Consider the following 144,179-nt stretch of genomic DNA (forward strand, 5'->3'; position numbering starts at 1 on the left):
CGTGTCGTAATTTTGAATCTTGTCCATATTCAGGATATTTAGCTATTATTTGTCTTGGCACTAAAATATTTCAGTTTCTTACCATACGCCGAGTCCTACGCACGATACTTTACACAAAAATAATATTTGATATGGCTAGGGCAACGATATCAGTGCATCTAAATGAGTTGGTTACTAGGTAAACAAATACGCAAACGCAGAAATAAATATCTATATATGTTAATATGAAATTTAAAAAAAAATCAATTAATGCCTTAGACAAGGATATGAGTGCAAGTTCTACCTATACAAATACTTATAGATTCGAAATCAATAATACAATGGTAGGAATCCTTTGTTGATCATGTAGCAGATATTTTTCTCCCTAGGGCAAATGACACAGGTTTTTTCGTTTCATGTGTTAATATTCCGACAAAAATCTGACATAATATTAACAATTTATGTTAATTTGAGTATTTATAAAGTAGACAAATCATGTCTGTCAGATCAATAACATGATTGATAATGTGATAATGTCATTTGAGGACAAATGTATAGGACATGGCTTATCTGTTGAATGCACAAAGTGTTTTTTTATTCTTTGGTATGATTTCTTGAATAACCGTTTTACCGTTTTCATATTTGTAGTATCCATAATATTTGCTAGATTTGCAATCTATTTTTATTTCATAGGTATGAAATATATTGTCCAAAAACACCCCCTCCCCCCCAAAAAAAACAACATTGAAAAAACCTAAGAAATCACAAACACATAAAACACGAAGATGAGTCAATACGCAAAAAGTCTATCCCTCTCTTAATTGACCGAGACGGTCCTGGCTATCATGTCACGTATCCATGTTTTATACCTCCGTACACGTGGGCCGTGTCGTTATTTAGTGAGATGTCAAACATGAATAGTGACGCAAAGACGAGTTCTTCATTTAAAGTTAAGTGTATAGCTAGGAACTTGTATTAGAAACACATACTAGAGAATGCACGGTAAGTTATTCTCCAATCTGGTCAAATCACAGATCAGTATAACCACATGTTCAATAGAGGATCTGACATCTGATAAAAGTTCCTAGTTCCTTGTAATTTACGTCGATTTGTTTAACAATAGCTTTTACATATTAGATACATATTATAAGACTCTTTCATATGTAGAAATGAAGAATAGGGATATTCTACCCGAGGGTAACAACATTTTGTGACCCCGAGTTTAGAATTTCCCAATTCTTTATATCAACGCGTGAAAGAGTATTTTTCTCTCATACCTCGACGTTTTATTGCCAATTTCACTACTACAATTTTCCACCATTTTGAAATAAATTCGAAAAAAACGCAACTGCACTTCAAATCTCTATACATGAACATATGCGTTATATTTTCAACGCAAATCCCATTGTTTGTATCTTTTTAAGTAGATACAATCTACTTTCTGTAGAAAAAAAAAAATGTTAAAACTGCACCTAGAAAATAGTCATTTTGTTGACGCTGTGACGTCACTAGACTTTATTGCATGGGTAGCCGCTGTGTTCTCCATTTGCCCACTTTTTAGAGAACAAAGAAAAGTGTTGGTATAGGAGAACAATGGAAAACCAATTATAGTCAGTTTCATAATAATTTTACCTGTGCTTACCTGTATTCGTTTTTCTTTCATACCTACAGATGTAATACTGGCTGGTCAAGGGCAATACACTCATGCCGCCTGAGGCTGTATTGCATGGCTACCCATGCAATAAAGCTTCGTAACGTCACATTACAGGGTCAACAAAATTTCTATTTCCTCAGTAAAATGTTCACATTTTTTCACAAACTTGCCTGGTTGTACTATAAAAGATGCAAACAACGGAATTTGTGTTAAAAATATCACATAACTTTTCATGTATGGTAAATTGACTTTCAGTCGTGAATTTTCTCGAATTAATTTCGAAATGGCGGGATATTATAGTTGTAAAATTGCAATAAAACGTCGAGGTATGAAAGAAAAATACTCTTTCATAAGTGGATATGAAGGATAAGGATATTCTATCCTCGGGATCACAAAATGTTGCAAAACCCTCGGCAAGCCTTGGGTTTTACTACATTTTGTGGCAATCGGGTAGAATATCCCTATCCTATGCAATACAGCCTCAGTTGACATGAGTATATTGCCTTGGACCAGCCAGTATTACATGTGTAGGTATGAGATAAATATATATATATATAGATCGTTACTGATTTTGTCCTTACCATCGACTTTTTTGTAATCATGAGATACCATATATATGTATTTTATTTATGTATAACGGTTTCTTTTTAAAAGCTTAAAAAAACAGATCGATTGAACACCTACTACTGCATTTCGAATCTCCATGTATTAAACAAACCCATGTGATGATCTTCTCCAATACCGGATATCAGTTTTAAAATCTCGCCTCGCGAACACGTCAAGGCCATTTTAAATCGTTTCCTTTGAAAGCTTTATCCTCAAGATTACAAAATGCTTGGCGCATTTTGAAATGCCGCGCTGGGAACTACAAGTCAAAGTAGATATATGTATTGGCCGAACGCGACGCATAATAATAGTATTTGCTTGTGGTGTAAAAAACTGCCCAATGATAATATTTCACAAATTGAAATAGTAGATGTTTTAAAAATGCAAACATTTTATTTGAATAAAATAGCCGTTTCCTTTCAGATATTTGAAATGTAAAAAAGCATTAAAACATTTTGTTAATATTATGATTTACGTTTTAAATATTTAGTTACATATTATTGATATAATCTATCAATGCATAAATATTTGATATTTTATTATTCATAATCTGAAAGAAAGAGAAAGGATTTTGAAATCATATACATAAACATTTGATAGGATTAAATTACTATGTAGTGACAGTATATTTTTGTTTCAAATCAGGTCCTTGTCTAATACGGATTTCTCTGTATCCCAACGTAATGGTATATCATTTTCCTTTTTGCCTGTATAGTAGTTACAGCTTAATCCCCAAACCTTACTGTACCGGCAATGGTACCGATGGTATCCGGTTTTTTACAGTTTCCCCAACAAGTGACTGTTGTTTATCATGTTAATCTAACTCGAGTTAGTTAATTTTCAAAATTTGAAAATCAACTAACGAGAGTTAAATGAACATGATGAAAAAACAGTCACACGTTGGGGAACTTGTTTATCCAATAACTTTAATAGCATCGCCATACCGTGGGAATCAGTTGATGCTAGTACACTTAATAACCAAATGTATTACATCATCCATACCATGCCGCCATAAAATATAGTGCCTAAATAGAGACATACATATATTTATCTGATGAAAAAACTTCAAATTGACAAAAAACTAGTTATAGATGCAATTTTAATATATATTGTTATTTCTTTTAACAAATGATTGTAATAAAATTACAAAATATTTCTTTATCTCAAAATAGTACATATCGCTCCGCGCATTCACGAAGTTGTCCATCGAGAGGACTGGAGCTCTGGAGCTAGAAAGTCCGTGCACTTTTAATTAATTACTGTCCGATTCCATAATCGGCGGTTTCCTGTGGTTTACTGGAGTGTAGAAATTGTAAATTGTTATGTCAAATGTCCCTCTAAAAATCTGGCCATTCACGATACCAGAAGGTAAACGCGTTTCCGAGGACTTTGCTGACAGGCCTATGGACTCTGTAACGGTGGAAAGTTGAGAAACTGCTATGGCGTTACTAAAACTGTTTGAAGTGGCCGGCTGGGACAAAGGCACTGGTGTTGGAGTTTCCCGATGCCAATACATTCGAAATGCCTCGCTGTTGTTGGGGATTCATTGAGGAGTATGCGTAAAAATAATGTAAATACGAATTTGTGAAATGGTTTCATCGAATTGGAAAAACAATCACGAAAAGGATTATGTTGTTGGAAGGATGTAATAGATATCTACACCAAATAATGATAAGGAAAACGTTTTTAATTTTAATGTTTATCAGGCATTCTACATGTATATCAAGTTCAATACCTGCATGATCTGTGTGGGTGCAACACCGCTGTCGTTAAGTTTCTGAACCAGGAATTTCCTAGCCGAATGGTTTGTCAGGCGTTTCCTACTTTCCCCTTTGGTTTTCAAACCTGTTACACGACATTTATTACAGAGTGTTAAATGTGTTTTAACATTCCATTACAGTAACATTCCGACACAATCTTGAAGCAACACGATAGGACTGTATATTTTACAATTAAGTCGAAGGGAGCCAACTGGATTAGAAATTACTTGCTTTCTCTGCCATGGAAGGCATATACTTGGACAGTTTGTTGACTCCAACAGGCTGACATTTGAACCATTTATCAGACTTCTTGGCGTTTGTATTTGTGGCTATATAAAATGGAGTTTCTGGATCATGGTATGGTGCCGGGCGGTGGTCAATGTATAGTTGTAATATTGTAACGCACAATCGCGTCACGTTGGGATTCTCTCGTCAATATTACGAGTGGTAGTAACAGACTACTACCCTTGAAGATATACGTAGGACACTATGTCAGCTGGTACCTAATACCAGGAATGGCTGTAGAGGTTCTTGTCAACACAGCCTTTAAGGCTAGAGAGGAGCTCAGTCATCTCCACTTTATAATAACTGTCTTAGCTAGCAAAAGGTCAATATTTGGTAGAATGAGAGACTGTGTATCTCAATAGCTTCTCATAATAGAAACTCAAAGCAAGAACAACCAGTCACTCCAATATAAAAGATGAAAGTTGATTATTAGATAAAACAGTAATAAATTGACAAGTTATATTTACAGAATCCTCTCACATTCTTATTAGCACTCCAAATCTATGATTACATAGCATACAACATACATTATCATAAGTTCCAAAAGCTATGCATAACTTCCAATATTCACGTTACCAAACAATCTAATAACAACTAAGTTTTCCGACATTCTTTCAACTGAATTTTGAAAAACTCTACTAGCGTTTTCATGTCATTTTCGGTCTTTCGCACGTTTTTGTTTTTTTTTTTTTTTTTTTTTTTTTTGTTCTTCTTCAATAAATTTGTCAATGTCTAAATTGTATAATTCTGTATCAGAACTGTTACCGTCTAACATTTGTAATTGCTTACTTTCGGCGTGTAACTTACCTTACGTTATATTTTTTTCACGCTGTGATTTTGCCTGTGAACAACCTGTCGCATTTGAAGATTTTTCAGGCTCACCTAAGTGTACAATATTTATACGATATCTTGCTTCCGTTCGTATATTCCAATTATCAAATTGAATTTCGTAAGATTCAAATCTCAGATGGTTTTATTTCTCCTTGACGACACCAAACTTAGCCGACACTGACACTATATCGCCAATGTTTACAGTCGACAAGTCCAAAAACGTGACGTGATTACACACCGGGGTATGTAATCAACTGTTACTGGGGTTATCACACCGTTTTTCCATTGTGAAACACGCATAGTTATGGGATAAATAGTAAATAGCCCACACATGGATTTATTGGACGATACCACATCATACATACACATTGTCCTTAAAGAAGGTATTGTATTTAATAATCTTATTAATATTGTCTGTTGTCTCTTGTTTTATCTTTGTATGTTACGTGAAGGCTTTAAAGGCCCACTACCTTTCCGGAGCAAAATTTAAAGGTTTTTTAACAACATTAATAACAAAAGAAAATACATATCGATGGCTTAAGATGAGGTTACAACACCAAACATATGCAAGATTTCCTGTCTAATGTACGATAACAGTGGAGATTCATTTCGCTGTTTTGCCGTCTGGCGCAGTGATAGTCAACTACCGCGCGGCATTTAGGACGACGGCGGGAAACATAAAACGACCCGCGTTATGAAAATTAACATTTTATTTATTCTAATTAAACAGTTCTGAAGGTGATGATAAGTGTGCTAGTAAACGTATAGTTAATAACTTCTGCGACTCTACAAAATTATTGATCTCGTTTTACATTCCTTTTTGAAAAATTAAAAGCCGTTTCTGAAAGGTAGTGGCCCTTTAACAAGTTGTAATGACATTAATATGATCCTTTTGAATTGACAATAAACTGTGTTTAAGTGTAAGCGTAGATGGGTTTTTTTCCTTTTGATTATCAAAACGGTTATTGACGAATGCCCTATGAAACGGAAGGAGACTCGAAAAAGTACCACAAGAGTCATTCAGTTTTTTTCACTTTTCACAAACTAAACGCCACCCTAGTTCACATTCACAGGAGCGTAAAGCGCTCGAAGACACATTAAGCATTATAACTGTTTCCGTTAATGACGAATTCAGCATTCAAGTGAATTTCGGTTTCGTCAGAGTAGACCCAGTCTTTTCCAACTTTTTTTCTATCAATAGTATATTTTCATAAGTATTCACCAAGATAGAGTTGACTCTGTTAAACTTCTCTCTATTACTTATCTTCATCAGTCCTGAGTCCTCTGACCGACAATACGCTGACGCTTCAAGTATTTTAAATGTCCAGGACTCAGGCTTAAAGACACTTCCTTCGTTAATAAAATTTCCGATATATCTCAGATTAGGAGTTGTCCATGTCAGGTTATCCTGGCAGATACTGGTTGTTGATGTTCCTTCAAGCGTTACAAGTGTATTGAGCTGTAGATCTCATCATTAAATTGTCGAATGAGCGGCTGGAATTTTGAATAATAGGTAGTTCACCACAAGATCCACAATCACAGAGCACATTTCCGCTAGATAGATTAATACATGAACATCTTGAACCACTCTGTCTTCTGAATCCCGGAATGAAATTTCACCATAAGATATTTGCTACCTTCATTGAGCTTTTTTCTATGCACTATGTCGATACTTGTCCGTCTCTCGGTATGTCATATATGGTGATGTCTTCAATTGATCATTCGTTTGTCAGGCTTTTGCATCGATTTAAGTTGAATGTTCGCCTCAGTGAGGAGGCATTGGTTTGTGTCCGCTGGTTGTGGTACCCCATTGTCTATAAATTTAAATATGTTAAAACATAAATCAAATATGCTCTTTTAATGTTAACATTTATATATTGTGATGTTCTATATGCTATGTTATATTTAAGCAATAAACAGTTACCAAAATGCAGTATATAGTCAATATGAATACAAATTGGGTGACAGATATATTGAATGTGTTATTTATCTGTCACCCAAATTGTATTCATATTGACTATATACTACAATTTGTTAACTATTTATTGCTTATATTTACATTCAACTATTTTTTGAAGAAACGTCAATGATAATGCATTTAAATTTGCCGCTCGTCACATCGCTGACGTCAGCACGTACAAATACCGGAACAGCGGATATTTTCCAGATATAATATAGTTCATCGTGGTATCATATATAAAATAATCAAAAGTACATCTCATACCACATAAAACTTTATTTTAGCAATAATACGTAAAAATCTACAAAATAAAATACACTTTCAAATTATTTAAACATTATATATCTTGATTTGACAGTTTATATCGCGCAATGTAGATACCTTACAATAGATGTGATGCGGTTCCAAATCAGCGCTTGGGGAAGGACGCTGCTGAGGTGATTTAGCTGATGATTGAATTATATTCCGCGAGAGACAAAGTGGACAAAGTGATTTATTTAAACCACATATTTTGACGTAGGTTAATGGGAATTTTCGTGCCACCAGAAAAGTAAGATGCAATTTTATTTAAATCTGATTTTTTCTATGATAGTGGAGTATGTTTGAGTCTGCCTGGTTTCGCTTTTATGAACTTAGATATGTTTCTATCAGTCTATCAGATATCTGTCGATATCAATCAACGAGTTATTGTTATAAAGATGGTTCTCATTAGAACTGTCGTCGATTTTCTTCGGTCTAGCCTATCTTCGGCATAAAACCATGCCGAGCGCCTCCCCCAAGACGTTCGCAGTGATGTAGTCTACTGTAATGGTTATTCCCCTTTAATCATCAATTCACAACACTACAATTTAATTTTTGTTCTCGGAAGATACATATATATTAGCAGTCACTCCGGATCAGTATTACTGAGTACATTTTCATGATGTGTAAAACTCAAACGATGTGATTATTCCTAAATTAAACTGAACATTACATTAGTTTAAGCTGAGTTTATCTCGAAATTACACGGTGTAATTCTACTTCAAAAATTCAAAAGCTTACCAAGTACCTTGAAAAACTCTTAAGTCCCATGCTGTTTTTTGTTTATTGTTTACTGGCGGCCATTTTTGTTTACATTGTTTGTATTCCTACACAGAGACCTCATCACTGTAAATTGCAGATATAATCTCATATACTACAGTTTGGTATACTAGTGGTATATAGGCGAATGCAACATGGAATGTAAATATATCTAACTGTACGTCCAATCTGGTAACAGTTTATTGCTTAACTATTATAAGCAGACGACTGCGTGTTTGAATGTCGAAGTGAAAAAGAAAGACAATATCATATTTTTTCTACACTTAACACCCAGAGAACAGTGTCTGGTTTGTTATCGATACTTCTCCATGGTTGAAGCCGAGTATGAACTTTGACATACTTTAAAAAAATTAATCCCCCGGTTAATAATGTATACCGTTTAGTGCTTGGCACCGATATTTTCATTTGTTTGATCGCGCGAAGAGAACAGCTAATTTAATTATTAAACCACGAGACATGTATCGAAAGTCAGAATTTGCTTTATGTATTTATAATAATCCGCATACTATAGTGAACCCTTGATAATACGGACATCCTCGATCCTAACCTAAATTGCATGGATTAAATAAATCCAGACTACCGAATTTTGTGTTCTTAATCAAAATGAAACGTTAGGCTAATCTGTTTTCTAACATTTCCCTCCGGACTGAGAGTTTTCCGCTCTGTCGGTGTCCGGAGTCTAATGTACACATGTATGTTGAGTATTCACTACTGATGTTATGCTTCATATAATCCACGGGTCTTGCCTTTTGGGAAACTTAGCCTTGTATGGCCTTTACAATATGTTTTTATACATATTCTGATTTTGAGTGGTAGGTTAACATACATCCCATTTATTTGTTTACTATTTTACAAATGTATCTATCCTTGGAGCGGCGGTGGACGAGCGCAAGCCTTCCACCTCGGGGTCGCGAGTTCGAATCACATGTTGGGCAGTTCCCATGTACTGACTGCTGATCAGTGGTTTTTCTCCATGTACTCCCGCTTTTTTTCACCAACAAACCTGGCATGTCCTTACATGACCTTGGCTGTTAATAAGGCGTTAAACTTATAATACCTAAACCCAGCGGTAGCATTAGTTGTGACGCCATTAGATTGGAGCGAAACATACGTGACTTACACCTACAATATGACGTACCTCCACAAACACACGCAGTGTCCTTGAATTAATAAATTTCTGCTAGGTTAATAAAATATGCAGGCAGCAAATCGATCGCTTAAGAATTGTTCATGTGGCTATTTATCAAATAAATATCGTTGTCAAACCGCGAATATGTGGTGTTTGATATGGAAATGAAAGATGTACCCAAGACAATTAACAATCATTGAAATTGCTCGAACCCTATGGAAATAGTTTAGACAACGTGTTTCGATAATCAAAATCAGTAGTTAATATCATTCCTGGATACTCGTAAATTGAGAAGTCTGTTTCAAGTTGCGTGGATTTGTGTCCTTGGTCTAATTTACTATAACATTGACATTACATTAACATAACTAATACTCAATGCATTGTAAAAGGTGATTGATGCTGGGTTAGCGACATACTATACATTCCGTAATATGAAGCTTTAAAATCGTTGATGATACGAGTACCGTATCGAAGCGGTTTTTTATTTAAGGGTTGTTACAACCCACTTTGAAAAAGATAACGTACTTAAAAAATATATTTCAAAGTGAGTGAAATATGTACGGGTTCAACTGACTTCACACTGCGTTGACTTGAATAAGATATAACGCACTTTAAAAAAATACTTCAAAGTGAATGAAATATGAACGGGTTCAACGAACCAGATATAACGCACTTAATGGGTGGTAACATAGGGTAAATGTCATTCAACCATTTCTCATTATTTCGAGCTTCAAATTCTCGCGATCATAGCAATTCCGTGAAATCACGAAAATTATTATGATATCCCCGAAAATTTTCTGTTTTATTTTTCTTTTTAAATTCCATTTATTGATTTGTTAGCCTTCGATTCTAGCGATGGTAGGCAAATTAGATCAATTTAGATAAAATTCAGTATTATACATTAATATAATACAAAACTATGCATCGACTATTACTTCTGATTATGAATTACCTATTAATATGTATGCATTCTGTTTATCTAAAACGGTTTCTTTTGGAAAGCTAGCAACAATAGTTCTCATGACAAAACAATTATTATTACCCAGTATACCATACTTTATATACGAAATATTACATATTTCTCGTTTTTTTTAAATATACTAATTTATTTGTTAGTCTAAGATTCTGGCGATGTTTAGCGAATTTGTTTAATTTCCACATGGAAATGAAAGAAAAGCTAGAAAATCATTTCAAATTGTAAACAAATTGTGTTCTACATGCGATTTGTTTCGCAAGTTTCAATATCGAAATAAAATTGTGTAAGATTATTTCCACAACCAACATAAAATTACATTGACGGACATTTTCATTCAGTCTATAATCCGTAAAATCGTTTTAAAATAGAAATTCTCACGAAAAGGAACACTACGTAGCATTATATATCACATATGTAGAGAAATAAAACTGGTAATTTAAAATGTCTTAAGTCTTCAGTTAGATGCTGAATAAACTAACGCATGCCAACATTTGAATACCAAATATTGCATTTCGAATTGTTATGGGATATTCACATCCTATACCGTGATTCTGATGTGGAATCCTCGCCTCACGGACACCCAAGCGTTTAATATTTACAGAGTTCTCTCAAGAATACATATAAAATATAGGATATTACCGGTCAAAATAGATATACGCAATAGGTAAAAATCGTATTGGTCTGTGGTGTAATTATAGTATATGTTCTAATGATGATTACCAATATTGCTTTCTATGCTGTAATAAAGGGTTATCAATCAGCTAATCTCATATTGATCGTGTTAATAAGACATTGATATTAAGAAAATGTACGAAGGTCGTAGGCCGAAGGGCAATGTAACCCACCGAGGTCTCAAAACAGGGGAAATGTGAGAGCAGCAGAATAAGGATACTTTTATTGATTAGTATTTCAATTCTTATAGAAGTTTGACTCAATTAAACTACTTCATTAGCTCATGAACTTCGGTATGAACTTGTGTATCTCAAACTGAGCAGTGCGTATGAATACACGTTTAAGATGAGGCCACTCTTACACAAGACACGACTCAAATCACATTTAATTGAGATTTACAAAATACTTGTTAAAAATATATAATATACTAAATAAATTGAAATCAATTAATAAATTGTATCTGTAAAATTCTACAATTTTAAACATGCAAAAAATATTCAAGAAAGATCTATTTTCGTCTAATAAACTCTTAGGCTTAAAGGGACAATTCGGTCTAAGAGTACATTAAAACTTGCACTTATTTCGGAAACAAACCAGTTCTTATGAAAATTAGAGTAGTTGGTTTAACTGTGATATGTCAGAAAAGCCCACTTAAGGCAAATGTATGTGAAATATTCAATCGCCATATTACACATTGTATGCCGAACCCTGACCCTTGTCTGTGTAGTAAAGATTTTTTTGTCTAGAATTACTAAAAACGCTCTTACAGTTGTGTTAATAGTGTTAGATGCATGTTCTTGTCTAAAAATAATTACATCAACTCATCAGTGGTTATGTATTGCATTTGTTTAACGTGCGTGACTTTGACTCGGGTAAGGGTACAGCGTACATGTTGTACCTGCTTAATCGTATTGATCAACGATTTGGAATTTCAATGGTATAAATCAAGATACTTAACAATGCTGTGGAATTTGTCACTTTTTTGTGGTATGTTTCATAAGGAATGTAGAACAATACATATATGTTATATTTTGCTTCATGGTTATGTAACGAATTAGCCTCACTGAATTGTCCCTTTAAAAATGGCTGGGAATTATGGAGTGTTTACCATCCATATGCCAGAAGGTGAGGATCCCTAAAGCATAGTAGAGAATCTACTTCCGACACAGAATTACTACTTGATGTCGTTCTTGACAACAATGAGGTAGAAGAAATAGAACAAATGATGCAGAGGAAGAGCTATTGACAGCTGGCTCGCCAGTTGCTTTTTCAACTGGAAGTAAATTAGTTAAAGAAATGAAAAAAAGTCATAACTAGCTGACACTAGTCTAGGAAAGACGAACATTCCAAGCATTGCGTAAACTTAACCTGACGGATTCCGTGTCATAACAAAAATTGACAAGTACCTAAATATGAATCAGTCCAAATCCACAAAATCAATCACAAAGGGGGAAATGATTTTTTTTCCAAGGTAGATTTATATTTGCTGCAAAACTAAAAATTGCAAGTGTAATGCAGATAGATATGCCATAAAATCTGACAAAAACTAAATCCATTTTTTAAATTTTAATTACATAATTTTTATTTTGCCAGGTTCTGTTTTGTAATACTTAAATTGAGTATAGATGTATAATTATAATTAGCTGGAAATTTTAATTGCAACATTGACACAAAACTTATTTATACTTTAAAAAAATGATAGTCATTTTAATGAAATTGTAGTGATTTCAAAAATATCAAAAATACATTCATATTTATTGATCTTGCAGATTGGCACTTTAGCAAATACAAGCCACAGATAGATATGCACTAAAAAGAACTAGCTGAAAAACTTGGGCTTGGCCTAATTAAGAATATCACAAAAGTACAATAAAAATGGTAAAATGTCAAATATCTTTATTAAATGCCACATATTAACGCGATGCAATACGTCTGAATGAATTCTGGCTACAAAGTCCATTTGTTATGTCCTTCAAGTGACCTTTATAGACAGCTTTTGCCTCATATAGCAGGAGTATAAATTTCGTTATTTGATCTGTTATTATAGTCTTAGAGAAAGGCGAAGAATGTTTAGACCATATGCATTAACAGTTGATAAAAGACAATTAGAATTAATTGACAACATATTCGGTGATGTTACAGTATATTTTGTCAAAACCGGCCCTTGTCTAATTCATGTCATGTAACATAAATGTCCGTTTTCGTTTATAGTAATCACAACCTGTATAATCCAGAAACCTTACTATACCGGCCTTATATAATAGTCCAGTTGACATTCGGTCCAGACCGGTTACACTGCATATACCTAACAATATTTACGTCACCAAATGGATCTATTTACAAGAAACCAATATCCCTTAAAAGTGTGCGTGTTGAACAATACCACATTATACTATTCCTCTTCTAAAATGTATGATCGTGCTTGCCTGTGGTATCAAACCGTTAGTTTTTGAATGACTTCTGACAACCCCCCCCCCCACCCCCCCCCCCCCCGCCCCCGCCTCGCCCATTGGACGACACGAATGTTAAACAGCCCTTTATCGCCGTTCGCAGACCAATCGAAACTTTTTAGTACAGTCACGGGGCCGTACAAAGCCATCGTACACAGCAAAACATTCATAACTGTTTCCTATCTTGATGTATTCAGCATCCATGTTAACTGTGGTTCCGTCAGAGTAGACAAAACCTTGTCCAACCTTCTTCCCGTCAACACTATGATTTTTATCAGTATCCAATTTTGAGTTGACGCTGTTAAACTTCTCTGGTGTATCTATCTTCACCAGTTCTGAACCCTCTGACCGACAGTAAGCTGCCGCTTCACTCCTGTTAAAAATCAATTCCACTGGCTTAAATACAATACCGACCGAAGTATCGTTAATGTAATTCTATATGCATCGCAGACTTGGAGTTGTCCATGTCAGGTTATCCTGGCAGATACTGGTTGTTGATGTTCCTTCAAGGGCAAAATACCCTTTTTTACAAGTGTATTGAGCTGAAGATCCCACCAATAAACTATCGAAAGAGCGGGTAGAGGATGGAATAACGGATGGTTCAACGCAATACCTACAATCACAGTGGGCATTTCCGCTTGATAGATTAATACATGTACAACCTGCATCACATTGCACATTTACACAAGGCCCACTTCCAGGCGTTTGGATCTCGAAACGTAATTTCACAATAAAATCTTTGCTTCCTTCGATGAGTTGATGCGAGCTATTCAAACCACCAATATAGCACGTAACAAAACTTATGCTATATGCTATCATGTTACATGTTGTGGAGAAGAGACATTTTCGTTCACACTGCTGAAGACCCATCGGATGAAACACCGTCAGGTTTTGCACGTCAACGGACTGTTGGTTTTCGAAAATTTCGCAGAATTCTGAAAGAATTTCTGTCAAATATAAAGTCAGAATAACAAACTTGATTATAACGACATAAGATATCGCCATCATGTTAGTATGTCTTTCTATGCACTATGTAGATACGTGTCCGTCTCTCCTTAAATCATATATGATAAAATCTTCATCCAACCACCAGGCGTTATTCTTCGGGGACACATGTGGCACCAGGTGTCTCCTATTTAGCATATATATTTTTACGCAAAACTGAGGGTTTCCAGTTGTCTGATGTCCTTTATATAGTATCATAGCTCAAGAACGGAATACTAAATATTTAATTAATTATTCGTTTGATTGCCTTCGCATCGATTTGAGTTGATTATTCGACGTCTGTCTGGAAGTCATTGAGCTGTGACAGCTAGTGGAGACGCGCCATTGTCTATACAAATATAGTTGTCAAATTAGATATTTGGATCATTAACACATAGTGTATATATACATTGTGTTTAGTATATATCAAATATAAAAAAAACCACTTAATTTGTTAAATTGTGTTTCTTTGATTCGACAATTTACACAGTGATCATGTCAGCATATCGAACAGACTATCACTCTGTCATTGAAACATTCTTTTTGGGGATGTGGATGTGGCGCAGTATGTGGATGTGGCGCAGTGGTAGAATGCGCAGATATGTTTGGCTAGGCGATTGGGTGCCGTAGATCGTGAATTCGAGGCCCGGATAGGGCACGAGTCAATAAATTGTCATGCTTTGTTAAATTGTGTTTCTTTGATATTTGATAATCAACGGAATATATATACACACCCAATGAATTTTTGAACAAAATATTAATTATTTCAAAAAGCATCTGATATGGTGAATCTTGTTGGTTACTAGGTAAACAAATACGCAAACGCAGACATAAATATCTATACTAGTTGACATGAAACTTGAAAAAAATGGAAAACAATCTAATATCAATTGACGCCGTATATAAGGTTAAAAAGCTGACAATGTACGTTAAAAACATGCATTTAAATTAAAAAAAATATATAACGAAATATTATTTTCGAGGATTGTTTCTGAGACATCCCCTAGTTATGACAGTGTGGTATCCAAGGAAGTGGCAGCCATTTTTCTTTTGGTCTGATTAGTAACCTTCACTAGCCCTATATAAAGCACGGGACTTGATACACGTGTGTCTTTCTAAACATGTCTTGTCTCAGATACACATGCCCCGATATTGCAAATAACAATGTCAAATTGAAAATAAACACTGCACTCACCTGGCAATGTTTCATTGAAGTAATAGATGTACGTGTTGTCAGCTATATCCCAACATATGTCCAATACGAGCTAATTAAACACTTCAATATACACAAGGTTTTACACGTACATGTACATCGACACCTCTATGTCCTTGATAGTTGTCGCTCGTTCGGGTCAGGTACGTAGTCACGTGCACATGTTCAGTTGAGTGCATCGAGTACGATATCGATAATACACGTGGAGATATGTGGACGGATTATTGTTTGGATTTCTATTCACTTGCGTTGAAATTTTATTTTGAGAGTCATCTAAATGACAACTTAGAGGAGTTGACATGTTTTATTGCTAAAACAAGTCCCATATAGTTTTACAGGTGAAGGTTTTGTTTACCTATTTGTAGGTTATATACTGTGGACTGCTAGGTGTATGTGTACATGAATGAGCGCGCGTGTGTCGATTCACGCGCTTTATATGGGGGTCGGCGAGTCGTCGGATTGTAAAAGAAAAATGGCTGTCCTTAATCGTGGGATGTCTCATAAACGATTCTTGAATTTCGAGTATACTTATTATAAAAAAAATCCTTTTAATAATTTTAACTTGCATTGTCAGCTTTAAGAGTGCAAGTAGTACGTGGCAGGCTGAAGTTGGTTCCGAGTTTCGTTTAAGCTAAACGGAACTCGGAACTAGTAAACAGCTGTTACCATTGAACATACAGTCGACATGAAGCGCATCCGTCAGAACTATAAATATACATGGCGCCCGTTCTGTTTATCTTTCTCCCAGATGGGCTTCATATCAACTACATGACCAATCTGGTATCAGTTTAATGCTTAAATATTATAAGCAAAAGACTTGGTGTTTGAATTTGGAGATGAAAAGCAAAGACAATTTCATATTTTCCATACTTGAGCTATTGATTCCCGCATACCAGCGTCCACTTTATTATCTATATATCACCCTGGTTGACATTGGTTTTTCATAAAAAATAATTAATATAATATTAATAGACCCAGTTAATAATATATGCCTTCTCAGTGCTTGCTGACGATATTATCCTTTGTTTGATCGTGAGAACAGCTGATTTAATAATTCAACTCCGAGACATGCATCAATTGTCAAAATTTGCTTTAAGTATTTATAATAACCACGTCCTACACTGGACCCTCTTTTATCCGGAGAGCTGCGATTCAAGCCTCAGGACTCGATGTGGTGGCCTGTATAACGTCGAATCCGGTCAAACCAGCGCTCCTAAGATACACAATAAGAGTCAGAGTGAAAACATACACCTCTCCGCTGACGACGGCCAAATTAAAAGAACTCTAAGTCTGAAGGGTTGTGATATTAAAAGCTTTTTCAGAGAAAATCTTCGAGTAGATGGAAGATTAACCAACTGCAAAACTGGAGAAAGAATCGCCCTGATAAAAAAAATATGAAAACTCACTTCCCAAAGTTATGGAAATAGGCCGATGCAGGGCTGGTATAACTCACAGAGGACAACCAAATGACAAACTAAACTGCAACAAATGTCTACAGCCAGGCCACACTTCAAAAGACTGCCAAAACGAAGTAGTGTGCCGCTTATGTAAAGGCACTGGTCATGTAATGACGGAGTGTCCAACAAATCTCAATAACACGTCATCTGACGCCTCATCATCAAGTGATGAAGAGACGGGAGATGGTAATGAAATTGACGTCGACACAGAAATCGAACTCACGCAACCCAAAACAAAGGAAACATCATCGGCCAGCAACGATAGTATTCCAGAAGAACACGTGGCTCAAGATGATCATCACCCACCAACTCAAATTTCCGCCCCCCCCCCAAAAAAAAAGCACAAAAAGAAAGTGAAATCCAAAAAAGTAAGACCAACAAACCAAAAATGTGTCCAGTACACTAGACAGTTTCGTTACGAAATAAGATAAATGTACACCAGCTTCAAGAAAATCAACCAGTATATCAAGTGAGGTAAGGTCGCCATTAAGCCCCCTCCCAGATGATAGACAACCTAAGAAAGCAAAAGAACTTGGTGAATGATGATCCCTCCAGGACAATTAACAATAAATGACAAAGAAATAAGAAAATTAAATGAACATTTTATTAAGACAAAGTAATGAAATTCTACAAATATAATATTATATTGAAAACATACATTTATGTACCAGTTACAATGAATATATGTTTATGTATATTTATATTATATTTGAATAACTCAATGGAATTTATGCTTGCTAAAAATAGAAAGAAAAGTGAAAAATATCAATATGTCATATATAGTACGTATAATTTAAGTAAACATGTTTATCACCCAAGCAAAGTAATTAAGATCGAATTTAGAATATTAGATATATATTCTATTAAAATAAGTATGCTAAATCATCTGTAATTAATGTGAAAGTGGTGTAAGTGTATATTTGAAATAATCAATTTAAATATGGAAATTGGTATGAAAGTCCTTCTGTGAAAGGAAAAACATTGTTATTTACATGCATATAATGAATTATTTTTTTGATTTTTTTTTTTTTGGGGGGGGGAATAAAAATAAAGCAAAAAAAAAAAAACATATCTATAACGTCGATTTTCCCCGCCATTCTCGGATTTTTTTCAATGGTGGTATGAAAAAGGATCGGCCAATCAGAAATCCCGATTAAGCATGAAATACAGAAAACATGTATTCACCAATGAAACAATAAGTGATGTTTATTCATATTATAACATTTATGGCAAATGAACACAAAGATAATATAGATTTTGTTTTGCATTTGTTTATGTAATCAGCATTTCATATCATATAGGACATAGTGTAAAGGTTTTTTTTTTGTGATGTAATTAATTATTCTAGATACACAAAAAAGATATTTTAGTTTTTAAATAGAACAAGAAACTCAATGATGGTGTATTAATGTTATATTCAGTGATACTAACAAACCAATGGATTTGACAGTGATAAAGTAAGTAAACCATCTCCAAAATTATACGAATACAGGACTTGAAATAAGTACATATATTCATCATTTTAAACATACCTCATCATTTTTTTTCACGAACTCATATCTTGATATACAGTGGGAAGCCTAATATATTAAATAAACACTTTTTATCGGTTACCTTGTTATAAGAATACTGATGAGTAGACCAATCACTACAAATAAAATCAAAACGTCTCCCAATTCGTTCCATAATATCCAACATTGATTGAGAGAGAGTGCGATAATATTTAACAAGCTTGGGACATACATCTTATTATGTATAAAAGAAAAAAGATGATGATGAAATATACGGAATCAAATTATAAATTAAAAAAAAACTATGCAAATGAAAAAATATACCTGTAAATAGATTTTAAAAGTATGAATGGGAAATGAACAATTGACCGATAATGAAATTCAAAAGGAACGAAACCATGCATGTAGATATATATTATATTACCGCACAATCTAAACAAATATTTTCAATGCATTGATATTAGCCATATTGTAAAAATCAATATTTTTCAATAATTTCAAAATAATTATATAAAAGCATCAATCTATATACTAATCGTTCATGTATAGGTACAAAGTCAATTTCATTCAATTCATTTTATTCCAATGCAAACAGCATATATGATTACAAAAACATACATATGAGATGGCGGAGAACACAGCCAATGTAATACAACACAAAATATGATATACATTACAAAAAGCATGTGTGAATATTAATAAGTTTGCCATAAGAAAACAAGAAACAAAACATATGTGTATCATACATTACCGTTAATTTAATTGCAGTTTTCAAACTAGATAAATTTGTGTTCAATACATAGAGATCTTCTGTATATTTGCAAAATAAACTGCTTATACATGTAATATTTACTATTTGATAGTACCCTTCTTCTAGTCGTTGCCTGAATTAAATATTTGCCAAAATTTCTTAAAGTTTTACATGGGTACTACAAAACAATTCAACCATCTTGAAAACAGATGGTCAACGATAAAAGCATTGTTTTAAATATTTTACCCATAGCTATGCTATGTAGATGATGAGCCAATAATTGAAAACATACAATAACAAAAGTTTGTTTATACATTCAATGTACAATATCTCAATATATTTTACATTTATTTTATTCACCATGAAGAGGTGCAGCCATAATTTTCTTTCATACCTGCGGGTGTAATACTGGCTGATCTAGGGCAATACACTCATGTCGCCTGAGGCTGTATTGCATGGCTACCCATGCAATAAAGCCTCATGACGTCATGGCGTCAACAAAATTTCCATTTTTTCGGTAAAATTTTAACATTTTTTTCACAAACTTGACTGGTTTTACTATAAAAGATGCAAACAACGAAATTTGTGTTGAAAATTTCACGTTATTTTTCATGTATGGAAAATTGACTTTCAGTAGTGAATTTCTTCGAAGTTATTTTAAATTGGCGGGATAATATAGATGTAAAATTGCAATAAAACGTCGAGGTATGAAAGAAAAGTACTCTTTCATAAGTGGATATGAAGGATAGGGATATTCTACCCTCGGGATCACAAAATGTTGCAAAACCCTCGGCAAGCCTCGGGTTTTACTACATTTTGTGACCCTCGGGTAGAATATCCCTATCCTTCATATCCACATATGACAGAGTCTTATAATCTAAAACCTGTATTATAATGAATAATACAAGGGATCTTCATACACATGCTGAATTGTGTTGATATCGATTTGGGATCCTTGAACGCTAATCTTATTAAGTAATTAGTTTTTATACAGAGGAGGTAGCTAAGGCAGGTCTCACTGTATATTATTTACAACAATAAACATTTCATCTGTGGTGAATCGCCATCTTTAACTATACTTATAAAATAATATATTGCTCTTTTCTAAAAGCTAAGGTATCTTTTCCCTTGAACAGGGTAAAGGGATTTGTCCTCAAACGCACGAATGATTTTCTAATAAACAAAGCTTAAAACCGTTCTGGTTCAAGGGTTAGTCTTAAAACACGAAAGAGAATTCCAAAGATATATAACAAATAGCATTAGTAGTACTAGTATTAAAGAATTTCACCGCCGTTCACAGATGAAAGGCCACAGTTTGGCACAGTCCGTAGTACGTATGGACTCTGACTGCAGGCCTAAGCATAGACGTTGGTTTGTTACCAATACATCAGTCATGTCAACTTCAGTTCCGTCAGAGTAGACCCAGTTTTGTCCAATCTTGTTCCCGTCAATGATATACTTTTCATCAGTATCCACGACTAAGTTGACTTTGTTAAACTTCTCTGGTGTATCTATCTTCACCAATTCTGAACCCTCTGACTGGCAATAAGCTGCCGCTTCACTCCCGTTAACTAACAAACTCACTGGCTTAAATACGATACCGACCGAAGTATCGTTAATGTAATTCCCGATACATCTCAGACTTGGAGTTGTCCATGTCAGGTTATCCTGGCAAATACTGGTTGTTGATGTTCCTTCAAGGGCAAAATACCCTTTGTCACAAGTGTAAAGAGCTGTAGATCCAACTAATAAACTATCAAAAGAGCTGGTTGAGTTTTGAATAACAGGTGGTTCAAAGCAATACCTACAATCACAGTGGGTATTTCCGCTAGATAGATTAATACATGTACAACCTGCACCACACTGTACATGTACACAAGGACCACTTCCAGACGTCTGGATCTCGGAACGGAATTTCACAATTGAATCTTGGCTTCCTTCGATGAGTTCTTCCGGGCTTTTCAAACCACCAATATAGCAAGTGACAGAACTTATGCTATATGCTATCATGTTACATGTTGTAGACAAGAGACATTTTCGTTCACACTGCTGAAGACCCATTGAATGGAACGCCGTAAAATTTTGCACATCAATTGACGTTTGGTTTTCGAGATTTTCACAGAATTCTGAAAGTATTTCTGTCAAAAGTAAAATCAAAATAACAAACATAATCTTAACGATATACGAAATCGCCATTATGATAGCTTGCTTTTCATTGCGTTGTGTTAATACTTGTATATCGATGATGTCTTCATCCAACCATGTGTCGTTATTCTGAGTCAGAATTGGCAAAAACAGTATCGCACTTAGTATATTTGTCACGCAAAACTGAATATTTCCAGTTGTCTGAATTCTTCATACGATATCATAGCTTATTAACTGAATGAATATTTCATTGACTATTCCTTTGACATATAATCGCATTGATCGATTTGAGTTGAATGTTCGAGTTTTTTTAGGAAGGCATTGGGCTGTGTCTGCTAGTGAAGGTACATCATATTCTAAAATAAAATAGATACTCAAGGCTTAGTATAATGAGAGCGGAATAATTTTTTTTTTTTTACAATGTGATCGGTAGTATATGTTGCTCGATATCTTACGTTTATGTTTTGTTTTTTTTTTCAAAAAACATAGCAATACAAAATTGGTATCGTAGTTGTCTGCGAATTGCCCGCGCGCTATACGATATTTTAATCAGAGAATGTATAAAGCGGGCTATCTCCGATGAAATGTATCTGTGATTTATTATAGAATGTTCATGTTAATAAATTTAATTACCTTGATACTGTATACAACTATGTTATTGTTGATGTGGCTGCCGGAAGGGTCATATATCTATTTAATCTACGTTCACGTTCAGTCCTACCCCGTTCTACTATTGTTTGGGTTTTTTTGTGCGGAGTGTGTATGTTTGTTATCCAGAAAGCTATGTATTAGATTACCTGTGGTTGTTCTGTGGAGGTGAAATGTTCATGTCTGTACAAAGTTAGCCATAGACGGCACTGTTCGTGTCCTCCAATACACGCTGTATGAGCGGCGCTTTGTGTCGTGTATATCATGTGTCTTTTTAAATGTTTGTTTGTATACGTGGATATGGCGCAGTGGTAGAAGGTGGCCATATGTCTGGGAAATTAAAATAATATTTTTAAGATGAAAAAAAAAGAAGGCGCAAATATGTTTGGCTAGGCGATTTGGTGCCGTAGATCGTGAGTTCGAGGCCCGGATAGAGCATGAGTCAATAAATTGTCATGCTTTGTCAAATTGTTTCTTTGATATTTTTTATAATAAATACATATACAAAGTTGATATTATATGCATCTGTATTTGTTATTTAATGTATTGTTAAACATGTCTAGTGATCACATGGCAATTGCCAAGCTTTACCACAATTACATTCGTGTTTAAATATCACCTGGCTACAAAGGTCATTCGTTATGTCCCTCAGGTGGCCGTTATAGACAGGATTAGCCTCGATTAGTAGTAGTATATTTCGGTGATTGATCTGTTGTTATAGTCTAAGAGAAAGAGAAATACTTTTGAAATAATATACATAAACAGTAGAGGAGAACATTAATGGACAACATCGTCAATGTAGTGACAGTATATTTTGTAAAATCCGGCCCTTCTCTTACCCGGATCTATGTGATTTCCTACATAATGGATTAACAGTATCCTTCATTATCCGGCCTAATATAAGGGTCCTGTTTACAGCAGGTTATGAAAAGCTGTACTGTAAATAGTTTCGATAGTATAATCCACACATGATTTAACTCACAAGATACCAGGAACACACTAAATGTCATATTGAACGACAATATATCACACTTTGTCTTCTTCTGGAAATTAAGATGGTGTTTCCATTTGGATATCAAACTATTAGTTTGATAGGCACGAATAACTTACGGAACGGACGAGAAATAAATACAAATGGACAGCTCGAGGGTCATGCAGTTTTTTATCGCCTTTCACAGATCAAAGGCAAGACTCTATTACAGTCACGTGGCCGTATAAAGTTGTCACCTATGACAAGGCATTTCTTAATGTTTCCATCAACGAAATATTCAGCATTCGTGTTAATTTCGGTTCCGTCAGAATACATCCAAACGCCTTCTATCTCTTTCCCATCAACAATGTACTCCCTATTAGTATCCACCATTGAGTTGATTATGTTAAACCTCTCTGTGGTATTTATTTTCATCAGTTCTGAACCCTCTGACCGACAATAAGCTGCCGCTTCAGTCCTGTTGACTAAAGATTCCACAATCTTAAATTCAATACCGACCGAAGTATCTTTGAGGTAATTTCCGATACATTTCAGACTTGGAGTTGTCCATGTCAGGCTATCCTGGCATATACTGGTTGTTGATGTCCCTTCAAGGGCAAAATACCCTTCGTTACAAGTGTATTGAGCTGTAGATCCCACCATTAAATTGTCAAAAGAGCGAGTTGAGTTTTGAATAACAGGTGGTTCAACGCAATATTTACAATCACAATGGACATTTCCGCTAGATAGGTCAATACATGCACAACCTGCCCCACACTGTACATGTACACAAGGACCACTTCCAGACGTCTGGATCTCGGAACGGAATTTCACAATAAAATCTTTGCTCCCTTCGGTGAGCTCTTTCGAGCTATTCAAATCACCAATATAACATGTGACAAAACCAATGTTATATGCTATCATGTTACATGTTATGGCCATGACACATTTTCGTTCACACTGCTGAAGGCCCATTGGATGAAAGGCCGTCAGATTTTGCACGTCAACGGACTGTTGGTTTTCTAGAATTACGCAGAGTTCTGAAATAATTTCTGTTAAACGTAAAAACAGAATAATAAACTTGAATATAACGATGTAGTAAATCGCCATCTTGTTACCCTGCCTTTCTATGTCTCTCCCTATAATATGTACGATAATGTCTTCATTTAACCACCAGGCGTCATTCTTCGAGGACACAAATGGCACCAGGTGTCTCCCACTTCGTATATTTGTTACGCAAAACTCAATGTTTCCATTTGTCTGATGTCCTTGGTACGATATAAAGCCCATGCAATGAATAATGAATATTTAATTGATTATTCGTTTTTCATGCCTTCACATCAATTTAAGTTCAATGTTCGCTTCTGTGAGGAAGGTGTTGGGATGTGCATGCTATAATATAAACGTGTATATTGGTTTACTCCAAAAGAACAAACATGATAAATTGCACCACACTGTTTATGTTGAATATTCGTATGAAATAGAAAACTATATGGTGGAATATTTCGGCCATGTTGCATTGCCGTACCTAACAAATTCGCTCTGCACGCCTCGGTTGTAATTCACATTTGATGTAATGCATGGTGCAATGCAATTGGTTTATATAAATATAATATGATATAATTTTCTAATACTACGGCATGGAGTTAAAGTCCACATCACAATAGACAATATACAGTAACAGTGCTATAATGCGCAGAGTGACACTGCGACAAGAATACACTGCCGGTACGACAAAATACATCGCCAATGTGACAGAGCGACATGGTTGTTTAATCGCACTATCACGGAAATTGTCACATCGGCGGGGGGGTGGGGGTATTTTTGTCACTCCGCGCACTACTGCAATGGACCCCACGCCAATGATTATTTGTTCTACCTAAAGTTCAAGAGATTTCTGAAGTATTGAATAGTAAAGCTGTTGGATTACATTTGTATAATACATGCAGTTCCTTATAATAGTGCTTTTGCACAAAACACGAATCCGAATCGGTAAACGTATCCGTATCCGTATCGGGCGACATGAGAAATACTTTATTCGACTTAAATAAAAATAATAATAATAAAGAATAATGAAGGTGTCACTTAATCAATCTGCATGATGCACCGAAACCAAAAACCAACGATTTATGTATAATGCATGTATACTGCATGTTAGAAAGTCGTGATAGGTGGATACTTTCTACCTGTATATCACCAATGCGTCCTTACACGTATATCACGTATGCGTCTTTGCACGTCTATCACGAATTCGTCTCACCTGCGCGTACGTAGACCTGAACCAAATATGATTTAGTATCTCAAAACTTTTGTATCTAAATATTGTTATACACTTAATTAAAGCTGACAATGCAAGTTAAAAAAATATTTAAATGATTTTTTTTTATTTTTATTTAAGTATACTTTAATTTCAAGAATCGTTTCTGAGACTTTCCCCTGTTGCGGAGAACCATATTTGTTTTACTTTCCGACAAATCACCGACCCCTATATATAGCGCGTGAATCGACACACGTGCGCTCAGTCATTGTACATCACCAACAAATCGGTAAACAAAGACCTTACCTGTAAAACTATTTGGGGCTTATTTTAGCAACAAACATGTCAACTCCTCTAACCTGTCATATAGCTAGATGTTTGACGAAATAAAATGTCAACACAAGTGAATTGAAACTCAACAATAATCAGTCCAAATATCTACACGTGTATCATCGTATTCGGTGCACTTAACTGACCATGTACACGTGACTACGTACCTGTTCCGAATGAGCGACAGCTATAGAAGACACACACGTGTCGATGTGCTTGTACGTGTAAAACCTAGTGTATATTGACGTGTTTTGCTAGTTCGTATTGGACATATGTTGGAAATAGCTAACAACAAATTCATTTATCACTTCAATTAAGTCAGGTGAGTGTAGTATTTATTTTTCAATTTGAAAGTGTTACCTGCAATATCGAGGCATGTGTATCTGAGGCAAGATGTGTTTAGAATGACGCACGTGTGTCAAGTCCCGTGCTTTATATAGGGGGATGGGCAGTGAAGGTTACGTAGCAGAGCAAAAGAAAAATGGCTGCCACTTCCTTGGATACGACACTCATAACTATGCGATGTCTCAATAACAATTTTCGAAAAACATATTTCAGTATATATCTTTTTAATATCAATTGCATGTTTTTTTAACTTGCATTGTCAGTTTGACCTGTTGATGGTCACAATTTCTGGTTTAGGAAAACCTGGATTGTGATTGGATTGTTTTACTTCTGATATAACACTGTGATACTGAAGGAAGTTAGTCTATATGTGATAATTTTGAGTATTTTTTTTCAAAAGTATAAAATCTACCATAATAAGAATTTGTTTTTAGTCCTTTATATAAGTCTTTAGTTAATCGACTTTCTGTAATTAGGAATTATGTCATTATACCATAGTGAGATCTTTAGATAAATATCCTGATCATTCCAATCCATTTCCTTAGCTAAATACATTTTGTAGACAAAATAGTTCATCAGTCAAATTACATAAAAACACGTCAAAATCTTCGCTGGATCTAATAAATATATCTACGTTGTTAAACGTATCACAATTGATATCCAAATACATTTTTTCATCTCCGATATATTGATATATTGTTTGGAAGTGCGCATCGGGGTATCTTTTAAACCCCAAGACAGGCATTAGCAGCTTTATGCATTGATAAATAGGCAGATACTATATAAAGTATACATTACCTATCGATTAACGATGTACGTACCTAGGTTTGTCATTTATATTTAATTTCATGTTCCATAGATGTCACGAATAACTAAGCAAAACCAGCGACTGTACATCGATTTGATCGCTTTGATATCCTACACCCCAGTGAATATCACTTTATTTTAATTTGTATTAATTATTATGATTTAAGAAAGAAATATGTAAAACCTCTTTTATTGGCGTGAACCATCTATGTACAATTTACGCAATTGTTATGTTATGAAAATATTAGTGATCTATGTAAATTAGCAAAATTTATATTTGAAGTCATGAAAATACGATCGCGCCATCAATAATTTCTGTATAGTTATTTAAGTATTGTTTACTTAACCTGTAAGTTGTGTAGCCTTTATCAAGGACGTATATTATAGTAAACTAATACTATTTGAGAACGTATTTCAAATTATACGAATTGTCTGCATATAATATACAACTCCGATGTCCAAATACAAATTTAAGTTTCCAATGTATATAACAATTTTAACTTGTCTTTGATATTGTACTAGTTTCTATGTGATTGTATATATATGTGTTTGTCATGTCTTACAATTCCATTAAGTTGTAAACTTAAGGAAATAAAAGAATTTAATTGAAAAGAAAAGATATCTTACACCCCGCCACGACACTCTGCGGGTAAAATTTTCTTTGATTACCTGACCAATTAGTGAACGTCTGATTCCTTGAAGGTAGGCAGGGCAAAGGTCGACCTGTTCAGATCTTCATTTTACAAAAATATGTCGTATTAGTGGGTACTGAAGGGATGTCACGGATGAAATGGGTGACGTAATACACCATGACCTCTTTGACCTTAAATGAATGTATTTACCGAAATATGCAAATAAGGTGTAGTAATATGTTCAGTAGATAAAAGACACTAATTAGTATTGAAAAGTCATCATTTGATAAAGAATCCTCGATATCAAATTCTTCTAATTGGGAACATCTTTAGGGTCAAATAATACTCATTTAACGTCTTATTGAGTTCAAATATGCATAGTTGCTTCCAGAAAATAAAACTCAAAGTCGGACTACATGTATACATGTAAAAGCATTCGCACGACACAACATCGTCTATTTCCCGCCAGATAATCACCAAGCCTCAAGCCATTACCATCCAAATTTAGTTCGTTTCATACACGTTAAATCTACAAAACTTATCAATTAAATTATTATCCGTCAAGTTGTATTATTAGTACTAAAGGTTAATTAAACATGTATGAAAACGTCACGTATTTTTACACAACGACCGCGATACATACGTTTTTCAACATCAGTTTTAGACGTCAAGTGGCGATCACAACATAGGATGACGTCATTTGATTATTGATGACGCTGACAATGATGACGTGGCACTGAGAAATAAGTAGATCGGTCAAAGTTCACCGTGTCAGCCAATCAGAATGCGTACAGAGTTTATTCCACGTGTGGTATAAACAAATTATTAATCAACAGCTGCATCGTTTATTCAATATCCTGAGAGTTGAATAACACCGTCTGTTGAGGTAGAAATTCAAATTAACTTTGATTTTCGTCATACGGCAGGTAATGTGCTGCAAAAACTTAATGAATGATTTTCATTTTTTGTTGTTTACTGATGTGCAAACTGCATTTTTGGACAATTATTTTTAATGTTGCACGTTAGCACGTTATGTGGAAATATATGTCCAACAAATGCAGTTTACACATCAGTAAACAAACAAAAAATAAAAACAAAAAATTCCTTATATATACATTTCAACCGACTATTTCTTTTAAATGTATTGTTCTGATAAAATGAAACTGCGTTTTTTGAACGTTATACATCTTATGTAACAGCCGATCAATTGATGGAATCACGGAACAGCTGACTCCAATTTGGCAGGAAATGTTGTGAAGTTCAGACACTACACAAAACATAGTTCCACAACAACACTTTCATTGTATTGATACAATATTTTTTAAATATTTTATTATCTGAAATATGATTTAAGATACTCATTGCATTCACATTGTTTAATTAAAGAATTAAAAATACAGAAACAGTATAGATCAAATATTATGCGCATTAACACTACTTGCGGAAGTCAGTGTTCCAGTGTATGTATTCTTGAGCGAGAACCGACTGCGTTTACACAAGTGTAAACGATTTCCCAGTTGGTAAGGTTATATAGCAAGAAATACACGGAAATGTAAATATTTGTTCGTCAGTAAGACCTGTTCTCGAGACAGATAACTGAAACTGCAGTAGAACAGATCCTTTGCTATCATATCAATGTTGAATCTCCTTATAAATACTTCAAAATTACTATATTGCTATATATTTAGGTTTTAAGTACGACATAGGCATCAAAGCAAAATTAGTCTACATTTAAACAATTACTTATGTATCTTCTTTGTCCATTTTATCATAAAAGGAAAACAAATAATATGAATCCATTCGCAGCGCGTTCAGGAACTAACCGTAGTTGGAAAGCTTTTTTCCAAGTAATGTAAGATGATCAAAATCAATGTTTTTTAGATCAATATAATTGCATTTAAACAAAAAATCTCATTTTAAATTGATTCATTTGTTAGTAATCGATTTCAGCGATGTTAGGCGAACTTGATCTTTTTCCACTAAGAATGAAATTAAGGATCTTGTGAAACACAAATAAATGAAGAATAGGAGATAAAAAAACATTTCACAATTAGTTTTCCCCATAGGGAAAAGGGGCACGGTACTTGGTTTAGAGAAGGGCACCCTGACCTTTATAGTTAACCATCAAAGGGGCACAAAGATTATGCCAATGTCGACGTCTTTCGTTACAAAAGAAAATCTTAAAAATTGTTTTGCCGTTTATTTAAATCTGGTTCAACTCAATATAATTTATGCTTTATACTTTCTGAGTATCGTGGCATCTATTTATTCTGTGTCAAAAAATTCGAATTTGCAGATCACATGATCATAGCTATTTTCGTATTGCTATAAAAATACTAGATTAAATTAAATCAATAAAACTTTTTTTTTCACAATACTTGAATGTAGATTGATGACGTCCTTGAATTTCCATATCAACAGAAGCAATGAATTAAGAAAATATTGCATACTGTTACAGTGGTATTCAAAATGTAATTTTATCTGAAAAAAGGGAATTATTTTTAATTTAATTGATCTACAATTATTCAGTATTAATAATTTAATATTTGATATAATTGTTTTTCTAAAACAAATACACACCATAATTCAAAATTATACGCTTTTTTACAAACGTAATTATAAGTGAAACCCTAAAATTGTATATTATAACAATCCCGCTCCAATATAACAATTACCCGAAATTGTGGCCATTACGATTGCAAAGCTTGTGACTTACATCAGATGATTAGGCCTTAAATATTAAATACGTGTGTAAATCATTTACATTTGTAAGTTCTTTTTGTTTTTGACGTAATGTTCATTACATGTAACTGTAATCAAAAACATTTATTGAAAGACCAGATGATTGTTCAGTTAACATCTACATCCGTGGAGGTAGGCAGGGCAAAGGTCGACCAGATCTTCAAATTTTACAAAAAACAGTTCGAACTAGTGGTTACTAAAGGACACCCCTTGGATTTAATGACGTAATAGGCCATGACCTCTGTAGCCTTTAATGAATGTAATTTGAAAGAAAAAAAACCTGGAAACTCTTCATCACGTCACCCACCTTCACTCTCTTGTATAATTCCGTATAATGATACAATATATAACTATATAATATTATAACTTATTATGGATACACACACGTGCGACACAAAGTACAATGTAACAGATCTCGGAACTATTATGTCGACTCTCTTATATATACGGTTAATGTATATACGTTTGCAAAATACGATCACTAAATTATTCACGTTGTAGAATTATTATAACTTTTGAACAAAATTCGTTGACCTTTATGCATGTTTTCTTAAATTTGTGTCGAAGTGTTTACATCATCTAAGCTAATTTGAAAAGATATAACAATTTCATGTAATCTTTACAATTTGCAATCTTTGATGTACGACATTTTCACTAGATAAGATAGCGTACCGCGTTGTTGCATGGTTTATAGTGGAAACGTGTGCCCGATATAATTTCTGGTGACATAGGGTGTCCCCATTGTGATATACACGTAACCAGTGATCAAAAGATACGTGCTGAAACTACCCTATCCTCGATCTGAAACGAGCGGAAAAAAACAATGATTTGTGATGTGACTAAACAAAAAGTACATGTATTAATGTATATTTAGCCTTTATTTGCTTGTGTTGTCTTATTAAAATATTTTGTCTATATAGATATCCTTACAAAGTTACAAAGACAACTGATACGGCAATATGGACTTATAAATACACATCGAAACTAAGATAACGTTCATAAGCATAGACTTGTTGACAAAATATATCGTTTGTCAAAGTATATGAACACATTTTAGAATGTTCTCTGAATCTAATAAATATATTCACGTTGTTATGGATATCATAATTGTTATTCACAAATTTTTCATCTCCGAACAATAATAACTCAATATATACAGGTACCTGTATATCTTCATTATCTATAGAATGCTAAAACTTTCTACGAACAGCGTTTGACACTGAAGTGATGTCTAGTATTTAAGGATTAACTTGAATAGATTTTTAATGTTATGGAGATATAACACAAAAATCTGAGTGTACTCTAAATAAACCGTGAAGCGGTTTATGATAAGAGTACACTCAGATTTTTGTGTTATATCTCCATAACATAAAAAAATATATTCAAATTAATCCTTGTAATTCAATTTACTAAAGATAATCTCTTCAATATTCAAAATTCATTATGGGACTCTTTTGTCTATGAAATCATTACGCCGTCATCTCAGCCAATCAGAAGCAACGTTATAAACGGCAACGCCATTTTTTTCCTTTATGGGCTGATAAAGTTAATTTTTAAGCCAATGAAAATGCTCGTAACAAGCCAAATTGAATTATTACAGGATGTCTATTATTACAGTTGTATCTACAACTTAAATAACAACTGCATTTATGTCTTATTCTATTATGAAGAAGTTGTCGACTACCAAGTAGGTAGTAATAGGATACTAGACACCAAATGATTCTTTTTCTCATTCTGGAAACTAAAATGGTGTTTTTATTTAGTTATCACACTGTTTGTTTTATATGCGCGAATGAAATTTGACACGGAATATATACTAAACACAAATGGACAACAGGCGGGTCATGTAGTTGTCTATCGCCTTTCACAGATCAAAGGCCACATTTTAAAACATTCACGGGGCCGTAGATAGCCATCGAACAAACTTAGGCAATTTTGAGCGTTTCCTTCTCTAAAATATTCAGCATTCGTGTTGATTTCGGTTCCGTCAGAGTACATCCAAACGCCTTCTATCTCTTCCCCGTCAACGATATACTTTGAGTTGGCATCCACACTTTGGTTGACGCTGTTAAACCTCTCTGTGGTATTTATTTTCATCAGTTCTGAACCCTCTGACCGACAATAAGCTGCCGCTTCAGTCCCGTTGACTAAAGATTCCACAATCTTAAATACGATACCGACCGAAGTATCTTTTATGTAATTCCCGATACATTTCAGACTTGGAGTTGTCCATGTCAGGTTATTCTGGCAGATACTGTTTTTTGATGTTCCTTAAAGTGCAAAATACCCTTCGTTACAAGTGTATTGAGCTGTAGATCCCACAATTAAACTGTCGAAAGAACGGGTTGAGTTGTGAATAACAGGTGGTTCACCGCAATACCTACAATCACAGTAGGCACTTCCGCTAGATAGATTAATACATGTACAACCTACATCACATTGTACATTTGCACAAGGCCCATTTTCAGTCGTCTGGATCTCAGAACGGAATTTCACAATAAAATCGTTGCCTCCTTCGATGAGTTGATTCGAGCTATCCAAACCACCAATATAGCATGTGATAAAACTCATGCTATATGCTACCATGTTACATGTTGTAGACAAGAGACATTTTCGTTCACACTGCTGAAGACCGATTGGATGAAATGCTAACAGATTTTGTACGTCAATGGACTGTTGACTTTGGAGAATTTCACAGAGTTCGGAAACAATTTCTGTCAAAAGTAAGATCAGAATACCAAACTTGAACATAAGAATATAAGAAATCGCCATCATGTTAGGTTTCCTTTGTACTATGTTGTTACTTGTCCGTCTCCCTTTATACCATATATGACAATGTCTTCATCCGTACACTGTCACCAAGATTATCATACTTATTGTATTTGTCACGCAAAGCTGAAGGGTACATATATGCCTGAGATCACCATACGATAAATATCCCATGAACGACCATTAATATTTAATTGACTGTTTCTTTTGGCATCAAAATCCTCGCCCAGTTTTGGCACATATAACTCGAATCCTCCTTGCGATATAAATATAGATGTTCTTACTGTAAAGACATCAACTGAAATATAATTTTACTTATGTTAGACTAAACGTTTTTATCAAACTAAAATATTGCATGTTTTACTGTGCCCAAAGTCGCAACATATCTATTGCACTATATATAAGTATAGTATTTAATACGACCTGAGTAAAAATTATTTCTGAGCATTTTAGCTACAATAAACACCTATTCTGTCTTTGCATTGTACAGAGTTAGCTCCCTTGCGGGTAGGCATCAATTGTTACGTCATTATTTTGTGAGCCAAGGTTACGTTATTTTCTCCAAAAAGTATGGCGTTACGCTCGCAAACACATGAGGTAACAATATATACCTACCCGCAAGGGCAGATAACTCTGTAATATGCAAATGCAGAATACACAAACACAAATATATATATATTATTGTTGACAGGAAACTTACAAAAGTCAGTCACTACCCTATGCTGAAGACAAACATAACACGAGTAGTGACAGAGTCGTGTGATCAAAATTAATATTTCAAAGTAGGGAATCATTGGACAAAGTAGGGAATCAATGCACAAAGGAGGGAATCAATGGACAAAGTAGGGAATCAATGGACAAAGGACAAAGTAGGGAATCAATGGACAAAGGAGGGAATCAATGGACAAAGTAGGGAATCAATGGACAAAGGAGGGAATCAATGGACAAAGTAGGGAATCAATGGACAAAGGAGGGAATCAATGGACAAAGTAGGGAATCAATGGACAAAGGAGGGAATCAATGGACAAAGTCGGGAATCAATGGACAAAGTAGGGAATCAATGGACAAAGGGGGAATCAATGGACAAAGTAGGGAATCAATGGACAAAGGAGGGAATCAATGGACAAAGTAGGGAATCAATGGACAAAGGAGGAATCAATGGACAAAGGAGGGAATCAATGGACAAAGGAGGGAATCAATGGACAAGGAGGGAATCAATGGACAAAGGAGGGAATCAATGGACAAAGGAGGGAATCAATGGACAAAGGAGGGAATCAATGGACAAAGGAGGGAATCAATGGACAAAGGAGGGAATCAATGGACAAAGGAGGGAATCAATGGACAAAGGAGGGAATCAATGGACAAAGTAGGGAATCAATGGACAAAGTAGGGAATCAATGGACAAAGTAGGGAATCAATGGACAAAGGAGGGAATCAATGGACAAAGGAGGGAATCAATGGACAAAGGAGGGAATCAATGGACAAAGGAGGGAATCAATGGACAAAGGAGGGAATCAATGGACAAAGTCGGGAATCAATGGACAAAGTAGGGAATCAATGGACAAAGTCGGGAATCAATGGACAAAGTAGGGAATCAATGGACAAAGGAGGGAATCAATGGACAAAGTAGGGAATCAATGGACAAAGTAGGGAATCAATGGACAAAGTAGGGAATCAATGGACAAAGGAAGGAATCAATGGACAAAGGACAAAAGGGAATCAATGGACAAAGTAGGGAATCAATGGACAAAGGAGGGAATCAATGGGACAAAGTAGGGAATCAATGGACAAAGGAGGGAATCAATGGACAAAGGAGGGAATCAATGGACAAAGTAGGGAATCAATGGACAAAGGAGGGAATCAATGGACAAAGGAGGGAATCAATGGACAAAGTAGGGAATCAATGGACAAAGGATGGGAGGATCAATGGACAAAGGATAGGGAATCAATGGACAAAGTAGGGAATCAATGACAAAGGAGGAATCAATGGACAAAGGCTGACAAGAGGAATCAATGGACAAAGGAAGGAATCAATGGACAAAGGAGGAATCAATGGACAAAGTAGGGAATCAATGGACAAAGGAGGAATCAATGGACAAAGGAAGAATCAATGACAAAAGGGAATCAATGGACAAATAGGAATCAATGGACAAGGAGGAATCAATGACAGAACAATGGACAAAGAGGGAATCAATGGACAAAGAGGAATCAATGGACAAAGTAGGGAATCAATGGACAAAGAGGAATCAATGGCAAAGGGGAATCAATGGACAAAGAGGGAATCAATGGACAAAGAGGAAAGGGAATGGACAAAGAGGAATCAATGGACAAAGGAGGGAATCAATGGACAAAGAGGGAATCAATGGACAAAGAGGGAATCAATGGACAAAGGAGGGAATCAATGGACAAAGAGGGAATCAATGGACAAAGTATGGAATCAATGGACAAAGAGGGAATCAATGGACAAAGTAGGGAATCAATGGACAAAGTAGGGAATCAATGGACAAAGGAGGGAATCAATGGACAAAGTAGGGAATCAATGGACAAAGGAGGGAATCAATGGACAAAGGAGGGAATCAATGGACAAAGTAGGGAATCAATGGACAAAGGAGGGAATCAATGGACAAAGGAGGGAATCAATGGACAAAGAATGACAAGAGGAATCAATGGACAAAGGAGGGAATCAATGGACAAAGTAGGGAATCAATGGACAAAGGAGGGAATCAATGGACAAAGGAGGGAATCAATGGACAAAGGAGGGAATCAATGGACAAAGTAGGGAATCAATGGACAAAGTAGGGAATCAATGGACAAAGGAGGGAATCAATGGACAAAGTAGGGAATCAATGGACAAAGGAGGGAATCAATGGACAAAGTAGGGAATCAATGGACAAAGTAGGGAATCAATGGACAAAGGAGGGAATCAATGGACAAAGGAGGGAATCAATGGACAAAGGAGGGAATCAATGGACAAAGTAGGGAATCAATGGACAAAGGAGGGAATCAATGGACAAAGGAGGGAATCAATGGACAAAGGAGGGAATCAATGGACAAAGGAGGGAATCAATGGACAAAGGAGGAAATCAATGGACAAAGGAGGGAATCAAAGGACAAAGGAGGGAATCAATGGACAAAGGAGGGAATCAATGGTCGATCATGTGGAACTAATAATGCTTCCAAGGGAAAATACCAACAGTTCAGTTTGTTTCTTATGTTAATCTACAATGGATATTTTGATATTAACAATATCAACAATTGCTGCTAATTTCATATTTACAATGAGCCATATCACGCAATAACAAGGATATATGTAGGCTGTAGGTTTATATGGTGCATCCAGTAATATTTAACATTATTGGGGACTTTTTTCTGGAAAACTGTTGTACTTTTTTGTGAAAGCTGAAATCTCTGTTCGTTTTGCAGTACTGTGATACTTGGATATACAGTTTCATAGACCTAAAATAAACAGAAAATACGAAGGCGAGTCAATACGTAACAAGCCTATCCCTCTGTTGATTGACCGGGACGGTTCTGGTTATCATGCCTTGTAACAATACATGTTTTACATCTTAGTACACGTGTACCGAGCCATTATGTAATGCAATATTGAAGGAAAAGCAATCTCCTCATATAAAGTTAAGAAACGCGTTATAACTCGGAAGTATTGTATTTGAAAAAATGTTAAATAAAGACGCAGCGAGAATACTTATTGACCTTCTGCCTCATCAAGTCTGGTAAAAGATTGCACATTAAATTATGGTAGAGGATTGCACGTTAAATTCTGGTAGAGGATTGCACGTTAAATTCTGGTAGAGGATTGCACGTTGCATGTTGAATGTCTGTAAAAGATGCATATATGCTAAGCAACATTGCTAGGGCGGCTGATAACCGCCGTTCGTAAAAACAAGAACTGTTTAAAGGTGTTTCCTTTTATCAGGACAACGTACGTGGGCACACAAAAGTTGCAATGTCAGAAACAATTAAACTCGATTCTCAAAGCTCTATGTATTAAAACGACTTTGTGTTAATAGGTTTACAGAAGGAGAGACTGACGAGAAAAACAATCAATATTTATATTCATGTTCGAAAGTCATCTGATGGATGATATACTATAGACAAAGTCTGCGTATTTGAATTGTCAAATGAAAGACCGTATCATCCTTTTTTCTTGTTATCAGAAAATTAAGATATATTAGTTCCCCGTTAATAATGTATGCCACCTAATGCGTGTATATACTTTGTTATGTCGTGCGAAGAGATCAACATCGTTTATTTCTAGATAATAAGTCTTGCATCGATTGGCAGAATATGTTTCATTAATTGATAATTAGAAAGGTTCTATAAAGACTTGGTACCGCTTTTTAATGATACTCCATCACCAATACACGATACGGGTTTTTTAACAAAAAACGTCTGCGTGTTTGAATTTTCAAGTGAAAGACACGGTATCATCATATTTTCTTGTTATCAGAAAATCAAAATATGTCAGTTTCCGGTTAATAATATATGCATCCACAGAACTGGACGCCATGTGTATACTTTATTATATGTGCGCAGAGATCAACAGAGTTAATTTATAAATATTAAATCTTGCATCGATTAGCAGAATATGTTTCATTGATTCATTTTTAAGAAAGGAAATTTTGATGTAAAGTCTGTAAAAATGAATTCGCGCTTCATATATTTCTTGCCTATGAGAGATACAAGATTTAAAAGCTTCTTTTTTTTCTTAGTAAGAAGTTAATGTCTTTTCCTGCTTTTGATTGGGCGGTTTATAAACTTCCTTACCACGTACATTCATTAATATCCAATGATATAAAAGTCAATATTGTACTTTTTTTGTAATATAAAAAAAAACAAATAATAATACAGAGTAGTAAATGAATGTCTGTTTAAAGAAAATTTCTTTGGCATATAATTATCTACATATATTGTTTTTGATAATTGCTTGTTTATTTTAGAAATTTCAGTTATTTCGACAACGTTTGCTGTTTGATTTATCTATAGATTCAGATACTTATGCTGATGTCTGATATTCTATATTAAAGTGTATCATGCCTCAATAGTGCCCGCTTCCCCTGGTACTTTTAATGCGGCGCCATATCGTACATGTGTGGCATAAAGATGGCGGACAGTCGGTTTGAGAAAAAACTACTTTCCTGAAAGAGACAGTTTGCCAGTTAAACTTCTAATCTACATATTTATGGAAAAACATGCAACAAAATTAATTTTATATTTGGTACCATATCTTTATTGTAGCTATCACGTTATAACATTGAAATGTAATTTGGAAATGAATATTTCACATTGTCTCTTAAACTGAGTATATTTTTGGTAGGGATAAAAAAAGGTGAGCGGTAAACGAATTTGATGATGTTGTACTACACCTATTATGTTGTAGTTGAAAAAAACACTATTGCCACATAGTACTCCCTCGCTAAATGTGGTTTACCAGGCGGTGTGTAGTCATGCTCTGAGCTCACACGTATGTTTGCACCTATTGTACTCAATGTCGAAGTAGATGCCGTGGGAAACATTAAACTAGATACAAAGTCACGTATGACAGTGCCTTTTCATCAAGGATATCAACATAATATTAGGACATCGTGCACTCTGTTTTCGGGGCGCAATTAATTGGTGTTTTGTTTAATATTTTTTATCTTGAAGTAAATAAAGAAGCTAAAACTTGTTTATGGTGGTAATGATGTAAAGTAAGTAACTTGTAACTGAAGATAAATACGTATTTGTCTTCACTTGTTTTCGATAGAAATAATACCATGTGACCGCGTCGTAACATCGTTAATCAAAGATGATTATTGAGAACAAAACAATTTATATAGAATTATCCATCATCTACCTATCTCAAAGGCATTGTTTTACATACTTCGTAGAAAGCCTTACATTGCGAATTTGGAAAAACTGTGTCATTCTTCCTTGAAATATATATAGCTAAAAGATTTATTTCTCAATTTCTGAAAACAAAAACCAAAGACACTGAAATAGGGAAAATAGATCAGGATTTCTCTATGGGACTATTTTTTGTCCCTCAATGGAGCCAAAATTTACCGATCGATTGATACTCCGTAGCGTTGAAACAAGTGAAACAATCGACATTTTTCTTTTGTTTTGATAGCTTTTAACTATTTCTTACTTGATATTCGAGAGAAAAGTAAATTGTGACATATGAAATGTATTCATATCAACTTCAAACAGTCTAAATGCTACATAAATGAGAATGTGTTGCTAGCCCACTAATGTCTAAATAAAACTTTTGGTATTGCGAAATAGTTATAAATGTGTATCATAAAGTTGATCTGTAAATAGATTGATTCACCCAAGTACTATATAAAGACTCCGTGAGACTGACCATATTTGAAAATGAGAAGACTAGCTTTGGTGTCGTAAGTGACGTAACTTTACTGCGCGTGCGTGAAACTGGAAGTGCTCATCAATTGAATCGTAAGTGTGTTTAAGGCCCATAGTTTCGTACAAAAAGACTAGAAATGAAAGTCATTAAAGTTATCCGCGTGAATATGTCCAGACGAAGCACAGTTATTTTGGTCATCAATTTTGTGGTTTTGACCGTTGGTCAAGCAGACGGTAAACGATATGATGAGTGAGTGTTAGCACATTTTAGTATTCTTAGTTTCCATTATACAAAAGCAATATTGCATTTGTGCGGGAAAACTGGTGACCAGAAATAGTCAGTGCCGCTAACTATTTTAAGAAGCAGAGTCATGTAGCTAGAACACGTTATAGTAATGTCGTCTTTCTATATAATGTTTTTTTAGTTAATAGTAGACGCATTTTCGTTTTCTGGGTTTAAACAGACCCTTTCCTTTCTGAAGTTTCTTAACAGCAATAATCATTTCAGAATGTTACAGATAACTTAAGATGAAGTTACAACACCAAACAAATGCATGATTTTCTGAGTATTCTATGTTATCATTGCAAATTAAGTTTGGGTTTTGTTATGCCTTCTTGTACACAGGTATTTGTAAACTAATATTAATCTGACAACTTGGCTTGGTGATATATATATCAGAGAATACTACCAAGTCATCTATTATAATAAAATATTTATAAAAAACAAAAATACAGGTGCCTGTGGTATTGCATAGTGAAAGTTAACAAACGCGCGTTAATTAGGACGACGGATACATTTCAAATAAATTGTTTAGAAGGTGATAATAAGTGTAGTATGAATGGTAAGCTAAAAGCTTCGGCGTCTCTGCAAAATTATCAATATAGTTTTACATTCCCATTTTTAAGCATTGATGTCATTTTTTTAACTTCATCGAGGCATGGAAGAAATTATGTTTCAAAAACTGTGTAAGTCCGCGTGGAGGATTCCCACAAAAGTATGCAAAAATTTATTTCATAACGCGATGAAGTTAAACAATATAGTTACATCAATACTTATAATAAGTTTTTTTCAGACTACTTGATAACGTAAGATTCCATTGATTTCCATATATTTTTTTTTCTAATTCAGTGTGATGTGACGTCATGATAACGTCGGGATTTCACGCCATTCTCGGATTTTTTTCTTCATTGTAGTATAAAAACAAATAAAAAATACGCCTTTTCTGGACTACAACATTCAGTCAGTTTAGTAATGTGACTTTCATCACAATCGGACTTTATTTAGGGCACATTTGAAACAAAATGGCGGCATATGTAATGATTGTACACTGGTCAAAAATTGCATATTATGACAGAACACTTAACAAACTCTTGAAAACTAATGATATAAACAAAAGAACCCTAACTTGTTGACACATTTTCATATGATAAAAAATGCTACAAACAGCGATACGTGTAATTATTTGTACGGTACTCATTAAAATTATTATTTGTATACCCGGTTCATATTACAAACTATGTAAAATGACACTAATTCAATTTCCGCACAATTCAGAATTGTCATATCTTCGTTTTTATATACAATAGAATGTGTTGAAAAAGAAAAAAAACACAAAAAAACTAATAACAATAAACTCGACTTGATCACATTTGCAATTTTGCCTGATGTCCTGTTATTTTTTGTTTGTAACATGAATGTTTTAGATATGGAAGCCTTCTCAGAACCCAAAACCCGTAATCTGGGTCGAGGCGGGAATCCATGCCAGATAGTGGATTTCCCCTGCTGTTGCTGTGTGGACTGCAGATTAGGTATGTTATCATTAATGACGTAAATTATTATGACGTCACAATTATTGAATTGACCATAATGCGATATTTATTGTGTACACGTATTGAGAAACACCATGCATTTCGGATCGAATTGGTAATATACAGAGTATGTTGCTAATAGTTGATATCACGGTTATATTATTCTAGGATTCAAATTCAAATTTTAAAGTCTTCTTGACAGATATTAAACAATCAGCGAATAATAAAAGAATGTTAATCAATATATACCGCCCTTTGACACATTTACAAAAAAAACAATTGTAATACAATATATAATGTAGATTTAAAAAAAAAATCAAATTTGAAATAGCAAAATGCTAACATCACATCGTTCTTCAACTCTTTGATTTTTTTTAAAAAGAAAAGGACTCACATTAATGTTTTCATATAGAGATTTATTTAAATATTATCGTATAACGCTCATTTTGCAGTTACTACGTAACTACGGCAGAGACAATGACGTCACATTTATGTTGACACATTTGATTGGTTTTTTCCTACCTTCAGCCAACCCTGACGGTTATGAATACACATTCACTGATGTAAGTATTGCATACCTAATCGAATTAACAATGGAAACTTACATTATTGTTGTGTAAAGCGGCATAATATATGTGAAAAAAAATAATTTATGGCGTTATATCATCTTCATATTTAAGGACCGATCGTGGAGATTGTGGAGTCCGCAGAGTCGTTGGTGTTACGGTGTCGACCCTAACCGAAACTTCGATATACTTAGTAGTAAATACTGCATTCCCGCCCTGTGTAATACGGCTTAATTCACGTTGCAGGTGACCCATATCAGACCGCCAGTCAGAAAATGTGTACCACGTATCAGACCGACGGTCCGCATATATACATATCACGATTTTCGGAGGTCTTCCTGATTGCTTCGCTTCGAGACCATGGATCATTCGGAACACCTGTACTCACATACGAAATCTGAAGTTCCATACTTTACGCTGACGTCATGGAGTGTGTACCGGAAAACCCCCGAGCGTCTGCTTCAAAAGACGATTTCGCGTTTCAACGTTCAATACACAACTGATGGTATGTAAAGTTGTTTTCCATCAATAACTAATTAATACTGTTTGCAATTTACTATTGTTTAGCAGACTAGAGGTCATAAATTCCAAAAAACAGATGTTGGTATTTTTTCGCGAAAATATGCAGACGCCATTTTGAAAAGGAATATCCCCTGAACGTTAGCCAATCAAATTCCCAAAATCGATAGCCCTGACCTGCCGTTGTATTTTCGGAGCAAAGCCTAGCGGAGAGTAGAAATACTACGGCAGGCAATCTAGTCTATTCGAGACCATGGATCATTCGGAACACCTGAACTGATTGATGACGTCATTACATGATTTTGACGTCAAACTGACGTATCCCGAATGGGACGTCAGATGCTTGATGTATTGGAATTTGGAGACGCGTTCCTGCAGCATTATCATGGAAAGAGAAGGTGAACGTGTGTTAAATTCACTCTTATAGACTTAGACTATCTCATATACAAACGAAGCAAGGTAAAATACCAAAACGGAAATGTTAAATTTTAAATATCAGCAATAATAGCAACAAAAGGATAAGAGTATGTGTCAAAGAATCTGATTCTGAGTGAACTTCGGGTATACGTATCTCCATTTTTGCACATTAGAAAGTTTTTGTGGAATCTAACTCTTGGTGTTCAAGTATATGATAAACAAAATTAAACATAAATTTACGTTGTTACATACATACATGGCAAAATTTATATCACATGTCATATCAGCCCGAGGACCCAATATCAGATCGAGGGCTTTGGCTTAATCCTGATTATGAGGTTATTGCCATATAATATTCTTTATTTATTTGAGGTGATTATATTTTGCATTATTTATTGTCATGTTAGTGAACGTTAAGTTTTGTCAATAAATTGGATAATGATATGTTTACATCTACCTCAGTGGCTTAGTCCAGATATTGTACAATATCCGGCTACATAAGCTTTCTCGGAACCGGAAACTGATAACATACGGAAGTCGATATTGAGTGTGCGTGAACGAGCGGTAGCTTTTCTGTCGTTTCTCGCTTATTCCCAACTGATGCTGACGCCGAACGGCTACACATCTTCCAAGCCATCTGACTAACAAAAAATGGTTATTTCTAGGCTATTATCCCATAATTGAAAGGGTTATTCTAAAGTTGATAGAGTAAGGCTTGTTTACCTGGATATGGAAAGACAGCTCACATGCACTAGACAGTGACGTGACGTCATCAATACATACAACGGCTATTGTCGGCGACGTCATTAAATTTACGTATTGCGATGTTCCGATGACGAATGTTTCTAAAAAAGCTGTATTTTATAGTCGTCAAAGTATGGAAGAAAAAGAATAAAAAAGTGTGTCTGTAAGGTGGACAGAAATATCTCAACCGGAGTAAAAGATTTAAAATTATTCACGAGGGTTTATATATCCCTGACCACTTGACCTTACTCATGTAAGATATATATATATATATATTAACATTGTAAATCCATCCTTCTTTTGAATAAGGAAATAACCCATTTGAATGTCTCCTTGTAGCTGCGCGTTGCTGATGCAAGCATGTCTGCGTTGAAGGCAGTACATGGGAAAACGTTTCGGGTAGGAACACCGCCGGATATTCTGTGTAAGTAAAGAGATGACTCTTAAAACATTTATGATTCTGGAATTTAGATTGATATGAATGAATAAGCAATGTTTTATACAAAATGGATTGAAACTACAAAATGGATATAAAATATAACACAGAAAAGCCAACTGTTCATTTTCTCCCAAATCACTAATTAATAATGCGTGTAGACAAAAGTATACACGTGTTACAAAAATTTTGAACTGTTTTGAAAATCTTTTATAATAATGAACACAACCGAAAAAGGGGAAAGAGTAGTCAAATGTAAAAAAAAATCTACTAATTAATTTATCTTAACTTTTTGTTACAGTTTTATTCTGTGTATTCAATGTTTATAACCTATTGGCTACTGTTTCTTTCTATCTCAATACAGATACCGCGTCAGGCGGGACCTATGACTGGGCCAAGGTCAAGGCCGGCGTGAAGTATTCATACACCTATGAACTACGTCCGGCGGAAGCGTCATGGAACCAGTCCGGATTTACAGTCGGGGAAGATCAAATTAAAGCAAGCGGTGAGGAAGTTTGGGCGTCCCTAGTGAACATCGCAAAGGAAATAAATTGTAGCCTATCACCATAACGCCAAGTGTCATATCCATGTAATTCAATTGCTTCTTATCAATGAATTTTTTTTTTTCACGCAAACGACGATGGATGTTTTCTTTTATCAAAATAATGGGATTATTTCACGTACTAAGCGATACTTGATAACGTTTGTGCGGGACTATTGTATCTATTGGTGATGGAATGACGTCAAATGATGATATTGTAACGACTTGTTTGCTAAGACCGTTGTCATTAACATATAGTAGAATGATACATTTAATTTGTTTTGCCCTGGGTTCGACTGCCCCGTTAGCTTGCAGATTCCTATGTCTCGCTATAATATTCACAGGTACTGGTGAGCATGGATACTCGACGACATCAAATTCATTTTACAGAAGACTAATAATCACTATCGAAACACGTCTAAAAGCGGGATATGCCAAGTTCAACTTCACAAGTATTTGAAACTCAAAAATATAGCAAAAAATATAGACTGACAGCGAAAAATATAAAAACTGTAATGTTAACGCATTTCCATTATACAGGATAACAGCAAATTAGGGAAAGGATGGGCGATAGATATAAAAAAAATACATCAGATTCAAAACTGACTCCTCATCTCTCAATGCCCGGTAGAAAACTGAAAGTCTCGGCGTAGTTCCGAGACCTCGTGCCCAGCGAAGTCTCGTCGAAGTCTCGGTAAATACAATTTCCGGAAAAATATAACAACGAAGCGCACAGCTTCGTTACAACTCTCGCTAACGTCATTTCAACAGAAATTTTACAAATAGTCTCATCAGTCCGGCACAAATGTAATTGCGTATTACGTGGTACATGAAATAGACCCATTATGTATATATGCAAGACAACACACGTGTATTTTTTTCCAAAGAAATAGAAAGTTCATTGCACGGAGAATTGAATATTTAGATCCCTATACTAAACGATTGTTTTCTGTCTTCATTTATGTTTGTGTTTTATATCATTTGAATATTATGTAATGATGTATATATGTACATTCCACTGATGAGTTAGCTGGAGTCAGCTGACTCGAAGTAAAAAAAAACTTAATCGTATGATGCCGAAAACACAACGTTATTTCTTGTATTTTCAGTCGATCAATGTAAGAATATAGATCTTTTCACAAGGGTGAAGTTTACTCTATGTTGTCTTAAGAATGTAAGCAATACCATGATAACAAGGTGAAGTCAAGCAATTGGTTTCGTTGAATATGAATAACAACAAAAACAAAGTATTACTACAGTATTACAAATTGAAATATTCATTCAGAAATGCTTGACTATACGACCGTTTTCCAATTACACATACCCGATGTATCTTAATATATTCCACATCGTCAACAATAAAAAGTATTTAATAAAGTATACCAAATCACAGGTGCAATGAACAGGAACTTGCGTTTGTACATAACTTTAGCAAAATTCACAAGTATATTTGTCAATCGGCCTTGATCTTGACTCGATACCATATCACAGTTACAAAGTGTCAATCGGCCTTGACCTTGGCTCGATACCATATCACAGTTATATAGTGTCAATCGGCCTTGACCTTGGTTTCTTGTATCTGCGAATCGCTACAAAGATAGCAATAACAGATATTCCTACAGCACTGACGATCACAGCTATAAATAGATGGTCGTCCACACTGATATACTGCGCATGACCGGAAGTATCAACTTCATCCTGCTCTCCAGTGCCCCGTCTTGAGCGACCTGTGGAAACAGAAGTACTAAACGTATAGCGGTTGAAAAGATGCATAATAGACCATTGCTAAAAGGAGTAGGACCATGAATGACCACATCCGGCCCCAATACCTCGAAACAAACTTACAAAATAAATAAATTAAAATCAACTTAAGTAAAACAATTATATAGATTACACATACAGATGATAAACTCAGGAATATTGTCTAACCAAATATCTTTCAAACACAGGTACACTAACTACGTTCCGTGATTACAGGCAATTAACTCGGTCATACGTGTGGGATAGTTAGGAATATGAGAGTACAATCACTGCTTGGCTGTATCATGAGATACAATCACTGCCTGGCTGTATCATGAGAATTACAATCACTACCTCGCTGTATCATGAGAGCTACAATCACTGTCTGGCTGTATCATGAGAGATGCAATCACTGCCTGACTGTATCATGAAATATACAATCACTGCCTGGCTGTATCATGAAATATACAATCACTACATCGCTGTATCATGAGAGCTACAATCACTGACTGGCTGTATCATGAAATATACAATCACTACATCACTGTATCATGAGAGCTACAATCACTGTCTGGCTGTATCATGAGAGATACAATCACTTAATCAAACAGTTATCTGTTCTTTAATGTAGGTCACAGTTAGTGTCTATTATGTTTATGATATACTGTAAACCATTTTATTTAAATTTAATTTCGGATATTTCAAAATCGCCAGAATGAATCACCACGAAAATGTGTGAAAGATGCTCCATCGCCAAAAGAGCATACACGATACTCACCATTTGACAATAACTTATGTTTAATAGTGTAGATATGTATCTAATTAGCACAAAAGTACACGGAAAAAGATGCTTTGCTCTTTGTCCACTCCAATCAGTACTTCATTCCAAATAAAACATACTGTCATGGATTTTTTAATGACGCAATTATTTATTTGTTAATAGTTTTATATTGAATCAAAATAAGAATATCAAACTTTCCAATGGTGGTAATGGACACTTTTTGAACTGAAGGAAAATTCTGATTCGTCTGTCTGATTTTGATACCATTCTACAGCGGTGCAGCATCTTTTATCATAGGCACAATTAAACCATGAAACATAATCGCGTAAATGACTCGTCGCGAAACAAAGTTAAGCATGGAAATTGAAATTACGTCACCGCGGAATTTAGTAGGCTTACAGTACGTCGACAAAGATGCAAAAATCTTTTTCATTTCTTCATTAAATTGTTTACTCTGATTAAATGATTGCATGTCTTTATCAGTACACACAAAAAGTGATTTACAGATTCATAATTAGAATGTATTTAGGTAAGACAGGCATACCTTTAGACAGATGAAAAACATCAGAGGTCTCCACTCGTCGCAGAAAATTTTGAGACGCTGATTGGACAGATCTCTTCTTGACGCTGTGACATGATTGGTCACATGCTGACGAATAGTCGGTCACGTTACAAAATGTAGCTGTGCAGAATAGGTAAAGGTTGTCCTGATTGGTGTCATATTCAAAGTCTCGGAACACAAACCTGGTATCGTGAGAGGATAGGTACAGCACGTGTGTGTTCATATCAGAGGAGCATCTGTTAAAATATTTCAATTAAAAAAATAAAATTAGCATCGCTGCATTCATCCTTGAATCCGTTGTAACGACAGCTGTATTCATACTTAGAGATAGTTTAAACATCAATTTCGTATAGTGCATGTATTCTATAGTTTCTTTTTCGGTAATGCAATTACAAATGTAATTTTCATTATCAAAATATTTTTACTATAATAATGTCATCTTGATTACGAGTTTAGTCATAAGATTATATGAAATGAGCCATAAAAGGTGTTTTTTTTTAATTTGCTCTCATTGGCGAAATAATTGAAACGATTTCATTTATGATCTTTCTATGTAATATACCTGATATGAAATTAACTCAAATTTAAAGCACTGTTTATCACACATTACGTTACATTTCAAATAATCTCCACATTAAACGTATATTTAGTCACGTCTTCCTTGAATTCACGTCATTATTTACTGAAGCCAAGCAATTGCATCCAAATGAGTTATAACCAATGAAAAGCATTCCGACTTATATTACAGTAGGGAACTATGACAAACATTATATTGACGAAGTCATTGGATATAAAGCGATTTTTGTGACAAAAATAATACACACCCATAGATGCGAAATATCTTTCCTACAATCGTAAAGATAACGCAAATAATATTACAAACAGATGTCAAAATTGCCAAAAATATATAAAAGCTAAAAGATGTCTGTAAGATATTGATATCCCAACTACAGATAGGAGCCGGACAAGGATAACACTATATTAATACCATTTCCCGGCGCCGGACAGTCAGTGATTTCGGCCTTGTAAATTAAAAGACGCATTTGAGGGAAGGGAAAGAGATGGGGAAAGAAAGGGGGTGAAGAGGAAGAGAGAGAGGGGAGGGAGTGCCCGGATGAATCCCACGTGATTATGCGTATTATCACTGACCTTCCACGTCCGTGCTGGAAATAACCGATGATTGGTTAGGTGTAAGCGAATGGCATAACAGGACGTAGTCCTGCATTCCTCAGACTCTCGCAGCAAAATGATAGCCAGTTTTTTTTCAGTTTTGTAATGGTTTGTCGAAAAATCGGTTATGACGAATACAAATTTTGGAGAAAAAAAACCTGTTGTTAACCACAATTGAATAAAGACAAACAAGTTTTCAGTTAAAGAAATTACAAATCACCTTTCTTCAGGGCCTTTCGTTCAACTGGTCGCGAGACTCGGAAGAATGCGAGACTTAAGCAATGCACAACACTATTATTTTGTTTCGCTTTTTTTTTCAACAATTTGTTCATTAGAAAGAATCAAGAAGTTTTCCTTTGTTCCAGAATATGCTTAACAGGTACTAAAAATTATTGAGAAATGATACTTTACCCATCTTTGATCAGATAAAATTTGTATTGGTTCCCGGCATCCGGAGTCGGTAGTGTATAGCAGGAGTCTACCTTCATCTTCACGTCAAAGTCCGAGAGGGGCGTGTTCACACTGACAAAAATATCCTGCCCAATGCTAACCGTCAGAGGATTTCCCAACATCTGTTGTTGAAATCCACGATCGCTTGAAATATGTAATGTACAAAGTGTATAACAGTATTATAATGATAAATGTTCTTCGTATTTCTGCCAATTGAAATTAAGGTGAAAATGACACTGCTAAACTTATGAGATGAGAAATATATAACCAATTGTAGTTAATAAGGGCGTAGTCCTTCGTGCTCGAAGTGCGAAGCACTTCAAAGGTAACATATACATGAACATATAAGAAAAAACACAATATTTCAAATTCAATCCTACACACTGACAACTTCAGTTTGTGGCCGCCATTTTCCCCACTGTAAAAAAACACTAGCGTGAATGCGGTGCTTTTAAGTCAGCTCAGAATATAATGAACCAGTTCAAATGCTTTTATGATCCGACAAACGTAATCTTCATCTGGCAGAAGCTCAGTGCTATTACTCTTTATTTGCAAGCGATCAAGTGATAGACCACCTTTCAATATAATCAGCCGGCCAAAAACGGAATATCTGTTACAGATTTTTCTTTTCTTTTTCTTATGTGGATTTCCATTACCAAATAAGGGTTTGAGGTGTGAATATATGAATAAAAAATAAACAGAAAATTCGGCTCTGCTATTTCCATAAATTGAACGTTGCATAATTAATGGTTACTGAAACATCTGGCTGCGCCTTTTAAGTCCTTGCCTTCAGTCATATTACGTTATTTGTTGACTTTGGCATTATAACTTTTAATTTTTACCTGTAAAAGGACATATGCATGTGATAATGACCGGAACCGGAAATGTGGGGATTGTTACTGCGTTTGCGCACTTGGTTATGCGACTCAATGAAGTGTTGAGAAACAGTCTCTCTCGTCGCCATATCACATTCCACGTCAATCTTAAAGCGGTATTCTCTAATGATGAATTTATAATTAGGGTCCCTGTAGGCGTACACTAGAGTATTGGTGTATTCCACTCTCCCGAACGTCATCTACGAGGAGTTATATAAAAATAAGGTAGAAAAAATAGAAAAAAGTGAAATGGTAATGACAAAAGATAACTAAAGTTTTTAGAACAGCAAACAAACTGTCCCAAAATGTAAGATTAGGATCACATCATCCATCACACTAAATTAAGATACTCTAGGTTTATGAGGACGATGGTCATTGAAATGTAAGTAACAAATAGATAGAAATTAAAGTTACACGCATCGATGGATGAAAAGATGCAATTACCATCCACTTGCAATTTTGACCCATGAGCTAAAGAATATTCAAATAAGGAAATAAGAAGATAAAGCATTTATTTTGTTATCAAGAAAATCATAACATGACTTGAAAACAAGAATAACATAAAAACGCACATTATATATATTATCTCTAGGTATAAGATGTCATCACTATTCACATCATCTATAAATAATGTAACATCGTTTTGAGAAATTGATTTGGGCTTGATATCGCCGAAAAAGACACCAACGACTTTCTTGTAGAAAGGCCACCAAACACTAAATTGCTGATAATAATATCTCAGTAGAGTTATATCCACCAGGATTATATCTAAAGGTTCATTGACGCACATAGTGTGTCATAACAACAGCACAGTATTGTTTACAAATTACATGAATCGTGTACTGTAGACCTATAGACCTCGCGAACTTTAAGCACTAAACAGTAATACAATTAACTTGTATGTACTTACGAAGTGATAAGTATCACAGTTACTGTACTGTTGGTCTATTCGTAAGTAATTCCCGACTCGGTAACCTTGGCAACCAGGACGGCCAAGGTAGATATCGGATGGATCGAAGTCAGCATGGCGCTTGTAAAGTTCAGGCAGATAAATCATAATATTCCAAGCGTCTGGATTACAGTCGACAGTGATTGATCTCACATACAGGTCTGAGAAACAATGATATCATATCTGGTTTGAAATACACAATAATGAAGTACAACTTGTAATAACTAAGTTTCGGAACACAATTATGAACTATCAATAGTAGACACATCGTTGTACATTAATGTTGGGCTCGAACAATTTAAACAAAACTCATATTATCTAGGGAATCCCTACAATTATAATGTATATAATGGTATTCATGGAAAATAGAAAACTAAAAGTTTATTTTCGAAAGCATTCTACAGCTTTATGTTGATGTTTACGTCATGATATACCAAACGATTTTTTTGTTTTATTGACAATGTATAGTATTTTCATTTCAACAAATTTTATTATATGGAAATACATATAAATGGATGAGATATTAGGTTAAGCCTATATAAATCTTCTCCATAATGGATAGTATAAATTATCATGTTGTGAAAAACCAAAAGCAAACGGAACTTGTTGCAAAAAAAGCCCTTATTGTATTACCTGATCCTGATGAAGATGATGGTGATACAGGATATGCCATTGTTGTCGGAGTCTCTATCAAACGTAAAAGCACACGACATTTTATAAAGGTTATTCGAAAAAAACAATTAATCAGTTATTTGTAAACAGAAATAGAAAAGGGATTCCAAAAATAAAAAGACATTTAACTACATCAAACACCCATTCAATAAGTGTTCTATTATACTTTTGCTCCCTTTGCTAGTAAACGATTTAAACAAATCGTCGTCTGCAGTTCGTATGTAGTTCTTAAGAATATTTATTGCGGTGTTAACAACACTCCCTATCGGTCACCGTTGTTTTCCAGAGATTCCTTCATGGTGTTATTTATTCACTCTGACACATAAAACAATAGGTCACATAATTATATTACACACATAATGCATGGCTTACAGTAATCAAAATATTATAGTTCTTTAAAGATGCTCCACCGCTGACAAATGGTATTTTTTCGCTATCAAAAACAGGAACAGACGATTTAGTATTTTTCTTCAGTTGCAAAAGTTACTTACTTTACACCATTACCACCATTGAAAAGTTTGAGCTTCTAATTTTACTTTAAGTTAAAAATATGAAAAATAATTAATTGCATCCCGAAAAATTTCTGTGTCACTATATCCTATATGGAATGAAGTACTAATTGCGCATGCACCAAAGGCGAAATAAATTATTTTATATTATTTTTTGTGTTAATTAGACATATATATATACACGATTAAACACCAATTATTGTTCAAATGATGAATGTCAGTTATGCTCTGTCAGCGGTGGAGCATCTTTAAGCAATGCACACCTGTACAGTTGAAAAATATTAACAAGAACATTAAACAGGTAGTGAATAAGGTCAGAACATGGCTTAGTATCAAGATTGATTTCTAATTGATTTGCATATTTTTTCTAGGAATCTAGTTCACCTAGGCGCTTTGTGTGTTTTCGTCGGAAATAAAGATACAGTCAGAGAGGTTCCGAATTAAGTACTCCCAATGCGTTATTCAATCAAATTCTTAATTAAGCAAATGTCCGCGAAAAATGTAATACAGGTAAATAGCTCATTTTCAGGTAACTATAGTTCCAATGACTATTTACCTGGAAAATGGCGGTTTTAAACGAGCAGATTTCAACAGCATTTCTATTCAATACTCTTTATATAGTGAAAAGAAGCAAATGTATAATAAACATGTGTATCAACTTACCAACGGTAGTTTCAACTGGAAAAAAAAGATAAACAGACAAGTTGAGTAACAGAAACAATTTAAAGTAGTTGGTGCGTATAAGGCGCATTTGATATGAAAGATAAAACTGGCTTGTCACGGTGAAGGTTTCTCAAATAACTTAAAGATGAGGTATACATTCTTTTATTAATAATGATATATGACATTGAAAATTATCATGTCAGCGTTTTCAGTATCAAAGGTCAAATATTTGGATCGACAATAAATGAAACAGTATACTGATTAAACATTTTTAGCACAAACTAAATCTTCAGATATACTAAATCCACGGCCAAGCAGACATAAAGTAGGGTAAGAAAACACATAACGTATTTCCTGATTTCCATTCCAAATCAAGAATTACATCTATTCATGGATTGGGAAATCAAATATAAATATATTTCAATTAAAGTGACGAAATATTATTAAATTTGATTGATTTTAGGTGATTGTATCAACAAATTTCGTTTCATTTTCAACTACAGATCCTGTATGGTATATGTTCTTATATAATTGAAATAAAAAAAACTTCTGCTCAAGCCCTTTTTAATATCTGGTCAAATAGAATATGCATAAAATGAAATACGAGACAATAGTAACTGCGAAATCCGCTTCAAGAGAGACAAGAATTTAAACAAACAATCATACGTCAGGTGGGTTATATAAGTATTTGTTTCATGGACTAATCAGCTGTGGATGACATATATGTTTCTTGTTCAGGAACAAAACTGATATCTTTGCCAAACAATGACTCGCTATCGATGCAAATCTTTAAAAAAAGTATATTAAGTAAACATGAAAACTAACTATAGGCCGACAAATATACTTTTAGGTATAAACAATTTGATTTAACATTGTTACATTCATTTGCATTTGTTAGAAATTTGAGGTTATTTTTAATTGTCTCAAATAGTTGTCTCAAAGTATTATGACGTCTTAAACCCGTGGCATTTTCAGGATTTTTTTTAAATGTGGCATTCATTTGGGAAAAATAAAAACAACTCTCTAAATATCGATGATGCACCACAGAGAAACTTGTTTTCTTGTAAAAATATATCCAGTAAAAGCCGGGAAATCAGTGGATAATTCGTTCCCCATTCAAATTAAACTATAAACATTATTCTAAATATCTTTTTGTTATAGTCATGAGAATAGTGCTTAAATAATTCAACACTGAAAAATAAATTGTCATCAATTTTACTGTAGAAAGCCGATTGCCCGCTCAGTGCATAGGAGGGTTTAAATGTCAATTTCAACCATTTTTATTTCAAAAATATGAAAAACGATCGAACATGCATAGCCTATGATAGTTATCTCCCTTATAGGAGAGTTAATGTCTCGATCAATTATAGATATAAACTTAATTGTAACACAGGTAGTTCGTGTCTACATGTCTATGCCTATTACTAGGCTTTGTATTGTAAGTGTTAAGTGAATTACAAACCCTCTATTACATTTTCACAGTTAGATATAAAATGTTTTAAGGTGAACACAAAAGCGATATATTTCACTCCAGAAAAAATATAAATCAATTTAGATATTTCCCCCGCTTTTGACCAATCGGAATGAAGAATTGGCAATGAAAATATAATCTAAATTGTTATCTCATCAGTTTGTGCGTAAAAATGACATTATATTACATGTATATGACATTATGCACACAACAATACGTCGTATTAATCGCAAGGGCAAATAATTCTCTAAATACTATGGCGGAATAATCTTTGGCGGAACTAATAGTGAGGGTCTTCTGTAAATAAAAGCTAGAAAAAATGTAATAATCAGGATATCGTTTGTTTACTACTCACCATCCGATATGTAACAACCTATTTCTACAGTCGCACAGGAGTAGTCTCCCCATGGTTCCGCAGTACACTGAGGACCGTAATAGTAGTCGTCTGCACATCGCACGTGGTTTAGCCAAGTGTGTCGAGCGCGTGGGTAGAAAACATTTGTGTAGTAAGGATCCATTCTATAACATACACAAACGAACGGAAACTGGATTATAAAGTGTTTATCATTTATACTGCATTTATATATACTTATTTCTGATTAGGTATAAGGCATCATTAACAGTACGGACAGATAACTTGTCAAACTTTCGAGGCGATATGTCCATTTTCAAGACACAGAAATAAACAGATGTACAGTCATGTAAAAGACGGTTACAAAGCACATTTATTCTTAATGTATCGGGCAAGGAAGTATTTCCAAACTGTTAACGCTAAACAAACAAATAAAGAAATAGATACTTCTTTTATATACGTACGGAAAAAATCATTCCTGAATTTTGCTAATACATTTATTTAAAATTAAATGTATTTACATTATCCTTAAAATGGTTCATCACAATAGGCTACTCCAATGCCTATTTCACACAAACTGTGGATTATGTGGACGGATTATCACAATCTTCCAGTCTTGATTTCACCTTAAATGACTTAGTCTTATATTTCATAATATGAAAATATCAGATGAAAACGCATTTTAAGTACATTGTCAATCCTTTTACAATTTCAGTTTTTTGTGAAATCTAGACGGACAAATACAATAATTCGTCTCCATAGTTCATCGTTAATCCTCCGGATTCCATATTCTTAATGGAAACGCTCGATTCAACTTTATCAGCAATGCTGATACCCTTATAAAATCGCTGTCTATTTCAATAAAAAACACAAACTCTTACAGCTTTGTAAACAACAATGATGGTACTTACGAAGGCCATCTCCCATATATACGATAACAAAGGATCCGAACAGTTGTCATATCCAGTCCTTCCTTACACACTGAACCCCATATCCCATTATGGTACACCTGAAGCTGTCTTTCATCTAACCGAAACTGGATTCCTGTATCTGTTTCATAAATATTAAAAAGCAGGGCAATGATTAACTGTATTCATACGCAAGATAATTTGAGCAAAGAGTTCAATCCATTAATAAGAACAAAAAACAAATTGAGTTGACATATTCAGCATTTTAAGGGCATAAAACATTTAAAAAATCATAATTTTAAATTAATTCAGAAAAATTATAGTTGTTACTTCGCTGACGAATAGTATATTTTCTCCGTTAAATATAGGAACAGACGAATACGTATTTTTCTTCAGTTACTCAAATTATTTTCTTAACAGCATTACCACAATTGAAAACTTTTTATTTTGAATCAAAGCTGTGAGTGAAGAATAGTATTTATCACATATATACCAGACGGTATAAATTGAAATACACATAGAACAACAGGGTAGAGTGTGAAGTTTTTTGTCTGACACGACAATAGAGTGACGTCATATTATGTTGTCACTTGTGATATAACAAATGTTTTCCACATTTGTCGTACGATAATGATGACATGACTGAACAGTTATGTTATAATTCAGAAATAAATCCGTATTACAATACCTAAATCTATTTTGCTTGCCATCGTTGTTTGTTTATGGTTTTTGGGTGTAGTAATTTCTGAAAAGAAGAGATAAAAAATATTCTAATAATTTCTAATAGCCCTGATTCATCGAAGTTTTAGAATTCCAATATATAACTAAAGAGTACTATAACTGAAATAGTGCATATAAATGCACAACAAAATAGGTATAATTCTAAAATATGTATAATACTATCTAGTCCTGTATATTTAGGAAATTAATAATTCATATATGATATTTCTGATAAGCCTTCTTTAAAGGTCCGATATCTTTCGAAAATAAAAAAGAACTTAAAGACAATTATATATATAAATGGTTCTCCTCATATCATGTTACTCCAGGCAAATCCAAGATTTCATAAGCAATCTATGTTAAGAGTAAAGGTAAATTTCACTGTTTTGCCGTCTGGTGCAGTGATAGGCAACTATAACGCGCGGTAATTAGGACGACGGCGGAAAATACAATACGACCTGTGTTATGAAAATTATCATCTCGGTTCATATGGAGTTATGCCACCTTCGGAGAACTTAAAATAATGACCTAGAGCTTCTCCCTTGGTCATTGAATAAGTCTACCAAATTACGAAGGCCTTATAGCACTATATGGACCTCATCAAAGGTCTTTAATTGATTGATATAACGGCTGATTTCTATTACTATGGTTACGACCGGACTAAATTTGCTTTGAAATATAGCTACCAATTGCAATAAGAGTTAATGATCCTTATGTTAAACAAAATAAGCCGATTTCAACGAACCTTACATGTATATTAAGTATGCATTAATGATGCTCACCGTTGTCAGAAATATAACAGCCGATTTCTACAGTCGTACAGGAGTAGTCTCCCCATGGATCCGCAGTACACTGAGGACCGTAATAGTAGTCGGCTGTACACTGCACGTGGTTTAGCCAGGTGTATCGAGCACGTGGATTGATTACGTTTGTGTAGTATGGATCGATTCTATAACATATGCCAGCACAAAAAAAATGATATCGAAACGAGGCTTAATTTAGATATTTTTATATACGCGTTGAATTGTTTTGTTGTGGAATGCATTACCTCTATAGATACCACCTCTTTGCAGATAATGGTCATAATATGCGCTATAAATTGTTCGTCTCCAAAACTCATTTCATAACAGGTCTGCGAAGATTATAATTTGAAAGAAAATTCATCACAATATACCGGTACTTTCGCAAATTTACTTTGATAATAATTTGTTTCGTCACCCTCGATACCTCAGGGGATATTATCACTATCGCCATATCCACCCTAGGATATTTCAGTATAAACCTGGAGTATCATATGAGACCTACGGTCCTTTGATGCACAAAAATGGAATAACGATACACTTAGGTGAAGTATGTAAGTTTTGTTATGAAGTATCTCAAGGATGGAAATAATGACAGTGAAAGTAACCCCTAGAATATGGAGAATGCCTTTCCGTTTTTTGAATGGAAATGGGCGAGTCTACATAAAAACTAATTATCAAATATACTACAGTACAAACCGTCTTGTATTTCATTAAAATGATGAACATTCCGAGACTACGAGTACAGAATATTTGTACTTACGAAGGCCATTTCCCGTATATACGATAGCATATCCCCCGAACGGTCCTCATATCAAATCCTTCAATACACACTGATCCCCATATTCCGTTACGGTAAACTTGTAACTGTCCTTCTTGTAACCGAAACTTGGTTCCTGGCACTGAATTTGTAAACAACCAATAACAAATAAAAAGAATGAATTAGCATTGTTTTAGCAAAAGTCATTTCATAGAAACACAGTTAATAGTTTATGTATTACGATTTATCAGTCGTTATGTTAATTATTTTTAACGTATAGAATCCAAAGATAGTAAATAAGTTCCAAATAGCAAGGGGGAGAGTCAATTTGGGCCCTCTAGCGTCCTTGAGCGATAAGCATCATTATTTATTTACAGATACCCGGGGGTTTGGGAATCATGATATGACTTATGATTAAGGTCAGGATGGAGTTTCTTGTGATTTATAGGGGGGTGTGGGGGGTGGGGGGTGGGGGGGTTGGAGTTAAACATGAAACAGGGAGGTATATTGTCTATTTTGTCCAGTGTTGCTGGAATCAAATGATATTTTTTCATTGATTTTTCATGAATTATAATACATTAATAGGTTGAAAATAAAACAAATTGGAAAGTATTACTAAGTGTTAAAAAGAGGTCACAGTGACCTAATTTTGTAAAATGTCAATGAAGTTGTCTTCATTTTCCGGTAGGTATTTATTGTGACGTCATTATTTTGTAATCGAAACGCACGTCATTTTCTCTGAAAAAAAAGATGTCATCTTCGAAAAACACATGACGTCACAATGAATTTCTACCTGTAAGACAGAAAACCCTTTAATATGTAAAAACGAAAAAATCTACGAAAGTAACCCAACGCCAACGTTTTACTTAGCAGGCATCCGCGACATACCAATATCTAACAATGAATCATAAGCCTTGACCATGCTGTTATAGTTTCAACAATATCGAACACGAAGAGAATTTGGTTTATGGTAGCCTAACGCTGATAAATATCTGCAACTCGTTTGTGGCTTTTGCCCTACTGTAGTCAAAGACAAAATAGTCAAATCGATGTTGTTAAAATTAACATCCATTAATGGCTTAATTATTATATGCAGTCATACATCTTTTGGGTACCATGCAATATCATATAACCTGATATATTTATTCAACATTATAAATGATTTTCAGTACAGAGAAGAAAGAATACAGATTTTATCAAATCAATTTAATGATAATACTGTAATTATTGTAATTTATTTAAACTGGATTACACGTTAGAATGAACTGCTCGTATTACACATGGTTAAGATAAAGACGAAAATTAATACAATAAACATATAGTTATTTCGCACTCATATAGCGCCATCGCATTATATCATCTATGTCTTATATATATACGAACAACTTAATACCACAAGTAAATACATACGTGTTTATAATTAATTTGGAAAACGTAACAGAGAACATTTTCTTTAAATGACTGGCTGGCTTAAAAAGACATGATATTTTTACCAAGATTGATTCTCCCTGCAGTCGTCGTCTGTTGATGGTAGTCTGTAAGAGTGATATCTGAATAGAAGATGAGAACAACTTGAGGCATTGAGGTCACAAAGTTTTAACTGTATAGCAGTAGAGGTATCAGCAGGTGTTTTAGAAACTATGCGTGACTACCGGTAACGTATAGCGAATTATCACAACAAACATTACTTCCCTACCTCTTTGAAATTAAAAAATACATATTTACGATACAATACGGAGGATTCGATTTATTTGTCATCAAGATATTATCGGTCTCAATCAATATGTACCGTGATATTATCTGTTATGAGTACATGCATACGATGTCTTCGCTTTGTTAAATATGTACGAAAGAAAAATCACAGCCGATCAGAATGTTTCAATGGTTTATGTACAGCCAGGATGATAAGTATGTAGGCAATAATCAATGATGGTATGTTTATTTGGCGACAGAAATATGCAACTGCAATGTACAATTTATTTGCAAATACCCACATTTACAAATACAACAGTCTACGAGTCAACAGTAATATATAAGGTTAGAACAGATGCATAAACACTTTTCAGTAACTAAGCTATGTTCAAGTGCAACTTGAAAAGTGATATATGGGCATACCAAACTTCACTTGTTTAAACAGGATCATAAACCTTAACATTTTCCTGGAAGTGATAATAATTGTATGATGTAGGCTAAGCTAAGGTACATGTACAAAATTTTCACTAACACTGGTCTTACAGTTAAAATAATATTAAAATCCGTTTCGGAAACAAAGTGAACTGTATAAGTGAAATTCAAAGTGTTTTCAAGTACATAGGACCTATAGCATTTGAAAGATTGCTATTAGGTTTACCTTGAGTCAGAGCCGGACGGCATTTATACACTGAACTCTCCAAACCTCATTCTATTTTTTTATCTATAATTCTGTGTTCAAACAATGGTAAATGGAAGCTACTAAGATAGCCATATAACAGTGTTTATAAAGACACGAAACTAGGTTATCGCGGAAAGAATTTCATGTTAAATATTACATACCTGTAGAGTCATAATTACAGTATATATAAATATCTTCAGAGTGCCCGCAGTTGTTTATACCCCAGTAATTGGCAGTGCAACTCGGATAATAAGGATATGCATTATTGCAATGCAATTCATCCAGCCATATCGTGTTAGGGGAGTTACTAACAGTCGTTGTATCATATCCACCACTGAAATATCTTACACTCCTAAAATCAAAGAAAAAAATCATCACAAAGCGGTTAAAATGATAGAAATAAATTACTATGATATATGTTTAGTAATAAAGTATCCAATTTTGAATAAAAGTGGAATATTTGCCTTATTGTTTAATACATATTAAATAGGAGTAAATATAAATAAGTATTTTAGTTATTTATACATGTAAAATGTTATTTTCAGAGATTGTATCAACAACTAAGATTGAGCAAAGCGAAAATAAATGATTTCACAGTATTTCTGAAATGTTCCCTTTCCAAATCAAAAGGTTCATTTATGTATGTAAACATGTATTTATAAAATGAAAATGATATTTCATAAAACATTGTTAATGCACTATTCAACATGCATTTGTAAGAAAAGTAAAAAAAGGTCTTCATCAAAACCAACTGCTTTTGTTATTCCTTCAAAACTTGGTAAAATTAACAATAGATGAATCATCAATAAGCATCTAAAATTGAAGAACGTACGATGGCCATCTCTTATAAATCAGATAACATATTGCTTCGGTTGTCTCATGGTTGAAGCCATCATCACATACGGTTCCCCATCTCCCATTATGATAAACTCGCAGCTGCTGTCCGCTGAGCTTGAACGAAGTCCCGTACGCTATTACATAAAAAGGAAAACCAAACGTTATCCAGGTACGTGTAGGATTATTTCATGATAATAATAACTTAGATTTCCGACAAAATGTCTGATAATGTGTCATTTAAAATGAGCAAGTAAGATTCCCAGAGGGCCTGTATCGTTCACGTGGTTTCTTATGCTTAGTAATTCACTGAATGCAGATGCACTATTTCTTTTCTCAAGGATGTTAAGATATACATCTTATTTCTCTAATGAATCCCCCTATGCCCCAAGGGGTCAGACACAAGATGTACATGTAAACAAACTCTGTTCCATATTCTCCAAAAATGGTTCTGGTCCCAAATTCTATCATAATTCATGTAGAACTCTATGCGTAGTAGCAAGTTAAAGGAAATGTTGACGGAGGACGGACTAGGTGAGTTAAAACCACTGACGTCTTTCACTCTTTCGGAATTTTCGACTTCTTTAAAGGGCAAAATGGTACTAGATGTCTAGATTACAGGTCATCGTGGCATTCGCATGGAACCAATTGATGATGGAAAAACAGATGGACACAGAAATTACAATAGGGCTCCCCATCTCCGATGCAAGTTGAAATAAACTAATCTTTGAATTCATACTACTGTAAGTATATATACATGTTTATATTTTAGCTAGTATCTTATATATAAGCACGTCAATTAATACGCTAAAATATGGAAACACACATTTTGTATTTGACAATCAATCAATCAACGAGTATTAGGCCTATGTAGAATGATTTCATATATGGCTATCAATTTTGTTAATGTGACTGCATAAAATGTTGACTAAAAACAGGTAAGTTGTTACTGAGAACAACTTTGAAGTTTCGAAAACAAATATATATTAAAGAAGATCGGTCTTTCATCTTTATTCTAGGCCATTGGTAAAGTGTTCGATCATTATATATATTTGTGATTACAAAAAAAGAAAAAGAAAACCCTGAAAGGTAACGTATATTGGTCCTTTTATGTAACACTTTCATTTTTAAAATAAAACAATTGAAACAAATGTTCATGAGATTAGGAGATAATAAAATTATCTAATTTCATCGATCTACTAATTAACATAAGCAGGTTATTTAATGTGACTTGATCTTACGCAGCGTCATTTTTCCTGCAATGGATGCTGAATTGACGTCGTAGTAAAGCGTCGTCCTGTCTGTCAGTGCTCCAGTCTCGTAGTCTAAAGTCGTACTTTCTGAAAACAATAATGTTATTTTATATAGTAAAATCCAATTCGTTCATTAAAAAAGTAAATAATTTAAAAATACAATCATATATTTTACATATGGTTTCCTCTCGATAAATAAATACAGCGAGTTTTCTTTGTGAGATTTAAAACAGCAATACATGTGTAATTACTTGGATATCAAGTGTTGAGTTTAAGGTACATATACCGTCTGGAAAAGAAACATGAAATGATTCGCAATGCTCCGTTACTCCAAAAACCTATTCATGTAGGAGACATTTTCGTTCTTATATATGGCTAGGATGATATAAAAGTTTATTGGCAGATAAAGGCAACGTAAGGTGTAGTGATATTTGTATAAACTGTGGTTAATTTTTCATTAGCGAAGCAGCACTATCCAAGGATCAAAAGTCATAGTTTGGTACAGGCAATACATCCATTAATACCACTCTTCATACGATAACAAATTAACGTATTTTTTGTATTTCTATCAGTGCTACTCATTGTTGAAATTTGGTCCAGATTCTTTATATCTGGATATTTAATACGTATTCCCGTAGACAATACGAAATACTGATTATTTGCATTTTGGGTTGACCTTGTAACATAGATTGAAGGCGTGATTTTCCAAACCACGACAGGTCCTAGTTTCAACATCAGTCTGTTCATTGAGTGGAGTTCAAAGCATAGCTGTATGACGTCACTCGATTATTGATGACGTTCATAAATGGTGATATTGTGGAAACAGTAGTTTTGAAAAACTTATCTCAGCAAATAAGGATTAATGAGATGACTATGTGCGGTTGACCCTGAGATAATGATAAATGTAAAAATAATTGAAGAATATGATTTATCATACCATGATGGGATCCGTATATCACATAGCTGGCTGAAAAGCCAAGGTATGGATCTGAACCGTCGGAGTAGAATCGGACGTCCATTGAATTCGTCGTTGAAGTAATGACCAAAGGCAGAGGTGATAGTGACCCAGAGTACCTGGAAGTGTCCAACACATACACATATTGATTAGTTTAGGCGCGAATTGTATATGTCCCCTACCTTTCCCAAATTAAAAAGCTTCTTATAAACACCAATAACACTATTACAATTTTTTTTTTACATTGATGGCCTTCGAACAAAAGTTTTCCTGTGTAATCTTCAATGTTTTACCATCCGGCGCAATGATATCTAACTAACGGGTGGTAAAGAAGAAAGTGGCGTGAAACGCAATATGACGCGCGGTATCTAGATAAAAACTTTTAAAATTAAATTTTGATAATTAGTGTAGAAATAACATTAAGCTAATTACTTGCATAATACATACTAATAATAATAAAAATACTGTTAGAGTTATCTTCATAATTCCAAGTGTTCCGAAATCAGAATGATTTTTTAGTGTTCTAGCAAAATTAATGTATTTTATTTTTCTTACTTTTTGAGAAAATCAACTTTTTATGTCCCTGTTCCCCTGATGCCAAAAGATGCCGAAGGTCTTTATCACTACGATGTTGATTAATCAGGCATAGAACTCGATACCAGGTTATAAGAATTTCCTGTAACAGTTGCGATATGAAAATATTGCGATGTGAGTAAAAAAATGATTAATTTCTTTATTCTGATTACCATTTCTAAATTTGACGATTTGATCCCGAACATTCCAATGACGTTATAAATTACTTTTTAGTCCTCTATGAGCCCGGGTGATTCGACCTTGCAAGCTGACGTTTTGAAGGATTGAATAAGCATTCATTTGTGGTATTATGGTGGCAATTTGCACTCATATACAGCTTAACATAGTTTAAAATAATAGTGTTGCTTTATCTTGAAACATTTCATCATTTAAACGCCACTTTGACAAAAAGAAACAGTAGGCCTACGTAGGCTACAATGTAAATCTTACAGCATTTGTGGATACAATGCTTCGTTTAGTAGATGAAATTCATGAAATATTGCACAAAAACATCATTAACATGCGTCTGAAACATCTAATTAATGATTTGAATTGAATATGTTTGACATTGTGTGTAAAAATATCTATTTTGGTCTTTCGCCGTCGAAAACCGATGAAACCGCGGTACCACTGGGTTGTGAGCAGCTATCGTGATTTTTTCGTTTTTTGGGGTTTTTTTTGTTGTTTTTTTTTTTTTTCTTATTCATTAAAAAGCGATCTTTGAAGACTTAAGACTATCTCTAGTCCAAAAGGTTTCGGCAATATCATTCATTTTTTTATATATTTGAGTTGAATGCATCAAATCGGATCTGTACCCAACATCGACTGTGCATTGTATAACGTTAGGCCTACCTGTACCTGCAGCTATCGTATAGGTGCTATACACATTTTTCGCCGACTGTCCGAGGTTTAAACTTTCTACTTTTACCACTTTTTATTAAGTTGCAGCACTGGAAGTATTTTAATTATAAAAATAAAAACATCTTTTTAACGTGTTGTGTTGTTACAGTTGCGCTGAAAGTTGTTCATTTGTCAAAGAGTTATTTCCCTTTGAACGTAAGCTCGCTTGTGGTGTTTTCGCGCCTTAGAGAACTCTTCAACACTGTAAGGTAGAAAGAGTGGCAGTCATGAATGGAGAAGAACGCTGATACTTGTAAAGATGATTTGAGAAGTTTATGAGGCCATAATGTAAGTTTTATATGTATTACATGAACTATAATGTTAAAATATGTTTCGATAAATAAGATTACAGTATTGTTGTCAGAAATTAGTTGATGCCCTGGCATTTGTCGCGATAAACAATGCCATGTGGCCTAAGGTCTTTTCTGTAAGTCATTTCGCCCACAATTGTCCCTATTTACTAGTGTAGGTTTTGGGTCGAGTTGACCATACGTATGTTCAGTGTACCGAGAGTGTTTATTATATTGAACGCTGTATAGAGCTAGAAATAACGAATTTCCTGTAAGGATTGTATAGTATTTGTAGCTAGGAATTACATTAATGGAAGTGAGTTATGTTTGTATCACATTTATTCAGATAATTAGGTAACCATAAGTAGAATAGCAAAGTGTATATTGTTATCATGATTAAGGCATGTTTCTAGTCAGTCTTATAACAGTTTAAGTACTTTTCAAGTACATTTCAAGTTTACTTAAGTACTTTTCAAGTACATTTCAAGTATGTTGTATTGTGATATTTTAAGTCTATGGTCGCATTGTAGATTAAGTCAAAATACTCAGACAAGGTTATTTCTGTTTGTTACAGTCTTTTACTACGTTACGTCGGAATAAAGTTGCCACGCACTTTAAAGGAAGGGTTGTGTAGTTTGTCGCCCTACTAATAGTCCCGTGCAGGTACAGTAAAAGAATTTGGCCTCGTATTCCTGCTCAACATGGCTGGCAAGTCTGAAAACTATGAAAAGCCAATGGAGCCTGATGCCGCTCGATCAAGAAGGCTGATTACCATGACTGAAAAAGCAGCCGAACAATTTAGAGACCGTGTGGAATCATATCAAAGGAGACTACACACTGCATGGTGTAAAATCCAAGCATTAGTGAATGAACGTTCGGAACGTCAGAGCCCAGAACTTTTGAAGAAAACTCACACATCTGTATGCTTAGAGTATGCTAGCTATCGTCTAGTCTCCAATGACTATGCTTCTTTCCTGGACAGTTCAAGATGTAAGGAGGGTGAAAGACTCTTTGAACAACATAATGATGAAGACAAACACCATGATCATCTAGTGAACCAATTTCTGGAAGAAATCGAGACTAAGAGGAGTCAAATATACCTTGATGATAAAAAGTCAACTTCTGGGAGGTCGTCAAGGTCCTACACAAGTTCAACTTCATCTATCAGAGCAAGGGCAAAGGCTAAGGCTGAAGCAGCCAGGGCGGCGATACCATTCACAGAGAAGAAAGCACTGCTTCTAAAACAGCAAGCAATAATAAAAGAACAAGAGGCACTCTCAACAGCTCAGACAGAGCGAAAACGTCTTGAAATTGAGGCAGAGATGCAGTTACTACATGAGCAAAGGTTAAGTGCTGAGGCAGAAGCGGAAGTGGAAGCCTTGGAAACAATGGACAAGTGGGATATTGATGAACAAAGTAATCGAGTAAATGACAACATAATTCCATCAGATGTGAATTCCACTGAGCGCGTGAAGCAATACGTTGAGTCTCAACAACCTCAACCTCTTCAGCCTATGGCAAGTGGTAGTAATCCTCATCCATACTCAGAGATGGATTATCAGCAACAAGCATTAAACCCAGCAGCAGAAAACTTTGTTCCCTCTAATATAACAACTGAGATCTCCAGATTTATGCTAAGAAAGGACCTGTTATTTTCTAGACTCACAGCCTTTAACGATTCGCCAGAGAATTTTCTGCCCTGGAAAGCTGGATTCTTGAATGTTGTTAAGGAACTTGGTGTTCTCCAATAGAGGAATTGGACTTACTGGTGAAGTGGTTAGGACCAGAGTCGGCAAAACATGCAATCAGCATCCGATCCTCCAATATAAGCAATCCTGAAAGAGGATTAAAGAAGATATGGGAGAGACTAGAGGAGCGTTATGGATCTCCAGCACTGATTGAGTCAACACTTAAAAAGAAGTTAGCTGCACTACCGAAGATAACCAAAGATTACGCCAAACTGTATGAACTTCACGACACGCTGATGGAGGTATCATCTGCCATGGAGAATGAGAAGTACGCTTCACTTCTTAGTTATTTCAACTCGTCAACTGGTGTTACACCTATCGTCCAGAAACTTCCTCATCGTCTTCAAGGAAAATGGACTCACAAAGCAACAAAATACATGAACTTGCATGGTGTTGCCTACCCACCATTTTCAGTATTTTGCGCCTTTATTAAGGAAACTAGCTCTATGCTGAACAACCCGAGCTTCATATATGATGATTCTTCGCATGTCACCAAAAAACGACACAAACAGGGGCACAAAATCATCAAGACTGAAATCACTGAAGACAGAAATTGAAACACCCAAGGAGGTACAGCCAAAGGACAAGATCAAACCTAAATGTCCATTTCACAACATTGAAGGTCACACTCTCAATGCTTGTCGTACATTCAAGTTGAAACCCTTAAATGTGAGAAAAAAGTTCATCAAAGACAAGGGCTTGTGTTTCAAGTGCTGCGAAAGAACTGACCACATTGCCAAAACATGTCAATCAAGTACAAAGTGTAATGCCTGTGATAGCGACAGTCACCCGTCGGCCCTGCATGTTCATGGCGGGGAGGGTAAATGGAAGACCGAAACTAGCACTACACAAGGAGATAAAGGAGGTGATGTCGTAAAATCAGCATGCTCTAAAGTCTGTGGTGAATCACACTCGCCTGGAAAATCATGTGCCAAGGTAGTACTTGTTCAAGTTCATCCAAAGGACTTTCCAGAGAAAACCTTTCATATGTATGCATTGATTGACGATCAGAGCAATCGTTCCCTTGCCAAACCAGAATTCTTCGATATGTTTCATGATCGAAACTATGCTGAAGTTCAGTATTCTTTGTCTTCCTGTGCAGGAGTAACAGAATGCTCAGGACGCAAGACAGAAAGATCTGGATTCATCATCAAGGATTTGGAAGGACTCGTATCGATTGAATTACCCAGTCTTACGGAGTGCAGGGAAATACCAGATGTCCGTGAAGAAATCCCAACACCCAACGTTGCCCGTAGCCATGCACACCTTCAAGACATTGCATCTAAGATCCCAGAACTAGACAACAAGGCGCAGATACTGTTGCTAATAGGACGTGATTTGCCTGAAGCACACCACGTGCTGGAGCAGAGGACTGGTAATAGGGGATCACCGTACGCGCAACGACTCCAACTTGGCTGGGTCATTGTTGGCGAGACCTGCCTGGGGCAGGTGCATAAATCAGATGTCTTCAACGTCAAGAAAACCTTTGTATTGAAAGATGGTAGACATTCTATGTTTCCACCCTGTGAAAATCAGTTTGAATTGAAAGAAAACAGAGATCATGATGATGTGTTCAAAACAACGAAGCATGATAACAAGGTTGGTTTGTCAGTGGATGATAAACTATTCATGGACATCATGGACAGAGATGTAACAAAGGATCACAACGGCAACTGGGTTGCCCCTCTGCCTTTTCATGCTACTCGGCCTAAGTTGCCTAACAACAGGAATATGGCCTTAAGAAGAGCGCAGAACTTGACAGTTGGTTTAAGGAAGAATCCTATCAAAAGACAACACTTTACAACATTCATGAAACGGATGTTTGACAGCAATCATGCAGAGTTAGCTCCCCCTATGACTTCAGATGAGGAAAGTTGGTACCTTCCTATATTCGGTGTTTACCACCCAAAGAAAAAGGACCAGATACGCGTGGTCTTTGACTCTTCTGCTAGATTCAATGGCCTGTCCTTGAATGACGTTTTGATGTCTGGCCCCGATCTCACAAATAGTCTGCTAGGAGTTCTTATGAGATTCAGACGAGAACCTATTGGTATAACAGCAGACATTCAACAAATGTTCTACGAGTTTCGTGTGGAAGAAGAACATCGGAATTTCTTGCGATTTTTCTGGTTTAAAGATAACAACCCAGACCTTGAGCTCATTGAGTACCGAATGTGTGTACATGTTTTTGGAAACAGTCCGTCACATGCAATTGCTACATATGGCCTTCGCAAGAGTGCAGAAGCAGTGGAGGAGATCTACGGAAAAGACGTGACAGAATTTGTTCGTAAGGATTTTTACGTCGATGATGGTTTGGCTTCATTTTCAAGCGCAGAATTGGCAATTGATGTGATGCGGCGTACGCAAGGCGCGCTAACTGCTGGAGGAAATTTGCGTCTACACAAGGTAGCATCGAACAGCAGAGAAGTCATGAATTCCTTCCGAAAGGAAGACTTAGCAGGAGATTTGAAAAATTTGGACATTATACAGCAGGGATTGCCCCTACACAGGAGTCTAGGGATGACATGGGATTTGAACTCTGATAACTTCAAATTCATCATACCAGATGAGGTAGTCATGAAGAAATTCACGAGAAGAGGAGTTCTGTCAACACTCAACAGCATATTCGATCCACTAGGCTTTATCTCTCCAGTAGTGGTTCATGGAAGGATCTTAATGAGAGATATGATCACAGAACAGACGGATTGGGACGAACCGTTAAGCCCTAAATTCAAAGAGGAGTGGGAAAACTGGTGTCAATCCTTGAGAGACTTGAAGGACTTATCAATTTCTCGAACATACTTACCAACTTCCCTATCCAGCACCTTACAGAAGGAAATACACATCTTTTCAGATGCTTCAGAAAAGGCAATTTGTGCAGTGGCCTATATCAAAGCAGTAGATGTCAACGGAGACAGCCATGTCGGATTTGTTATGGGAAAATCCAAGGTATCACCAAAACACGGCCACACAATACCTAGGTTAGAACTATGTGCAGCAGTCACTGCCGTAGAGCTTGCAGAGATTATATCTGAACACTTGAGCTTACCTGTTGAGCTAATGAAGTTTTACACAGACAGTAAAGTTGTGTTAGGCTATATCAACAACCGCGTAAGGCGCTTCTATGTGTATGTTGAGAACCGTGTCAACAGGATTTTGGCGACAACAGACGCTGAGCAATGGAATTATGTGTCAACAAAAGACAATCCAGCTGATCTTGGAACTCGACCAACTTCATCTCATCTCCTAGAGAGCAGTGCATGGATACAAGGCCCAGAGTGTATTAGTACCAGTAAAACTGACACGGACCAAGCATTTGAGCTGCAGTTTCCCGAAAACGACTGTGAAGTGCGTCCAGAAGTTTGTTGTTTAAAACTCTCTGTTCAACAACACTACGATCTTGGTACTGAGCGGTTTCAGAGGTTTTCTGATTGGGAGAGGTTGGTACGTGCTATCGTGTTTTTAAAGAGACGCGCACAAAGACTATCAAGCCATACCGCTAGCACAGATCCGTGTACATCAGCCAACGAGGACTTACAAACTTCGGTCGAGAGACTGATAATTCCACAAGTTCAGAAGGAGATGTATGGCAAAGAGATTGACGCTTTACTAAATCATAATGAGCTACCAAATGACAGCACCGTCCTCAGTTTGAATCCATTCATAGATGAAAACAACATTCTGAGGGTTGGAGGACGCTTGAGCAATTCTGATCTCGGAGTAAAGGAGAGGAACCCAGTATTAGTCCCTGGACGTCATCATATCGCAACGTTGTTGATTCGCCATTATCACAGCAAAGTCAGCCATCAGGGACGACACCTTACAGAAGGTGCAGTACGGAATGCAGGATACTGGATAACTGGGATGAAGCGTGTAGTTGCATCGATACTACACAAATGTGTAAAATGTAGAAAACTACGGAGGAACACTGAATACCAACAGATGTCAGACTTACCTCGTGATCGGTTAGTCCCAGGACCACCATTCACTTCTGTTGGAGTAGACTGTTTTGGCCCATGGCAAGTTTCTACTCGTCGCACAAGAGGCGGAATAGCAAAGGCTAAACGATGGGCAGTCCTCTTCACTTGTTTGTCTACGAGAGCGGTTCACATTGAGGTGATAGAGGAAATGTCTTCCTCAACCTTTATCAACGCTCTCAGGCGCTTCACAGCGATTCGTGGGAAAGCAAAGATATATCGCTCAGACAGAGGTACAAATTTTGTCGGAGCTGTTGATGAACTAGGCATCAACATTGAGGGTGACAAAGTCAAGAACTTTCTGTCCAGTGAAGGTGCCTCCTGGATATTCAATGTTCCACATGCTTCCCACATGGGAGGCGTTTGGGAACGCATGATAGGCGTGACCCGGAGGATTCTTGATTCCTTGTTGATGGATGTTCCAGGTGGTGGTCTGACACAGTCTCTCGACCGAAGTCTTGACTACCTTTCTAGCTGAAGCATCTGCGATAATTAACTCGCGTCCACTTGTACCAGTTTCATCCGACCCAGAGAATCCATATCCGCTGAGCCCATCTGTTTTGCTCACTCAGAAAATTGATTCAGTGGTTGACATTGAGATACCTACAGATGTAAAGAATCTATACCGCGCACAATGGAAGAGAGTCCAGATATTAGCGGAAATGTTCTGGAGGCGTTGGAGGTCAGAATTCCTTCAGACCTTGCAGTGTCGTCGAAAATGGACCAAGGAACAGAGGGATCTGCATTCTGGAGATGTGATTCTGTTGCGAGACAAGGAAGTAGCTAGGAACTATTGGCCTTTAGGTGTTGTTACAACTGTTCTTCCGAGTGGAGATGGAAAGATACGCAAAGCAAATGTTCGTGTCGTAGCAGAGAACGGCAAAGTGACGACCTATGCGCGTCCAGTGAATGAGATAGTACTTCTTATTCCATACCAGGATACAGACTAGACTAGATCTACGGTTCTGCTGAATTCATAGACATAAGTAAAAGGAACAATATCGTGTATGTTTCTCTTGTTAAAGACATTTGCAAGTTTCACTTAAGTTGTTTAGTTTAAATGTGTCAAACTTAATTAGGATTCAGTTTGGAAATATTTAGAATAGTAGTTAAGATTATTGTAAGAGAGTGGTATTGTTATACCAGACGGGGAGTGTGTTGTTACAGTTGCGCTGAAAGTTGTTCATTTGTCAAAGAGTTATTTCCCTTTGAACGTAAGCTCGCTTATGGTGTTTTCGCGCCTTAGAGAACTCTTCAACACTGTAAGGTAGAAAGAGTGGCAGTCATGAATGGAGAAGAACGCTGATACTTGTAAAGATAATTTGAGAAGTTTATGAGGCCATAATGTAAGTTTTATATGTATTACATGAACTATAATGTTAAAATATGTTTCGATAAATAAGATTACAGTATTGTTGTCAGAAATTAGTTGATAGAAGCCCTGGCATTTGTCGCGATAAACAATGCCATGTGGCCTAGGGTCTTTTCTGTAAGTCATTTCGCCCACAATTGTCCCTATTTACTAGTGTAGGTTTTGGGTCGAGTTGACCATACGTATGTTCAGTGTACCGAGAGTGTTTATTATATTGAACGCTGTATAGAGCTAGAAATAACGAATTTCCTGTAAGGATTGTATAGTATTTGTAGCTAGGAATTACATTAATGGAAGTGAGTTATGTTTGTATCACATTTAGTCAGATAATTAGGTAACCATAAGTAGTATAGCAAAGTGTATATTGTTATCATGATTAAGGCATGTTTCTAGTCAGTCTTATAACAGTTTAAGTACTTTTCAAGTACATTTCAAGTTTACTTAAGTACTTTTCAAGTACATTTCAAGTATGTTGTATTGTGATATTTTAAGTCTATGGTCGCATTGTAGATTAAGTCAAAATACTCAGACAAGGTTATTTCTGTTTGTTACAGTCTTTTACTACGTTACGTCGGAATAAAGTTGCCACGCACTTTAAAGGAAGGGTTGTGTAGTTTGTCGCCCTACTAATAGTCCCGTGCAGGTACACGTGTACACGTAAAAATAGGCTCGAAAGATGCCGAATCATTCCGAACTCTTCCGCACATCGTCTCGACAATCTCGAAGTAACACGAGAGTTGTGAAATCAAGAGAAATGTCAACAATTTTTCGTAAACAAAACACGTGGTCGACATCAGCAGACTTGATCTACAAAGAAATTAATGCTCGCACATTACAATTTTTGATACACACAATATTGAATTACGGCAATGTGTGAATTAGATGTTTCAAATACCCGCTCTGTGGACATAAACCAGCACGATTTGTTCATATTAGCCGGAAGGAAAACGAAAACAAACACATATGCGCTAACGCTAGTTAACTGGATCACCACGTCCAGGACGTGTGGACGTCAGACACATGATACGATTCGGAATTCCGACAAAACCCGAAGGTACTGAATATGGCGGAGATTGAAGGCGTTTTATTCAAAACCAGGAATATATGATCCCTTAATTTCGGCTCTTTTATAGACTGACATAGGGTTTTTGGGAGCGAAATCATCAAGTTACATGTCCATATTCAAATATCAAATGTTAAAACGACATATCGTTACAGTGACAACTACAAGAAGTACAACTTTAAAGAACAACAAAAACTTTGTGATTTGTGATCAATGTGTTATTATCACTTTTTTCCCACTTTTCTTCATACTGAAACAACAGCTACATGCACATTACATTTACAAATTTTTATTTTTCCTATTAGGAAATGCTCAATCATACATCTTCAAAAAATAACAATGTTATCTGCTTCTTATAAAAAAATCACTGTATATAAAAAAACAGAAATCTGGCTTAGTGTTAACGTGCAGATCTTCAGATCTTTCGATTCTCACCACCGGCGGCAATTTTTGTTTCGTTTTTTTTTAATATATCATGCAAACATGTCTATTCAAACTATTCACAATATCTGGTGAGGGCTGTACACATGTACATGTAGCTCTATTACTACAGAATAAATAATTATATATCTGAGCATTTACATCGGATATATACAAGGTCAGTATCTTACAGTAGCTAGGCCAAGGACGTGTCCTTGAATAGGCCTGTTAGTTTTATTTTGGTGTTGACACGGAAAGACGAGATGACTCCTGTCTCATGGACATTTAAACAAATCATTTATTTCATCTAGGCAAATAATAATTTGAAAATTTCATATTCTGTGTTTGCATATTACAGAGTTATTTTCCCTTGCGGGTAGGTATTGATTGTGACGTCATGTGTTTGTGCGCGTAACGTCATACTTTTCGGAGAAAACGACGTGATTTGCGCTCACAAAATAATGACGTAACAATCGATACCTACCCGCAAGGGAGCTAACTCTGTAATATGCAAAGACGGAATATCGCCTGCAAGGAGACGTCCTAGGCCTATCGCTACCCTTAATACACTCGATCGTGGTCTTACATTTGTATACATATGTATTATGTAACTTTTCATCGATAATTTGATCCAGATATATCTGTCTTCGACAGTTATATTTAGAATTATGAATATGTGGAAGGAACGTATGTACAAGATAAAAACAACCCATCTCAACTGCTATTCCGGGACCGTGAAATGTAATATTGGTCACCTCAGCCCAAGCACAAGGGCACACAAATTATTCATCATGTAAAATAATTTCTATGTACGTCATGTCCACATGACTGAAAATTGCGAAAAATGAATTATATATTATATAAATATCGGTTAGCTTGTTAACTGTAAGAGATATCTTCATAATTCCAATTGTTCTGAAATCAGAACGATTTTTTAAGCGTTCCAGCAAAATTAATGTAGTGTAACTTACTTTTGGAGAAAATCGTCTTTTTGTGTCCCAATTACCCTGATGCAAATTTTCACTTGGGAGGTCTTTATCACTACGGTGTTTATTCATGTTGAAAACAAGCGTTATTACGCCCTTCGCGGGTTAAGTTCATTTTACGAATTTAAAATCAACAAAAGGAGCGGAATAATATCAAGAAACAATGCATTTTCAGCACTAATATCGACATTAGTCGGGCACAAAACCCGATATCGGATAATAAGAATTTCCTGTAATAGTTGCAATAGGAAAATATTACGATGTCAGTGAATAAATGTTTGATTTCTTTCGTTTGATTCAATTTCTAAATTTGATGACTTGATCCCGAACATTCCAGTGACGTCACTTTTAGTAGGAGTGAATGAAACGGCAGTCAGTCCCGCCAAACAGTGACGTCACAATCATCGGAATGACGTCGCTTACATATTTCCCACGGTAGTAAAAAGGAGTACACACTCATTTGGTTTTGTGAATGCAACTTTTATTGATCATCAAAGAAGCGTTCCGCTTTAAGCGAAATCGTGTAAATAACAGACAATTTGCTTTCGTTTTGAATACCATTTTCTGTATGTATAATGAAAAAGTTTCAGGATAAACAGAATGCCCGGTCACTATCTTACAATACAAGTTTTATTTTGGTGTCGACAGGGAAAACAGAGATAACTCTGCAAAACCTCCTCATCTCATCTCATCGCAAAAACGATAGCAGCATCGATATTAATTATAGCAAAATAAAAATGTCCAACGTTGGAAATATTGCAAGTACATTCATTATTTACATAAACCATTAATTAGAAGAATCATGTATTTCATCTAGACTAAATAATTTGCGAATCCCATACACCGCCTGCAAGGAGACGACCTTGGCCTATCGCTAGTCACGATGCTCTCGATCGTGGTCTTATATTATGTAACTTTTCATGGGATATTAAATCTAGATATATCTGTTTTCGACAGTTAAATTTCTATGAACATGTGTAAAACAAGCAGTTTCAACTGCTATTCCGAGGCCGTAAAATGCAATCCTGATCACCTCAGCCAAAACACCGGGGCACGCAAATTATGACAGAAACGTTTACTAGCAATTTGATACGTATGTCATTTTAAAGTATTGGAGACCTTTTGATATGCACGTGTATATATCATGACGTTTCAAGTGGCTGCCCGTATTATTTTTTTGTGAAAAATGAATTATATATATTATATATATGTTATAAAATTCGGTTAGCTTTTTTATTGTCATTATTGTTATATACACTGCATGTGATATTTAAACGAAAACACATATTTTACCTAAGAAGCCAATTATATATATAATGTAAGTATCGGTTAGCTTGTTAACTTACATTATATATAACAATAATAATAAAAATACTGTAAGAGGTTTCTTCATAATTCCAATTGTTCTGAAATCAGAACGATTTTTTAAGTGTTCCAGCAAAATTAATGTAGTGTAACTTACTTACTTTTGGAGAAAATCGACTTTTTGTGTCCCTATTTCCCTGATGCAGATATTCACTTTTGCCATACTTGGAAGGTCTTTATCACTACGGTGTTTATTCCCATTGAAAACAAGCGTTCTGACGCCCTTCGCGGGTTAAGTTCATCTTACGAATTTAAAGTCAACAAAAGAAGCGGAACAATATCAATAAACAATGCATTTTCAGCACTAATATCGACATTAGTCGGGCACAGAACTCGATAACGGATTATAAGAATTTCCTTTAATAGTTGCAATAGGAAAATATTACGATGTCAGTAAATAAATGTCTAATTTCTTTCGTTTAATTCAATTTCTAAATTTGATGACTTGATCCCGAACATTCCAGTGACGTCACTTTTAGTAGGAGTGAATGAAACGGCAGTCAGTCCCGCCAAACAGTGACGTCACAATCACCGGAATGACGTCGCTTACATATTTCCCACGGTAGTCAAAAGGAGTACACACTCATTCGGTTTAGTGAATGCATATTTCCTTGATCATCAAAGAAGCGTTTCGCTTTGAGTGAAATCGTGTAAATAACAGGCAATTTGCTTCGTTTTGAATACCATCTTCTGTATATATAATGAATAAGTTGCAGGATAAACAGATGCACCAGTAGCGTAGGAAGATGAAACGTAATGGGGGGCAAAGGTCCTCAATACTTTGTAACCCAAAATATTGTAATTTAGAAGGGCTGAGATGAGTTTTATAATGAATTTTGATGATTTTGCGACGGCCCGAAAGCGCGAGATTTTGGTGTTTGGGGGGTCCGGGGCCTCCTCCGGGAAAATATTACCATTTAGAATAGCTTAAATGAGTTTTAATGAATTTGCGAGCGCCCGAAAGCGCGAGATTTTGGTGTTTGGGGGTTCCAAGGGCCTCCCCAGAAAAAAAAATACGATTTTGAATGGCTGAGATGAGTTTTACGATGTATTTTAATGATTATAAAGCGTTCTTAACATTGAAATTTTTCGATTTAAAGCTACCTGCATTTAGAAATGATAATTGTGTCGTCATAACATTATGCGACCCTACTCGATCTGAATACACCGGCTTCACACCATCGGCACATTGTTGTGTATCATAAAAAATGAATAAATTGTCTCGCTAAGACATAAACAGATTGATCTTTTAAGAGACATTTTTTAAATAGTACATAGAATCCCTTGATGGACATTTTAGTCTAGTTCGTGTGTATTGAATTTTTACTATTTAAGGTTAAACAATATGTGCTTGAACGTTTTAGGAAATGCGCCGCGCAGCTGAAAATTTTCTAGAATGAAGTACGAAAAATGTGCAGGAGGACCCTTTTTTCTTTCAAATAAGCATTTTTGGAAAATTTCAGTCGGCGAAAATGAGGGGGCAAAAAGACATGTTTGCCCCCCGTCCTGGGAAACGGGGGGAGCAGTCCCCCCCCCCCCCCCGCTTTCTACGGAGCAGTTGCCCCCCCCCCCCCCTGCCCCCGCTTTCTACGCCCCTGTACACAGTCACTATCTTACAATACAAGTTTTATTTTGGTGTCGACAGGGAAAACCGAGATGACTCGGCAAAACCTCCTCATCTCATCTCCTCGCATAAACGATAGCAGCATCGATATTAATTTTAGCAAAATAAAAATGTCCAACGTTGGAAATATTGCAAGAACATTCATTGTTTACATAAACCAGTAATAAAAATAAACATTTATTTCATCTAGACTAAATAATTTGCAAATCCGCCGCCTGCAAGGAGATGTCCTTGGCCTATCGCTACCCACGATGCTCTCGATCGTGGTCTTATATTATGTTACTTTTAATGGGATATTAAATCTAGATATATATCTGTTTTCAACAGTTAAATTTCTATGAACATGTGTAAAACAAGCAGTCTGAACTGCTATTCCGAGACCGTAAAATGCTATCTTGGTCACCTCAGCCAAAACACAGGGGCACGCAAATTATAAAACTCGGTTAGCTTTTTAATTGTCATTATTGTACACTGTATGTGATTTTTAAACGAAAACATATATTTTACCTAAGAAGCCAATGATATATATAATGTAAGTATCGGTTAGCTTGTAACTGTATAAAATTACTAATTCCGTTTTGTATTCCAAATTCTAAAAAATAAAAGCCGTTTCGGAATGGTGGTAGGCACTTGAGGGTTATTATCAACAAATTTAAGTTTTTATTCAATTCATCCAAATACAAAACCACATAAGGGAAAGTGCTATACAAAGAACATATAATTACAAAATGGACTTCGCCCAGATACATTGTACCTGTCTCTCATTTACTGTCTAACGTGTTAGACAGCCGTGTAGGGCAGTTGCCGGCCACTAAAAGTAGGTTGGTGGTATTCCTAATCACTGCAAATCCTTGAAGGTCCACTACCGTCCCGAATCGGCTTTTAAATGTTAAAATAAGAATGTAAAACGTGATCAATAATTTTGTAGAGTTGCCAAAGTTTTTAGCTTATTATCAATGCTACTGTTATCTTCAACTTCTGAACAATTGAAATAAGATTAATCACATATTAAATTTCATCCATTGGGTCGTCTTTTGTTCCCCGCCGTCGTCCTAATTACCGCTCGTTACATTTAGTTGGCAATTACTGCACCAGACGGCTAGGCAACGAATTTAATCTTCAATGTCAAAATTACGAAGGAAATATTTCTTTTGTTTCGTGTTGTAACGTTAACTTAGTCATCGGCATATATTTTATTACGCTATAATTGTCTTCAAGAATCCTTTTAAGTTTTGTTTAGGACAGGTTGCTGGCCTTTAAATGACATTGACAGTGTATTCCGTCATGTCATTACATGTTACAGAGCTTCCTCCCTTGCGGGTAGGTATTCATTGTGAAGTAATTTTGTGAGCAAAATTCACGTCATTTGGTTCTGAAAAAGTAAGACGTTACGCCCTTAAACTCATTTAAAACACCTGACGTCACAATCATACATAGCCGCAAAGGAAGATAAATCTGTAATATACAAACACAGAATAGGACGATAACAAACTTCAATGTAAATAAACAAAAAACTTACGTATGTGTAAGCCTAGATCCGTCATAAATTTCAACATAGTCATACTTTTCTTCGGTAATGAACCTGTCAAATGTTAACTCTATACGGTCTGTGCCTGGTGCCCGTATTTGCCACAGACAGCCGGCCTCGTTCGGATATACATTAGGATAGTTTGGACTGTGGAAGGAGCCTGTCAAAGCTGTCAAATGTACCGTTGCACAACCTGCAAAGCAAAGAAATGTTTGGTGAGTTACGTAGACCATCTTACAAATTATTAGCGCAGTTCTATGTTTCGCGATCTTGATTTGTTTGATGAAAGATTTGCTTTCCGTTGATTTTAAATATAACAAATATAAATTTATTAATTGCACGCAGACAACCTTAAAACCAGGAAGGAGATGAGTAGATATAATGGCTGATGTCAGACTACAGGAGTTACCTCAAGAGAAATTCAACAAAAACAAATTATATATTTAACACCTCCGATTAGCAGGTGCATCGGGCAAGATATGCAAGCAGTTCCAATATATATTCTGTCACTTAAAGATGAGATATTGCTGGTAAGGCCGACTGCGTAACTATCCACGCTGATAATATTGATATCATAGCTGTGTTACTGTAAACCATTTGAATTTCGCGTACGATTTATTTCGCTGGCGATAAGAAATCACGAAGTAGAACTCTGGAAGTCTTGATCGAGAAATTAAATCTACACGGAAACAGTACAAAAGCGTACAATTTAAAAGCCGCGAAAACAAAATTGGTTTAGAGTATACAGTTGACGCAAAATTGAAAATCAAATAAACGATATTACTGTAAGTTCGTCGATCCATTCTTGTATCATTCAAGTAAACTTTTGTGTGACTTGTTTCCTCCGTTGTTACATGACTTCTGATTGGTTTACTCTCAGACGTCACTACATCCGCCGTAACAAATGCCGATGAGATCTGAAAAAAAATCTAAAAGAGTACACATTGTATTTAAAAAAGAATTCATATCATTATGGGGACTTTTATGCTTCAAAAGGACGTGGGTAGAGTGCATCCGGTGATTATGACGTCATTATTTGATGAGCATAAGGTGGGACTAATCAACGGTTATTCATACTTTCCACACGTCATTTTTCTTGGAACTTCCGTATTATAATCGATTGCTACATACTAAAACAATGCGCTCTATATGCTGTCCCCGCTGTGCCGGTACAAATCCGACGCTATATTTTTTTAATCCTAATTTTGAATTTTGTTTTGAGAGTTTAGTATTTGGCATTTTCTGAACTTATCACACACAACTCATTATCAGTCGTATTAGATACCGTATTGCTGGTAATTTTTTGCGGGGATGATCATTGCTATGAATCCGAATCCGCGAATCAAAATGAGAAAATTGGTGACAAATATATACCCTAAGTGTAAGATGGAGATAAATTGAAAAAAGGCTGCAACTTAATTTCATCGGTTTTTTTTTTTTTGTTTTTTTTTTTTTCAAATCGTAAAAAAGCACGAAAATAACCGGCTCTATACAGTAAAAATGCTTAGCACATGATCAGGCCGTGTAGTGTTTATAATAGCTAAATTTAAAATCAGAATAGAAATATACCACGTTTACATAAATGAGTTCCCGACCAAAAAAGTTATCCTAAAACAAAGTGGGTAGAGTCAGATTTACCGTCTATTAGTCTCACATCCGGTGCCTATAACTAGACTAAAACCTCACCAGAGCAGATCATTAATACATTTTTTATAAAAAAAAATAATCAGGATGAGATAAAACGTTCAAACTCGAAGGTTCTTTAGTTTATATGTACGAGTTTAAATTCATTGAGGTTAGGCTGCATGTTTCTATGAAGCGTTGAATCTGTCAAAAATCTGTAAAAGACGATCGTAATTTCAACTTAAAGCATAATTATACAGCTTTTCTCGGCAAAATAATGGGTTAACTGCATGGTATGACATGTAACAAAAAAAAACAACACTTTTTTTCCAATTTTGCGAACATTCCTATTTATCAAACAGCTGATTTGCAAAATATTGCATTAGCTTTATATAGATTGTCGTGTTTATGCACAAAAGAGTGAAATCCCCTAAAATCATAATTGTATACAATAGCTTAATACAATACAATAATCTATGATTAATAATTGCTTTTTAGAAATCAAGCACACACCCCATATTTTTTCTTCCAATTTTACTTAAGTATGAATTCATATATCCAAAAAATTATTTTAAAACAAAGGTTAGTTATATATATAAAAAAAAACAAAAAAACAACCTTTTCACCAGAGTAGATCCTTAAAGGAGAAATCAGTGAGGCTAATTTTGTGACATAACCACGAAGCAAAATATGACATAAATGCATTGTTCTACATTCCTTATGAAACATATAACATGAAATATAAACAAATTTCACGGCATAAGTATTCTGATTGATACCGTTGAAATTCCACAAATCGTTGATCAATACGATTAAGCAGGTACAACATATCCGAGCCGAAGTCACGCAATTTAAACAAATGCAAAACAAGACAAGAACATGCATCTAATATGGTAAACACACTACTGTAAGAACAATTTGTGTAGTTCGAGACAAACAATTCTTTACTACACTGGCAAGGGCTAAGGTTCGGTATACAAGACGTCCGACCACTATGTGTAATAACGGTCAGTAAGCGGGTTTGAACATTTCACATACATTTCATGACAGTGGGCTTTTCTGGCATATCAAAGTAAAATCAACTAATCTTATTTCTATTAGAACTGGTTTGTTTCCGAAATATGTGCAAATATCAATGCACTCTTAGACTGAAGTGTACCTTTGACACAATTATATAGATTATTTGATGATTCAATTATTCTTGTGGTAGTCATGATACCGCCGTTTTCAAATTGAAAATATTAATTATTCTGTATTTGCATGTTACAGAGTTATTTGTCCTTGAGGATATGCACTGGATGTTAAGTCATGTTTCATGAGTTCAATAAAACCGACATAATTTGTTCTCAAAACATAATGACATAACAACCAATGCCTATCCGCAAGGGAGATAACTTGTGGATTTGTTTGTTTGTTTGTTTGATTTATTAACGTCCTATTAACAGCTATGGTCATGTAAGGACGGCCTCCCATGTATGCGTAGTATTGCGTGTATGTTGTGCGAGGTGCGTGTTTTGGGAGACTGCGGTATATTCGTGTTGTGTCTTCTTGTATAGTGGAACTATTGCCCTTTTTATAGTGCTATAACACTGAAGCATGCCGCCGAAGACACCAAGCAACACACCCCACCCGGTCACATTATACTGACAACGGGCCAACCAGTCGTCCCACTCCCTGTATGCTGAGCGCTAAGCAGGAGCAGAAACTACCACTTTTATAGACTTTGGTGTGTCTCGGCCAGGGGACAGAACCCAGAGCCTTCCTCACAGGGGCGAACGCTCAACTCAAGGCCAAAAGTGAGGCGATGCCAAGGGAGGCATTAGGAAAGATAAAGTCAGTTAGGAAGAAGAGAAAAGATAAGATCCTAAATTTAGTCGCCTTTTACGATCATGCAATTGGGGCAGCAGGTACAATTCTAACGCCCTACCTGCAGGGCCATAACTTGTGGAATGTAGAAAGACGAAATAGTTAGGAGATCAAGAACAACGAAAACCAACAAGCTTACCGTTAAACATAGAATCAGGGTCCCCAGGTCCATGATTGTGCCTGTTGTGCAATTCGTGTAAAATGTATGAGTGTAAATGTGAGATGTTGATAATAAATCAGTACTCGACTTGTAAACATTGTTATCGCAGATTATCAGTATACCAACCATCCAGGCCTACAAACACCAACTCTGATATTAATACACATCCATGTTATCACATATAACATATCGAACTAATTACAACATCCAGGCCTACAAACTCCAACTCTGATTATAATACAGATCCATGTTATCACATACAACATATCGAACTAATTACAACATCCAGGCCTACAAACTCCAACTCTGATTATAATACAGATCCATGTTATCACATACAACATATCGAACTAATTATAACATACAGGCCTACAAACTCCAACTCTGATTATAATACAGATCCATGTTATCACATACAACATATCGAACTAATTACAACATACAGGTCTACAAACTCCAACTCTGATTATAATACAGATCCATGTTATCACATACAACATATCGAACTAATTACAACATACAGGTCTACAAACTCCAACTCTGATTATAATAGAGATCCATGTTATCACATACAACATATCGAACTAATTATAACATCCAGGCCTACAAACTCCAACTCTGATTATAATACAGATCCATGTTAACACATACAACATATCGAACTAATTACAACATCCAGGCCTACAAACTCCAACTCTGATTATAATACAGATCCATGTTATCACATACAACATATCGAACTAATTACAACATACAGGCCTACAAACTCCAACTCTGATTATAATACAGATCCATGTTATCACATACAACATATCGAACTAATTATAACATCCAGGCCTACAAACTCCAACTCTGATTATAATACAGATCCATGTTATACATACAACATCGAACTAATACAACATATCGAACAAATTATAATATATCCAGCCTAACAAACTACCAACTCTGATTATAATACAGATCCATGTTATCACATACAACATATCGAACTAATTACAACATACCAGGCCTACAAACTCCAACTCTGATTATAATACAGATCCATGTTATCACATACAACATATCGAACTAATTATAACATCCAGGCCTACAAACTCCAACTCTGATTATAATACAGATCCATGTTATCACATACAACATATCGAACTAATTATAACATCCAGGCCTACAAACTCCAACTCTGATTATAATACAGATCCATGTTATCACATACAACATATCGAACTAATTATAACATCCAGGCCTACAAACTCCAACTCTGATTATAATACAGATCCATGTTATCACATACAACATATCGAACTAATTATAACATCCAGGCCTACAAACTCCAACTCTGATTATAATACAGATCCATGTTATCACATACAACATATCGAACTAATTATAACATCCAGGCCTACAAACTCCAACTCTGATTATAATACAGATCCATGTTATCACATACAACATATCGAACTTAATTATAACATCAGCCTACAAACTCCAACTCTGATATATACAGATCCATGTTATCACATACAACATATCGAACTAATTAAAACATACAATCCAGGCCTACAAACTCCAACTCTGATTATAATACAGATCAACTCTGTTATCACATACAACATACAAAAACATATCGAACTAATTACAACATCCAGGCCTACAAACTCCAACTCTGATTATAATACAGATCCATGTTATCACATACACATATCGAACTAATTATAACATCCAGGCCTACAAACTCCAACTCTGATTATAATACAGATCCATGTTATCACATACAACATATCGAACTAATTACAACATACAGGCCTACAAACTCCAACTCTGATTAAAATACACATCCTTGTTATCACATACAACATATCGAACCAATTATAACATCCAGGCCTACAAACTCCAACTCTGATTAAATATGTAAACTTTTACCTATTGAATTCAATTATTTCAAAATATACATATATCATTGAAATAAATTGCACATTTTAACGACTGTATTAAAAAAGTGCACACGGCAGGTTAGAATGGGCAATTTCCATGATTGTATAAAATATTAACTTGCAGTCGCTGTTTTTTAAAAAAAAAAAAAAAAAAAACTTACGTGTGACCGTTTTAATGATAAAGCCGTTGAGGTCTGAATTATTTTTGTTTGTTAATGTGGATAGGGTTGATGGGAGATTTTCTACACTCTGGATCACAAAATGTTGTAAACCCTTCATATGGTGAAGGCTTCATATACGACAAGTGTGTAAACTTGGTGTTACTACAACCACTTACGGTATACTGATAAAGTATCAAGGGGTTCAAGTACTAAATACTCGACATTCAAGGAGGGATATATCACTTCGGGTCGTGTTACGGCCACTCATTGATAACATACTAATTTCAATGAAGATGCTTTAGGGTTCACTGCATATTATGTGATATTCACAACAGCCATTTTTGTCTGGGATCACGAAGATTTTAGTGATCAAAGGTCAAAGGATGAAAATTGATGCTTTCATTAATAAAGTATTGATTAACTAGATCTATAATTTTAAAAAAAATTAAAAAGAATATGTAGGTCACAATGACCTAGTTAAGCTTTTGCTATATTTTAGCTTTAAACTCTTAATTGTTTTGTTGAAAACTTTTATTTACATTGGTTTGCTAGCTGCTTGAAATTGATGTTTAGCATTGACGTTTTATTCAATGCATGGTATCATCTGTCAAAAAAGTTCTATTTGTTTTCCGTAAAAGGTCCAAAGTGATACCTCTTCTTTAAACTTATATTTAGAAAGATAATCGGATCATCTTAATAATGTTGCAAACTAATAATGAGCAAAATACTTTCATCTTCAATACGTACGTATTATAAGGGAAAATAAATCTCGAAATCAATTACCCCTTCCCGCGTGAAATCAAACATATATATATTAAGTAGTAATCATTTCTTACACATTGTGAAAATATAATATGAATTATGGGACACCCTGTACATACATTACTAACATCATGAATTACCTTACAACATCAAGCTTTCATATTTCGCAATCTTTTATTCCGCGGCTTACCTGGAGATAACATGAAGTGTATGTGTTAATGTTAGTGAACTGATAAAATGACAAATAAATAAAGATAGCGTGGGTGATTCATATACGATTCAGATCTATCAGAGTTAGTTCCCTTTGGTTCACTCCATAAGTACATAAGTACTGAACTTTGCAATATTACATAGTCATTCATATGTCAATAAATACTAATGGACGGATGAAATGAAGAGATTTCTGAGGAGGGCTTAATTCTTAATTCTTCTAAAAAAGTCCCAAGATTTTAAACGCTTTGATCCCAATGACTATGACCTTGAATGATAGTAAAGGTCATTCATTCATTTTAACAAACATTAACTCAGCCCTTCATCCAAGCAAACTACAGACCCAATACATCAGGTATCTACATGACTGTAACTGATTCTAGTACCCTGTACCCTGTACCCTGTACCCTCTACCCTGTACCCTGTACCCTGTACCCTCTACCCTGTACCCCCTACCCACTACATGAGTTGCTATTACGGACTATCGGCTTGCGCATGCGCGGGTTATGACGCCTTAGATGTTCGAGTGAATTACAATAGATTATGAAGGAATCGTTTCAAGGAACATCTTATTACTTGATATAAAAGCAATTTTTCAATTACTTTCATACCAATGGCAGTCGGTAATTTTATTCCGAGTCATACTTGCATACCCTGTACCCTGTACCCTGTACCCCGTACTCTGGGTTACAAGTTTGAATCCGGTGGGGGACAATGTTTTCCCGGATACTTAGTCTCCGTCTTTTCTCCACCATCTCCTTGAACAACTCTGGTTATTGAAAGGACGTTCAATCAAATAGTCGGAGCAAATATATTAACCGGAGAAAAACATTTTACTGACCTAGTTACAATACCAGTACACACTATCAGTAGCGCTAGTTGACACCAACTGCAGGTTTTTCACTCTCAGATTATCAAGGTTGAGTTTTAATAGTTTAACGTCATATTAACAGCCAGGGTCATGTGAGGACGTGCCGGGTTTGTTGGTGGAAGAAAGTCGTATTAACCGGAGAAAAACCACCGACAAGCGATTGGAACTTGGCAGCAGCCCAATATGGGATTCTAACACACGACACACAAAGGTGGAGCGTCTGTGGTAATATGTCGAGACATCTGAACCACTTTTCCTCATCGAAAACCCACACTGGGTGATCAGGTCATGCATATACCACTCCCTTTTCACCAAGGTAGTAGGTCGGTGAAAGTGGACTTTTTCCGGGTACTCCAGTTTCTTCCCCACTATAAGACACCTCACGTCTTTCCTTTGGGTCATTGAAAGTGATTTGCATAAGTTCTTATAAAAAAACGTGTTTCGCAATCAATGTAAAATAAAAAAAAAAAAAACTAAAGTTTATATTTTCTATTTGTCAAATCATGAATATAATAAGATGCCAAATGCCATTTAGTATTTCGATAACTCAAACAATCACATGACAGTCAATGTTATCTAATGGACTATCACAAACTAATCCCATTTATGTGTAAAAATTAAACATCAAACTATATTTCTTTATTATGACCTAATGCTACACTATAAATGAATGTTTACTGTAGTTAATGTTGGAATGAACATGTTCATGAATTTTGCAAAAATATAATATTCATATGTCAAATCATCAATGAAAAGCTGCCAAATATCAATGCTATTTCAAGAAAGGTCACAAATTAACCCCACTAATTTTTGCACAATGCATTAATTATGACTTGATGCTACATTATAAATACAGTGTATATACATATACATGATGTAGTCATCACTTATCAAGAAATTTTTTAGCTCTATGACCCCTTTTCTACGTCAACTCCGACCCCCGAGGTTCAACATACAAAAAAGACGTGGTTTGAGTACACTTTGACGGCGACCCCGTGCCACCATCTAGTGATTGTGACGTTGCCAAAAACGTCAAAATCACCGGAAAGAGACTTATCAACGGCAAATCGTACTTCAACCATGTAGTTTTGGTATTCCGAAACAGATCTATTTGTACTTGCTATATAAACACCATGGCCTAGGTGCACCTTGTAGTAGGCTTCATCTAAGCAAATCAATACCGGAGGCATTTGGTTATATCGACCTTGCTCTTGGGAACCCTTTTGCGGTTGTACTCCGTAACTCTGCACTGAAGTCTTTATCTGTTTTTTTCATGAACGCGAGACTGTATCTAACTACAGTGCCGTGCGATATATATGTGTGTGTATGTTTTCTTTGAATTTTAGAAAATGTTTGAGAGACATTTCAATATCCTGTCACCTTTTTCCGACTATATAACTTTGTAATTCCATATCACAAACATAAACTAACTTATACACATGAGTATATTGGTGGTTTATCTACGATTAACCCTATAGAAACGTGTTGTTCATCATTTGTTTTATCAATGCGTTAATGAAGCTCCTCCGCCGACGAATGCTATTTTTTCCCTCTATTATGTCGTGTAACTAATATTGATATAAGCTTAGCTATAGGTTTCTATTGGCTAGATCTGTGACACAAATGTTTTGTTCAATTTGTTGTGATTTTGCCAGCACAGCTGATCGATGGCCAATTAATACGAAATCCTTGTCAAATGGCAAACACATACCACGCACGTATAGACGATACTGATAAACCAAAAGTTACATACTTAACACCATTACCACCAATGGAAAGTTTCAGCTTCTTATCCTTATTCTTTATTGCAAGGTAAAAGTATTAAGAAAAAATAATTGCGTCCTAAAAATCCATGAAAACATTTGACAAAATATCATTTTGTAGGATGAAAAGGGAATATTTGTGTAAATATTGAAAGGTAAACATATTATATTTTGGAGCATTTGGTCAGTACAAACGTTCCGCTCAAGGTCTCATTTGAGCCTCGGTTGAATGATCAGCAAGTGTTGAAACACACACATACAAAATTGAAATTAATTGTAAAAGTTTACTTTTTAGGTTCATACATAGGGGTATGAAACAAAAGGTTTGCAAACTCTGTACTCTGAAATAATTTTTCAAACAGTTTTCTCATAACCCGGTAACAGTTTAATAATAGTAATATCAATGCTTAAAATTATTTTTCATACTACTTTATGAAATAAAATGTGTTTTAACATATCAGTTCACATCTTTATCAAATCAATACGGAAGGTCAATGTCGTTATTGTGACGCCTCAATAACGTCGGGTTTTTGCGTCATTTCTGGATGTTTTTCATAGAGGTATGAAAAAAATAATTCGTCAATCTGAAAGTTAAATTTATTATGAAAACAAAGCAAAAATAATTATTATGTTTTATTTGATGATCATTTCCAATCGGTTTGAAGTCACTTATAGATGAATTTCAGCGCGACCTGGGGGCAAACCAGGCGGTCCTCCAACCAGGTCGTCCTCGAATTCATCATATCTGTCGTCTCTAAGTTTTCTGATTTCATTTTCTCGTTTGATCCTGTGTGACCCTTCAGTTATTGCTGTGACAAGCAAGCAAAGAAGAAAGACCACTTGTACCACCTTCATCGTTTTTCTACAACAGACAAAAACACAATTCATTACTATACATATAACAAATATACAAGTAACCAGTACAGAAAATGTAAATACACAATTTATCAACATACATGTAATAAATACATTTCTTAAATGTAGACTTTCACTTGTCCATGGATTAGAAATCATAACTTCCGTTTCGCGTTTTTTAAGTTATAATCATGTGCTATTTTGGAAGTGGCCATATTCTGGCTTATTCGGGGTTTTTTTCCTGAAAAAGCAAAAAAAAAAATAATAATAATAAAAACGCACCAAAATATGACAACGTCTGTCTCAAAAGTTGAGATCTCGCTATATGTCACTATAATGAAACTGTAATGCTATCTCAGTTTTGTCAAAACCATTGTAGCTTTAATGTATACTTGTAAAATTAAACCCTATACATTGTAAGCACACTGTATTGTAATTCTTAAAATATTTCGTGATGACTAAAGTATCAATTTTTTTATTCGTGAGTAAGGAAATTACATAAATGAATATAACTTTAAGCATAGATGTTTCTTTTTTTAATATTTTTAATATTTTCAATATTTAAACAGGAAAATGAAGAAAAAATGTAAACTGAATTGCTCACTGTTTGGATCCGCGTAACGGATCATCACAAAAGTGTGCAAACATTTAATTTTTCATATTACGATGCAATTAAAAGATAGTGACATCAATGCTTATTATTATTTTCAGACAACTTCATCAATTGAAATACTTTTCAACGTAATATTTCATTGATTTAGAGAGATTACTTTAGCAATACGCAATATCGATGCGTTTTTTTATTTATTTTGACGTCAGGAAAACATCGGTTTTCGTGCTAATCTAAGTATTTTTTATCTATACAGGTATAAAGAAAACGAATCGGTTTATCCGAATGTCCCCTTTAATGTTAAAACATAGAAAACGAAAAATATACTGATATAAATAAGTCTAGCATGAACACTTGATTTCTTGAATGCTGTTTTAACCTTTTAGATAACAACCAACATTTTAACGTAATTATTTTTTTTAACTTTGGAATTATTTTTTTTTACTATTTAAAGTCAAATCAATCAGTTTTCATTTTTAAATTGCTGCAAATCGCAATGTCTTTATAAGTTAACTATTTGATTCTTTTTAAACTCATTTGCTTTTGTTTGATGCTTCGAACATCGAGTATGATGACGCCATACATGTTAAAAGCATCACAGTCGCTAAACTACTGTATAAGATACCAAGGCGCCATTGCTGAATTAGTTTTATTGCAAAAATGAAAATGTTCTATGCCTAGTTAGTACTATTCTCAGTTTATTTGAAACATACGCATTAGAAACACATTCTTCACGTCTACGAAGAAATATGTTCTTACCTTATATGGCATTGTTTGAAAAGATTAACATAGAAACCAGTTATTGGATTAAGAATTGCCTTACCTGAAGTGAATAATCGATATGGTGAAGAAGTCAAAATACAACTTGATACTTGATTTTGCAGAATAGCTTGATAGAGCAACAGGACATGGAAATCTGTATTTATATTAAAAACTAAACCGCAATCAATCATGGAACATTACCTGTCGAGTTATGTGAGGTCCTGTCCAATCAATGCAAGGTACACTGTGTAAAAGTCAATACCTACCTGATTTGACCTTGAGTCGTACAACGTACCCTTCATTGATTGGATAGGCTTGCACATCTCTTTCTCTAAACATGTGCAGTAGGTGAGTCTTCAATTTGAACCATTTTCAGCTCGAAAAGGTTATTTGTATATGAATTTGTTTAAAGATGTTCCACCGCCGACAGAGCATAAACGATACTCATCATTCGGACAATAATTGGTGTGTATCATATATATATATGTATATGTCTAATTAACACAAAACATATAATATAATATAATTATAATTTATTTTGCTTTTGGTGCATCCGCAGTCAGTACTTTATTTCATCTACGACATAGTGTTACGATTTTTTTCGGAACGCAATTAATTGTATTTAATATTGTTATCTTGAAGTAGAATTTATTGCTCAAGCACTTCAATGGTGGTGAATGTGCAATGTAAGTAACTTTCGTAGCTGAAGAAAATTACGTAGTCGTCTGTTCCTTTTTTATTAAAATTAAAAATGACTAATAACAATTAACAATTAATTCGCAATGTGTTTCTTCACCTGAGGATAGTGCCACTTTAAAATGATAGAATTAATAACTCCTTGTGTAATGACATTCGTCAATAATTACGATATATTTCCTTTAGTCTTGTGGACTAGGAGGTACCTTTTGTACAACTTGTGTTACCCTTTTTTTCGTGGGTAATTCTGGTTTCCGATAAAAGTAAAATCCATTGCGAGTTTGTTTTTGTCCTCACGAACGACGGACGGACGAGCAATGAATACCACACTTTGGTATAAATCAACAGCTGTTTGGGATATGTGAATTTACAGCAATGCATATGTATACTCTTAAATGATAATATTTTCTTTCGACAATTTCAAATATCACACTTAAACCGTGCAATAAATCCATGTCGTCTACCCAATCTTCATCACAGTAACGATTCAGCTGCGTACCCCGCTTATTATGAATACAATAAGATGCCGCTTATTATGAATATAATAAGATGCCAAATACCATTTTGTATTCCGATAACTCAAAAATCACATAACCGCTAATGTTATCTGAAGAGTATCAAAATATATTACTTTGTTATGATCTAATGCTACACTATAAATAAATGTTTACTGTAGCATAATGTTGGAATGAACATGTTCAAGAATTTCGCAAAAATATAATATTCATATGTCATATCATTAATAAAAAGCTGCCAAATATCAATGCTATTTCATGAAAGGTCACAAATTAACCCCACTAATTTTTGCACAATGCATTAATTATGACGTAATGCTACATTATACATTTATTGGCCTTTATTTTATGTCTCTAAGTTGTTTGCCCGAAACACTGTTGTCGTGTTGGGCTAACGTTACAGTTATTGTTAAATCAGAGGTTAGACCTACCGTATGTTTCAGCCCAAATCAACTCCCTTTAGCATGTTACATCATATAAATATTACATGGAGTGTAATTGTGTTATTTGTATCCTTTATCATACGAATATTAATACATTTTATCGGACGAAAGCGTCGTCTGCTATCCATTTGTTTGTTATCGGAATACCTCGGAGAGTTCCGTTACACGAACGACAACTCTTGCTAAATGTACGAGGGGCTCCTCATGTGGGAAACATGATTTTTGAATATGACGTTCAGCGGGATACACGATGTTTTGTCGCCCTCACATGTGACGTCTCTCGACCAATCAGCGAATGTGACTCATCGGTGAGGTATAATAATATGAATACATTGTATATACATATATATGATGTAGTCATCACTTATCAAGAAATGTTTTAGCTCTATGACCCCTTTTCTTCGTCAACTCTGACCCCCGAGGTTCAACATACAAAAAAGACGTGGTTTGAGTACAATCTGACGGCGACCTCGTCCCACCATCTAGTGATTGTGACGTTCCCACTATCTAGTGATTTTGACGTTGCCAAAAACTATCTATTTGTACTTGCTATATAAAACACCATAGCCTAGGTGCACCTTGTAGTAGGCTTCTTTAAGCAATCAATACCGGAGGCATTTGGTTAGATCGACCTTGCTCTTGAGAACCCTTTTGCGGTTGTACTCCGTAACTCTGCAACTCAAGTGTTTATCTGGTTTTTTTTTTCATGAACGCGAGACTGTATCTAACCATAGTGCCGTGCGATGTGCGTGTATTTTTTCTTTGAATGTTAGAAAATGTTTGATAGACATTTCAATATCCTGTCACCTTTTTCCGACTATATAACTTTGTTATTCCATATCACAAACAGAAACTAACTGATACACATGATTATATTGGTGGTTTATCTACGATTAACCCTAAAGAAACGTGTTGTTCATCATTTGTTTTATCAATGCGTTAATGAAGCTCCTCCGCCGACGAATGCTATTTTTTCCCTCTATTATGTCGTGTAACTAATATTGATATAAGCTTAGCTATAGGTTTCTATTGGCTAGATCTGTGACACAAATGTTTTGTTCATTTGTTGTGATTTTGCCAGCACAGCCGATCGAGTTCCAATTAACACGAAATCCTTGTCAAATGGCAAAAACATACCACGCACGTATAGACGATACCGATAAACCAAAAGTTACATACTTAATACCATTACCACTAATGAAAGTTTCGCTTCTTATTTTTTTCTTCAGAAAACTTGCAAGGTAAAAGTATTAAGTTAAATTTTAACGTTGCGTCCTAAAAATCTTATGAAAACATTTGACAAAATATCATTTTGTAGGATGAAAAGGGAATATTTATGTAAATATTGAAAGGTAAACATATCATTATATTTTGGAGCCTTTGGTCAGTACAAACGTTCCGCTCAAGGTCTCATTTGAGCTTCGGTTGAATGATCAGCAGGTGTTGAAACACACACATACAAAATTGAAATTAATTGTAAAAGGTAAACAGTTTAACTTTTTAGGTTCATACATAGGGGTATGAAACAAAAGTTTGCAAACTCTGTACTCTGAAATAATTTTTCAAATTTTTTTCTCATAACCCGGTAACAGTTTAAATAATAGTAAATATCAATGCTTAAAATTATTTTTCATCAGACTACTTTATGAAATAAAATGTGTTTATAACATATCATTTCACATCTTTATCAAATCAATACGGAAGGTCAATGTCGTTATTGTGACGCCTCAATAACGTCGGGTTTTTGCGTCATTTCTGGATTTTTTTCATAGAGGTATGAAACAAATAATTCGTCAATCTGAAAGTTAAATGAATTATGAAAACAAAGCAAAAATAATTATTACGTTTTATTTGATGATCATTTCCAATCGGTTTGAAGTCACTTATAGATGAAAGTCAGCGCGACCTGGGGGCAAACCAGGCGGTCCTCCAACCAGGTCGTCCTCGAATTCATCATATCTGTCGTCTCTAAGTTTTCTGATTTCATTTTCTCGTTTGATCCTGTGTGACCCTTCAGTTATTGCTGTGACAAGCAAGCAAAGAAGAAAGACCACTTGTACCACCCTCATCGTTTTTCTACAACAGACACAAAAACACAATTCATTACTATACATATAATCAAATATACAAGTAACCAGTATAGAAAATGTAAATACACAATTTATCAACATACATGTAATAAATACATTTCTTTAATGTAGACTTTCACTTGTCCATGGATTAGAAATCATAACTTCCGTTTCGCGTTTTTTAAGTTATAATCATGTGATATTTTGGAAGTGGCCATATTCTGGCTTATTCGGTGTTTTTTTTTTTCCTTTTTTTCATGAAAAAGCAAAAAATAAAACACACCAAAAATATGACAACGTCTGTATCATAAGTTGAAATCTCGCGTTATATGTCACTATAATGGAACTGTAATGCTATCTCAGTTTTGTCAAAACCATTGCAGCTTTAATGTATACTTGTAAAATTAAACCCTATACATTGTAAGCACACTGTATTGTAATTCTTAAAATATTTCGTGATGACTAAAGTATCAATTTTTTTATTCGTGAGTAAGGAAATTACATAAATGAATATAACTTTAAGCATAGATGTTTCTTTTTTTAATATTTTTAATATAATATTTAAACAGGAAAATGAAGAAAAAAAATGTAAACTGAATTGCTCACTGTTTGGATCCGCGTAACGGATCATCACAAAAGTGTGCAAACATTTAATTTTTCATATTACGATGCAATTAAAAGATAGTGACATCAATGCTTATTATTATTTTCAGACAACTTCATCAATTGAAATACTTTTCAACGTAATATTTCATTGATTTAGAGAGATTACTTTAGCAATACGCAATATCGATGCGTTTTTTTTATTTATTTTGACGTCAGGAAAACATCGGTTTTCGTGCTAATCTAAGTATTTTTTATCTATACAGGTATAAAGAAAACGAATCGGTTTATCCGAATGTCCCCTTTAATGTTAAAACATAGAAAAACGAAAAATATACTGATATAAATAAGTCTAGCATGAACACTTGATTTCTTGAATGCTGTTTTAACCTTTTAGATAACAACCAACATTTTAACGTATTATTTTTTTTTAACTTTGGAATTATTTTTTTTTACTATTTAAAGTCAAATCAATCAGTTTTCATTTTTTAAATTGCTGCAAATCGCAATGTCTTTATAAGTTAACTATTTGATTCTTTTTAAACTCATTTGCTTTTGTTTGATGCTTCGAACATCGAGTATGATGACGCCATACATGTTAAAAGCATCACAGTCGCTAAACTACTGTATAAGATACCAAGGCGCCATTGCTGAATTAGTTTTATTGCAAAAATGAAAATGTTATCTATTAGTACTATTCCAGTTCAAGTAACTATTCTCACGTTTTTGATTAAATTGACCTTATAAATCCTAAAATATATTGAGAATAGTGTTTGAAAAGATGAACGTAGAAAAACAGTTATTGCATTAAGAATTACATCTACCTGAAGTGAAATATTACGGTTTTTTTCTATGACCTCAAAAACCTAAAAAATATGGCATTGTTAATATGTAAAAGAGATTATCATGGAAAAACTAGTTATTGGATTAAGAATTGCCTTACCTGAAGTGAATAATCGATATGGTGAAGAAGTCAAAATACAACTTGATACTTGATTTTGCAGAATAGCTTGATAGAGCAACAGGACATGGAAATCTGTATTTATATTAAAAACTAAACCGCAATCAATCATGGAACATTACCTGTCGAGTTATGTGAGGTCCTGTCCAATCAATGCAAGGTACACTGTGTAAAAGTCAATACCTACCTGATTTGACCTTGAGTCGTACAACGTACCCTTCATTGATTGGATAGGCTTGTACATCTCTTTCTCTAAACCTGTGCAGTAGGTGAGTCTTCAATTTGAACCATTTTCTGCTCGAAAAGGTTATATATATATGAATTTGTTTAAAGATGTTCCACCGCCGACAGAGCATAAACGATACTCATCATTTGGACAATAATTGGTGTTTATCATATATATATGTATATGTCTAATTAACACAAAACATATAATATAATATAATTATAATTTATTTTGCTTTTGGTGCATCCGCAGTCAGTACTTTATTTCATCTACGACATAGTGTTACGACTTTTTTTCGGGACGCAATTAATTGTATTTAATATTGTTATCTTGAAGTAAAATCAATTGCTCAAGCATTTCAATGGTGGTGAATGTGCAATGTAAGTAACTTTCGTAGCTGAAGAAAATTACGTAGTCGTCTGTTACTTTTTTATTAAAACTAAAAATGACTAATAACAATTAACAATTAATTCGCAATGTGTTTCTCCACCCGCGGATAGTGCCACTTTAAAATGATAGAATTAATAACTCCTTGTGTAATGACATTCGTCAATAATTACGATATATTTCCTTTAATCTTGTGGACTTGGAGACACCTTTTGTACAACTTGTGTTACATTCCTTTTTCGTGGGAAATTCTGGTTTCCGATAAAAGTAAAATCCATTGCGAGTTTGTTTTTGTCCTTCCGAACGACGGACGGACGAGCAATGAATACCACACTTTGGTATAAATCAACAGCTGTTTTGGATATGTGAATTTACAGCAATGCATCTGTATACCCTTAAATGATACTATTTTCTTTCGACAATTTCAAATATCACACGTAAACCGTGCAATAAATCCAATCTTTATCACAGTAACGATTCAGCTGCGTACCCCGCTTAAGTCATTTAAGACGTTCCTGGTTTGATGAAGGAGGAAAACCGCAATATTCGGAGAAAAACCACCGACCAGCGGTCAGTACTTGGTAACTCCCCTACATGAGGAACCTAACAGCTGTACTAAACAACCTTGTGACGAATGGAATGTGCATACTGTGTTGGCGATTAAGCAGCAATTAGTAGAAATAATTCATCTCCTTTTGGATAAATAAATGACAATTTAAGAAGAAACGACAAACGCCATGCATTTGATAGTTTGATGTACTTTTTTATCATAGATTATCCTGACGAATATATTTAACTTTCGGATAAATATTATATATTGATGACATGGAATCTTATTTCTTACGTATGTTACAATAAATCACATTTTAGTAATGAATAAAACTAAAATAATAACAGCATTCACAAACACACACAAACTTTCACCTTCACGCACACACGAATCCAATGAAAAGGAAAACTTCAAAGAAGGAACCTGCTGATATGTTGTCTAGTATGCAATACAATGAAATATAGGTATTCTAATCTGTATTGGGACTTGATCATTGTCTATGCAATATCTGTTTCAAGTATTATAGATGCAATCCCCTCAATTATGCATACACATATTTATAGACGTGTACAAGGATTATATGTAATGAAAATAATAATAATAATAAGTAATATGAAAAATGTGTATAAGGTATATGTGGTTGGGTGTTGAATGAATCTCCTCCTGTGTGAGAACACTTAATGTTATGTAATATTTTGAATGAATGAAATAAATAAATCTCCTCCTGTGTGAGGACACTTAATGTTATGTAATATTTTGAATGAATGAATAAATCTCCTCCTGTGTGAGGACACTTAATGTTATGTAAATATTTTGAATGAATGAATAAATCTCCTCCTGTGTGAGGACACTTATTATTATGTAATATTTTGAATGAATGAATAAATCTCCTCCTGTGTGAGGACACTTAATGTTATGTAATATTTTGAATGAATGAATAAATCTCCTCCTGTGTGAGGACACTTAATGTTTATGTAATATTTTGAATGAATGAATAAATCTCCTCCTGGTGTGAGAACACTTATTGTTATGTAATATTTTGAATGAATGAATAAATCTCCTCCTGTGTTGAGGACACTTAATGTTATGTAATATTTTGAATGAATGAATAAATCTCCTCCTGTGTGAGGACACTTAATGTTATGTAATATTTTGAATGAATGAATAAATCTCCTCCTGTGTGAGGACACTTAATGTTATGTAATATTTTGAATGAATGAATAAATCTCCTCATGTGTGAGACACTTATGTATTATGTAATATATTTTGAATGAATGAATAAATCTCCTCATGTGTTGAGACACTTAATGTTATGTAATATTTTGAATGAATGAATAAATCTCCTCCTGTGTGAGGACACTTAATGTTATGTAATATTTTGAATGAATGAATAAATCTCCTCCTGTGTGAGGACACTTAATGTTATGTAATATTTTGAATGAATGAATAAATCTCTTCCTGTGTGAGGACACGTAATGTTATGTAATATTCTGATATTTTGTTAATCTAAAAAGAAAAAAAGAACTAGTTCAAGAAGCATGGCCTTGGAAGATAGCTGTACATAACAACCCATCCTGTATGATTGACTAGACACTATATAATTTATAACTCGTGGTTAATACATCACATATGACAGACAGCTGCTCAAGTGCAACTACACAAGTTATATGTGGCATGCCTTAACATAGCCTGCAACAAGATCTTTGCACCTGTGAAATAAAACCACTTCTTTCATATATGCCAAAAAGACTTAAAAATTGTATACGGCTATAATATCCATACAACAAATCGACTTGGTCACAGGCTTTCCTAGACTAAGGTTTATTCATAATTCGACAGTTTTTTTCTGTCAGATTAATGAATTATAACCGTATCACCCTAGAAACAACCACGGAGAAAGTTCGTATAGAACTCATGGCTTTGATAACTTTTTATCGCATCTCGGACAGAAATGTCCCCAAATCATTTGCGAAGAGCCGTCACGTGGTGATCCCCAAACACTTTATAGGGGTCAGTAAATTTTAAGATGGTGCAATATAGCCGCTCTCGTCATCACTTCAAAATTTAAACACATTTTCTTCAACTAAATACATTTTCTTACCGTAAAACTATATAGTACTTAAAAAAAATACTTAAATCGTTTTAATACTTCAAATCAAATTAAATGCATTTTTTTTATACGAATTGCTTCCCCTACGCCAGTTTGAAAGTCGATGACACTGTTAAAGTCAATCGTTTTCTCGACTGTAATAATAAACCAATGGAGTGGTTCGTAGGACCCAAAGATCAATTCTGACTCTATAATCAATTTATCGGCATAACTTTAATGTTATTATCTCAGCGAGAATGCAGAGATGATCAAGGAGATTGTACTTTAAATGTTAGACGGATGTTTGTTTAACTTTGGTTTGTGATGCTCTTGATATAGATTCTACAGTCAGTCTGGTGTCGTATTGAGGTAGACCTACTGTGCACTTGGAATGTCGAAATTATTGTTGATTTATGAATTATTTAGAACTTGTTTTTTAGTCTCTACAGGCCTGCGATTGGCCAGGTTCTTTGTTCTCATAACTTGCTCTGGGTGGACATAATGACAATGATAGTGACTCCTGGTTTATCCAGTAATAAAAGTTTATGAAAATTCGTCAATTATACATGCATATTGTCATGCAATTCATGAACTTAAAACGTCATGAATTTTTTAGGAAAACATATTTCATGAACATTCATAAATTTCTTATATTCATGAATTTTTTAGGAAAACATATTTCATGAACATTCATAAATTTCTTATATTCATGATAATCATGAACAATCATGAACAAACCATTCATGAAAATTCGTAAGAAATTCATGAATATATTGAGAATATTCCTGAACTTAAAACGATCATGAATGATCATGAATATTTGTTCGTGATAATTCATGAACTACAACTCGCAACAGTTTGCAGAAATAATTGAATATTCATGAACATTAAAAAAAAATTATGAACTGGAACAATTCGTTAATATTCATGAATTTAACTCGTGTTCATGAAGTTTAATGAATGTAAGTTGGAGTCGGGATTAAAATCTTCTATCAAACCAATGGCATTTCCATTGGAATTAATTCAATATTTGATGAAACAAATTCTTAAGACAATAGGTATAATCCATACATTGATATGGAGGAAGAGTTTAACCTGAAATCATCAACAGCTTACCGTGTTCATCATATTTTCATACTGCCACAGATAAGTGCAAACAAAATCTGTTTTCAGGGATATGCAGCATTCAATTTCTTAATACAATTAAATTAAATTAGTATTTGTCCAATGAAAACATATAGTTGTAAATCATTATAGTTTATATGGAGAAATTAATTTAATAATATTTGAAAAAAAATCACAAACCAATATCTATGCATAATCACTATAGCAAAATCAGCGTGTAACAATTTCATGTTGAAAAAGAACTGCAGATAAACGTATTGAAAATGTTCATCTATGCTTAAAGAAATCCAGGAATGTAATAATCCGTTCACTAATGTGCCAGAATTTTTTTCATTTTAAGATGAATAATGTCCCCTTCCACACACCCAGCAGATACAGCATCCATTTGGATCGTGACTGTTTTGGCGGGAAATATATATAAAAGTCAAGTGACTCATATGGTCATGTGACAAGTCATGTAATTAATGGAAATAGCATGTCATTGAACTTTTGATCAATATTATTGTAAACGACATGTGAATTATGCCATTTCTAATTAATATCTGTGTGTTTTCGAATAGGAAAGCGACTAGCGAAAGCTGCCATTATGCACTAATTGTAAACTACAATTTAAAGATCAGTGATAGGTTAGAAAGATACACTAATAATATTCATCCAAAATCCATTCTCATCCTAGTTGCAATAAAATTTGTTGAAATTAACACCTAACCTGTTATATTATCAATACAACTCTCAGACTTATCATACCTTCTACACAGATATAGCGTTAAAGATGTTCCTGTTCTGCCTAACAGAAGTTTATTGTTGTTTATACAATGTATCAGTATGTAACCAACATATATAAGGTCATAATCAAATTAAGGCATTTACCATCTTTAGTGTGTAGTGTTTCCAATACATTTTTGTATTTCAAAACTATTCCATTTGATTTTTCCACATACATAATAATATGCACAAAAAATAATGCCATTTCCGCAAGAATGATAATGATGTTTATATTTATTTCATGTTTAAAGTGCATAGTCGGGCAAAGTCAAATAGCCTCCCAAAGTTCTCACATTAATAGGTAGTTTCGGCTTAGTTTTTCAGTGTGAAACATTGTAAGGCAATGAAAAGTAAACACACGGACATAGTCAGCATTTGTCATGTTAATTTCTGCGTACGCAGAACAGAATTTGACGAGAGATTTTATATTTTATACTGGTAATCACACCAGTTTTACCTTTTAGCCATCCGGTAATAATATATTTTAGTGGTAATCATATTTTATGATCTCATTTAGTAGGGGATTCTAGTGGTTTAGTTTTAGCGGGTAATAATATTTTATGTGGTAATGATGCATTAGCGATAACCATATTCTAGCGGTGATCAAATTTAAGCGGAAATCTTACCTTAGTGGTTATCATGTTTTAGTTCATATTTTAACGGTAAGACACCTCGCTAGAATATGATTACTGCTAAATATGAATGCGTTTATTATGTTTGCTGTTTTTCCTTTGTGTAGATAATTTATCACTGCATTAACCTGTTCAAATGAATTTTGCGCTAGGATTTTATTGCGTCAAAATCTTTTGCAGTAGTTGGTTCTTTGCATGTACTATGTCTGTTTTTCTTTTTCCGGTTATTAGGAATCCAGTGATGTTGCAATTGAATTAAACTCTAACTTTAACGATAGTCGTTTTTTTATATTGAAAATAGTATATAAATTCTACCTGTAGAGAGTGGCAATGCCTAGTGTCAACTCAAGGATATCACTGTGACAGTGATATTCCAAGAGGTGAAATTAGGCACTGTCATCCTCTAATGCAGGTAGAATGATTTCATTATACCAAAAGTTTAGAAACGCAACTAGTTGCCAATTATTTACATTATATCGAAACATTTTACTAATTGTAGCAAAAGTCGAAAACTCATCGTCGACAGTAAAGTAACAAATCAGCTTCCATAAACGCTTATAACTAGTGCACTGTAAATAGGAAAGTCTCATTAAATATATTAATAAGTATATTAAATATTGTCTTGTCTCATGCACTTGTTAAAATCTTGATGTTTTTTGTAAATCTCTATAAAATTCTGGCCTCGTCCTGTCTCCTGTTAACAATATTAGCAACGTCACGAAGTCATTCACTTAATCACCAACGGGATAATAAAAACCAACATATAGCGTTTGGACGTTGAGCAAAGCGATAAACGGTAAGCTTAAGACGTTATTTGGAAAGATAGTGATAAACTTTTGCAAAACTACATAATTTGCATAATTTCAAACAAAATTTTGAGGCGTCACATAAAACAACAAAGATGGTGTCTAAAAAAGAAACGAGTGCGCATCTTTTTGGGCGGTTAATATTTTGCATTGTCAAAAACACACTATCACCCGTTTCTAGGGGTTGCCACGAACGTGTCTATTGTCTCCTATTGATCTAATGCTAACTGTCGTGTGACGGTATGAAACGCAAAATATCTCTCGACCAATCAGAATGCAGGATCCCCAATTGAGGTATAAAATAGACAATATGTCATTGTGTGGGATTTTAGGGAATATTTTTTAACGATGAAAATATCATTGTGTTTGGAGTTAAACCGGAACCTTTCTGACAGGGGCGAACGCTCCGGTCAAGGTCACATTGACCTTCGGTTGACAGTTTGTGGAAAAACCCACATACTAAATTGAAAATGAATTTAATGTAAACGATACGATACTTAAGCATTGTTATTTCTATTTTTGTTTCATAGGGGTATACAATAAAATAATTAAAATATTTCTCTTAAATGTTTTGAAACATCGGCTTGCCATACTCCGATGAAAGTTTAATAAATGTGACATCGATGCTAATAATTCATTTTGTAGGCTTCTTAATAAAATAAAATACGTTGTAAACATATGACTCTATTGCTTTATTAAGGGATTTTTTCCAAACCAATACACAATGTCATTGTCGTTTTTCAGACAATAACATAGTATTTTTGCACTATTTCAGTATTTTGTTTTTCATAGAGATATGAAAAAGAATCGGCCAATCTGAAAGTCAGATTTATTATGTAAACAAAGTAAATTTATCTCATTTAGGTTTTAATTGATGAATATCTTCCATCGGCTTCTAGCCAGTTATCCTTGGAATTTATCCAAAGGGGGGTGGGCCTGGAGGAAACCTATTAGGTGATCTAAACAGGCCTTCATCGACATCATAATTTCTTTCGTCTCTAAATCCATCGAGTCTATTTTCTCGTTTGATCCTTTGTGATCCCTCGGTTATAGTTGTAACAAGCAAGCAAAGAAGAAAGACCACCAATGTCACTCTCATCTTTGTTCTGAAACACAAAAATACACACAATTTTATAGTACTCAAAATACAAATAGACAATGTATCAGCATACGTTTAACAAATACAGAATTTATATTCATACGTATCAAACAAATACACAATTTATAACCATACGTTATAACAAATACACAATTTTATAATTATACGTATAACAAATACATAATTTATAATCATATGTATAACAAACACACAATTTATAATTCATACGTATAACAAATACACAATTTATTGCATATAACAAATTACGACAATTTATAAACATACGTATAACAAATACATAATTTATAATCATACGTATAACAAATACACAATTTATAATCATACATATAACAAATACATAATTTAATAATCATACGTATAACAAATACACAATTTATAATCATGCATTATAACAAATACACAATAAATATACGTTATAACAAATACACAATTTATAATCATACGTATATAACAAATACACAATTTATAATCATATGCAATATAACAAATACACAATTTATAATCATACGTATAACAAATACACAATTTATAATCATACGTATAACAGATACACAATTTATAATCATGCATATAACAAACACACAATTTATAATCATACGTATAACAAATACACAATTTATAATCATACATATAACAAATACACAATTTATAATCATACGTATAACAAATACACAATTTATAATCATGCATATAACAAATACACAATTTATAATCATACGTATAACAAATACACAATTTATAATCATACACAATTTATAATCATATATAACAAATACACAATTTATAAATCGTATAACCAAATACACATTTTATAACATATAAAACTCATACACAATTTATAATCATACATATAACAAATACACAATTTATAATCATACGTATAACAAATACACAATTTATAATCATACATATAACAAATACACAATTTATAATCATACGTATAACAAATACACAATTTATAATCATACATATAACAAATACACAATTTATAATCATACGTATAACAAATACACAATTTATAATCATACGTATAACAAATACACAATTTATAATCATACATATAACAAATACACAATTTATAATCATACGTATAACAAATACACAATTTATAATCATACGTATAACAAATACACAATTTATAATCATACATATAACAAATACACAATTTATAATCATGCATATAACAAATACACAATTTATAATCATACGTATAACAAATACACAATTTATAATCATACTATAACAATACAATTTATAATCAATATACAATACACAATTTATAATCATAGTATAACAAATACACATTTATAATCATACGTATAACAAATACACAATTTATAATCATACGTATAACAAATACACAATTTATAATCATATGTATAACAAATACACAATTTATAATCATACATATAACAAATACACAATTTATAATCATACGTATAACAAATACACAATTTATAATCATACGTATAACATATAACAAATACACAATTTATAATCATAAATATAACAAATAATTAACAATTTAATAATCATACGTAATAACAAATACACAATTTATAATCATACGTATAACAAATACACAATTTATAAATCATACGTATAACAAATACACAATTTATAATCATACGTATAACAGATACACAATTTATAATCATACATATAACAAATACACAATTTATAATCATACGTATAACAAATACACAATTTATAATCATACGTATAACACAATACACATCATTATAACAAATACACAATTTAAATCATACGTATAACAAATACACAATTTATAATCATATATATAACAAATACACAATTTATATCATACGTATAACAAATACACAATTTATAATCATACGTATAACAAGATACACAATTTATAATCATACACTATAACAAATACACAATTTATAATCATACGTATAACAAATACACAATTTATAATCATACGTATAACAAATACACAATTTATAATCATACGTATAACAAATACACAATTTATAATCATACGTATAACAAATACACAATTTATAATCATACGTATAACAAATACACAATTTATAATCATACGTATAACAAATACACAATTTATAATCATACGTATAACAAATACACAATTTATAATCATACGTATAACAAATATACACAATTTATAATCATATGTATAACAAATACACAATTTATAATCATACGTATAACAAATACACAATTTATAATCATACGTATAACAAATACACAATTTATAATCATACGTATAACAAATACATAATTTATAATCATACGTATAACAATAACACATTTATACATGTATAACAAATACACAATTTATAATCATACGTATAACAAATACACAATTTATAATCATATATAACAAATACACAATTTATAATCATACGTATAACAAATACACAATTTATAATCATATACGTATAACAAATACACAATTTATAATCATATGTATATAACAAATACATAATTTATAATCATATGTATAACAAATACACAATTTTATCTAATACAATACACATTTATAATATATAACAAATACACAATTTATAATCATACATATAACAAATTACGTACACAATTTATAATCATACGTATAACAAATACATAATTTATATCTACGTATAACAAATAACAATTTATAATCATATATAACAAATATACAATTTATAATCATACGTACCTATAACAAATACACAATTTATAATCATACGTATAACAAATTACATATAATTACACAATTTATAATCATACGTATAACAAATACACAATTTATAACATCATATATAAACAAATTTATAATATTATACATAATTTATAATCATACTATAACAAATACGATTATAATTTATAATCATAATAGTATAACAAATTTTTACTAAAAAATATTTATAATCATACGTATAACAAATACACAATTTATAATTATATCAATTTATAATCACGTATAACAAATTTAATTCATATGTATAACAAATACATAATTTTAATAATACGTATTATTGTATATCATCAAATACAACATTCATAAACGTAAGTAAATATAGATATCAAACACCATGATATTACACCATTTATGTAATGTAATCAGTAATTGCACACAACTTAAAATTTCTCCATGGATGAGAAAGAAAGATAGTGAATCATTTAAATAAGGAACTGCGTTCTGTACTACGGATTTATCTTGTTTGATTGGTTGGAGTTGACAAGGCGAAATCGGTCCGGTTACATTATACTGAAAATAAAACAAATAAATTGTTCCACTGCCATGACCTTTTTAAAATACCATTTGTATAGACCATGGTGTGTCACTGGAGACGGTAGGGAAACTATTTAAGGAAAAGATGGGGAAAAGGCAAATGCATATGGGGTCTTGGTAGTAATGGCAATGTTTACAACGTATTTTATTTTATCAAGAAGCCTACAAAATGAATTATTAGCATCGATATCACATTTATTAAACTTTCATCGGAGTATGGCAAACCGATGTTTCAAAACATTTTAGAGAAATATTTTAATTATTTTATTGTATACCCCTTTGAAACGAAAATGCCCTTTCGGTAGGGGACAAACATATAATAATTCATAGAAGTCAATTAAAATATGCTTGCCAGCGTATGTGAATTTAGTGCGTCAACGCTATCAGATGTGAAAGGTAATTCGTAGTTACTGCGCTAGGTACGTACCAAGCCTGTGGTACATTCCGACTGGGTACTTAATGATGTCTATGACAGTTAGTGGTAAACTGTCTAACAACACTCACTGGGAGTTTTGGGATCACGTTTTTTAATGAATATATATGCAGGTATAACTGTGCATCATCATTTTATATCTTAAAGTTGTATGTGCCGTAATTTTCATACATACGAATCAAAAAGAGTTTTTGATATGTTATTTAGCACCAACATTTTGAGAATTACAATACTTTTAATGCATATGTTTTTATTTTATGATTACAAAAAAGAGCTGAAAATGACTTTTGGCAGTACTGCCAAAAATAATTATATTTACATCCACAGTGCAGAGAAATTAATACAAACGTTCAGACCATTAAGCCATATTCTTTCTTTTCAATTTCTTATAGTGTTTAATCATGCACAAAATAATGTAAAATTTTTACTGTAAGTGTGATTTAAGTACTTCACGGGCGCAAACCAGGGTTCGGCATATAAGACTTTTGACCGCAATGTGTAATGACGGACAACAAACGAGTTCACACATTTCATATACAGTGATCACAGTGGATATTGGATGCATATTACTAACAGTGATTGATGTCAACTACTCCAAATACTTATAAATCTGGTTTGTTTCCTGTTATTGTTTACGTAATTGTACATTTAAAAAAAGATTAACATGGAAACTCTGTTTTGCATCTTACCTGTGGAGAAGAGAAGTACTCGAAGTAGACAGCCTGATGCTTGATGTTAAAGAATAATTTGGTAGAGCAACAGGGAATGAATATCTGTATTTATAGTAGCAACTAATTAATCATGGAACCACATCTGCCAAGCTGTGTGCTGCCCTTTTCAATCACTGCATAGAACACTGTAATACCCAACGTCTGTCTACATTTGGCCTCCGGCTTGTATAACATACCATGCGTGGATCGGATAGAAGCGTATCCTGTATTGGTTGGATAAAATATAGCATACAACGTTTGGTTTTGTTTGGTAGACTAACTTTTACGTCCTATTCACAGCTATGGTCATTTAAGGATGTGTCAGGTTTAGGAGCTTGCGGAATTTTACATTGTTCGTCCCATATGAACAGCCATGGCCTTTTAAGGACATGCCAAGTTTACAACATGGATGAAAACCGGAGTACCCGGAAAATCTCCACACAATCTCCACACAGCATTCACTACCTGGCAACTGCCCCACATCGTTAAACCTAGTTAACACGATAGGAAATGGAATTGTTATTAAGTTTAATTATACTTATTCTGAATGAAGACACTAGCAAACTTTGTGTTCGTACACAAATAAGTATACACTGTTAGATTACATTTCTTATGGTACATGTATTGCGCCGGAATTGGTATGCATTTCCTTTCCTCCCAAATTTTATCCCAACCTTTTTAAAAGGTCTTAAAATGCGATGCCTGAAGCTGAACCTCAGGATTTCCAGTTGACGGCGATTCGCCGCATTAATGTGTGTGTAGTTAAGTTACTAGCGATACAACTGCACTGAGCTATAAGACACATATATGACTTAACGTGTGCCCTGGGACAGTGTCTCTTGCGTAATGGACACCCTGCCATATCATGTGCAGAACCAAATCTATCCCAACACTGGCCCGACCAGCCATGTCATACGGCCATGTCATACGGCAATGTCATCCCACTATTAGACATCGCATGTAGTTATGACGTCATAATCTATATATGACGCCGCAGGATTGTAATAGTAGACGGAAAGATCACATCCGGGACGGATTTCTACTATTTTATATAGAGACAAAATTCACTAAAATTTATTATTTTAAAAGTTATTTTAGAAATATAATTCTTATGAAATGGACAAAGAGATTTTCAGCCTACTTTCAAATTTGTTTTTTTTTCAATTAAAATGTTTTGTCCGAGATGATAAGGTTACCCCAACGAATAATGGTTGATTAGGAATATGTTAGTTTATATCTTAAAATCTAATTGAAATTTCTAGTTACTATACGTAAAAATTATTGAAGAAAAAGTTTTACTTATAACCAAAATGGCAAAGACACAAAACCACGTAACGGCAGAAAAAAACTTGATGGACTATTTCGAGTAGAATGAAATCGGCTTAAAAATTACATATAATATTTCATTTTTCAGGTTTGGAAATTGTAGCAAAAAAAATTATCTTAAGAAGCATAAAGTTGACAGTCAACTATGTAATGTTAAACCCATCCTTTATGATTGATAGAACGGGATGTACATGTGAATCTAGTGGTTTATCCATCATTACCATACACGTATGACCATGTATGACAGGGGCATGTTCAATACACACCTTGTAACGTGACTGTTTTGCACTTGCAAGTTTACACCCTTTATATCGTAAATCGGACTTCTGAATTAAGTGAAGATCACGGGCCCAGCGCGGCGTCCGTCGTCCGTCCGACTGTTCTTCGTCTGTCAATATCTCGTTCAAAACGCTATCATAGATTTGTAAATGTATGTTTACCACATTTGGTCATACACACGTCCTTTGGTGAAGGAAATATGTGTTGTTTGAAAAGGGGAAGCAGTGCCATATGGGAAACTAGGGATAAATCACTGTAATTGCTTCTATTCGTAAAGTTGTGAATTGATTAAACTTGGCTTGAAACATCCTTGGGGAAGGAGGATGCTGTTTTGTTTTAAACTATGGTAGCTTCCTTAATTCTGAGTATTCACATTACACTCCCATGGATAGTCATAATATAATGCAAGGCCTACGATGGAATGAGTGAAAAAAGAACAGAAAATAATTGCATTGCTGTTTATGCGCATGCCTGCATACATTGCATTGTATTTTAGGAAATGGATATCATGAGTTTCGCGGAACTACTCATTATAATACACACTTAACGCATAATTTATCGATATACACACTTGTTGTTATATCATCTCTGTTTCGTAAAAAAACCCATGTTTGATAGGTAACATCATGTGTTACAGATAAACATCAATCAAATCAGATTGGAGAACAAATGCTTGAACTAAACAGCAAAACTGGGGTTCAAAATAAGCGTTTGGGTGTTAAAACCCTTGTAATTATCACTTGTTGTCAACTGCAGCAGAGACATATTGAAAACACGAATAATGATTTGACTTATCAATTTAGAACGATTTTACCTTAGAAGTAACTCAAATTTAAGGGACAGTGTGAAAGTAATGATTTAATTAGATGAACGTTTGTATATCGATGCGAAAGATGATAACTGTCATCAAAACTTTATCTTAATGTTCCTGTCAAAATAAAATTGCTGAGTAAATTTGTGATCCGCATTTTGGTCGTTTTTCCGCAAATTTTGCTGAATATCTTTGCATAATGAGAAGATATTCAGTACAATTTGCAGTAAGAACAGGACCAAAATCAGGGTTGCAAATTCACTCAGCAATTTTACTTTGACAGGATAATTTACTTTAGAATTTATAATTTACTTCCCCTGAATTTCTATGCGTTTTGATATCGATGCGTCTGATGCTTACCGCCATAATACACCACGTGAAAGATCACTGACCCCATATGACGCGGTATTTGAAGCGATATTTATAATCAAAACTATTTACTTTGGAAAAGTGTTGTTTACATTTCAGTCTGTATAGAATGAAACACGATAGTAATGTTCATTCCCTGTTAAGATTCCAATACCGTTGGGATATTTTGCATGTTGTCATATTTTAGCTTATTTGGCGTTTGGTACGAACACATCAAAATTACTAAGCATTTATTTATTTATTTGTATATACAAGATCAATACATCTGCACGTTATTTATCACGTATGTAAACATGTACATCCGGGTAAGGTACTCAATCACGTGATGTAAACATGCATTAAAGGTGTGTTCTGTCAACATGTGACAAAGGACCGATGAGACATGTTTTATCTTTTGTTTAGATAAGAGTTTTGCACCAATATATAAACTTTATTTATTTTACATCGATTGAGAAACAAGTTATACAACTTATGTAAATCACTCTCGATGGCCCAGATGTAAGCGCGCGAGGGGTCTTAGTGTGGGAGGAAACCGGAGTGCCCGGAGAAAACCCACGTGATCGGGCAGGTGACCCCTGACCTTTTCTTTCACGTCCGTGTCGGGGATCGAACCCCGGCCGGCTAGGTGAAAGGCGAGCGGCTTAACCACTACACCACCCGATCACCCTTTATCCCAATTACACAAAATGGGAAGAAAACACCAATTTCAAACACACCAAAGTTTAACCACCCTATTTGATGCAAAATCGCCAAAATTTCTCGACGCCAAAATAGCCCAGTGTATGGTATATATGTTAGCAATATGTGAATAAGCGAAGTAATTTGGTTGTTCCTCAATGGATCGACATATATAGCCGTGTTTACGGTATATGTGAGTGTATACCTCGGTGTCAATATTTGATAAAACAATCAAACACAGATAAAATGAAACTTTACATCCTGTTACTATCAATACACCATCCAGCCACACAGACATGATGACCTGTAGGGCTCTCCTACTCTGTCTAGCAGTAAGTATGTTGGATTTATATCTATATATAAATGTAACAAATGTTTCCGTATATTATGTTTCATATTACGTTACATGTACAGGCGTTTGCCATTTTTAATGTGTAGTGCCGATATTTGATATTAAAGTCTGGGATGTCGCGGATGTTATAAGCTCAGAGTGAAAATGAATGATACTGATTAAATGTCGTTGCAATTCCCATACCAAATGTATAATGCAGATACATTGTATAGAGTGATAAAGGTATTCCGACGTATAACCATCAACTTTATACCTCTTTTCAACCTTGCGGCGCACATGTGACAGTTTCTAGTTACCTCCGTTGTTTGGTATTTTTCCCGGTATACTATAACCTCCCTTCACCTTCTAAACCTGTCAGGACATTAGCGGTAAGTCAATAGGTAATCTAAATACACTTGTATCTAGTAAGAAGGTAACCATAATACAGCCTTAACTAGTACATACAATAAAAATAATCAAAATACAATTAAAAATACTTAAAATTCAAGCAAAATACACTGATTATTAGTACCAAGGTAATGAAAATACACTCGAAACTATTAAACTGTAATCAAAATACAGTCAAACCTGTTTTAAGTGACCATCCAAAGGAAGTTGCAAATAAGGTCGCATAAATAATTACGAACCAGATACATGGTTAACCGTAAAACGTTCCATTTGGACGCATACTTTACATTTGAAAATCAATTGTTTTACACGCCGATGTATCGAAGTTAGACATCAATATAATCTAGGTAAAAGGGTCTAAAAGAAATAATATCAACTGTAAATTGATAAAGATTAATATAATTACGTAGCGGAAGCATAAACAATCACAGAATGCTTTAATTTTAAAAAATGCCAGACTCTATTTGGCTTCAGATTTCTGCGGGATCGTTATCAAAAAAAAATTATATAACCACCACAAATGATGAAATACAGTACACAAGTTATTTTTACTATTTAGATATCATGTACATTTAATAAATGTCTGTAGACCGCGATAAAACGATGTTATGAACGAATACTAAAATTGCACACGTGTGACACATATGTTGGCAAACAGGTTACTTCCCTGAATTCTATAAAATTATGTCGCTGTGTTTTTAATGAAATAATTGGCAATCAACTTTATACGCGTTATTTCATATAATATATGATACAATAGCGATCTTATAATCATCATTCTGTCATCAAACATCGCCGTCTAATCGACCTTTGCAGAGACATACATTTGCTCATTGAAGTTAAACTCTTGTTGACTACGCTTGGCGCAATGCATTGTATCAAGCGTCTGATTGACTTAAACACTGTTCACAACGAAATCACACGAAATCGCGCGAGATTTCATTCCAAAACTTCCGGTTTCAGTTTCAAAATAGTTGCTAGAGAGAAGTTATGAACACGTTATGGTGTGAATTTTTATGGTTGTTAGTCGCGTTAGGCAGGTGGTCGTTGAAAACAGGTCATTTATATAGTAAATATCATTGGGACGAATAATTAAGGTCACACTCAAACTAATAAAAAGGTTACCAAAATACACTCAAAACTAGTGAAAGGCAATCAAAATACACTCAAAACTAGTGAAAAGGCAATCAAAATACACTAAACACTAGAAAAAAGTAATCAAAATACATTCAAACTAGCAAACTGTAACCAAAATACAATCAAAACTAGCAAACTGTAATCAAAATACCCTCAAAACTAGTAAAACGGTAATCAAAATAAATTCAAACATAGCAAACTATAATGTAATACACTCAAAACTAGCAAACTGTAATCAAAATACACTCAAAACTAGTAAAAAGGTAATCAAAATACACTCAAAACTAGTAAAAAAAGAAATCAAAACACATTAAAAACTAGCAAACTGTAATCAAAATACACTCAAAACTTCAAACAGTAAACAAAATAAACTTAAAACTAGTACAAATGTAATCAAAATACACTCAAAACTAGCAAACTGTAATCAAAATATACTCAAAAGTAGTAGCTAAGTAATTAAAATACACTCAAAACTAGCAAACTGTAATCAAAATACACTCAAAACTAGCAAACTGTAATCAAAATACACTCGAAACTAGCAAACTGTAATCAAAATACAATCAAAACTTGCAAAGTGTTATCAAAATACACTCGAATCTAGCAAATTGTTATCAAATTACACTCAAACCTAGTAAAAATGTAATTAAAATACACTCAAAAATGTTTTAAACTAGTACACTACTGATAAGGGAGTAGACTGATTCAGTGTTGATATTACAGGTCATCCCGTCACTCGTTACAGCGAATGAGGTGACGACTGAGAGTCAGCCAATCAGAAACCATGTTACAACAGAGGACACGACAGTCAAAGATACGATAGAGGATGTGGATGTTACATGGTCGTACAGCACATCAGATCCAAGTAAACCAGACTTATCTAGCTATTTTTTTTAATATACATTGTATATCAGTACAGTATCACTAACTTGTAAATCAAAAGAAAAATTCATTTCATGTGTTGAAATTTCCCATAAACCTTCAGAATACTATATTATAAAATCGCTACATATTACCTGATAAGAGATGTTATTTCATTAACGCCATCGCACAGCTTTAAAATTTTAAACTACAGTTTCAATTTTTTTTAAATCAAGAGGAAAATAGAATTACCAAAGGGTTTTTTTTCGCTGTAATTATCATATATTAATCCATTCCACTGCGTGAAGTTGCGATAACTACTGCATTCAATGTAATAACTATCCCCCAATAACGATATTTAATAAAAACGGTCTGCACGGTATAGATGGAGGCAACGGAATGATACTATACAACATATACTGAGCGCCGATTAAAACGCAACACCTTTTAATTGAATATTTTTTCAATTATTTTTTTGTTCATATCAAACAAAATAATAATGTTAAACTTTGAGCACATTACCTATGTATACCATAATGATTCGCATGACTGAACTTGCTCTCGGGCCGTGAAGCGGTCGATTGTTGAAAAAGTACCTATCTGCACATGCATTCGGTATCAATGAGCGCTTGGTCTACCCATTGCACGTCCTTGTGGATAGGAAGACTGTTTTCCACATTCAAATTTAGTTTGGAAAACGATGCCACGACTTAGGTATCATGAAGTTAGGAGTATGTTGGCAGGCGGACTTCCGCGGCGTGAAATTGTGCGTAGAATGGGATGTTCGCCTTCTACTATTGTGAGGCTTCATCAGCGGTACGTTCAAACGGGTTCTCTGAATGATAGACCGCGCCCTGGGAGGCAACGAGTGACGTCGGATCGACAGGACCGTTACATCCGGGTCACCTATCTTCATGACCGCTTCCAAACTGCCTCCCAAACGGCCAGAACAACGATAGGTATCAATGGAAGACGAATTTCGGTTTCTACTGTCCGCCAACGTTGGCGTAGCGCCGGTTTGAAAGCCTGTAGACCCTTCCGTGGGAACATTTTGACACAACGTCGACGTCAAAATCGCCTGACGTGGACCCGGAGACATCGACGTTGGTTCATGCGCCAATTGAGATGCGTGCTGTCCACGGATGAATCCCGCTGCTATCTCCGTAATAGTGACGGTATAATTCGCGTGTGGAGACGACGGGGAGAGCGTTACGTCGATTCGTGCGTCGGCGAATGTGACCGTTGGGGTGGTGGCAGTGTCATTGTGTGGGGAGGGATATCCTTCGACCGCAGGACGCCCCTAGTTATCGTGTACGATAATCTGACGGCACGGCGTTACATCGACGACGTCCTACAAATTACCAATGTATCGTTCTTTCGTAATCATCCCGACGTCGACATTCTACAGCAAGACAATGCTCGAACGCACTCAGCAAGGTTGACCACAGACTTCTTTAATCAACAGAACATTCAAACACTGCCCTTGCCTGCCTTCTCCCCTGACCTCAGACGATTGAACACGTGTGGGACCAGTTAGGTCAAGCTATGAAACGACGTCAGTCACAACTGCAAAATCGACGTGAACTTGAAATTGTCCTTCAGGAGGAGTGGAGGAACATTCAGCCAGTTAGAATTCAGCGTCTGGTTCGGTCTATGCGACGTAGGTGTCGTGCTTGTGTGGGGGCAAATGGTGGCCACATCAGACATTGAAAATGTTAAAATGATTTTTTGAAACGTTTGCCTCATCCCCATTCACGGGTAATCTTTGACTAACTCACCGGTCGACTCTCCATGTATACCTTTGTAATAAAATAAAGATTTTTTCTGTAAATTTTTTGTTACCATTAAATTTTGCATATTATAACATTGTCGCTCAGTATATATCGCAGTATGAAACCATCGTTTCAGCTAGAGTCAAAATTCTGACTTCCAGCTGATAATGTAACACTCATCCAATCGAGATAAAAATATCTCGCCAGCAAACATAGCAAGTGGGACATTTTCTGCTTCACGGAAACCTTATTTTAATGCATAATTCTCGTATCAAGAACCACTATTTTCTAAGCAGAAAGGCGATATTTAAAAAATAACTTGAAATTGCCCTTCAGGAGGAGTGGAGGAACATTCAGCCAGTTAGAATTCAGCGTCTGGTTCGGTCCATGCCACGTAGGTGCCGTGCTTGTGTGGAGGCAAATGGTGGCCACATCAGACATTGAAAGTGTGAAAACATTTTTTTTTTGGGGGGGGGGGGGGGGGGTTAGCGTTGAAATCCTTGTCTCATCCCCATTCACGGGTAATCTTTGACTAACTCACTGGTAGGAAACGACTTTCGACATGTATACCTTTGTAATAAAATAAAGATTTTTCTGTAAATTTTTTGTTACCATTAAATTTCATATTATAACAGTGTTGCTCAGTATATATCGCAATATGAAACCATCGTTTCAGCTAGAGTCCAAATTCTGACCTCCAGCTGATAGTGTAAGACTCATCCAATCGAGATTAATAAAATCTATTACCTTTAAGTGATCGAGATCGGGTTATCTCAGTCGAGGGCTAAGATTTTGTAACATAATCCCAACCGAGGCGTTAGCCGAGGTTGGGATGTTACAAAATCTTAGCCCGATAACCCGATCTCGATCACTTAAAGGTAATAGATTTTTTTCTCGCGCCTTTAAGATATAACACGTTCAGAGTGTAAAACTATCCCGTCTGGTTCAAAGCCGATTAACCATTTCATCTGCGCTTCGATTTCAGTCATTCCGCATAAAACTATAGTTCGGTAATATCAAAGAGAAAACGATGATCAATCGGTACATACTGTTTTCATAATTAAAAACAGCAACCAAACAATGCATGGTAAATGACTGAATGCACATATTTCTAATAAAATGATTATCTGACGCTTGTGACGTCATCGGTTCGAGAGTTTGACGTCACATGCGCGGACTGTTACATGAATGGCGTAAAATTCCGCCAAAATTCGCGTAAAGGTACCAGACAGATCGGACGAGATAGAAAAATCTAGCACCGGGTATCATTTGAGATTTCCCGGTCCGAGGTGCGAGAAAAATATCTCGCCAGCAAACAGGTACATATTTTGCTGATATTGATCAGAATTACTCCATTTGTTTAACTGCATATATATGTTGGTGCAGCAGTTGACAATATTTACTGCCTTCTATGTATTTGGACCGCGGTGGCCGAGTGTTTAAAATATCCTGACATATCACCACAAGCCCCCACCTGTGGGATACTAGTTTGAATCTCATATGGGGCAGTTGTCAGGTACTTACAACAATTAACAATATTCAATTCCCTCTATATAACGTCTAGAAAAGTATACTGTAATGTGTTATGTCTAGTAGAGTGACATACGTAAATTTACTGCACTTTTTTAATTAAATTATAAATTTGGCATGTGAGTAGAAAGGTCTTACCAAAATTTAAACTCGAAGCCACTGAAAAAGTAACTACTTCTTCTACTTTTCAACATGGCCGTTATTTGCGTAGGTAGAACCAATAGAAGTAATGACATAACACGTTGCTGGTTTTGATTAAAGCATGAAACATGCAAGACAATCAAGATTAAAACCGAGAGTCATTTAAAAAGTACCTACCTCCGATATAATAAAGTGTTTCATGCTTTTGTCGAAAAGTGATTCAATAACACGGATGTATTGTTTACGAACTTTTTGTATGAAGTTCTATTGAATGTATATATGAAGGAACCTAGTGAACATTCTAGTCACATGTGTGAGCGTAATGGGGCTACTTAATTAAAATCATAATAAAGAAAACAAATATAAATAAAATTATTATATTAAAACAATAATTTGTATTCAGATGTTTGCCTACAATCATGGTGGCCATCTTGAAAAATACCAGAAATTCGTTTAATGTTTATCTCCCATCTTATATTTTCTTCTTTCGTGCTTAAGGCTACTACTTGCACATTAACTTTCTAAAAAGGTCACTGTACTAACCAAATATGGATAAGCCGGTAAACGGTATGGATCTCTTTCTCATAGGCGTTTCTAGTATACGTAATTTTCCTGCAAGTACCTAAAGCAGCAAAACATTTGCATGTAGTGGAACATACATATAGTAGTTTTTACATAGCAAGTGGGACATTTTCTGCTTCACGGAAACCTTATTTTAATGCATAATTCTCGAATGAAGAACCACTATTTTCTAAGCAAAAAGGCGAATAATAACGGAAGGCGGCCAATATTCCAATGGCTCCCGACTTGCATACACTACTAATAGTCATCACTACTCACATACCAAGTCTCGTGCTTTTATCGACAAGTGTATTATTTCGTCATTTTCGGCCGTATGTCGGCTACAACTCAAATAAAAAAATCCATAAATTTAAGTGGTCGGGAAATGTATCCAATAACACAGCATGACGGCAACAATGAATGGCTGTTGAGGAATTGTTTTCGCGCTAAATGACATTCTGTGACATCACAGATACCACAGGCGACTTGAATTGTCGCTTATGCTCTACAAAATGATAGATATACACATTTCTCTTGCGTTTAATTTTTCCGCTTTATGTATAATTCATTGCTATGGAAAGTCTGGAAATCAAGAGCATTATTCAATAGAAATGATACTTTAAACTAGCTAATTATTTCTTTGCGCAATTTAGCAAGGCACACTGGTACTTGAACGAATTCTAGTATTTCATCTGGCTATTAAACAGAGAAACTAAGGCAAATATTTGCCATGTGATAAGCATAATCGATCATAGAAGACTCGCAAAAGGTTTGCAAGAGATAAAAAATTCCAAACTCTTATCATAAATCTAATATGAAGGGAACCTCATGCCTTATCCTCTATTTATTCAAAAAATATGTTTTGTTGTATGATACTTGAACTAATCTAAATTCAAAAGTTTTTGTCGTTTTAGATTGTGGATACCAGATGACAGGACCCAGCGGTTCATTTCATAGTCCTAACTACCCATATAACTATCCAGACAACATTGACTGCCTGTGGAGTATAATAGTAAATCCGTCAGAACAGATACAATTGACATTTAATGATTTCTACACTGAATCATGTTGTGATCATGTAAAGGTTTTTGATACCTACAACGACAGTGTAACAAAGTAAGTGTGTAAAATGTTTATGCAACGAAATTATGTTTGATATATATATGTAAGAGATGTTATTTCATTAGCGCCATTGGCACAGCTTTAAAATTTTAAACTACAGTTTCATTTTTTTAAATCAAGAGGAACATATAATGACCAAAGGTTTTTTTTCGCTGTAATTATCATATATTAATCCATTCCACTGCGTGAAGCTGCGATAACTACTTTATTCAATGTAATATACATGATATATATATATATATGATATATAAGATGAATATCTTTAGTAAGGACTAAATGTTTTAGGAAAGGGAATAAAACATACTCAGTATAAAAAACATATACTACAAATAACAGACATAAAGATCAGAACTTCACACAATCTCCTCAGCATAAAACATTTCAATTTATTAAATTATTAAAAGTAAACAATATTTCGTGATGTGTTTTATGCACAGAAATGCTCAAGTAAAACAAATTGAAACGTCGTTGATATATATATCCATGCATATATATTTCGATTATGTGGCCTTTTTCTGATTGGATGGATATCTGAATGTGCCATATCGACTCACGTCAATAGGGAATATGCTCTTGATCAATTTCACCACTGATGGTTCTCAAACATACGGAGGATTTAATGCAGAATACCTGAGCATTTACGCCGCTCCGCCTGGTATTGTTATCTGTGATACTAATGTACAAATGTATATAACATTTACTTTCGTTTTGCAGCTCGTACATGGAACATTTATATACTTTTTTAGTATTTATCTATGTTACACCGTGATGCCGAAAAAACGTATGCTGCATTTTACTGTTTCTTCGACTCGAGATATTCGATGTTTTGAACATACAATTACAATTATATTCATACAATAGAATGATGACCGCTCTCAAAATAAACTATATACTGAGCGCCGATGAAAACGCAACACTTTTTAATTGAATATTTTTCAATTAATTTTTTTGTTCATATCAAACTACTTAATAATCTAAAATTTTGAGCACCTTACCTATTTATACAATAATGATTCGCATGACTGAACTTGATCTCGGGCCGTGAAGCGGCTGATTGTTGAAAAAGTACCTATCTGCACGTGCACTCGGTATCAATGCGCGCTTGGTCTATCCATTACCCGTGTACAGTCCTTGTGGATAGGAAGACAGTTTTCCACATTCAGATTTTGTAAACACCGTTTAGTTTGGAAAACGATGCCACGACCTTATAGATACACAGCGTCACGAAGTCAGGGGTATGTTGGCAGGCGGACTTCCGCGGAGTGAAATTGTGCGTAGAATGGGATGTTCGCCTTCTACTATTGTGAGACTTTCAGCGGTACGTTCAAACGGTTCTCTGAATGATAGACCGCGCTCTGGGAGGCCACGAGTAACGTCGGATCGACAGGACCGTTACATCCGGGTCACCCATCTCCGTGACTGCTTCCAAACTGCCTCCCAAACGGCCTGAACAACGATAGGTATCAATGGAAGACGAATTTCGGTTTCTACTGTCCGCCGACGTTTGCGTAGCGCCGGCTTGAAAGCCTATAGACCCTTCCGTGGGAATATGTTGACACAACGTCGACGTCAAAACCGCCTGCCGTGGACCCGGAGGCATCGACGTTGGCTCATGCGCCAATGGAGACGCGTACTGATCACGGATGAATCCCGCTTACATCTCCGTAATAGTGACGGTAGAATTCGCGTGTGTAGACGACGGGGAAATCGTTACGTCGATTCGTGCATCCACGAATGTGATCGTTGGGGTGATGGCAGTGTCATGGTGTGAGGTGGGATCTCTTTCGACCGCAGGACGTCCCTTGTTATCGTGGACGGTAATCTCATGGCACGGCGTTACATCGACAAAGTCCTATAAACTACCGTTGTACCGTTTTTCGTATCATCCCGACATCGACATTCTACAGCAAGACAATGCTCAGCAAGGTTGACCACATACTTCCTTAATCAATAGAACATTCAAACACTGCCCTGGCCTGCCTTCTCCCCTGACCTCTGTCCGATTGAACACTTGTGGGACCAGTTAGGTCAAGCTGTGAAACGACGTCAGCAACAACCGCAAAATCGACGTGAACTTGAAGTTGCCCTTCAGAAGGAGTGGAGGAACTTTCAAACAGTTAGAATTCAGCGTCTGGTTCGGTCCATGCCACGTAGGTGTCGTGCTTGTGTGGAGGCAAATGGTGGCCACATCAGATATTGAAAGTGTGAAAATGAATTCAGGAGGGAAGCGTTGAAACGTTTGTCTCATCCCCATTCACGGGCAATCGTTGACTAACTCACTGGTAGGAAACGACTCTCGAAATGTATACCTTTGTAATGAAATAAAGACTTTTTCTGTAAAATTATTGTTATCAATAAATTTTGCATATTATAACAGCGATGTGTTTTCATCGGCGCTCAGTATATAACGATCAATGCCTCGAACAAAAGCAGATAAACCCGATATGTCAGATGACAAAAGAGCATCCCGACGTAGCATTTCATGCATCCACGTATGACGATTCTGACTATATCGATTGTAAAGTTCATAACTAATATAATTATTATTGTATTTTTATATTACTTTTATTTCCAGACTTAACAACGCCCAGTTACGATTTCACATCAATGTCAATTGGCGGAAGAATGACTTTAGGTAATGAAGGTCAAGCTGCTATTTTTGAATTAGGTCAGGTGGCAAATTGTGCATTGTACACTGTGATTTATTATCTTACAAATATAACCATAGTGTAAATTGCTTCAACATCAAACTCATCATCATCTCGTCATCTCGGCTTTCCTAAGTTTCGCACCAAAAAAAAACCCTTGTATTGTAAAATACTAACTATGTATTCTGTATGAAGTTTGCACGTAGTATTTCTCTGTGGAATCATTGATTCTTGTTCGTAGTAGCGCTGTTCACTTTTATCATAGACATATTTCAGTAACTATAAATCACTTTTATTTTGCGAGTGCTTAATTTCGCGAACTCACCTCTTAAAACTTTATGTTTTTTAGTTGTGGTTTTTTTAGTTTTTTTCTCCATTTTTTGCATATAACATATTAACAAATACATCGGACATCAACATAAATTTGACAGGACTTATACATTACATTTCTATCATAAAAAACCAACCGACACCAGAAACAAAACAGCATGCTGAGTCAGTACGTAGAAAAAAAACGTTGATATAATAAAACTTATTCGCGAATACAAAATTTGCGATTACAGACCTCGAAGTGTATTTAAATTCGCGAATGTCGGAGTCGTTAACAGGTCAGCGAGCTTTGTGTATTTTTGACATCTATAAAGCCCACCGAGGTGAACCTCGTCTGAACCTCCTAAAACCACACAACATCCATGTTGTGGATGTACCAGCCAGCGGTACTGACCGTTTACATCCACTAGATCTCGGGATTAATGGTTCTTTCAAACAAACCATGAAAGTACAGTTCGAAGATTATTACGCAAATACAAAGCACGTTTTTTTTCGAATGATGATGTCATGTGTTTTTATATATAGCATCGGGGACCAACTTTAGGCTTAGCGGACAGCAGCTACAAGTTTACCATGACGGCAGATGGGGAACTGTGTGTGATGATGGATTTAATTCTGAGACGAGTCGATCGATATGTTATATTTTAAACGGGTATTATCCAACGTAAGTTATGAACATTTAAAAAGCCCTCAAAATTGTACACAGAACATTTCTGTGCTGAAGATTAAGCTATGAACGTTCGGAAAGTTATTAAAATTATACATCCACATAATTATTGTTTATCACATATGATGTTATGAATGTTCAAAAAGCTCTCAAAATAATACAAAAGAATATTTGTTTATTAAATTTGAAGTTATAGACGTTCGAAAACTCTCAAACGTATACACAAAAAATAAGTTAAAGATTAACTGACAAATATACAATGTCGAGAATATATCAAACAACTTAAATGTTTACAATGTTTCCTAGCGGAAGTGGATAAAAAACATCGTAGAATTTATTTGATACATTTAATGTGCAATTGGGCAATCTTAATTGATTTATTTACGTTTTGAGATGATTGTAAGCATCAATTTTACACGCGTTGTTTAGTTTGAGATAATTATGAGCGTCAATTTTACAAACGATATGACTTATTTTACCTTTTGAAATAATTTGAGATGAGCCATTGGATGAATGATGAATTTACTTATTAAATTATTCAAAAACAAAAACAAAAAATATTCAAATCACCAACAAATGTATGCCTAAAATTTTTAAGTTATATAATAACATAAAATTGACGACGAAATTGATTCTATCTTATAATAGAGTATATTGTACACACCCATTCGCTAATCATTCAATATACATTCTGATAAAGGTGTGCCAGATTTTTCAATGGAGGATACGGACCCACAACACCGAACAAAATATGGCTGGATCAACTAAAGTGCAGATATTCGTATCATTACCCCTATACTGACTGCTCCGCTAATCCCTGGGGTGTAAACGATTGCTCCCATTCCGAGGACGTACATCTGGATTGTAATTGTTATACCACCTACGGTTTGTATTATTATACATATTCACTCTCACACAAAAGTATTGTGTCTTCCGTAGTCATTTGTAGTGATAACAAATCCTTTTGTGCCAAATCAACGTAAGGAGAAATATTATAACTAAATAATTGTTGTGATCTGTATACTTCTGTATACTTCCAAGATGAATATTGATGTCATGCTATCTAATTAAAATTAGACTTGTAATTCCGCTCCACGTACGATACACTCCAGTACAAGATATGAAAACTCCCTGTTCAGGGTCACATCAGCATGACCCCTATGATTAGCCAGTCAGCGTAATGGTTATGAAATATTCGATGTGGTTGAATCTCTAGGAAGTATAAACGACTTCTAGTTTGTCCCGAGATGTTCCCATTCTAGGCCAGGCGTCATGCTGAGTTGACCCCGAACAGGGAGTTTTCATATCTTGTACTGGAGTGTATCGTACGTGGAGCGGAATTACAAGTCTAATTTTAATTAGATAGCATTATAATAAACCTTATTACGATTTAAACAAATCAAGAAAGAATTTTTTTTGTTTTTGATGAACATAATCACGCAGAGTTGCTTCACATGAAATACGTTATGATATAACTATCATCATGTATTAAATATATTAATGTGGTGTTTTTATTTATTGTATGTAAAATGTAAGCCATATTGTTTATTGGTTTCAGAAATAACAACTGCTACGCATGATTCGGTGTCGATTGGAGGAAGGATCAATATCGGTAAGGAAGGTCACGTGACTGAAATAAATGAGTCACGTTACAGGTGAAACATAGTTGATAGAGTCGTAAATATGTATTTCCATTATGTATTCTTTTGCAAATTTATACGGTATTATTTCCAAATGTTAAGGTTCAAAACTACTAACGTCATCAACAAAAAGAAACACTTCCGGCAGACGAAAGTGAAAGTTAAGGTTTTTATCATAAACAATGATGAACCTCAAAAAAAATACGGGTATTAATTAGAAAAAGAACAAGTACAAATGTATTTAAGACATCCGATAAAGTTAAACAGCAGAGATCAATGCCCTGTATAATAATGTCATAATAATGTTATATACTTTTATCCTGCAACTGCCCCACATAATGATGGAAAACTACTGGCGGCTAAATTTGTGCTTTATCCGTCAATGCAAAATGCTTTATCCGTCAATAGAATCACGTGAATTTGTTCCATATCTGACGGAACTTTTTTTCTATCTTGACCCCGAACTTTAACCTTCCGGTGAATAAAACGTCACTCAGTCTCGCTAAAACGTGACATCACATTCACCGGAATGACGTCATTTTACGATATCGAAAATATCGTATGGCAGTGTCGTCTTCTTCGCCCATAGCAAATGTATGTATTGTAAAGTAATTCTTGGATGGGTAGTTATTGTTTTTTTAATCTATTGTTTCAGTGATATTACTCACTGAATAGAATTACTGGTACTATTACCATATGTGCTTATATATAGCCCACGGTAGCGAAAAGGGATATACGTTCATTCAGTTTGGTGAATGAATCGTTTGCTCCAGAAACGTCTAGCTTCGAGTGAAACCACGTAAATAACTGGCGATTTGTTTCGTTTTGAATGTCATAATGGTTGCAGGATGAACAAAATACACGGTAAGTATCTTACAATACAAGTTTTATTTTGGTGCTCGACACAGGTAATCTCGGCATTCCGAAGTCAGGCACTAAATAAACCGTGTATTGTAAGATACTAATCATGTATTCTCTGTTTTGTCAGTTATTATTTGCAATGTTTTTTAAAGAATCATTTAATAACTTCGGCTCGCCCGATACAAGTTTCTTTTAGACCCAATATGTTTCCATATTAGGTCGCTAATAAATGATTACATGTAACTAACAATAAACATATGGAACTGAATAAAACAGCAAATAACCAGACGTCATGCATTAAACCTACCCACTACCGTGTTTATTTGAGGTAGAAATATTTTCGAATGTTTTCCCGCTGTCATTTTCCCTAAATAGCACAACAAAATACATATTACTTTTTCGAATGATGTTGTCATGTGTTTATATATATATATATATATAGCACAGGGGACCAACTTTAGGCTTAGCGGACAACAGCTACAAGTTTACCATGACGGGAGATGGGGAACTGTATGTGATGATGGATTTAATTCTGAGACGAGTCAATCGATCTGTTATATTTTAAACGGGTATTATCCAACGTAAGTTATGAACGTAAAAAAGTTCTCACAATTACATGAAAATAGTTGTTAGTTAAAGATTAGTTTATGAATGTTCAAAAAGTTCTCTAAATTATACACAAAATATCGTTTTGTTAAATATTAAGTTATGAAAATTCGAAGCTCTCAAAATTATGCAAAAAAATATTTGTTGTAGGTAAATGTCCGAATAGCTCTCAAAATTATACAACAAATATTTGTTTGTTATATATTAAGATTATATTTCCATTCTACTTTCAATTTCCCGTTTGATCTATGTTAAACTAGATAGGCAATATCAGGCTATGAACTCAAATCTGGTCAAGCGTATGACTATTCAACGTTTCCACCGCGTCACTGACAATATATAGTGTATACTTACGCATATACATAACGGTTAAATAATTTAAAAAGTTGTTTTAATGTTGTGCGGTTTTTGAAATCTAATAGTATTATCGTGTTGACAAAATAACATGTCTTAAAAAAATATCATCGCATAATTTCCATTTATTCGTTTGTTTCAAACCGTTTTGTGTTGAACTATATTCCGAAGCTGATGCTATGGCTGTTCCGTTTATTGAACCTGGTGACGTCGACACTAGCGCAAGCAAAGGATATACGTCTATAGTTTTGAATTTGAATAATCATAATGGAAATATAAGTAATGAACTGTTACCAAATTGGACATACAGCTGATATGAATACCATCTGTCCGAAAGATAAATATTCATGGCGCCCTAACGGCCCCATTCTATTTATCTTCCTTCCGGATGGACTTCATATCAACTGTATGTCCAATCTGGTAACAGTTTATTGCTTAAATAAACGTTCGAAAAGCTCTCAAAATTATAAAAAGATAATTATTAGTTAGTATGGTTTCCTAACAGAATTAATCGAGAAAAAAAACAGTCATCGTAGACTTTATCTAATATTTTCATCGTTGCATTGACCACGTTTTGAGAAGATAATGAGATGAGCAATTAGAAATCATATAAATTTCATAGTAACATGAAATTAAAAATCTTCATTTTAACCATTATATTGTCAATTTAAATGATGAATTAAGAAGGATAACGAAATTGATTCTATTTTACAGTAGAGTATATTGTACACACCCATTCACTAATTATTTATTATTCATTCCGATTAAGGTGTGCAAGGTTTTTCAATGGCGGATACGGACACACAACACCTAACAATATATGGCTGGATCAACTAGAGTGCAGATATTCGTATTATTACGCCCATACTGAGTGCTCTGCTAGCCCATGGGGTGTGAACGATTGCTCCCATTCCGAGGACGTTTATCTTGATTGTAATTGCGATTTCACCTATGGTTAGTATTTGTCGTATGCTCTCGAACAATAATGGGCAACGAAGTTAGTATATATGTAAATATGTTTTGCGAAGATATGGTAATGAAAAATTGAAAACTAAATATTTGTTGTGATTAGTATACATGTACCTCCGAGATAAAAAAATTTAAATGTCGATCAACTAAGAACTATTCTCATAACTTGTTTATACATATTTATTTTAAGGTTATGACAGAAATCAAACCAAATAAAAACTTCTTGCAATACTTATTGATTGAAGAGAGCATTAATAAACTGAATAACTTTCAATATTATTTAATAAAATGTAAAACAAACATTATCATGTTTCTCGTTTTAGAACAAACAACCTCTGACATTGGTCCAACGTCCACTGCAGGAAGGATCACTATCGGTAGGAATGGTCACATGGTATTATATAGATATGTCATGTGACACGTGTAAATATTGTCATAGTTACATCAAAAATTCAAATCGCGATTAATTCGAAGTTTCAAAGTAAACTGTCGACAGTCACGTGTTAAAGATGGCAAAGATATCTCAAATATTAGTAGGTGTATTACGAGATAAAGACATATTGTTCAAAACAATTGTACCCATGGCCGAAGCCCCTCTCTGAAAATGTTTGAGAAACACCTGTACGTATATTTTTATGGGTTTTTTTTATCCTTTCTACACCGTGTAAGTATGCCAGATATCATTGACCATGGCTTATTACTACAAGACACTCTAAAAAGTAGCAGAGGTTTAATCGAAGATTATATGAAGTAAGGCCAAAAAATATATGTATGTGTAGGGTTATATTGGGAAAATAAAACAAATAGGGTCGGTAGGTCGGGATGCTTTTTTAGTGTCTTTCACTCTAAAATAATGCCAAGAACTGAAATCTGAGATCGAATTCCCTACTTTTAATTTACTTTTCGTAGAAAAGTGGAGGGAAAAATAGGGTTGGTGGTACAAAAATCATGTCACTCGGGTAACCCTAAACAGACATATTTTTTGGCCTAAGGTGTTACGAACACATAATAAATCCACTTTACTATATTGAAATCAGTAACTACATTATAATTAAATTTACTTTACGCGTCCGTTGTTATTATTATTAATAATTTTTATTTTATTTTTTCATAATTCATATAACGTATCTAATACCGTTTTTTAATTAGATACCATGTGGGTTGAAGACTCATTTCGTGTGTTCAATTTCACCATAGATGACAGACTGCGTATTATCTGTGAAACATTTATTTACAATTAATTATACTATCATGTTTCTACTTATACAAAATTAAGTAACCTCTTCAAGCTACCAGCTGTATGAATGATGGCATATGTGTAATGAATGGTTAAAACAAATAATAAAACTAAACATTGTTTGTGATTAGAACATCTCTATGTTAAAGAGCATAAACGATAATCTTATCATTTGGATAATAATGATGTTTAATCGTGTTTAAACACAAAAATAAATATTTTTTTTTTTATTTTTGTTGGCTGTGCAACCGGTATCCCATTCATATTCAATGGGCATATTGTCATGGATTTTTTTTTTCTCGGGACGCAATTAATTATTCAAATGTTGTTAGGCCATGCAGTATATTGTATGTTTTCACATTCCGGAGCCCCAACATTAGACATTGAATATATTTCTTTGTTAATACAAATCCTAAGTCAACTTTATTTTTAATATCTTTCACATAAGGTCCATTTGCAAATTTTAAACCAAATACATATATATATTTATGCCACTTCAAAATCAATCCGTCAGTAAGATCAATAAACTTTAATTTAAAAAAGCTGACAACGCAAGAGTATTGACAAACTTTAAAATAACGAGCTTATTATTTTTATGTTAATCCTAATTATGTTTTAATGAATTATTATGAATTTAAATTATGTTTATGATGAATGCGCATTTACTGTTTTAAGCTATACGTGTACAATAATTAAAACAATCGGCAGTCCCTCGATAAAAAAACAAGGACAATTTTCGAACCAAGCATCGAATATTGGAACACAATTCATATTGTATCAAACCAACTAAATGTACGATTAGCCCTCGATAATCCGGACATCCTCTTTACACGCCTTAACCATCCGGAATACGAATTCTCCAGACTGCCGAATTATGTGATCAAAGTCAATAAAAATAATATTACAGTATACCATTCTAAATATCAAAGAAACACAATTTAACAAAGCATGACAATTTATTGACTCGTGCCCTCTCAGGGCCTCGAACTCACGATCTATGGCACCCAATCGCCTAGCCAAACATACCTGCGCCTTCTACCACTGCGCCACATTCACATTCCCATTCTGTGACATTTCCGTTCGGACTGCGAGTGTTCCTCATTGTTGGCGTCCGGTTCACCGGATTTCATAACACCGTTACAAACCAAACTCTCAAATACCTTGTAAACTTGTTTCTTATACTATTCTATATAAGATGCCAACTCGTAAATTAACAACCACTGTGCAGCAGGTATAACCAGCCATAGTGACAACCTCTGTATAAAGACTAAATAAGACTACTTTCTCAGGGTTCCTAATTTGTAATTATTACAAAACCATTCCTCTGTGTATTAGGACCAGTTCACTATATAACGACCATTCCTATTGATCCATTTGGTTGTCTCTACAAACTGATTTGATTGTACAACAAATTCGGAAAATCCAAGACAATTTACTTCATTATAAATGTCGTGTTAAACTGAAACATTTATTCTAATTTGTGTTCCAGAAGAGACCACAGTAAGTAAGTATGCACATTTACAGTTTTCTTTCAATTTTCGGTAAGCTTAATATTCTGCTACATGATCATTATCTTAGAATGTAACAATGCTCCACGTATTTCAATTTTGAAGTTACAGTAAATCATGATTGTATTATTGCAGGTCTATCAACAAGTAACATCGTCTCAATAACCTTGATAGAAAATTATTGTGATACAGACATTGAGCATTCGTCTTCATAAACTGTATTTTTACAGGATTGTTGTCTAAATGTTACGTGTTTCTCAAGGTAATGCTTAGATTTATGCTGCTATATCAATTTCTTTTCATTTTATTTATTTGCTGACAGACACGGCGACAACAATGGCATATCCTGTGGCAACTTCAGCATCGTTAGGTAAAACTGTTTACCGAAATATCCCTAATTTTCATACAATTTCCTCAAAACGGTCCTTTATATCTTACTTCATTTAACGATAAAAATGTGGATGTGGCGCAGTGGTAGAAGGCGCAGGTATGTTAAGCTAGGCGATTGGGTGCCGTAAATCGTGAGTTCGAGGCCTGGATAGGGCACGAGTCAATGAATCGTCATGCTTTGTTAAATTGTGTTTCTTTGATTTTGCATTTAACGATATCTTCTTCAGTTTGGTTCTTTGATTGTTTTGATTAAAAACTACATATAGCTAAGGCAGTAAATATGTTACATGAACATTTGTCTGATGACAACGACGACTACATCGTCCATATCGTACAAGTCATCGAAACTTCACATATAAACTTTCAATAGTTTCGTACAATCATCCTTTTATGTGCAATAAATAATTATAATTTCAATAAAGAATTGGGAACCCTCGTGTAATGTATTGAGAAATCCGTTTCATGTGTCATACTCCATATTTGGGCAAACATCATATGAGAACCGGTTTGTACTAAATTTGGCCGTTTTCAACAAGTAAATGTTAACACGCACCAGCAATATAAGATGTATGACCATTTGAAATTTTACACGGTGCTTTTTATCGAAACTGAAGATTTGAACAAAAACTGGCTGGGATAACTTGTTTAGTATGTAAAGGTTTCACTTAAATGGCAATTATCTATTTCAGATTTGTATGTGAGATCAATCACAGTCGACTGTAATCCAGACGCTTGGAATATCATGATTTATCTGCCCGATCTTTACAAGCGTCATACTGACTTCGATCCATCCGATATCTACTTTGGTCGTCCTGGTTGCCAAGGTTACCGAGTCGGGAATTACCTACGAATAGACCAACAGTACAGTAACTGTGACACGCATCACTTTGTGAGTACATGTACAATAGGTTCCATACCGATGGGAAAATCTTTACTTGAAAGAAAAAAACTCAAACTCGTTTTTGCGTATTTTGCGTCAAGTAGAATTCGTTGAAATAAATCACCGAGAATATTTAACAACAAATACAATAGGAAGCTTTACATGTAATATAGGAAATCAAACTACTGTGAAATTATTCCCGTTGAGTATGAAAACATGGAATTCACTCGCCGCTAAAATAATTTGGCTTACACTTGAATAGTGTTATTTTTAAAAGGAATTCGGTCAAGTGAGGTCCAGGTGGCTATTAGAGACCTTAGAATCCTACCACTAACAGCTGCATTTAAATAGTGTTTATTGTTATCTGTGTGTAGTTACATGAAATGAATGTTTGTATTGTTAGTATGATATATCATGTGATCCTAATCTTACATTTTTCTGATGTTTTATTTGCTACTTTATAAAACATTTCTTTAACGTTAATCATTTCATCTCTTGGTATCTCGTATTCTATAACTCATCGTAAAAACACAAATAGATGGTAACTGCATTTTTATCCAACTATGCGTTGACTTTAATTTATATCTATTTCTAGCTCATATTCCAGTCATCAATGTCCTCATTAACCGTACCGTCTAAGTTAATATTCATTAACAATGTTGAACATTGTCTTTTAGATGACGTTTGGACGGGTAGAGTACACCAATACGCTTGTATACGCCTACAGGGATCCTAATTATAAATTTATCATCAGAGAGTACCGCTTTAAGATCGACGTGGAATGTGATATGGCGACCCGAGAGACTGTTTCTCAACACTTCATTGAGTCACATAATCAAGTGCGCGTGCGCAGTAACAACCCCTCCATTTCCAGTTCCGGTCATTATCACGTGCATATGACATTTTACAGGTAAGGAACATGAAATGAATAGTTTTATTCATGCAAACATTTTATTGATATTACTGGTAATTAAATAAATAATGATTGTCAGGAGCATCATCATTGTTTTACATATGTAATTAGTGATATTAAGATATCACGATGTTAATCGTGTCTTTGCCTTCTCAAAGGTTTGATTTGCTTAATATAATTTTAAAGATGCTCCACCGCCGACAGTATTTAGTATTTTTCTTCAGTTACAAAAATTACCCACTTTACACCATTACCACCAATGAAAAGTTTGAGCTTCTAATTCTACGTCAAGTTAAAAATATGAAAAATAATTAATTACATCCCGAAAAAATTCCGACGCACTATATCCTATATGGAATGAAGTACTGTATGCGCATGCACCAAAGGCAAAATGAAAATATATATATTATTTTTGTTTTAATTAGACATACATACACACGATTGAACACCAATTATTGTTCAAATAATGAATATCATTTATGCTCTGTCGGCGGTGGAGCATCTTTAAATCATCTTCTATAATTATTTTTATATCTATAAATATCAAGGGACCGCGGATTTCAACAACAGATGTTGGGAAATCCTCTGACGGTTAGCATTGGGCAGGATATTTTTGTAAGTGTGAACACGCCCCTCTCGGACTTTGACGTGAAGATGAAGGTAGACTCCTGTTATACACTGCCATCTCCGGATGCCGGAAACCAATTCAAATTTCATCTGATTAAAGATGGGTAAAACATCATTTCTCAATACATGTAGCTGTTTATTATTCACTTTGAATGTACACTTTGGAACGAAAACCAAAACGTATTAAAAGTGTAATAAATTTGATATCTTGAATAACAATCTACATGTATGTTATGCAGTAGTTACTCCATTTACATTTTACCGAAGTGGTCAGATTCAAACCGATACGGATATAAAAAGGTAAGGAGTGCAGATTGACCACTCGTGCGTCAAAATTCTGTAATAGAAAGTTATTTCTGAACTTTGAAGAACTTAATCCACCATCGATGTAAATTAGGGAAAAAAACAGTTCTGCTTGCAGTATTAGTCATAGCTCAATCATGGTTGAATACTTAGGTAACAAAAAGCCGTCTAAACAAAAACTATGCATGCATACAACTGTCGTTACAATTTGAAATCGTGAAAACAATCTATGGTTTTGATATTTATTTGTACATGCAGCGGTGTTGATTTTAATTTTTGATTGACATTTTGAACAGATGCACCAGTGACGTGAATACACACGTGCTGTACCTATCCTCTCACGAGACCAGGTTTGTGTTCCGAGACTTTGAATATGACACCAATCAGGACAACCTTTACTTATTCTGCACAGCTACATTTTGTAACGTGGCCGACTATTCGTCAGCATGTGACCAATCATGTCACAGCGTCAAGAGGAGATCTGTCCAATCACCGTCTCAGAATTTCATTCGACGGGCGGAGACTTCTGAAGCTTTACATCTCTCTACAGGTAAAGTTATAAAAGAAATATCTACAGTAACTATTATTATTAATATAATAATTGAAGTTATCTTTCACAATTTAAGAATATGTAGTTTGTGTCATTTTAATAATGTTAAAGATACATTTCATTCCGTTTTAAAATCTAGTGTTACTCTGATATCCGTAAAAAAATCATGATTTTTTTTCTTCAAAAAAACAAGTTTTTAATGTAACAAATGTAAAAGAATTACAGAACTTAGCAAAATACCTCAAAGCTGCTAATGCAAAAAGATTTTCATTAATCAATTAGTTATACTCTTCCGATTGTAGTAATGTCTACTTGTATGTATTATATGATACACCATTATAATGTCATGTATTAATGTATGAATGTATATCCAACTGATGAAACAGCAGACTCAAAGTAAATAAAAACTTGAACTTGAACACATCTTCAAACGGATTACACAAGCGTGTCAAAAGAGTTAAAGCACATTACATGTTCAATAAAAGTGCACGTATTATGAAAATGTTGTACATTGATTGAATCAAAACATAAAATCTACCCAATCAGCAGTCCTGAATTTCCCGTGATTTTTTTATGATGTACATTAAATGGATCTAACATAATCACATATTCTATCACATTTAGGAAGAAACAGAGTATGTCATTTAACTATTTCATAGTCTATTAAAACCGTTTTCACTAATACGTTAATTGAACCACAAAACTGGTGCTATGGCACACTATTAGTGCTAAAAATACATTTAATTTGCTTTTTTATTATTATTACTTTCCCTTGTCTTATGACATTATCAATAATAACGACATTGAGCTTTACTAACAAAATGGAACAGCCAAGAATTTGTTGTACATGTACATATGTATTCTGCGTGAATATAACTATAACAGGGTAAAATGTCCGTGACTAGGTAGCTCAATTGGTGCAACCAACTTTTTTCCGCGGTTTTCAAACTTCGCAATTTTCATTTCTTAACAGGTTCACGATTATTATGATTCGCGGAATGAAAAATAAAATGGAAATTATAATTAGCAAATATACTGTAGAAGGTAATTCGCCGTGGTAAACTTTCATGAACTTTCTTGGGTCGGGAAATTTGCAAAGGTAAATCGGACTCGAAATAAGGTTGTTTTACAGTAAATTGTGCGTCATTGTCTATCCGTTTAGAATTGGAGATTACGTGATGTTGATGTTCATTAAGAGCTGATCATATTTTCACAGGTCGCTCAAGACGGGAAACCGGAGAGATCGATGAAACCAAAACAGCCGGTCATGCGCAGTACATCATTGTGGACGACCATCTATTTATAGCTGTGATCGTCAGTGCTGTAGGCATATCTGCAATTGCTATCTTTGTAGTGATTCGAAGATACAAGAAGCCAAGGTCAAGGCCGATTGACACTATATAACTGTGATATAATATCTATTTAAGATTGCAAATGTCACCTGACATTTGTGTTAGGATAACGATTGTTTGATATCTTACACATCATACCTAGGACTATTGTTGTAATTGTTTTATTTTAAACCTATGATTAGCATGAAAATAAATATTGTATGCTACATGTACCTCATAAAGCATACCTGTGATTTGTAAGGTTTTAGACTTTGTTTAAACTAGTGAATTTTACATGCAGCACAACGATATATGACTCAACAGTAGTAACTAATGTTAGTCCTGATGCATGCATTCCACACTTTTCTCAACTTAGTTATGTTCAAATATATCTAAAACGTAATATATAGGCATACAAGATATCACTAGTTTTAAAAGGGTATATAACCTTCAAAAATTGCACAAGCGTACAACTAAGTGCATACTGTGATTTGTTCAACCATATTTACCTGTGATTTATGTAGGAGGCAAGGTCTAACAAACATAACTGCAATACCACATTGTATATACAGTGTATATATATATATGGGAATAACGGGATGAAGTTAATCAAACATCTGTGATTTGTGTATAAACTGGAATTAAGGCCATATATTTACTTCCATGCTATACATCATTTGAATCAAAAATTAAAATTGTGTATATGTATGTACCATAGAGGGAGATGAAATTTTGATTTACATAAAAATAAAAATTGTTTTAATGAAAGTAGTTGTGGAGTAGCTGTTATTCATTGTGACATGTCCGTGAGTGTACCCAGCTACCCTCATCACGGTATGCGATACGAAAATATTACACCTCTAAAAAGGCTCAGTGGAACTATGTTGTAGGCCGAACCCAAACCCGCGGTAGTGTAGGGACGTGACCTTTAATTTGTCAATAACTGGGTCACTTCTAGATCTACTGTAGTGGATTTGAATTGAAACATATTTTATTGTTAACTATGCTCCATCTCCGTCTGAGCATAAACGATACACATCATTTGCACAATAACTGATGTATTCTAATAAACACAATGTATTATCGTGTTTATATGTGTCTAATTAACACAAATTGCATATAAAATAATTTATTTTGTTTTCGGTGCACAATCAGTACTTAATTCCATATAGGGCATAGTGCCATGGATTGGCACCACCAACTTGTATGCATGCAGCTACAGTCAGTGGCCATAATACAGTATGCAAGTGAAAATTTTGCTATAAATTGTTAGTAATTTTAGTATATTTTACATATTTTACATATTTTACATATTTTACATATTTTACATATTTTACATATTTTCAATTGTTATTCCTAACGTCTTTTTGCATTCAACCGTAACAAGATTTTATGTACTGACTAAGAACTATCTTTGGATTCTAATTATCAAAAATATTTTTGCGCCAAATTTATCGAGAAATCAATCTTAATTGTAGGCATGTATTTTTATGACGCCATTTTGCTATAGACAAAGAGGAAAATGTGACGTCACCAAACGTTGTTTGAATATAAACTCTCACAACTCGGACATATTGCAGCGGAAGAACATGTTCATCATTTAAAAAAAATAAACTAGCTTTTATGTTGTCAAATTTTAAGTTTTTACGTTTGCAATTGATTTCTGGAGAGAAGTTTTTAAAAGTGTAAACTTAGTAAGAATATATAGTAAAAAATCGCTTGCGTACTGTATTATGCCACTGACTAGTTGTTCCGTTTGCAAACCTTACGGATACCAGATCGGTTCTGTATAGTGAACACATCAAACCTGTTTACATGAATCGCAACGGCGGCTATTAAGTTTCTTAAAAATAACGTTATAACGAGTTAGTGAATATCTTTTGTTTTATTTTTCATATGGAATATAGAATAATATTTTTATGTAATAATTCCAGCCTTTAATTCCTTAGCTTTAGCGTCTTACGACTGACTATAAGTACCGATTGTTTATTAGAAATTGGATGTGCAAACTAAAGCCCTGTAAGGGATTCGAACTCAAAGTGCATTTGTGGAGGGCTAGTTGTACAACATGTTGAATAATATATTAACCATCGGCTACCTTGGACATATCGAATTGTAAATTATCAACATGAATAAAACTTAAGTAAACAAGATCAATCCTATGATTTTTTGTAAAAAAACCCACGAAACCACAAAACATCTGTTTTCGGAATCTGGTAATATTCGTAGTTTGTTAAGATAATATATAGTTATATGTGCGGTCATTTTCATACTCTAGAATCATGAAGAGCTTTTACTATGTTGTTTACCACCGAAAGTTACCAAACTTTAGATAATAACAATCTTTACAGTGCATAGATGTTTTAATTTGACAAGTACAAATAAGAGCTGAACAAGTTTTTGGTAGGAATTAAATTGATAGTGCATTGAAATGAGTACATACGGACAGGCCAAGTTGTGGTCTACAATTTTATTTCATCTTTTTACAGTGTTAAATTTGTAACTGCAAAGTTATTTCTGCAGGTATGTTTCCATCTAAACATACATAAGGCATAAAGAACAAGAATTTTACATTACGTAAGTTCTGTAGTGTAAGTAACATTTATACGTGGTTTTCTATCCATTTGTATGAGTTTGACAATTTAACTCATCGAATGATTTTCAATGAATTACAGAAGACAAAAAAATCATGTCAAAATGTTCGCCCAGGTATGACACATATAACTTGAAACAGGCACTAACAGTGATTAACACTCACATTAATTAGGTAAAACAAAATTAATTCTGTGAACATTAAGTTTTTGCGGTGGTGATTGTTAAGGGGGAAACAAAAGAGTATCAACATGTTGCGCTACAGTTCGAAGTGTTCTAAGGTAACAGGAAAGAAATCGAGGCAGTTGACCAGCTTGATAACATTTGCATGAATGGTACTCCTACACCTTGCTAAATTTTTCCTGACACTCCAACAATGAGAGAACTAGATGTTTATGATGTTAATATTCATAAACGCTCTTTTAAATCCGATACAAAACACCAATCTTTTTAAGTCACCCTGGGAGAAATAGAGTCAGCGTCATTCTGAAATCATGATTAGACCGGATACCGGTGCATTAGCTATTTCATGATTACTTACGTTCTGGATAAATATCTACATTTAAACGGGTATTTTCTTTAACATTTTAATGTAGAACGCTATCGCCATATGAATGAATGTCCTTAGTTCTTGTGAATGCTCCTTTCCTCCTTTGTAACGAGATTTCTGATTGGTTGATTTACAGTCTTCACCACATCCGGATCCGTTGCATAGTGTAGAGGATACCTGGAAAAGTAAACAAAAGAAAATACCCATCTAATCTAGTATGAATATAAATAAACTGGTTTTAATTTTTTTTTATTTTATTAGCATGTTCAATTTTAAAACTATGGGAAAAGGCTGCAGCTAGCTTGGCATATTAACTGAGGAAATACAAAAATGATCTTGCAGTTAGCAATCCATTACATTATCATGTAGTGACAAATACTTGCAAGAACAGTAAAACTGTGGAACAGTCTAATTAGAGAGATGTTTCAGCACCCAACATAAACTACTTTTAAATTAGACTGGATTATATCAGGAAAACTCAGGACATAGTACTGTATTAAACTTATGGCTGCCATAAGAGGCATACTATGAACTTTTTAACTATTTTTAAATTTTCTATATTCAACACTGTTCTCTAAAAAGAGGGCAAACGGAGAACACACACTATCACGGTATCGTCATAACCACCGCTGACTGTATCATGTAATACTGAAGGCAGTTCAGGAGAAAAAAACTGACCAATCACAGGCCTGTAGAGACTTCCAGTAAACATTTACAGAGAGCGACGCGCAACTTCAAAACTTTAGAATGTACTGTTATTCAATTCCTTTGATGTACATTAAAGGAACAAATTTGCATGTTAATTTGATGTCGCACACAGAGCCCTCAGTTTCCCACACATATTGTCAACGGTGGATACAATGACAGTGAAAGTAATCCCTGGTGTATTGAGGATGCTAGTAGCGTTAAATTCGTATAGTACTCTCCGATAAACAAAAATAATCCAGAAAGGACTATTCTGTTACATAACCAAGAAGCAAAATATGGCATAAATGTATTGCTTTACATTTCTTATTAAAAATATAAAAATAAGATATTGAAAAAAAAATCCATGACATTGTGAAGTATTTTAACTGAAACCGTTGAAATTTCAAATCGTATAGCAATACCATTCAGCAGGTACAAAGTGTACGCTGTACCCATGCCCGAGCCAATGTCACGTAAGTAAATGCAATACATAGCCTAACTACCGAGGAGTTGATGAAAAATAACACGTCACACACATTTCACCACTGTGGGCTCTTCTGGCATATCATAGTAAAACTAACTGATTGCACTTTCATTACAACTGGTTTGTTTCCGATATGTTGGCAAATCAAGTTTTAATGTACTCTTTGACTAAATTGTCAATTTAAAATGTTTAGAAAAAACAAAGCTGGTCTGAGACATGCCATGATTCTCCAAAACCTATTATCAATAGAGTATCCAAAGGAGAATTTAAGTTTGAACATTATCTTAATATTTCATAAAAAAGATAGATGCTCGAATGCTATATGCAGATTAAGAATTAGAAATAACATTTTACCGGTAGAAACTGGAATTCATAGAAATATACCAAGACAACGTATTTGCCAAATATGTAATAATAGATAAATTGGAGTAATGAAAATATAATAAAATTATATTACCTGTTATTAAATTATACGTTATTATGGTCATACTTCTATCATACATGTACATGTACATGTATGTACATTTATTTGCTTATACCAGTCATGTCAACCGATCGCGGATTCTAGATCTGAAGTCAATGAAAGACAGATTATTTCTCTCATTTCGCCAAGTACTGTTACATCTAGCCAAATATAGTAGAGCGGCATAGGGAAAAATCATGCATTTTTTATACAAACATGAAACGTCGTGAAATTTGGCATGCGTGTAGCCTAGACTACCAAAAAATATTTAAACTGGGAGCCATTGCAAAATGTACATACTTCTGCTTTTTTTTCTCAAGATGGCCGCCATTTCCGAGGGTAAAACTTATTAAAGTAATGAAATAGCATGCTGCACATCTCAATTAAAAGTTGGCATGTTAGTAGCCAAGACTATTAAAATAATATTATAAAATTTAAACAAGTACCTACTTCCGGTAATTCCAAGATGGCCGCCGATTGAATAGGAGAAACTATGAGAAGTAATAAAAAATACTAAGACTACCAAAATAAGATTAAAATCGGGAGCCATCGCAAAATGTATCTACTCCGGTTGTTGTACAAGATGTCCGCCAATCTCATAGGTAAAAGTTAACAAAGTGATGAAATAACATGCTGCACATCTCCATAAAAACATGAGACTTGGCATGCTAGTAGACAAGACTACCAAAACAATATTAAAAGCGGGAGCCATTGAAAAATGTACCTTATTCCGGTAATTCCAATATGGCCGCCGATTGAATAGGCGATACTATGAGAAGTAATGAAAAAATACGCTGAACGTTTTAATAAACGCATTAAACTTGGCATGTTAATAGCCAAGACTGCACATCTCAATAAAAACATGAAACTTGGCATGTTAGTAGCCAAGACTACCAAAATAAAATTGAAATCGGGAGCCATTGCAAAATATGCTTACTTCCGGTTTTTCAAGATGGCCGCCATTTTTGTGGACGAAAGTTAGAGAAATAACTAAAAATAACAGACTGTACGTTTTAATAAAAACATTAAAATTGGCAAGTGAGTAGCCAAGGCATTCAAAATAAAATTTAAACCGGAAGCCACTGAAAAAGTACCTACTTCCGCTAATTTCAAGATGGACGCCTTATTAACAGTTGACAGTTTTACTGATAAAAGTGTCAACTGTTAATAAGTTTTATCAGTAAAACTGTCAGCTGTTAATAAACTGTCAACTGTTAATAAACAAAATTTATGTCACGAAACAATTAGAAGTTCTTCGAAAATTAAAATTAATTCTCTATAGACATACTTTAAACAAAATCCATAAAACTTTCATTCTTCCTATATTGGAATATTGTTGTGAGTTGTGGGACGGTTGTACGGTCGCTGAGGCTGAAAACTTTAAAAAAAATACAACTAGAGGCAGGTCGTATTGTTACGGGTTTACCATCGTTCTCAAGCACAAACTCTATTTATTGTGAAACTGGATGGGAGCCCTTTGTCTAACAGACTGTCTCGCACATAAGAAAACGAATTAATCTTCATGCATACTCAGCTATATATCAAAGATTCTCATAGATTTTAACTTCGCCCTTCTATTATTATCAACTATTTCCCGATCTGTTTTACTTCCAACATCTTTCGGGTTTTGTGTTTACACGTAAATTATGTTTGTAAAATCTTCCGATATTGACGACAAAATATATTTATAATTATATATATTAATTATATTCAAAGGGAGCCTAGAGTGACCAGGAGAAAGCCAAACGAAGGAAAGGGTGATATGAACATTGATAAGTTGAAAGTTATGAAAAGTGGTTTAGAACTTCTGTCGTCCTTATCGGAGGGGTAGATTTTAAAATAGAAGTATATTAGAAGGTGAAAATATCACTCTCTCCTTCTCCCTCCCCCTCTCTTTCTCTCTCTTCCCTCTCTCTCTCCCTCTCTCTGTGTCTCAAATACAACTTTATATATTATGTATTTCTTATATTGTAAATGCCATCTTGTCTATGTAATTTGAAAGTTATATATTTTTGGGAACGGGCTTTATATAAGTTGTACAACTTGTGCCCAATCCCATTGCACATTTGGCAAGTTGGACTGTACAGTAATCATTACAAAAAAAAAACATATGACTTGTATAACACGGTATTTTCATAAAAATCATATTTATAGTTTTTATCTGAGACACAACTTTCATATATGGGTAAAATCTATTCATTATGTTATTCCATTTCCGGTATTATAAAATGGCGTCTATGTGAAAATCGAAATATTGATACAAGAAAACTTTGAAGTATTAATACGTTTACATTATGTGAATTTTTATTCACATTTCAAGTCACAATAGTAAATTTCATATAATTGAGAACAAAGAATAATTCAATAGATAACAGACATCCATTCCCGGTCGCTTCCTAAAAGCGCTTGGTGGTGATATCAAAAGGTCATAGCACATTTAAAATGATACATGATGTATTTCATTGAAGAGGTTGGACAGAACTTTAACAACTTTGAAATGAGTATGATGGTTATTAAGCAAACCTTCATTTTCAACATTCATTTGTACTAATTATCTTACAGGAAACTATTACGTCTTTGCATATTACAGAGCTAGTTCCCTTGCGGGTAGGTATCAATTGTTACGTCATTATTCTGTGAGCGTAGTTCACGTCGTTTTCTCCGAAAAAGTATAACGTAACGCTCGCAAACACTTGACATCGCATTCAATACCTACCCGGAAGGACAGATAATTCTGTAATATGCAAACACATAATACTTACTTAAATCAAACAATGAAAATGACAACATTTAATATAACCGGAAGTGCTTTTAGTAGCTTAATCATTTTTAATAAAGCAATGTGTTTGGTTTATCATTCATATTGCAAAACCGGAAATGCGGTATTGTTTTTGTAAAATTAAAGACAGATTTTTTTCTTGATTTTCTTACTTCTATCAATATCATTTTTTACGTGTAGCTTCGTGACGAATTGCGAATCAAAAGTATTCCAATGTTCTTAATATGACTTTCAAATGATATATGTTAACAATTTAATCGGAAGTACACGCACAACATACTTGCTATATGTTTGTCACATATGTGTACAGTATGCTTCAAGTTCCCATAAATGTATCAATCATCTTTCAAAACAATATCCTCAAAAACAAAATATTTACATCGAACCACGAAAGGCCTTCCTAAATTATCTCACCTGATGATAAAACATTACGGCTACACACCCACCCAACTATATCCCGGTATCAATAATTTGAACCGACAGATAACGTGATGATATCTGACCTGTTATATTATCAGTACAACCCTCAGACATATCATTCCGGCTTCACAGATATGGTGATGAATATGCTCCTATTTTGCATAGCAGTAAGTCTATTGCTGTTATATACAATGTATCAATACATGTATGTAGCAAATGTCTTCCTTTGATGTCAGGGAGATATGTGGTAAATGCATCTTTAGCTTGTTGCTTGTTGTGTCACCAAGATAAATTAAAGTCTCGGCATTAACCTTGAGTTTAATTGATATTTTATTGTCGTTATTTTATGTAAAATGTAGTTAAAATACGACACATATCTAATGGTCGTCGATCTAGTTTTGGCACGTCGGACAGTTGCCATGTAATTATCGTTGGTCAGTGATTTTGTTCTGTGGCCTTCCTACACATCCTTAACCTGGCTGTTTATAAACAGTTTTCACAACAGACCCTAGAATGTTTTTTAATTGCTATACTAGATAGGATGTAGATTGATTCATTACTGACATTCCAGGTCTTCCCGGGATTCGTTACAGCGAATGAGTGGACGACTAAGAGTCAACTAATCACAAATAATGTAACAACAGAGGATACGACCGTCAATGCTACGATAGAAGTTGTGAAGAAAACGGGGTCGGACAAGACAGCTTTCCGCCGTAAATCATCATAATTAATTTACAACCTTTTATCATATACAGCAAACCTTAATTTATATCAATAACTTGTAAATCAAAAGGAACGTTAATTTCATTAAAAAGATAGTGATCGTAAATTTTACGAATACTCTAAAGAGAAAACAACAATGAAACATTTTATCTCTATATTGAATTCAACATTTACAATAAAGTAGAAAATATTACTTTTAGCAGCATTTTGAATTATTCTTATATATGTGTAATTGACTGACCAATGTACAATTTTATTTTTCGCTCCAAGGGGGGGGGGTCTAAATATAGGTCAGTGTATAGTGTTGACGTATGGCATCGTAATAGTTTAACTCGTGATACTCTTTCCAAGAAGATTATGTCGATCAGGCGAGTTAAGGTAGACTTGTTC

General features: G+C 34.5%; 3 protein-coding genes across 4 annotated transcripts; 2 read left to right on the top strand and 1 right to left on the bottom strand.

Moving 5' to 3' along the window:
• Positions 1 to 45,591: 45,591 nt before the first annotated feature.
• On the bottom strand, positions 45,592 to 82,662 carry LOC138305565 (scavenger receptor cysteine-rich domain-containing protein DMBT1-like). 2 transcript variants are annotated; one of them, XM_069245872.1, is made up of 20 exons: positions 82,611 to 82,662; positions 79,767 to 79,899; positions 78,974 to 79,175; positions 63,119 to 63,255; positions 62,170 to 62,268; positions 60,927 to 61,065; positions 60,256 to 60,446; positions 59,217 to 59,273; positions 57,727 to 57,865; positions 56,946 to 57,112; positions 56,132 to 56,188; positions 55,447 to 55,585; positions 54,539 to 54,702; positions 52,713 to 52,727; positions 51,502 to 51,555; positions 50,830 to 51,029; positions 49,887 to 50,119; positions 49,006 to 49,188; positions 47,407 to 47,660; positions 45,592 to 46,068 (listed from the first exon to the last, which is right to left on the bottom strand). In XM_069245872.1, the coding sequence occupies exons 1-20, from the start codon at positions 82,641 to 82,643 to the stop codon at positions 45,881 to 45,883; spliced, it is 2,784 nt and encodes a 927-aa protein (XP_069101973.1). In that variant the 5' UTR covers positions 82,644 to 82,662; the 3' UTR covers positions 45,592 to 45,880. The 2 variants fall into 2 exon arrangements, with proteins under 2 accessions (XP_069101973.1, XP_069101974.1); XM_069245873.1 differs by lacking the exons at positions 79,767 to 79,899; positions 82,611 to 82,662 and adding an exon at positions 63,692 to 63,812 and having other exon boundaries at positions 78,974 to 79,108.
• A 29,042-nt stretch (positions 82,663 to 111,704) lies between these two features.
• Positions 111,705 to 119,493, top strand: LOC138306044 (tumor necrosis factor-inducible gene 6 protein-like). Its single transcript, XM_069246386.1, has 3 exons — positions 111,705 to 111,749; positions 114,014 to 114,155; positions 119,070 to 119,493. Exons 1-3 carry the CDS (start codon positions 111,714 to 111,716, stop codon positions 119,273 to 119,275), a joined length of 384 nt encoding a protein of 127 aa, XP_069102487.1. The 5' UTR covers positions 111,705 to 111,713; the 3' UTR covers positions 119,276 to 119,493.
• A 199-nt stretch (positions 119,494 to 119,692) lies between these two features.
• On the top strand, positions 119,693 to 135,844 carry LOC138306043 (CUB and zona pellucida-like domain-containing protein 1). The gene is made up of 15 exons (XM_069246385.1): positions 119,693 to 119,932; positions 121,853 to 121,912; positions 122,781 to 122,919; positions 123,623 to 123,807; positions 124,481 to 124,534; positions 125,866 to 126,004; positions 127,153 to 127,337; positions 127,676 to 127,729; positions 130,079 to 130,093; positions 130,420 to 130,467; positions 131,177 to 131,376; positions 132,045 to 132,277; positions 132,829 to 133,011; positions 133,507 to 133,760; positions 134,977 to 135,844. Exons 1-15 carry the CDS (start codon positions 119,845 to 119,847, stop codon positions 135,162 to 135,164), a joined length of 2,025 nt encoding a protein of 674 aa, XP_069102486.1. The 5' UTR covers positions 119,693 to 119,844; the 3' UTR covers positions 135,165 to 135,844.
• The last annotated feature ends 8,335 nt before the right edge of the window (positions 135,845 to 144,179 follow it).

Source organism: Argopecten irradians, chromosome 13, assembly GCF_041381155.1.
Source record: "Argopecten irradians isolate NY chromosome 13, Ai_NY, whole genome shotgun sequence".
NCBI lineage: Eukaryota > Metazoa > Mollusca > Bivalvia > Pectinida > Pectinidae > Argopecten > Argopecten irradians.

Bases quoted from the DNA above. Each gene is read 5' to 3' on its own strand.
- LOC138305565 (XM_069245872.1), bottom strand. From the start codon at position 82,643: ATGGACCTGGGGACCCTGATTCTATGTTTAACG. The intron at 79,176-79,766 runs GTAATATCGTTT...TTTGCTTTGCAG, and splicing joins AATGGATCGACGAACTTACA to GTTGTGCAACGGTACATTTG. The intron at 49,189-49,886 runs GTAAAAATTAAA...ACATATTTCAAG, and splicing joins ATGCATATGTCCTTTTACAG to CGATCGTGGATTTCAACAAC.
- LOC138306044 (XM_069246386.1), top strand. From the start codon at position 111,714: ATGATGACCTGTAGGGCTCTCCTACTCTGTCTAGCA. The intron at 111,750-114,013 runs GTAAGTATGTTG...TTGATATTACAG, and splicing joins CTCTCCTACTCTGTCTAGCA to GTCATCCCGTCACTCGTTAC. The intron at 114,156-119,069 runs GTAAACCAGACT...TTGTCGTTTTAG, and splicing joins GTACAGCACATCAGATCCAA to ATTGTGGATACCAGATGACA.
- LOC138306043 (XM_069246385.1), top strand. From the start codon at position 119,845: ATGCTCTTGATCAATTTCACCACTGATGGTTCTCAAACATACGGAGGA. The intron at 132,278-132,828 runs GTAAGGAACATG...ATAAATATCAAG, and splicing joins GTGCATATGACATTTTACAG to GGACCGCGGATTTCAACAAC. The intron at 133,761-134,976 runs GTAAAGTTATAA...ATATTTTCACAG, and splicing joins AGCTTTACATCTCTCTACAG to GTCGCTCAAGACGGGAAACC.